Source organism: Schistocerca gregaria, chromosome 7 (genome assembly GCF_023897955.1).
Source record: "Schistocerca gregaria isolate iqSchGreg1 chromosome 7, iqSchGreg1.2, whole genome shotgun sequence".
Classification (NCBI taxonomy): Eukaryota; Metazoa; Arthropoda; class Insecta; order Orthoptera; family Acrididae; genus Schistocerca; species Schistocerca gregaria.
In genome coordinates, this window is record NC_064926.1 from 57,665,784 (window position 1) to 57,775,980 (window position 110,197).

At 43.5% G+C, this 110,197-nt stretch overlaps 1 protein-coding gene across 1 annotated transcript; it reads right to left on the reverse strand.

The window, feature by feature from the left end:
* Positions 1-23,481: 23,481 nt before the first annotated feature.
* LOC126281625 (uncharacterized) lies at positions 23,482-64,829 on the reverse strand. Its single transcript, XM_049980747.1, has 5 exons — positions 64,752-64,829; positions 55,644-55,810; positions 40,896-41,077; positions 28,916-29,026; positions 23,482-24,118 (listed from the first exon to the last, which is right to left on the reverse strand). The coding sequence occupies exons 2-5, from the start codon at positions 55,779-55,781 to the stop codon at positions 23,845-23,847; spliced, it is 705 nt and encodes a 234-aa protein (XP_049836704.1). The 5' UTR covers positions 55,782-55,810; positions 64,752-64,829; the 3' UTR covers positions 23,482-23,844.
* Between the last annotated feature and the right edge of the window lie 45,368 nt (positions 64,830-110,197).

A 110,197-nucleotide genomic window follows, 5' to 3' on the forward strand; every position in this document is an offset into this window, starting at 1 on the left:
TAACAGTTGAAAATCGAAAAAAGCAGGATGCGAGTGCGAAAAAGCCTTTAACGAACACCAGAAAGTACTAACTTGTGAACGGTCGTACTCGTAAAGTTTCCGAAACAATGAATCACTGCCAGGATTACAGGGTTATTCATAAGTACTACCGGGGTTCCAGAAGACTACTGCTATAAACCTACTCGATTCCCAGCAGAGTTGGGGATTTTCCTTGCCCGGGAACTGGCTGTTTGTGTTGTCATCATTTCATCCTCCTCCTCATCATCATCACCGTAATTATCATTCGTGACGGTGGCTTTGATTCGACTATGTAAAAAGAACTGGAGTGTGAAAAAAATTGGGACTTCATACGGGCTCTGATGACCGTTCCACAAACCAAACATCATCATCATCACCGAAACCTACAATCCATACACAAAATATCCACATGTCAGCGGGTAAAGCATATCTCCAAAGTTTTTAATTGATATTACAGATGTTCAATGTCAGCGGAATTAGCGACACGGTAACCGCAATAAGCGCTTACATAAACTGTTGGAAAGATGCGACAGCAGCCCCCTTTGGAAATTTGTGCAGTGGGTTGCCTACCTACAAGTGTAAACCAGTTCGATGTAACAGTACCAAGCATATGATTTGTCTTCGTGTCCTGACACGTCGGTGTGAATCGTTCCTCTTCGTCCGTTCATCACGGAGCTTCTGCAGCGTCTGATGAAGTTCTGTCGTGGCTGCAGCCAATGCCCACCAACCATTAGCGACTTATTGTTAGTTAGACTTCCTCCAAAAGGTTTGTTGCTGGACGTAGATGATTTCTGGCGCTGCTACACATTCTCTGTAAAGCCAAGGGGCGCCAGTCTCGCTTAGACTCGCGTCGTTGAGCTCCCACTGAGGAGAAACGAACCAACCAGTTAGGTAATTGTCCTTGCAAGGACTGAGAACGAATTTTAATATGCTCGCTTACCAGCCATACGAGTGCATGTCGGCATATTCCAAGACTAGGGATGAGCGTGTTTTCTCCCATAACGAGAAACATATTGAGAGTTTCTGCTGGAAAAATCAGCAGAGGCTTGATTAGTTTTTATAGGAATTTCAAAGGACGAGATCAGCCATGCAGACGACAGCTACGGTAAATACCGTGTGCAGAGGCGTGTTGACCAGCTTGCGTTTACTGGAAACTCGAGCGAACTTGAATAACATCTTGCCCATCTTCTCACAAAACTAACCATCCACTGTAGACTTGATTGTCATCCTAAATAGTACTTTGAACCGGAATCGGATGATTTATCGTAATATTGGCCAACATCATGACGTAGTCGTAAGAATAATTTTGTAAAGAAACTTCTAGTTAAAATTTACAATTTTGGGGTTTAGGATTATTTCACTTTCTGAGCACGAGATGCGTTCGTTTGACAACTTTCGTAACATTGTCACATTGTAAACTGTGTAAATGCATGTATTTCTGTGATAAGATTGCAACATTAAACCAAAGTTATTTACAGCTTACACAGTTAACCTACAAATCTTACAACTTGAAGAGTCGCTCTATCCACTCATGTGTGTTTTCTGTTCTATCTCTTGAAGTTCTCACCAATCGCCTTCTGAAACCCTGGAGGTACTTATGAATAATCCTGCTTACAGTAGGTGTAAAAGAAAATTACATACACAAATTTTTAGATTTTTGGACGATATAAAAAACAGTTTTTATGTAACAAAAACTTTTGCTAGTGATGCTGAGAAACAGTGTCCGGGGTGCCACAAGATGACATTGTTGCTGAAATGTCTTCTCTTTACGTTAATGCGCAACTGACATGTACATACTAATAATTGTCTACCACGCTTAAAACTACCAGATGTTTCACGAATAATGGTAGTAGCTTCAGCCAAATGGGCAACCAGTTCTTCGCCCCCCCCCTTTCCCAGTGTCAAACCAGCAATCGATGTTGTTGAGTTGAAACAAATGAGCCCTTGGTCACAATTTTAGTCTTATTAACTAGGTTTAAACACTTCTAAGAGTGCCTTCACCAGAATTTAAATGTTTAACATGACCTCTTACATAATTACAAATTTACAGGAAAAGAATTTTTTTAATATAAAAATACTGACTAACAATGCAATACAGAGCCACTACTTACATGTCACGTATAAATAAATAACAGGCCCGAAGAGCTTTAGTCACAAACTTTAAAAAAAAAAAAAAAAAAGTATGCACGAAGGCGAGCCACTATGGGCTGCTCATATCTGTGAAGCCACAGGTATCAACGGACTGAGGCGCCTGCGTTGACAAGTGCAGGCAGGTGAACATGACACCAAGAGTGCCATCTGGTAGTCGTAAATATAAGTAGGCTACTTAACATTTAAAATATAGACAGCTGAATGAAAAAATGAACCGTGTTTAATACTTGAACTCACAGGCAAAGTTTTATATGACAGCGGCAGACACAGTAACATTTTGCTTAGGTAAAAGCATAGAAATACAGTTTGAAAAGTGATTAACAGTACAAAAAGAAGCTATACTTACACATCACGTATAAAATAAATATGAAGCGAAACAGCTTTAGTCACAATTTAAAGTAAAATGTGTGGAAGGCGAGCCACTATGGACTGCTAGCATATCTTTGCCTGTGAGTTAAAGTACTAAATACTATTCATTTTAACATTGAGCTGTCTATATTTTAAATGTTAAGTACCCAACTTATATTTACCGCTATTCGTTGCTACCTGTGGCTTTACAGATATGAGCAGCCCATGTGACTATAGTCATTCTGGCCTGTTATTTATTTTATATGTGTAAGTACTGTCTCTGTCTTGTATTGTTAGTTAGTACGTAATTTTTATACAAAAAATTTCCTTTTCCTATACATTTGTAATTATGTTATAGGCTACTTTAAACATTTAAATTCTGATGAAGGCACTCTTAGAAGTGTTGAAACCTGCTTAATAACACTAAAATTGTGACAGGGGCTGATTTGTTTTCACTTTAATATATAAACGGTCACTGAATCTAGCACCCATGTTAAAAACTTTGACATATTGTGTATGTTTGCTGACATCAACGCCAAATAAAATAATACTAATATTGATGAAAATAATCGTTGCCTGACTGCTAGCGGGACATTCCGGTATTACTTTACGGAGGCAGTGGTCTAGTTTCTTCCACTAAGCTTGTTACACAGAAGGTAGGGCACAATCAGATGGTCGTGAAATATACCAGACCATATTCACTTTAAGACAAAACAGCGACGCAGCACAAATGAATTATGCGAATGGGACAGAAATCTGTAGACATCATGTATATGCGCAAAGAAACAAATGATTACAGCTTCAAAAAACCTGGATAAATTAATCCAGAGAAAGAGATTTACAAACTGAGCAAGTCAATAACCGTAGCTTACCTGAGTTATTTAGGTTTGTCATTGTCAAATAAGTATAAGTTGGATATTTTAAATTTGAATCAGTCATGGGGAAGAGCTCCAGCAACAAGATTATACCCAGAATGAGATTTTCACTCTGCAGCGGAGTGTGCGCTGATATGAAACTTCCTGACAGATTAAAACTGTGTGCCCCACCGAGACTCGAACTCGGGACCTTTGCCTTTGCGGGCAAGTGCTCTACCACCTCAGCTACCGAAGCACGACTCACGGTCGGTACTCACAGCTTTACTTCTGGCGGTATCCGTCTCCTACCTTCCAAACTTTACAGAAGCTCTCCTGCGAAGGCAAAGGTCCTGAGTTCGAGTCTCGGTCGGGCACACAGTTTTAATCTGCCAGGAAGTTTCAACAAGATTATAATAGGAATCTGATCTTGTTTCCTATTATGCTCCATATATTTCGCCGTGGTACTTCAATATAACCACTAAGTAAAAATATTTCAATAAATGATCTCATTTCAATTGAAGTCACATCAACGAGTCTATCATATTTTGTAGCATGTTGGTTTTTGGATGTAACATTGATGTCATAATATCGTCATCAAAAAATGGCCATATGTTTTCGGAGGGCTTAGATTGTTGAGAATACAAACTTGTTGAGACCATTCGTTATTGCTCTGTGTAAGATTAAATTTCTTCCAGTACTACGTCTTCTTCCTCTTTGCACCACCATGTACATCCTGTCTGCCTTCCCCTGCCTACGTTTCTGTTCTTGCTCCCACCCTTCCAATATGTTCACTTTCAGTAACTAGTTCTACTTCTCTTTCATATCTCAATTGATTTCCAGGTGAATTATCTAAATTTTCAATATTTTCATCGCCTGAATACCCACCATCACAAGCATTATTGGGGGTTGGGGAAGAGCTTTTAGTGAAATCTGACTGCTAGTATTCACGATGTTGTCATGGTATTCGTGGTTTTCAAGTATCCTTAGCTTGCCCGAAACTGAAACCTGTACATAAAAGAAATAACAGTAAATTATCATTTGTTACAAACGAACCCCTCCCCCCCCCCCCCCTTTGCCACTGACGTGCTATATGTAGTACGGCAATATATGGCACTGAATATTGTGGATCAATGTTGATAATATACCAATTTTTCACAGTAATGTAATAAATTGGCTTATATTCAAGTCGTGGATGTAAAACTAGTAGTTATAAATAAGTATAATGCGTATTCAAGCCCTATGGCACACAGTGCGATAGCGTTCTTCTATTTTTCCAACGGCAGGGACATTAACACAACTTTTCATTCACAGATACAAATCAGTACGACAAGTTTCTGATTGTTCTTTCCAACTCAAACTCTTGACAATGGCTTACAGTGCTGATCGCATAATCACAACACACTATAGGGGTCTAAACAAAATAGTGCAAAGCGTCCTACATCTTGGAAGTCAATATTATATGACTATACCATTCTTTATCCGTTCTACCTGCAAAGAAAATACATCATGTCGCAGATATTCTATTCTCGAGCGCGTGGCATAAATGCATCCCCCGAGCAGGAAGCAGAAACCGCACTGCGGAAATACGTCCCCCGACCGCGCGAGGAATATCTATCGGTGACATCAGTCAGGGGTCGGTGTCTGCGTACACATGAATGTATTCATGAGATACACCATCGGAATTTATTGTCTCAATCCGGAAAGTTTTATTTATCCAATTTCCAAGGGAAGGCAAATTTACGTAACAAGTTTCGTCCCCTGTATAAAACGAATTTCTCGTATCGGAAAACGTAACCAGGACCCTATTTGACACCAGATCTGCCTCCAGTTTGCGGTTATCAGGTTACTGTTTGTAGCCTTTACATTTCACGCCCGCGATTCCGGTGCAGGAAATACTTGGAAATGTGGTAATGGGAAGAGGTCGGTAAGGGGAATTTAGTGGGATGCAAGTAGTTGCGGGAGGACAACAATCATTTCTTTTCTATCATTCTTGAACAACGAATTATGTGGTCGGTGTGATATAATATCCGTAACGTCCTGCACTCTTCATAACGTATTTCATTACACAATTTTTCTTTCTGCTCCTTCTGGTTTCCGTACTACCGCTTCATTTGTTATGTTTTAAGAAGTCCTGAATTTTGTGTCAGGTGTTCTACTAACCTGTCCGTTCTTCTTGGTATTGGTTGATTACTTTCATGGACCATTATTTTAATAGCTCAGTATTTCATACTTTATATTTAGATAAATACTATTTTTGTAACATTTCCTTCAGCAAAACACCATTTTTAATCTTCACTCGTTTCAGCCCGTCAGCTAGCTTCTTTTGTATGACAAATACTACACTGCTTAATGCTGTTCGTGCTTACGTAAGTTAAATTAAAGCAAAAAGTAATACAGCTGCTACTTGAAAACAACTGCTGCCTCTTCAGTTGCGTTAACCGACTGCTGTACTTCTCCTTTTTTTGTCATTAGTCTTCTGAATGGTTTGATGCAACCCGCCACGAATTCCGCTCCTGTGCCAACCTCTTCATCTCAGAGTAGCACTTGCAACGTAAAATTTTCTGGATGAACTCCAATCTCCGTCTTCCTCTACAGTTTTTGCCCTCTACAGCTCCCTCTAGTACCATGGAAGTGATTCCCTCATGTCTTAAGAAACGTCCTATCATCCTCTCCCTTCACCTTGTCAGTGCTTTCCACATATTCCTTTCTCTCCGATGCTGCGCAGAACCTCCTCATTTCTTACCTTCTCAGTCCATCTAATTTTCAATATTCGACTGTAGCACATCTCAAACACTTCGATTGTCTTCCAGTTTTCCCGCAGTCCACGTTACACTTCCATACAATGTTGCGCTCCAGGCGTACATCCTCAGAAATTTCTTCCACAAATTAAGGGGATACCAGATACTAGTAGTCTTCTCTTGGCCAGAAATGCGATATTGTCAGGGCTAGTATGCATTTGCTGTCGTCCTTGCTCTGTCCGCCATTGGTTATTTTGCTACCCAGGTAGCAGAATTTCTTAACTTCATCTACTTAGCTACTATCAATCTTCACGATAAGTTTCTCGCTATTTTAATTTCTGCTACTTCTCACTACTTTTGTCTTTCTTCGATTTACTCTCAATTCATATTTGTACTCATTAGATTGTTCATTTCATTCAGCATATCACGTAATTCTTCTTCATTTTCATCTAGGATAGCAGTGTCATGAGTGAATCGTATCGTTGATATCCTTTCGCCTTGAATTTTAGTTCCATTTTCATCATTGCTTCCTCGATGTGCAGATTGAATAGTAGTGGGGAAAGGTTACATCCCTGTCTTACACCAATTTTAATCCGAGCACTTCGTTCTTGGTCGTCTACCTTTATCATTCCTTCATTGTACATTATCCGTCTCTCCCTATAGCTTACAACTATTTTTCTCAGAATTTCGAATATGTTGGACTATTTCACATTCTTTAACGCTTTTTGTAGGTCGACAAATCTAATAAACGTGTTTTGATGTGTCTTTATTCATAATTGTTCAAATGGCTCTGAGCACTATGGGACTTAACATCTGAGGTCATCAGTCCCCTAGAACTGAGAACTACTTAAACCTAAGGAAATCACACACATCCATGCCCGAGGCAGGATTCGAACCTGCGACCGTAGCGGTCAGACGGTTCCAAACTGAGGCGCCTAGAACTGCTCGGCCACACTGGCCGGCTGTCTTTATTCTTTCGTCCATTATCAACCGCAACTTCAGAATTGCCTCTAGTGCCTTTACCTTTTATAAAGCCAAACTGATCCTTATCTAGCACATCTTCAATTTTCTTTTCCATTCTTCAGTATATTATTCTCGGCAGCAGCTTGGATGCATGGCCTGTTAAGCTGATTGTGCGATAATTCTGGCACTTGTCAGCTCTTGCTGGCTTCGGAATTGTGTGGATGATATTTTAAGTCAGGTGGTATGTCCCTAGACTCATACATTCTGCACACCAACGTAAATAGTCGTTTTCTTGCCACTTATCCCAATTACTTTAGAAATTCTGATAGGTATCTATCCCTTCTACCTCATTTGATCTTATGTCTTTCAAAGCTCTCTTAAATTGTAGTACTGGATCCCTTATCTCCTCTAAATCGTTTCCTATTTGTTCTTCTATCACATCAAACAAATCGTACCCCTCATAGAGGCCTTCATTGTACTCTTTCCGCCTATCCACTCTCTCTTCTGCATTCAACATTGGAATTTCCGTTGCACTCTTAATGTTACCACCCTTACTTTTTGTGTCACTGAAGGTTGTTTTGACTGTCCTGTATGTTGTCAGTCCTTCTGACAATCATGTCTTTTTCTATTTTGAAGTATTATGTGCTCTAGCAGAATAGATATGTGGAAAACACAAGTCCCTAAACAACTTATTGGACTCAGCAAACCGAAATGATAATACAATCTCCAAAAGAACAACAGACTCGATCCCCAATGCAGATTGACGTAAATATAAACTAACAAATAATAAAAGAAAAGACCCGCCTCTTCACGGGGAGAGATCACAATCAAACAATTCTACAATGTCAAGATATACAAAATCCACCTGCACGAGGTCGGCCAGCTAGAAGAGGCTCCTGGCCGTGGCAGCTCTGTATACTCCCAAGCGGTGCGTCGAACTTCCCTTTGCCGGCAGTGCGCCGCCTTAAGCCTAGTTTACGCGACGACACTAGGTTGCAGTCCGCCCCCGGTAGCTGAGTGGTCAGCGCGACAGAATCCTAAGGGCCCAGGTTCGATTACCGGCTGGGTCGGAGATTTCCTCCGCTCAGGAACTGGGTTTTGTGTTGTCCTAATCATCATTTCATCTCCATCGACGCACAAGTCGCCGAAGTGGCGTCAAATTGAAAGACTTGCACCTGGCGAACGGTCTACCTGACGGGATTCACTAGTCACACGACATTTACATTACTAGGTTGCAGGCAACTGCGCTACGTGCCACTGCGCATGCGCGCCTCGCGTTTGCGCAACTCGTCGGTGAAACTAAACACTTTCGGCTTGTTCCAACTTTGGCGACACTAGTTGCATGAGTTTTGAAGTTATGTGTTTTCGTAGTGTGTAGGCAAACTGAAATATGCAGTGAGGAACGGAGAATAATGTTCGCTTTTTGGATATCTATGCTTTGCATAGGTGTTTGTGGGGTTTCAGTGATGCTGATTACAAAAATAAGCAATATATTGCTGTTCCTGAGACCTTCACGTACGATCAGAACACAGAAAGTTTGACAATATCTGAGCTGCAGGGCAAAATTTATTGAATTAGAAGCACATATACAACTGAATAGAGAAAAATACAAGCAAATGTAATTCTAGCTGTGGAACTCTCGGCTACAAGACTAAAATCCTATCGTTTGAGTTGGCCGACTTTTTTTTAAGGAATATTGTTGACGGGAGGGTAGGCTACACAAATCAAGAAGCTGCATTCTTTATTCAACATTCATCTATTTAAAACCTCGCAGCATTGCTCCCCATTCACATATGTTTGAATTTTGAAATATTGCCACCTTACAGATCTATCTTATAGACAGTAGTTTGCAAACCATTCTCAATGTGACCTGTACGAATAATTACTGCTGTTAATGTTAATAATTATTACTGTTAATGTTAATAATTATTGGTGTGAATGAATAAGCGTCATCGCTAACTAAAACCGCATCTTATAGCATGTCGAGTGTTCTCCATTGTAATGCACGCAATGTGATATGTAATTTCAGTAGTGCCGAAGTGCTTAATGCTTTACAGTATCTTTATTCAATATCGCAAATTAACTATATTTAGAAGAAACATGAACAGTTTATGCCGCCTTTAGCATCTGACGATGGTCATTGTATGGCCGAAACCAGTTGTGACGGTGTCATAAAAATTTGATTGTGTCTATAAATAAACAAAATAAACTTTACAAATGTGAAACCATTTGCGCGCAACTCAATCCACGCAACGAGTGGCGCAACACGGCTGTTTTCGACCAATAGGCGTGTTCCTCTTATTTTGTGGAAACTCTCTCTGCCAATTGCAAGGGCCCTATCACTGAACTGCGTCGAAATCTCGGGACTTTACTTCGGCCATACGCCTCCACGGTACCTTGGCCCCAGACACAACCTCCGCCCCAGAAAACTCCAGCTCGCCTCCTGCTCTCTACCACAGCCACCAACTGACACCACGATTTCGCGAGGTGGCCACAGCTCCACGACGCCCGTTTAGCGTGCTGACGTCTCGGCCAATCAGCCTCCAGGCCGTCTTCTTCTCACCCTCGTAGTAGTATTGTAAAGTGCTGCTTCCTGCCGACAACGTCAGTAGTTTTCTTCCCAAAGGGCTCCAGGAAACGCCACCCATTCTGTAGGAAACACTTGCCTTTAAACCACCCGATCACGATGGGCCACACGCCTATAAATCACCCGATCACAATGGGCCACACCTGTTAGCCGGATTAAGCAAAGACCCCATTGCATTCCAGACTTGAGAACAGTTCATTTCGTCCAGAAGCCGGAAAGCAGATGCTTTCGCCCACAGTAGCGAGAGGAAGTTGCCTACGGTAGCGGCCCGGAAACACTCCGGCACAATATCCCTAGTGCAACTACGCAACAGCGCCCATTAGGGATCGAAACTTTGTAAGGTGGCAGAATAAATGAAGGTCTATTTCGCACCTTCCATAAGAGTTTTATACATCGTAGCAGAAAGGTGAATGTGACACATAACTTCGGCGCTAATGTGCAGATTTGCCTACAAGTATGTAATGCAAAAGGGATGACACTCAATCGACAGTATTAACATACTGCTCCTCCATAATGCATGTCAATTAGCAGGAGGTGAAAGAAATAGTGAGAGGATACGTTTTGTGTGGAAGCCAACGTTGGAAGACGCAGACGCCGCACCACGGGAGGCGCCACGAAAGCTCTTAAAGGATGTCCCGCTGCGGGAGTCAGCGACCGCACAGGTGACGCATGCTGCAGAGCAAGTAACGGGCCACCACAAGTAGGTCAGAGGGAATCCGTAGAAAACTACGTTTCGGCATTCCAAGTGGATACGAACAAAACCAGTGATACAGTTGATCACGTGAACAGCGAATGGAATACATATGAGCGGGCACAAAACGTCCGATTGGGGGAAACGAACTAGGATCTTTCCTAGAAGAAGACGGCCTGGAGGCTGATTGGCCGAGACGTCAGCACGCTAAACGGGCGTCGTGGAGCTGTGGCCACCTCGCGAAATCGTGGTGTCAGTTGGTGGCTGTGGTAGAGAGCAGGAGGCGAGCTGGAGTTTTCTGGGGCGGAGGTTGCGTCTGGGGCCGAGGTACCGTGGAGGCGTATGGCGGAAGTGTGTTTTCAGTGAGCAGCAAGGTTGTTCTCTAGATACAGAAGTGTTCGGACGTGCACTACCATCCGAGCACGTGGGAAACGTCTGAATCTATAGCTAGTTTTTGAGATGGGTGGCGATGTTATAGAGATTTCACGGACTGTTAAGTAATAGACCGCCAAACAGAGTGTGAATCAACTGGATAGGTGGAGGCGTTGTGTAACGAACGGAGAGGATTATTAGAAGAAGAACAAATTGTGTTTTCCTCCAATATAAATTGGAAGCGTGGAGTGCTCGTGTATATCCTTACCCTATTTGACTTCACCCTGCATTCGTACGGTATTTGCAAAAGAAATGGGAGAGACCGGTTAGTGGTGGTGTAATGACAGGCTACGCTGTGCGTTATCCAACCATACTTTTGAATGTTGTCAGATGGCTTCAAAGGATCGATTTGTGTCATGGAGAAAACGACTTCTTTAAACCCTGTCTAGCGAGTCTAAGTGAGACTGGCGCCCCTTGGCTTCAAAGAGAATGTGTAGCAGCGCCTAGAAATCATCTACGTCCACCAACAAATCTTTTGGACGAAGTATACCGAGCAATAAGTCGCGTGAGCTGTGTGGTGCACCGCACGATGCTAATGCTTCGTGGGCGTTGGCTGCAGTCACGACAGGACTTCATCACACGCTGCAGAAGCTCAGAGATGAAAGGACGAAGAGAAACGGTTCACACAGACGTGTCAGGACAGGTGGACAAGTCCTATGCTCCGTACTGTTCCATGGAACTGGATTGCACTTATAGGTAGGCAAATCAACGAAGAGATTTCCAAAGGGGGCTGCTGTCGCATCCTTCCGACAATTTGTGTAACCGCTTACTGCGGTTACCATGTGCCCGTATTGAGCACCTGCGATATGAGACAAAAACTGGAGGTATGCTTTATCCGCTGATATGTGCCCATGTTGTGTATGGATTGTAGGTTTCGATGATGATGATAATGATGATGATGATGATAATGGTTTGTGGGACTCTCAACTGAGGGGTCATCAGCGTCCGCAGGAAGTCCCAATATTTTTGCACATTCCAATTTTTACATGGTCCAATAGTGTCACGACTGATAATGATGATTAAATTAGGAAGACAACACAAACAGCCAGAGGGAGAAATTGCCCAACCCGGCCAGGCATCGAGTAGGTTTCGAGCTGTAGTCTTCTGGAACCGAGGTTGTACTTATGAATAACCCTGTAATCCTGACAGTGTTTCATTGTTTCGGAAAATTTATCAGTAAGAGATTGCCATGACCTTTCACAAGTTAGTACTTTCTGGAGTTCGTTGAAGGCTTTTTCGCACTCGCATCCTGCCACATTCGATTTTCAGCTCTTAGCCTCTTCTTTCTGTCCAATGCAGGCCCAGATGTGATGTCGTCTGAAGAACAGGGTGCCAAAGAAAGTTTGGTACCTCGTAATGGAACGATAGCCGCTGCATGGAGAAAGCACGCATGAGAAACGCTGGCGTAGCCACTGCTCCTAAAGCCTCTCCGTGCCACCTCAACCGACAGTCTAGTTACACCTGAGCAGAGAGACGCTCTCCCAATTCGTTGTCACTGATCAAGACGACAGCATCCTCTTAGATGTGGCCAATCTATTAAATGCCTTAGTCAGAACCTAAAGCAAACATTATGTCAGTTATTCATCAAGTGAAGAGTCTTGTCAATTTTATTCTTGTAGAAATGGAATGTTCCAAGTTAAGTTAATCTTCATAGCTATGTTGCGATAAAGTGAGCCAATATTTTAAGTGTTATAATTCCACTCCATTCCCTCAGCATCACCCTACTTAATTCGACTACATTCCATTATCCTCGTTTTACTTTTGTTGATGTTCATCTTATATCCTCGTTTCAAGGCTCTGTCCATTCCATTCAACTGCTCTTCCACGTCCTTTGCTGTCTCTAACAGAATTACGATGTCATCGGCAACCCGAAAAGTTTTTATTTATTCTCCATGGATTTTAATTCCTACTCCAAACTTTTATTTTGTTTCTCTTACTGCTTGCTCAATATACAGATTGAATAACATAGGCTACAACTCTGTCTCAGTCCCTTCCCAACCACTGCTTCCCTTTAATGCACCTCGACTCTCATAACTGCCTTCTGGTTTCTGTACGAATTGTAAATAGTCTTTCGCTCCCTGTATTTTACCCCTGCCACCTCCAGAATTTGAAATAGAGTGTTCCACACCACATTGTCAAAAGCTTTGGGTTAGGACGTTCAAACTGCACGGCTGGCTGCGGGGCATGATGGGAATTAGTGTGCGCGCGCCCACGAGTCTCGTAGTCGGCCGTTTCCACGTGAAAATGACACTAGACAGCGTGTCTGAGCGTATAGCGCTTGTGATGGCCTATTGTGCGAGCAATAACAGCCCAGCTGTGGCTCCAAGGAAGTCTCCGACAGAGTTCAAGCTGAAGACAAGTGTGCAAGCAATCAAATATTTGAGAGAAAGGGTAGTGTTCCCGATGACAGTGTTGGCAATGTCAGTCGTCCAAAAAGGGTGAAAACCCCTGAAAATATCGAGAAAACACGCATTATGTTTCAAACCAGCCCCACGAAATCGATCAGACTATCTGCACAACAGGTGGGAATAAACGAGAAGACAAAGCGACAAACTGTTGTTGAAGACCTACGTATCTTCCCACACAAAATTGAAACTCATGAGACCTTAAGCTCCAGGGCCACGGAACAGCGGTTGTATTTCGCTAACACTCTATTGTTCACAGAATTGACGAACAGGACTTTGATGTGAATATGGTTTGGTTTAGCAACCAAGGCCACTATTCTTTAGATGGGTTCATCAATAAGCATAACTGACGCATTTGGAGGACTGACAATCCGAATTTCGCGATAGAGAAGTCTCTTCACCCTCCATGGGTGACTATATGGTGTGCAAAATCCAGTCACGGAATAATCGGTGAGCTATTCCTTGGTGGTACGGTGACTATCGAACGGTATATGATTCGGCCTATCAGCCCGGAAGTTTTAAGTGAAGACAGTACCGGCCGTGAAAGCTTACATTGTATGGTATATGAAGGTTTTGGAAGATGATTTCCTGCTCATTATCCAAAATGATCCTGATTTCGACCAGATGTGGTTCATGCAAGACGGAGCTCGACCCCATCGAAGCAGGAAAGTGTTTAATGTCCTGGAGGAACGCTTTGGGGACCGCATCCTGGCTCTGGGGTACCCAGAGACCACCGGCATAGACCTCGATTGACCGCCATGTTCTCGGGATCTGAACACATGCGACTCCTTTTTGTGGGGCTATGTTAAATACAAGGTGTATGCCCTAAGGCAATAGCCCCAAAACCACTGCTGAACCGAAAATAGGAATTCAAGAGGTCATCGACAGCATCGATGTTCCGACGCTTCAGCTTGAACTTTGACGCTGTTCGTCTGCGCCACAGAATCGCCAATGATGGTAGGCTTATCAAACATGTTATAATATGTAGTGACGTTTACATGTTGAATAACTGTATATGATACTGATTCCCTGCGATTCCTGTTGACTTCATAAGGTGATCTATGCTGCTGGTTTCTTTTCATGTCCTCTGTGTTCTAGTATTTTCTTCTTTCACCAATAAGCCAGTGTCTTTTAATTAGCTACAAATTACTTTCTGCTTCACCTGTTGCTATGTTTATAGTAGTCTTCTACTGAACTATCCTCAGTAGTTTTACTTGCAGCAGTAGGTACTGATTCAGGGAAATCACCAGTGCTTTTTACGTTATCTCATTTTCTTTACCCTTTCCGGCCGCTGCCTGTTATTCGTCAGTACTAGTTTCAGATTCGAATCAATAATACTTAGGGGTGTTTCTTACTTCAGTAACTGACTTCAGTGTGTTTCCCTAAAAATATTGTTGTCCCACAGATATCTTTCGTTTCCCTGTGCCTACTACAAATGTGCCTTCTTCTACAGTGATATTTTGAAGAGGATGTTTACTACGACCGTATAAATTGCATCACAGTACTCTACAAGGGTTCCTGTCTTTGCGGATGACGCAGACATAGCTATAAAATAATTTAGACTCTCGGGTAAGATAAATCTGGTCAACGATTACGCATTACTTGCTAAAGTATTTTTTTACTGACTATTGTTCAGATACATACTTTGATTACTAACCGTGAAGGTAAAAATAAGGGGGCCAGGCAAGACGACAGAAACTTGTAACCCACATCCGCCTTCTTAGCTGCCAGAAAACATTACCTTCACAGCCATCAGTCGTCCTTTCCTTCCAGGCTTTATTAAACCAAACCAAGATTTCCGCTAGTAAATATACATTATCAGTTTCAGCGTTTCAGAGTTTTAATACATGCCCTAGTACGTCAGTGTATTGAAACTCTGAAATACTGCATTGATAGTGGCTATTTACCAACCAAAATTTAGATTAGCTTTAATGAAGCCTGAAAGGAAAGGATGGCTGATTGCTGTTCTCCATCATTTTGAAAGTAAATTTTAAATCTTGATGGACCTTGATCGTTATTACCGTGTACCCTGCATGCAAAGGAGGAACTTTAATAAAACCGTCCGCCTGCTTAGCTAAGTGGTAACGTGTCTGCTTATCACGCAGCGAACCCGGTTCCGATTCCCGGGCGGATTGGAGATTTTCTCCTCTCGTGGACTGGATGTTGTACTTTCCTGTTCATCATATCGTCACCAACACACAATTCGCCCAGTGTGGCGTCACCGTAAACAAGACATGCAACCCGGCGTCCGGGCTTCCCCGAACGCATAGACGGATTCCTGACTGGAAATGGAGGAAAAAATGTCCTACGAACATGTGTCCGAAAGTGCATCGTTGACAAGGCAGATGGCGCAAACGAACGACAGTTCCTCTGACCACGAGCCGCGAGTTCCTTATGCGTTGCAGCCTGTTGACGCAGCGTACTGTAAACGGCAGAATGGACCGGTATTCATGTCGGGAACAAGCCGAGACGGTGTTTGCGTCCGGCCAAGCAGAAGGAAACGGTCGAGACGCAGAACGGCTGAACCGAAACAAGTACATTCACAGACACCAAACAAATCACACAACATTTTGAGCCCTTTTTGGGTGTTTGTGTGATCACGAATCCTATCAGATAGACGAACGAGCAAGGAGGTGGCGGACTATGCACAACAGATTTGGAGAATCACGTTCTACAGGTTACTGAGATGAACCCTAGTACACTTCCAGGCAAGTGGCCCGTCAACGTGGTGTAAGCCAAAGTACGATTATGTGTCTCCTGCATCACAACCGCTACTGCCCCTATCAACTGCAATCCCATGGAGGCCCTTTCGAACACCATTCGTGACGTGGATGCGGTGCAGCTCTGTACTGCGTTATGGGACGATTTCGTATTGTTGCAGGTACACTGACTATTTCAGGACACATCTTCATAGTACCTTTTTCTTCCATTTCCAATCAGGAATCCGTTCCTTCAGTTCGGCTCAAATGGTTGAAATGGCTCTGAGCACTATGGAACTTAACATCTGAGGTCATCAGTCCCCTAGAACTTAGAACTACTTAAACCTAACTAACCTAAGGACATCACACACATCCATGTCCGAGGCTGGATTCGAACCTGTGGCCATAGCAGACACGCGGTGCCGGACTGAAGCGCCTAGAACCGACCGGCCACCGCGACCGGCTCCTGCAGTTTGTCGGTTTTATTAATGTTCACCATGGGCACATAATATTTATTGTCATGCTCATTTAAATCTACATCTACATCCGTACTCCGCAAGCCAGCTCACGGTGTGTGGCGGTGGATACCTTGAGTACCTCTATCGGTTCTCCCTTCTATTCCAGTCTCGTATTGTTTGCGGAAAGAAAGATTGTCGGTATGCCTCTTTGTGGGCTCTAATCTCTCTGATTTTATCCTCATGGTTTCTTCGCTAGATATACGTAGGAGAGAGCAATATACTTTTTGACTCCTCGGTGAAGGTATGTTCTCGAAACTTCAACAAAAGCCCGTACCGAACTACTGAGCGTCTCTCTTTCAGAGTCTTCCACTGGAGTTTATCTATCATCTCCCTAACGCTTTCGCTATTACTAAATGATCCTGTAACGAAGCTCGCTGCTCTCCGTTGCATCTTCTCTATCTCTTCTATCAACCCTATCTGGTACGGATCCCACACTGCTGAGCAGTATTCAATCAGTGGGCGAACAAGTGTACTGTAACCTACTTCCTTTGTTCTCGGACTGCATTTCCTTAGGATTCTTCCAATGAATCTCAGTCTGGCATCTGCTTTACCGACGATTAATTTTATAGTTCCATTTTAAATCACTCCTAATGCCTACTCCCCGATCATTTATAGAATTAACTGCTTCCAGTTTCTAACCTGCTATCCTAGTATTGTTGGTCTATCACAAAGCTTAGTGTATGACTACGTCCTTCGAAAGCCTCAAAATGGCATTCGAAAGAGACATTAAGCGGGTTGTTGGTGAAAAATTGAGACAGAGATCCTGGCCACAAATATTCCGGAAAATGAAGCATATAAACCAGTGATAGAATGGTGGTTGTTATCAGCAATGTTATTACTATACGTGCATTGGACATTTTGCTCTCCGAAACAAAGATACAATAATTTAGTGTGAAAACCAAGTGGGAACTACGTGCTATTAATAAAATGTTTACGTGAAAAACGTGTTTAAGAACATGTAGAGGTAACAGAGGTTAGGCTATCAGTAATAAAAAAAAATGATTTATGCAGTAGGTGAAGCAAATTATCCATCATACAGGGACTACGTTGTCGAGACTTTTATACACAATGTGGTACTTCGCTCTAATATAGGACACATTACTTCAAATGCTCATTTATACCTTCAGAACTGTCTCCCGATAACGTTTATTAAATTGCAAATTGCTTGAATGTGCTTTCAAAAATGAATTTATCGTTTTTGCTATTTATTGGCCACACACCGAATGACATTTCGTAGGTAAGATATCAAAGAGAGAAGATGTGTGAACTAGAATGACAATGAGTCATTGACAGTCTAATAAAACAAGAATTCAGTTCTGCATCAAGGTGTACCTTCAAACAGTTCTGTTCCTTCGACATTTCGAGAATCTTTCACTTTGTTGACATCCATAAGTCATGACAGCATGCCTTCCTTACTTCTTTCCTCAGTGTAGACAATTCTGGGCTAACAAAGAAAACATAGGTCATTTTTTTCAAACATGAACATTAATTATGTTACGCTTATATTTGAAAGTTGAGCATTTGACGAGTAAGCATCAGTATTAGTAAGCAAACAAGCATTGTTTTTGGAGTTCTCGCTTCATCAGCTATAGACGCAAATACACTGAGGTGAAGAAGTCATGTGACAGCAATATGAACATGTACAGATGGTATCGCGTACATAAAGTATAAAGGGGCAGTGCCTTGGCGGAGCTATCATTTGCACTCAGGTGATACATGTGAACTGGTTTCCAACGTGACTATTGCCGCATGGCGGGAATTAACAGGCTCTGAACGCGGAACAATGAACGCGGTGTGGCAGTTGGAACTAGACGCATGGGACATTCAATTCCGTAAATCGGTTATCCACAGTGTGAAGAGTGTACCGAGAATGCCAAATTTCAGGCAGTATCCCTCATCACCGACAACGCAGTGGTCGTCGCCCTTCACTTAACGACCGAGTGCAGCAGCTTCTTCGTACTTCTGAGTAACACTGCCTGAAATGACCACAAAAAACAATGTGGGACATACGACTAACGTATCCGTTTGGATAGTGCGGCGAAATTTGCCGTTTTAGGCTATGGCAGCAGAGAACCGACACGGGTGCCACTTCTAAGAGCACATCACCTGCAGTCTCTCTCCTGTGTTCTTGATCGTATCAACATTCAAATGGCTCTGAGCACTATGAGACTTAACATCTGAGGTCATCAGTCCCGTAGACTTAGAACTACTTAAACCTAACTAACCTAAGGACACCTCCCACATCGATGTCCGAGGTAGGATTCGAACCTGCGACCGTAGCAGCAGCGCGGTTCCAGACTGAAGCGCCTTGAACCGATCGGCAAGTGATCGTATAGGTTGGACTCTAGATGACTTGGGAAGAACTGATGTTAGGGTTCGTATGACGCAACCACACGAAGCCACGGACCCTTTAACAAGGCCCTGAGCAAGCTGATGGCAGCTCCGTAATAATGTGGGCTGTGTTTACATAGCCCAACTGAATCGATAATTGACGGGTAAAGGTTATGTTGGGTTATTCGGATGCCATTTGCAGCCATTCAGCGACTTCATATTCCCAAACAACAATGGAATTTTTATGGGTGACAATGTGCCATGTCGCAAGGCCACAATTGCTGGCAATAGGTTTGAGGAACTTTCTGGACAGTTCGAGCGAATGGTTTGACCACCCAATTCGCCCAACATGAATTTCATCAAACATTTATGAGACATAATCCTGCACCAACAACACTTTTGCGATTATGGAAAGAGGGCTTCCAATCACTTGTTGAGTGCATGCCACGTCGAGATGCGCGGTGTTGGAGGTATCCCATTACTTTTGTCAGCTCAGTGCACAGTAAAAGAGGATTTAAATGTATTCCGTATGCAACCATTTCAGATAATATACTTCTTGGTTTTTTTAAATGTATAAACGATAAGGAAGTCACATTTACGAGGGCAAATGTATCGTATTATTGGATCAAATATACATTTAAGACAAGAAAACCGTTTCGAAATGCCTTCCTGACACTATGTTAATAGCGTAAGCACTACAATATTTACTATTCAATACCACTGTTGCGTGCACATGAGAGATATTCCGAACAGAAAGCAATCGCAAATAGTTCCAACGTAAACAACATCTAAGGAATCATTAGTAGGATTGTTTGCTGATCTACGTTTTCTCTCATTTGTCTGGAAGTCGCACTATCAATATATTACTAACATACATGCACAGCTGACGTTCTTCACACTGTTCACCATGTTTCTCTTTCTTTTTATGTGGTGTACTATTGTTATTTTGCCACTCGATATAACTATTTTATCGGACGTGATGACTGAGTGTTGTGTGATATCCTTAGGTTAGTTAGGTTTAAGTAGTTGTAAGTTTTAGGGGAAGGATGACCATAGATGTTAACTACCATAGTGCTCAGAGCCACTTTTTTATTTCATAGGACACTGCTTTTAACAACGTAAATAGTGCAACTGCATTACGTGTTTGCTGCGGAGGATAACCACGTAAACAAACTTGTGAAAACAAGATAGATGCTTCACATTTGTAGCGTCACCAAATATGTCAACTAGTGGTGATCGTCTTATGTCAGTACGCATGTGTGTGTCAAATCACATCTGCATTCGTTGCTGTTAATGCTGAAAACAATCTTCGATTGCGTCGTAAGCTGCGCGTGCGCTGATAGAATTTGAATAAAACTGACGCTGAGTAGGGACACAGTTCAACGTATAAAAATGTCGTACAACAATACACTACGTCAAATAGCTGCCTAACAATGTGAGCAGCCTCTTTACTTCCTTGCCACAATAGTAGTGGACTACAAATTTGTAAATAATTTACGCATAACTTTACTGAAAAGAAACCGATACGTACAGCATAGTTATAATCAAACTTTCCCTACTTGAGCCAGTGTAGAAGGGAAACTATTTACTATATGGGTACGCAACTTCATAGGAGTGATTTTCAAACAATGCACTGCGGAATTTGCGTTGTCAGTAACGTTTTAGTGTCATGACGTGCCGTTAGGCGCTGGTATTGGTACACCGACGTAGAGTTTAAACACAAGCAGCCGTGTGAATCACAGCAGTAGACAGTCAACCTGGGTCTGGACAAGGTGGGCAGTGCTTTAATCGTAACGCTGTTTTATCAACTGTAACAGTGCTACTGCTCTTCGTAAGTGTCGACACATCAAAGGAATACGGAAAGGTCCCCAGGGTCGAAGAACATGCTACGGAAGTTAAAATTAACTAGCGAGTTGAAAATTGCTCCTGGCAGAGGCCGAGGTCAATTAAGCCACAGATTGTTGAGGAAGTTACTGTTGCCGTGGCTGATAATGCTGGACGCAATGTGCGATTTTCAAGCACTGCACATGCCGTGTCACGACAGCTGAACATTCCATGGTCTACCGTTCGAAAAGTGCTGCGAACAATTGAGAAATCGTAGTTGTGCGGTTCTAGGCAATCGTGGATGCAGACGGTTGTCAAAATGAGCAACGTTTGCAAACTGGAATGTAAACGTAGTACGCAATGAACAAATGTTAGCTTCTCGTGTGGAAATTAAAAAGTGTCTTTCTACGGTTTATTCGTTATTTCTCTTCCTGATTTTCCTACTACTGTTTCCAGAAAGTATCATTGTCCTACAGTCACCTGACGGCCTTCTCAAGTAGAGGAAGTTTAATAATAACCACCCTGCAAATGGGATCTATTGCCTCTACTCAGTTAAGTCATATGATACATCTCTGTATAGTCAGACATCAACATACATTGAAAGGACACTGTTGTGTGATAGTAGCAAGACTGCGACCAATACTGCAACGCAAATATTAACAATCCTGCTTTTTCTATGGCACTAGAAATTAGGCCCTTCGGCTGTTAAATATTTTATTTTGGAGTATAATTATTGTTCTCTTAATATTTAGTCTCCACTTTATTATCTTTATTGTTTTATTCTCCGTTTTCTTTCTTTGTCCTTTTTCTGTTGATATCGGAGCCCTAGGGATTCCTCTTTACGAACTTTAGTTGTGTGACCAATACCGTATGATGTTGCAGATGGTCCAGCTTCCTCTGGTGCTGTTACTCTGCGACTGGCAGTAGCATATAGTAAACACGGCAGAGGATATTGGATTACATTAGTCGTTAACTGGATATACTTGTGGTGGCATAAGCCTCGATCACAAAATTTCAGTGCCCGATGGGGAAGCCTATTGAAAAATCAATAGAAAACAAAACAAAACAATAAACAATGTAAGTAGCTGAGTGAAGATAAAAGAAAAAGAGAACAGCAGTATTTAGACAATGGAGAAAAGAACAATCGGTAACGAAATGAATGGTTTTATTACAGTAGATCAAGATGTAGACTATCATATAGTCTGCTTCAGCTCTAAAAAATACAAGACAGGAGAAACAGGAACAAATGTAAGACAGTTAACAGCGTATTTTAGATGCAATCATAAACACCACACAATTCCATACTATATAACAACAGGTGACGTTAGTCCAAAGCGTCATGTATTAAACAATACTAGTTGATGTAGAGAAAACGCGGGTCTAATATGAATTGAAGCCGTTGCTTAAACGATTGAACAGGAAGAAAATGTGACGGCAGAGACGTGTGGTGCACTGTTTTGAGACGCCAGTGAACAATTAAATGTAAAAATGTAATTTTTTAAAAAATATTTCTAAAAATTTAATGAACAATAAAGCCACAGATAATGGTTAAATCATAGAAATCAAATCACATTTGTGGAGCCCTAATTAAAGCCCGCTCAATAAGAGTTAAGTACAGAATAATACATAATTATTTTGCATTAGAAACAAATGGAAGGAGATCGATTTAAAATCCCAAACTGTAGAGAAAAGTTCAATGTTAAGATAATATACCAAACTAATTAAAATATAATGGAATGACAATAGTACAAGAAATATGGTGTGTCGTCTCTGGGTATAAACTAAAATTGTACAAATCGTAAAAGTACATTAGCGACATCTCTGGGCGTATAGTATACACATATGGAATAAAGCAGAATTACAATGTAGAATGGCATGAAGCTAGTCAACGACGCATTAAAATAAACAAACAAGTGAAATAAAGGAATTATCACAGTTACGGGAAATAATACATGTTCATAACAACTGGGATTGAGATGACGTAGTTATATTGAAAGATGCGCCCTCACTGGTGTAATGTAAGTAATAATACCTTGCTAAGGAATGAGATAACCACACTTAGTGTAACTTTTTGATGTTATGTCTCCAGAAACAAATAAAAATTTGAAAATAGCACTTAAGAGAACATCTATATAAGGTGTAGTGTACTCGCTCGTAACACCTAAGGGGCACGATATATATTACCGATATACGCCACGCTGTGGCTTAAATCGGCGATAAAATTTCGAGCAGTGGGACACAACTTATTTTGGGCCAGAAATCAACAGTTTGACAATTTCAGCTAACATTAAATGTATTTCATAGGAAGATATGGTACTCATTAATTAGGCAAAAACAGTAACGAAGTAAATAGTAAAACCTTACACCTGTTACTCGGCCGAACACGTGACCTGGATACGGACTTGTATGGGGTTGGGTCTGATTACCCCTTCTTTTTACAACATGTTTTAACCATTAATTGAATTTTATTGTTCAGTACATTTTTAATTTTTAACGAAAAGTTACATAGCTTCACTATTATTTAACTATTTGCCTGTGCCTCAATAGAGGGCACTACATGTCTCTGCTGTCACATTTTCGTCCTGTTCAACCATGTAAGCAAAGGCTCCTGTATGCTCCAAATCAACCGAAACTCTTTACGTGATACTTCATACTAATGTCGCCAACTGTTATATGGTATGCGAGTGTTTGGTGCTCATATCTGCACTTACGATACGTCGTTAATTATCTTACATTTGTTCATGATATCATGTTTTGTAATGTTATGCAGTGAAGATGACTATGTAATAGTTTAAATCTAGATCTGCTGTAACAAAACGACGGATTTCGTGATCGAATGCTGTTCTTTCCCCCAGTGTCTATATTCAGTGACCGCTGCGTACAGCGGAATCATAAGGATTCCAATGTAATTAGAACAGTATTACAGTTTATGTTGTGTTTTGCTTTTGGTGCATGGCGGCATTAGTTAATCCAAGTATCTGTGTTTGCACAAAAATTTACACAGTAAAGGAAAAAACTTTATTTGTTCAGTGCGAATTATTACAGTTTTTCAGGAAAATGCATAACATCACAAATAAATAGGTGCAAAAAATGCACAGGCTCATTACCACAGTGAACCCATTAAAGCACTCAGAGCCATCTGTCTCTTTCAGTTTCTTCTGTTTCCTTACACAGCACTGCACCTACCAGTATTGTGCGTGTGTAGAAAGTATAGCTGCGAACGGAGGCTTCTGGGCACTCTGTTGGCATACAGTGATGTGGTCGAGCTGGTGGCTGGCTCTGCCACTAGAGACTGTTGTCACGGACGGTGTAGTCGCGGAGGTCGTCCACGCTGGTGTAGGAGTGGTAGTAGGGAGTGACAGGGGGCGCCGTGGAGGTCAGCGGATCGTCGCCGAGGTCGAGGCCGTGGTCGTGGTGGAGGCTGCTGATGAGCGCCAGCAGGTCCAAGTCGCAGGTGCGTCGGTAATGGTCGCAGCCGCGGTCGGACTTTCCGTGGCGCTCCGCAGCGTGGAACTCCCGTTCTGGCAACTCGCCCGTGTCCTCCACCGTGGACGACGGCCTGCAACAGCGGCCCTCGCTCCAGTGTTTGTCCACGACACCTCCATGGGTTGTCGTCTACGGCTCACGCTCTTATGTCCGGAAGTGCTGAGGGTGGGCAAGCATGCAAAAGTGCAAAGAAGGAGGCAAAACGAGCCGTGGATAAAGCTAAAGCTGAATCAGTAAGGGAGGCACACGAACAAATACAGAAGGATAAGGATATGAGACAACTGATACGGATAGGCAAATCAAGAGATAAAGCTTCTAAGGATCTAACATCAATGAAGCAAATGAAGGATTGATGAAACAGGAATAATTCTGTGTGACCATGAAAAAATAATCCAAAGGTGGTCGAATTATTTTGAGAAATTGCTGAATGAAGAAAACGTAAGAGTGAAAATTGAGGAAGGAGGGGCATACAAAGGATTAACGATGGATGTAAGTAGAGATGAAGTCTAACGGGCAGTTGAAAAGATGAAAAATGGGAAGGCAGGTGGCCTAGACCAGATCCCCATTGAGGTATGGAAGCGTCTCGGTAAAAAGGTAATTGAGCTCATTTGGAATTTAATGAAGAAGATTGGGCGACAGGAGGAGATGCCAGACGAGTGGAGAACTAGTGTACTGATCCCAATATTTAAGGGGAAAGGTGTTGTGCAGGACCGCAGTAACTATAGGGATATTAAACTAATGGCACACACAATGAAAATTTGGGAAAGATTTATAGAAGCAAGAATACGCAAGGAGACTGTAGTGTGTCAAGAACAGTTTGGGTTCATGCCTGGAACAGGAACGCCTGATGCAATACATGCTTTAAGGCGGATAGTGGAGAGACACGGGGAGCTACAGGCCGATCTACATATGGCTTTCATTGATTTGGAGGAAGCATTTGACAGAGTCCCAAGGGACGAAATATGGAGAAGCATGGGAGAGCAGTGCGTGCCAGAGAAGTATGTGAGGTTAGAGAAGGAAATGTAGAGAGGAGCAATGAAAGGTGAGAAGTAGTGTGGGCATGACAAAGGAGTTTCCAGTAAAAGTAGGGTTACAGCAAGGGTCTGCGCTTAGTGCCTACCTCTTTGACCTGATTATAGATGTGCTGGTGAAACATGTGAAGATGGAAGCACCGTGGAATATGATGTCTGCGAATGATGTGGTTCTTTGTGAGCAGAGCATCGACAGACTTAAGGAAAAGCTGGAGGGTTGGAGGAAGGCACTAGAAGAAAGAGGGATGAAAATTAGCAGGACAAAGTCAGAATATTTTGCACTGAAGGATGTGCAGATGAGGTCTTGCAAGATCCAGGATGATGATCTGAAATCGGTCTGCAAATTTAAATACCTGGAGTCGTACATAGAGAGGGATGGAGGACTGGGAAGCGAGATACAACACCGATTAAATTGTGGTTGGAACAACTGGACGAGAATGAGTGGAGAGTGGTGTGTGAAGAAGGTGAGCATTGGGTTGAAAGGGAAGGTGTACAAGTCGGTGGTAAGGCCTGCTATGATATACGGGGCAGAGACATGGCCAATCACAGTAGCCCAGGAAAGGAAGATGGAAGTGGCGGAAATGAGGGTGCTGAGGTGGATGTGTGGGGTAGCAAGGAAGGACAGAATTAGAAATGAATTTGTTAGAGGAGCTGTGAAAGTGGGACTCATGGGGAAAAAAGATACAAGAGGGCAGACTAAGGTGGTACGGACACTTACAGAGAAAAGGGCAAGAGCATATCGGAAACAGAGTTGAAGATAAAAAGATTGAAGGAGCGAGAAGGAGAGGAAGATCGAAGATGAGGTGGAAAGATAATATATCCGGGGACTTAAGGGAGAAACAATGGAAGGAGGAAGCAATGGGTAGAGAACTATGGAGGAGAAGGATCCAGAAGATCAACGCCGACCCTACGTGACGTGGGACAAGCCGACGGTAAAGAAGAAGAAGAAGAAGAAGAAGAAGAAGACTCAGACTGTTCCAACGCTGACCCACGGGACAATCGTGCCGCTTCCCTTCCCCGCCAACCCACCCCCCCCCCCTCCCTCGCCACCCCAATAGTGCAATCGTGTAGACTACCCGCAATATGGTCCTACTGCACCCTTTCTCGATATTCTCTAATCGTTTGGCCATCTTTGCAAGCGAGCGAAATGGACGCTACGACTCGGTGCTGCTGAGAATTTGTATGCCCCTAAATGACCTGCTGTGCTACCGTTCTATCACCCTACTCCCAGTAATAGGAAAATTTTTGAAACCGTCATCAACAACAGACTAACCAAGCAGGCGGAGAAAGCCAAATTCCTACCTTAGTGCCAAGCAGGGTTTCGTGAAAACCATTCCTCAGTTGATCCTGTAATGTGACTATGCAGCGGCGAAACAATAGGACTCAGTATACTCCAGTGTGCCTGCGATTCCTGGACATAGAAAGGGCTTTTGATAAAGTGTGGCACAAGGGTTCGTACTGCAAAGTACTCACAATGGGCACACCATCGAAGATGACAACTCTAATCTCGAACACTCTTGACAACCTACCATCGGCAACCTTTGTAAACGAAGCCGCATCATGTATTTTCTGTCCAGTGGAAGGGGCACCATAGGTTCAATCATCTCTCCACTGCTATACACACTCTATACGTCCGAAAATAAAATGATTCAAATGGCTGTGAGCACTATGGGACTTAACTGCTGAGGTCATCAGTCCCCTAGAACTTGGAACTACAGAAACCTAACTAACCTAAGGACATCACACACATCCATGCCCAAGGCAGGATTTGAGCCTGCGACCGTAGCGGTCGCGCGGTTCCACTCGGCCACTCCGGCCGGCTATACGTCCGACATATCGCTACCAAACAGATGGAACGAGAGACTTGAACTCTACGCACACTGCATATTTGTGCCATTAGCAAATAACAAAACATACAGTCAGCAGACCCAAGAGTATACGGACAAACTAGAACAAATGCCTGCCAAATGGAAAATCAATGCTTCCATAACGCAGCTAATCGTCAGCCACTGCATCGCTACAGAAAACAAAAAAACAAAAACCCGCTGATGCAGCAGTAACATTATGTGATCAAACAATAAAAGTCACAGACATGGGCAATTATTTGTTGCTCACGCTGGACAAACTCCTCTGTTGCAACCAACACATTAAAGACATGACATCAAAGTCAAAACCAGCCTAACTCAACGAAAAACACTAGAAGGGGGAAGTAATAGAACTAAAATGACACAATAAACTGTACGAACAAAACCCTTATCCGTCCTATTATATGCGACCCCAGTCCGGATAGCAAACCGGAATATTCTCAAAAATTCATGGAAACAGGAAGAAAAATACTTAGAACTGCTATCAGGATGAACCCCGGAACCACAAGGAACTTGATAAACCAGAAAACCAAAACAAAACCAATAAGCTAAAATTGGCTACAAGTCATAGCAAGGATAGGAGAGAATCGTTTCAACGACAGAACTGAGAACACAAAATCTCTAGATGAACACACATTAAATTCACATTCCCTAAAGAAAATACCCATACCAAAACACGCATCAATCAAACCAACACCCTAAGAACAGCAACTATAACTGACACAGAAGCAAATGAAAACAATATAGAGCAGCTACTAGGAGCACCTACCCAAGGAACCTTTGAACCAAATTTCAAACTTCTGCGTCGTAACGGGGAACAATTACGGGGTTTTGAAGAAGTAGCCCTTTAATTCTGCTTAACAGTGTAGCCTGGTTCACAGCGCTTTCACTTCAATCGAGAATTTTAAGATGCTCATTTGCTGGAGCCTCATATAGCAAAACTTCATCCTGAGGGAATTTGTCAACTCGTTAACAGATATGATAAAAGCTTAAATCTAAATATTATTACGTACATATGTGACAAAAAGGCGTAGTTTTGGGACTTCTAAAAAATATTTGCTTTGACTATCCCAGTATTTTGCTTATAGGCTATTTTATATCAGCTAACGAATATCCCACGTACATTACACTTCAGAAGCACAGAATACGAGGGTTACCCAGAAAGTAAAGCACCGCATTCTTTTCCTTCGACAGTTCTTTATTGCACATAATGAGAGTTACTCGTACATACACGAAAGACTGGTGTTTTATCTACACGCCCTATTTTTCCACGTAATCTCGATCCCGTTGTATGGCAGTCCTCTGACTCGAAACAAGGCCGTGAGTGCCCTGTCGGCACCAATCCTTGTCTTGGTGGCGGAGTCAGTGCTTCGCTGTGTGAATCACCTCCTCATCGTCCTCAAAATGTCTTCCACGAGTGGCATCCTTTAATGGCCCACACAAGTGGAAGGTCGAGGTGGCTAGGCCAGGGCTGTCAGGTGTGAAAGCCGTGGATGGTCCTCCGGACCGCTGTATATCGTGGAGCTCCACCGAACCGCCTTTTGATGACCTCACACTCTGTACCCAGCGACTGTACTGTTGTCGACAATAGATGCTCCATAGACTTTGAACAAGCTTTTTTGAATATTCCCCTCAGTTTCTTTCTGTGCAGTCAGAAATTCAATGACGACACGTTGCTTGTAACATACCTCACCTACAGACGCCATTTTGAAACTGTCCTACAGCTACATTGTCTGCCGGAAGTGACAAAACTTCGGGCGTTCACTCAGGAGACTTCAAAGAATACATACGTAACGTTTCGTATTCGTAGCATTGTTTTCGGGTGCGAAAAAAACGCGGTGCATTACTTTCTGGTCAACCCCCGTATAATGAGAGGTACACAGAATATGTCGCATCGAAGATGGTCATACAGTTGTGACTCGGTAGGGTATATTCATACAACAAGAACCATACAGGATAGGTCACTATACTTACGTGAGCAGAATGTGGAGGATGTCTTCGGCGAGCCCGCCAACCCTGGTGAATGGCTTTTCTGCAGCCTCGCAAATGGCCCTCAGAAGACAGTTGCGGCCATCAATGCCCAGTCTGTAAGGAAAAAACAATACCTTTTGTACACCATTCGCACGAAGCCTTTGCTTGTGTGACACATTATGCGGCCTGAATGTAAACAAAACTCCCAAACCTCTATGAGGGTGGATTCTAAGCTTCACGATCCAGTTACATTAACGTGATAACCACCTATGTGCGATATCAACAAGTAGTAATCACTCACAAACGTCCGGTGCGAGACTAGCAGTGGAAGGTTTATAAAACACGCCGGGGGGAGGGGAGGGGGTGGGGGACGCGGTAAACACTGCTGTCGTTGTCGTAATGCAGGAACGGATCAATTTACCTCACGTCGAAAATGATATGATCTTTCGGGCCAAGGGTGGAAGCATTTCCTAAACGGGTAAGTTTGTAAACTGTTCGCGTGTCGCCGTGGTTACAGTATCAAGTGCAAAGCGAAATGGCGCTATTGGAGACCGGCGCGGAGATGCCGGAGGGCGAATGGACGTGCAACTGTGCAGTTAACCGCCCAAATGCACCAAGGGGCTATCAACAGTGTCAGTTCAATGACTGTTCAGCGTACACTGCTTCGTATGGGCCTCTGCAGAAACAGCATGGTTCCTTCATCTGTGCTGATTGCTGCTCATCGACGGCGAAGACCGGAATTTCTTGGCCACTATCCCAGTTGGATGATCGCTGAACGGTTACAGATGGTCTTTTTTATGCTCCATCTGACAGAAAGCAAATACCCCGGAACAGTCTTCGGAAGGGTCCAGGTCGGAGGAGAGGGCGTTATTGTGTACGTAATGATTTCGTGGCATTCCGTAGATGATATCGTCATTCTGTGAGGGACAATGGACCATCACAAGTATGCATCTCTTCTTGGGGAGATGCAGTATGCAGTTTGTCTTTTTTCTCAGTACGGCGGCATCTACCAACAAGACAATGCAATGTGCCACACAGGTGGCAGTGAACGTACATGGTTCGAAGAGCACTAGGACCACTTTAACGTACTCTCCTGACCACCAGATGAGATCCTGACTTGAACCCAGTGTAGAATCTATGGGACCACCTCGACGGGCTGTTAGTGCTATGAATCCTCAACCGAGAAACCTGGTGCAGCTGGCCATGGCAGTGAAGACGTCATGGCTCCACATCCGTGTTGGTACCTTACAGAACCTCACTGACACTCTTGTTGCACGTCCACGCTGCAAAAGGTGGTTATTCAGGCTTCTGCCAGGCGGTTACATTAACGTGACTCGACCGTATAGAACAGAATCTCTGTCCAATACCTTACCCATTTCATTACTTTTTTTCTGATATATATTTATAGTATGAATTTAAAATGGAAGCAACTGAGCAATTGTCTGCAAGCTGCCCACCTGCTTAAAAACAGAGGAGAGGTGTTATGAAGATACATTCACGCTAGCCGATGTTCTCACCATTGATGTGGCCCTCTAACTAATGTTACAACTCATAATCAAACAGTACGATTCCAATATTACGGTGCTTTTTTTTGTAGCGTGTTGAGATTCATAAACAAATCACAGTACTCAACAGCAGTTCAAATGAAAGCCAATCTAAAAGAGACTGCCTCCACTACGCTTGTCCGTCCTCTTTTTGAATACTGCTGCGCGGTGTGGGATCCTTACCAAATAGGACTGACCTAGTACATCCAAAAAAGCCAAAGAAGGGCTGTACATTTTGTATTGTCGCAAAATAGGAGAGAGAGTGTATCACTGAAACGACACAGAATTTGGGATGGACATCATTAACAAAAGCATTTATCGTTGCGGAAGAAATCTTCTCGCGAAATTTCAATCACCAACTTTCTCCTCAGAATGCGAAAATATTTTGTTGACGCCGACCTATATAGGGAGAAACGACCACCACGATAAAATGAGGATAATAAGAGCCCGAGCGGAAAGGTAGGGGTGTTCGTTCATTGCACACTGTATGAGATCGGAATAATAGAGAATTATGAAGGTGGGTCGATCAACCCTCTGCCAGGCACTTAAATGTGATTTAAAGAGTATCCTTGTAGATGTAGAAGTAGATTATTCCAGGGACTTTTGACTTTAGGAGCACCGCAGTTACTGCAAATTGTCGTGATAGTTCTGAGCACTGATTGTATTTCCACGCTTGAGGAACTCGCCGGGCAGAGAGAACCTGCAATCGAAGAAAATCATCATGACCTTACAGGAACTTGTGTGAACAGCTTTGGAGTTCTTTGACGGGAAGTATGGTACGAGGGGGGGAGGGGGGGCGGGAGGAGGGGGGAGAGATGTGGGATGTTTCCACAGATGAATTTGCCGTTTGCCCTCGGGCTGTCGGACGGAATCATCCTGTTGCACGATTACGCCTGCCTCCACACTGACAATCGGACGAAGGATATGCTTCAATGATTTGTTTGGCGAACAATGCAGCATCCTCCGTACAGTATGCTTATTTCACCGTGTAATTTACTCATCTTTGGCCACCTGAAGAACGACATGCGTGGACGTAGGTTTAAGTCGGACGAGAAAGTGCGAGAGTGGGCGCGGTTGTGGATCCGTCAACGCCAGACCGCGTTCTACGGAACGGGAATCGATCGTCTCTTCTCCCAGTGAAGTAAAGGTATTAACGCATGTGATGGTCCACCGTGGTGGGTGTTCGGTTTTCATTTCACTGTCCCTCATACTACAAAATGCTCAGCAAGATGAGAGACCCATTAAAATCTACAGCGCGGTAAAGTATAGTCCCATCACCTCGATAATGCGAGTCCACACACCACTGCTCTTATGGAGTATGAGATTCGGCATCTCGATTGACAGTTTTTCCACCACCGGCTCTACAGCTCCGACCGCGCACCCAGCAACAAACAATGGGTAACTGAACAACAATTTGGTGGTGACGAGGAACGCAAGAGCACTGTTGTCAGCTGGTTCAATAGCTGCTGGTAAACCTTTCGGAATGTGAGGTCGTGGTCCAAGAATTCTTTTCCTGACGTTTCGTCCAAGACTGCGTTGGGCATCTTCAGAGGCGCTCCCCCGCTGTGTCTTGCCGACTAACCGGACGGACGTCCGAGAGCGACATAAATACTGTAGGAAATATAGTGGGGTCAAAATAACACGTGAACAGACATAATCCTTGTCAGAGATAAAACGTAACCATCAATTGTCTTCTTGTCAGAGAGAAAACTGTCCAGCGATTCTGCGGAGCTATTGCCCAAATGTCGCTATGTTTCGTTGCCTCCTCTTTCCTATTAAAATTATCCTGATGCTTCTATATTTCAATGGCGTCTCTATTAGTAGTGGATAATAATTTGACGTAGATAAAATCTCTGTTTCAGAAAACTTCACTTTGTAGTTTCCTGACTCAAGAGCATGCTCTGCTACAGATAATTTCTCTGTTTATCCTAGTGGGCAAAGATTTTTGTGCTCTTTTAGCCGTGTATTTACGCTCCTCTTGGTAGTTCGAATACAAACCTTACTACACGTACACGGAATTTTGTATTTGCCACATATCGACAGAGGAGATCAGTCGGCAGGACTGAGCTGAGGAGCGCTTCTGAGGATGTCCAGCGCAGTCCTGGACGAAACGTCAAAAACAGAAGTGTTTCTTGGGCCACGACCTCACATCCCGAAAGGCTTACGAGCATCTATGGCATCGGGTCGTGAAAGCCTTCTATATGAACTGGTTCAATACCCAGGCGGAGAATATCTACATTATGTGACCAAAAGTATCCGGAACTTAATTTAAAATGACTTAAAAGTTCGTGGCGCCCTCCATCGGTAATGCTGCAATTCAGTATGGTGTTGGCTAACCCTTAGCCTTGATGACAGCTTCCACTCACGCAGGCATACGTTCAATCAGGCGCTGAAAGATTTTATGGGGAATGGCAGCCCACTCTCCATGGAGTACTGCACTGAAGAGAGGTGTCGATGTGAGCCGGTGAAACTTGGCACGAAGTCGGCGTTCCAAAACATCCCAAAGGTGGTTGCGGTGGTGGTGGTTAGTGTTTAACGTCCCGTCGACAACGAGGTCATTAGAGACGGAGCAGAAGCTCGGGTTAGGGAAGGATTGGGAAGGAAATCGGCCGTGCCCTTTCAAAGGAACCATCCCCGCATTTGCCTGAAACGATTTAGGGAAATCACGGAAAACCTAAATCACGATGGCAGGAGACGGGATTGAACCGTCGTCCTCCCGAATGCGAGTCCAGTGTGCTAACATCCCAAAGGCGTCTATAGGATTCGGGTCTGACCTCTGTGCACGCCAGTCCATTACAGAGATGTCATTGTCGTGTAACCACTGCGCCACAGGCCGTGCATTATGAACAGGTGCTCAATCGTGTTGAAAGATGCAATCGCCATCCCTGAATTCCTCTTCAACGGTGGATAGCAATATGGTGCTTAAAACGTCAATGAAGGCCTGTGCTGTGGTAGTGCCACGCAAAACAACAAGGGGTGTAAGCCCCCTCCATGAAAAACACAACCACACCATAACACCAGCGCCTCCGAATTTTACTGTTGGCATTACACACGGTGGCAGATGACGGTCACCGGGTATTTGCCGTACCCACACACTGCCATCGGATAGCCACATTGTGTACCGTGATTCGTCACTCCACACAACGTTTTACCACTGTTCAGTTGTCCAATGTTTACGCATCTTACACCAAGCAAGGCGTAGCATGGCATTACCGGCGTGATGTGTGGCTTATGATCAGCCGCTCGACCATGAAATCCAAGTTTTTTCACCTCCCGCCTGTAATAGTACTTGCAGTAGATCCTGATTAAGTTTGGATAGATGTATGCATGTTACACATTACGATCCTTCTCTACTGTCGGCGGTCTCTGCGAGTCAACAGACGAGGTCGGCCTGTACGCTTTTGGGTTGTACGTGTCCCTTCACGTTTCCATTTCAATTTCAATATCACATCGGAATCAGTGGACCTACGGATATTTAAGAGTGTGGAAATCTCGCGTAGAGACGTGTGACACAACTTATACCCAATCACCTGACCACGTTCGTAGTCCGTCAGTTCCGCAGAGCGCCCCATTCTACTCTCTCACGATCTCTAATGACTACTGAGATCGCTGATATGGAGTACCTGGCAATAGATGGCAGCACAGTGCACATATAAGATAGACGTATGTTTTTGGGGGTGTCCGGATACTTTTGATCACATAGTGTATGCGGAGAGGGTTAAGAAGTCAGTGCATCGTCATGTAGGGTGCTTACGAGTGAAAGGCTATGGCGCGCAATAACTTGTAGGAAACTTATATCGCCAGTAACACCTTTTTTTTAACGAATAGATACGTAAGAATGATTTTTCTAAACGAGGACAAAACGCAGGAAACGATCCCTGAGAGGTTAAGGAGCAAAACAGGTAATAACAATTTGTCCATTTTATTTGGACTGTTGAGCTTCGTGGCCGTGGATAATGATATTTTACTATAAAAATGCAGTGACCAGCCATTTTTAATGCGTTTTATTTAAGCCAATATGAATTTCGGGTTTGCGCCCATCTTCAGCTGACAAATGACATGTATCTTCAGTTTCGGCAGTGGTACAATACCGACAGCAGTTTGGATGCTGCAGCTAGCCTGTGCAAAACCAACGATTCCAATCATTTACTTTCGCGACAAAAAGTGTTTGTGCTGTTACAAAAAAGAAGAAAAGCTAAGAAAAATGAAGGAGAGGATAATGGTTCAAATGGCTCTGAACACTATGGGACTTAACATCTGAGGTCATCAGTCCCCTAGAACTTAGAACTACTTAAACCTAAGTAACCTAAGGGCGTCACACACATCCATGCCCGAGGCAGGACCTGCGACCGTAGCGGTCGCGCGGTTTGGAGAGGATAATGTAAGTAAAATGAACAACTGATTGTGCGTAACTTTAAACTCTCGAAATTGAAGTAATGACTGAAATCGTTGCTTTTGCACAGGCCAGCTGCAGCATCCAAACTGCTGTCGATAATTTACCACTGTAGATACTGAAGATACATGTAATTTGCCAGCGGAAGATGGGTGCAAGCCCAAAATGCATATTGGCTAAAATAAAACACATTAAAAAAAGTGGCTGGTCGTTGTATTTTTATAGTAAAATAAAACAGGTAATGTCTACATGTGGGCGGAAATGTATTCCAAGTCCGGTGTACCCATTTGAAGATGGAGAAAAAAATCTTTCACATTGCAGATTGCAACGACTGAAAGCACACATGAGATCACACTAGACAAGTGGGAATGACCTGTCTAGATGCTTTTTGGCTCCACACTCAAGAGGTCAGATATGTTGTCCACGAAGGCAGTACGCTTGCAAGCGGCAGCAGGGTCCATCCGTTGCAGCGCTGTTCGTGTCTCACTGTAGTACGGCCGTGTGTTGTACAGTGCAGTGCTGGGAGACGATAGTGCCGTGTACCAACCACGAACAGACTAACACCGTCTTTATACTCCGTCCACTCACAATACTTTGACCAACAGCGAAAAACCGCAACACCCATCTTTTGCAATTTTGACTGCTGCGAGACGTGCAGACAGAGACTCAGTGATGTTCTGGAAGGTACCTATTGGGATAAGGAGCCATGCTGACACCACTGCACTACCTTTCTCAGTTGAGAAAAACAGCCCCATCGAGGTTTTACCGCAGCTGGGATTGAATCTGGGGACTTTGGTGGCTTGCTCTTTGAACAACTCATGTACACTGAGAGTAGAAAATTCGTTGCAATATCCTGCTGGCAGATGCCATCATGCCAAGGAAAAGCTAACAGTATGTACGGGTGGACATGGTCGCCAACAACAGATGTACACCTGTGTTGATCCATTGTGTCTTGCAGGATAACGAGATCACCCAGGGAATGCCACGAAGTGATTCCCACAACAAAACGCTCACTCCTCCCTTGGTTTCAGACCTTTCACTACGTACACGTCAACGGCCATCTGTCCGGTGGAGAATAAAACCTGGTTCTTCCGAGAACGCCACCTGTCACCACACACTGGACGTCCATTTGCTCTACTGGTGTGCAATATCCAGCTTTCGCCGCCGATGGTCAGCAACCAGTACGAGTGCATGAACCAAGCACCTGCTGCGGAGGCCCATACACAGCAACGTTCGCTGAAGGGTCGTTGAGGAGACACTGTTATTAGTCCCATGATTCACCTGTGCGTTCAGTTGCTCAACAGTTGCAAGCCCCTACACATCTCTGCAGCCGTCCTTCGCAACTGTCATCTTTGGCCCGAGGTGCACCTCAGTTCCCTCGGTGCCAATTTTGGATAGAGCGTTTTTGCCATGCGCGGTATACTCTAAGCATGGCAGCACGCGAATAGTTTACAAACTTAGGCGTTTCGGAAATACTACCACCATGGTCGGAAAGCCAAAGATCATGACCTTTTGGACGTCAGACCAATCGCTCCATTCCCGCATCACAAACGATTGTACAGTTTTTCCACGTCCGCCACCCCCACTTTTTCCTATACTGCTAATGTTTCCACCTGAACTTTGTGAGTGGTTTTGGACATTGACGTCGGACATTAATGTGCGTATGGACAGGCAAGTGGGAACGGAGGGGAGGGAAGCGGCACGACTGTACGAGGAAAAGTATCCCTTCCGACAGCAGCCGGACCATAAAGTGTTTCGTCATTTGTGTTAGACGGGAATGGGTAACCATGAAAGGCGAATGCCATCGGTATAAGTACATGACTGGCCATTAAAATTGCTATACCAAGAAGAGATGCAGTTGATAAACGTGCACTCATTGGAAGAATATATTATACTAGAACTGACAGCTGATTACATTTTCACGCAATTTGGGTGCATTGATCCTGAGAAATCAGTACCCAGAACAACCACCTCTGGTCGTTCAAATGGTTCAAATAGCTCTAAGCACTATGGAAATTAATATCTGAGGTCATCAGTCCCTTAGAACGTAGAACTACTTAAACCTAACTAACCTAAGGACCTCGCACACATCCATGCCCGAGGCAGGATTCGAACCTGCGACCGTAGCGGTCGCGCGGTCCCGGACTGAAGCGCCTAGAACCGCTCAGCCACACCGGCAGTAATAACCCGGCCTTGATATACCTGGGCATTAAGCCAAACAGAGCTTGGATGGCGTGTACAAGTACAGATGCCCATGCAGCTTCAACACGATACCACAGTTCATCAAGAGTAGTGACTGGCGTATTGTGACGAGCCAGCTGCTCGGCCACCATTGACCAGACGTTTTCAGTTGGTGAGAGATTTGGAGAATGTGCTGGCCAGAGCAGCAGCCGAACATTTTCTGTGTCCAGAAAGGCCCGTACAGGACCTGCAAGATGCGGTAGTGCATTATCCTGCTGAAATGTAGGATTTCGCAGCGATCGAATGAAGGGTAGAGCCACAGGTCGTAACACACCTTACAGGTAACGCCCAATGTTCAAAGTGCCGTCAATGCGAACAAGAGGTGACCGAGACGTGTAACCAATGGCACCCCATTCCATCACGCCAGGTGATGCGCCAGTATGGCGATGACGAATACACGCTCTCGATGTGCGTTCACCGCGATGTCGCCAAACACCGATGCCACCATCATGATGCTGTAAACAGAACCTGGATTCATCCGAAAAAAAGGATGTTTTGCCATTCGTGCACCCAGGTTCGTCGTTGAGTACACCATCCCAGGCGCTCCTGTCTGTGATGCAGCGTCAAGGGTAACCGCAACCACGGTCTCCGAGCTGGCAGTTCTTGCTGCTGCAAACGTCGTCGAACTGTTCGTGCAGATGATTGTTGTCTTGCAAACGTCCCCATCTGTTGATTCAGGGATCGAGACGTGGCTGCACGTTCCGTTACAGCCATGCGGATAAGATGCCTGTCATCTCGACTGCTAGTGATAAGAGGCCGTTGGAATCCAGCACGGCATTCCGTATTACCGTCCTGAACCCACCGATTCCATATTCTGCTAACAGTCATTGGATCTAGACTAACCCGAGGAGCAATGTCGCGATACGATAAACCGCAATCGCGATAGGATACAATCCGACCTTTATCACAGTCGTAAACGTGATGGTATGCATTTCTCCTCCTTACACGAGGCATCACAACAACGCTTCACCAGGTAACGCCGGTCAACTGCTGTTTGTGTATGAGAAATCGGTTGGAAACTTTCCTCATGTCAGCACGTTTTAGGCGTCGCCACCGGCGCCAACCTTGTGTGAATGCTCTAAAAAGCTAATCATTTGCATATAACAGCATCTTCTTAATGTCGGTTAATTTTCGCGTCTGTAGTACGTCATCTTCGTAGTGTAGCAATTTTAATGGCCAGTAGTGTATATGTCTATGTACCGACGGTTTTCTCGCTCGTTCGTTGCACAGATCATCACATCACAGTACTGTCATGTGTTCTATTCACTGCTGCGAGTACATTTATGAGGTGTGGTTTCGTCAGTCATGGTGGTAGTGAATCATCAGCAATTAGTGGCGACTGCGTCATGGGACTGGTAACCCTTCCACAAAGCCTCACTGGTGAAGCATAACTGCACCTCCTGCCACTGACTCTTCCTCCCCCGCTGGAAGACGTGCGTTTGGTGATGCGAGGAATAATGTGGCTTCTACGTAACGGTGTTCCAGCTTACTTTCGTTTTTCCATGCAGAGGCATCTCGGCAACGTATAGCCTGGCCGAGGGATGGGACAAGTTGGCCCAGTGTGATGGCCCACCTGGTCGCTGGATCTCAAATTTTTATATTTTTACCTACGAGAGCAGCTGAAGGCAGTCGTGTACGCGGAGCCCATCCTCAGCGTCCACACACGGGAACAAAGTTTCCATGCTGCCCCTGATGTCATTCGGTTGCAGGATGGTAGGTTTGAACCTGAGGTTCAATCGTTGATGTGTCGTGTTCGCACATGGTTAGTCCCGTTGGGACCACATGGAACATCTTGCCTAACAGAGATCTCATTTCAGCATTTTTTGCTGTACATTGTACCCTACAGACATGACACATTAATAAATACTTTGTAGCGTAGATGCCATGCGTTTCTGGTCACATGTCTGCATGACCTTTTTGCCGCTTATCCTCTCAGGCATCGGAATTGTTTCCCGCAATTTGACTCCGTTTAGCAAAACCACCCTGTATGTATGACCAGTTCTGTATAACCTGCAGAGTTTTTTTAAATTTTATTTAATCGAATTGTTACGTTGTTCACAAACTGCAACGCCTACTAAGCTTTCCACGCTATTTAAGGCCATATAAGCACGGACTTTCCCGAATGTACTTCTGAACAAATGACGATTTTGGTGGCTGGAGTCCAACGTTTTTGTTAATCATGCCTTTTGCGTTCTTGTGGAGATATTTCCATAGCAACTTTCATCCTCTAACAAATATTTCTTCATATCTAACCGAGCTATGGAATATCAGTTTTCATAAATTTAGCTCTAAAATTTTTTTACTGTAGCGAAATATTTTCTTAAAATTTTTTATCCCCTATTGCACTCTCTTAGGAGTTTCCAGAAACACTGAAACACGTATTTTTTTCTTTTTTTTACTTCCAACCGGGATGTCAAATATCAGTTGTCATAGATGTAACCTTAAAAATCATTCAGCAGTTCTTTAGTAATTATTTATTTAAAAAAACTTTCACCCACTATTTTACTCCCTTATTTGTTGAATTTTCAAAAATGTTGGAACACCTACTTTTTATTTTCTGTCAGAGAAACCATATACCAGCTTTTCCTTAATAGCGACATACTTACAAAAAGCCTTTCATCACCTATTTCACCCCCTTAGGAATAGAATTTGCGGTAATCTCTTCTTAAACGACGCCTAAAGATCAACACTCTCTGCATATTTCTATTCTTAGTGTTTCAGGCTGGGTGATGATGAGTCAGTGAATCAGTCTGACCCTATTTCAGGCCCTTAGGGGCTGAAATTCCAAAATTAGTGAAACAAATACTTTTTCGTCATCAAGAGAGAAGACAAACACCAATTTTTAAACATTCAGCTTAAAAAATGCTTTCGCAAAGAAATATTTTCATAAAACGTTTCATCTCCTATTTCACTCCCTTAGGGTTTGAATTTCCGAAAACTGTGTCGTGCGTATATTTTATTTCCATCAGAGAGGCCAAATACAAATTTTCATAGATCTAGCTTCAAAAATTGCTTGCACAATTTTCATAAAAACTTTTATCCCCCTTTCACCCACACAGGGGCGGTATTTTGAAAAACAGTGAAACACGTATGCTTTTATTTCTGAGGAGTCAAAAACAAAATTTCATAGATCTGGCCTTAAAAATGCTCTCATAATAAAATATTTTCAGGAAAAACCTCTTCCCCTATTTCACTCCCTTAAGGGTTCAGTTCCCATAAACACTGAAACACATATTTTTAATTTTTAACCGAGAAGTCAAATACCAATGTTCATATATCTAGCTTTAAAAATACTTGAATAGTTGCTTAATAATGTTATGTTTTCAACATATTTTTCATCCACTATTCCACTCCCTTTATAGCTGAATCTCTAAAAATTGTGAAACTTGTATTTCTTTATTTCTGTCCGAGAAACCAAATACCATTTTCAAAGGTCTAGCTTCAAAATTGTCTTAATAGTAATATTTAAAAAATTCTTCATCCCTATTTTATCCCCTTAGGGTTGGAATTTCGAAAAACCCCTTCTTAAACGATGCCTATAGGATAAGATCAATACCCTCCGCAAATTTCAAGTTTCTATCCTTAGTGATTTGGGCTGGGGGATGATGAATCAGTTAGTCAATCATTCAGTCAGGACATTTCCTCAGAAGAAGATTACTACACGCTCCTTAGTTTTCAATTACTGCTCGGACTTCCTCAGATCATCTTTCTTTTTCGAAATTTGTTATTAACTATAGGAGATGTTCTGTAGATGCACCACATGTAGCTGGTGTTTCTACACGAAGAGTTTTGCTGCGTATCATACCTGGTAAGGAAATCACTGAGGGTAGTGTAGATGCTCCACCTGGAATTTCTGCGCGCCAACAGACTGTAAGGTTGCAGGTACACGCTGCCGTTGACGGGTACATTGTACGTGTACTTCATCACCAAACCCAACGTCATCGCGTTCCGAGGTATGGGGATCGGCGTGCCGAAACCAATCAGCAGCTGAAACAAAAGGTAGAGCACAGATGCAACTGGAAATTCTTTTCAATAGGTAGGGGTGGGGGAGGGGGGGGATGAGGTTTCATCCGTTTTCTGACTGATGCTGTCAGCAACGAATTCCTCTGGGCTGCCGACCTATATTCCAGAGTAGACTTGCACTTGCTCAACTATTTCTTGCATACATTCCAGGCTCTGCATTCCCCTACAGTTTTTACATTTTGCAGATCACTGATATTTTAGCATGTGCCTTGTCATGCTGTCCCTTCTTCTTGTCAGCGGCTTTCACGTGTTCATTTCTTCACCAGCTGTTCCGAGAACCTTCTCACTACGTGTCTTATCACCTAATTTTCTAAATCATTCTGCAGCGTCTATTCTCTTCATTTCCAGTTTTTCCACAATCCTTGAGCGACTTTCATACAGTGAAATGCCTCAAATGCACGTTCTCAAAAATTCCTTCATCAAATTAAAGTCGATGTTTGGCACTAATAGACTTCTTTAGACGAGGAATGCCTTCTTATTTCTTGCTAGCCAGCTTTTATAACCTCTTTGCTTCGTTCGTCATGTGTTATTTTCAGTCCAATGTAGCAGAATATTTTTTTAGATTTCGTGGTCTCCAACTTTGATGTAAGTTTATCCCTAATCGCATTTCCACTACTTCTTTCTCTGTTTCTTTGGTTTATTCCCAGTCCATATTTCATATTCATTACACTGTTCACCCCACGTTCTGTAATTCATCCTCAGTTTCAGTGAGGACAGTAATGTTGTCAGCGTATGGTGTCGTTGATATTCTGTAACTCTGAGTGTAGATTCTCCTCCACAACCTTCCCTATATTCCCTCAATTTCTTTTTCGATGTGCAAATTGAATTTAGATAAGAGAACATGCATCTTTAGCTATTAATGACATTTCTTTTGCCGGCCTGGTTCTCGTAAATACTCCATGTTAATCGTGTTTCCCTATTTCTGATACATTTACCTCTTCAAAAGCCAACCTGCTCGACATCTGACAGATCCTCAGTTTTCTTCTGTGTGCTATTTTTGTCAGCACCATGGATATATGAACTGTTAATCTGATTGTGCGATGATGATGATGATGAATGATGATGATGATGATGATGAGCCCCATATTTCTTTACAGAGCGTAGGGGAACGACGCGGGAGACCCGCGCCGCCGTACTAGGCAAGGTCCTTGTGGAGGTGGTTTGCCATTGCCTTCCTCCGACCGTAATGGGGATGAATGATGATGATGACGACGACACAACAACACCCAGTCATCTCGAGGCAGGAAAAATCACTGATCCCGCCGGGAATCGAACCCGGGATCCCGTGCTCGGGAAGCGAGAACTCTACCGCGATAGTTCTCACATTTATCTGACCTCAGTATCTTCAAGAACCTGTGGATGATTATTTCTTGAAAGTCTGTTGGTATGGCCCCAATCTCACAGTTTCTCCCCGCCGATGTGAATTTGTCATTACCGCCCATGGTTTTAGAAATTTCCGAAGGGATGTCACCTATTCCTTCTGCCTCGCATGATTGTAAGTCTTCAAAAGAATTCTGTCTTTAAAATTCGATCCACAGTGTCGCGCAGATCGACTCATATTTCTTCTTGTATCACGTCACCAGACGGTTTCTCCCCCCGAGCAGACCTCTTTGACGTACTCGAGCTCTCTCCTCTGTAATCAACAATGGCATTCCGGTTGCAGTCTTACCCTTGACGCTATTGCTTTTAATTTGACACAAGGCCGATTTGACTTTTCTGTATGTTGAAATAATACTGTATGCTGAAACAACGGACATGGGGAAGCTTGCGTGCCTCGGGATTAGCTGTACCGTAGGTGCAACCGCAACTGAGGCGTAGCTATGGAGAGGAGACAAAAATCATTTCTGAAGTGGGGGCAGCAGAGTTATCAGTACCTACAAGTTCACCTGTCTGGATGACTGATGTGGCCTTGTTACATGAGCCAGCATAGCCCAGCTACGTTGGTACTACGAATGACTCAAAGCAGTGAGAAACTAGCAACATTATTTTTACTGAGGGCGTGCACCACTACTATGGTTTCATGATGATGGTGTGGTGTCTCACATTATCGATACCACATCATGCAGAACGCATCTCGAAGTTGACACTAGACCATGACACGGCCTTGCCAATCCGCGGCCGGCTTGGAACCTAAAATCCTTCCGTTCATGCGAGCTCCACCACCACTGAATCAGCTTAAGGAAGACGCAGCACCGAACATTCGCAGGCTCATTCGTCGTTTCAATGTACTGTGACTGTTTATGACGATCAGGCTGCAACTAACGGATTTCTGGAGTACTATGTAACTTGCTTTATGAAGTTAAGTAAACAGCAGTGAGCCGTGCGTGGCTCGTGTTCGTGCCATCTCTTACTTAACACCCTGTTTTTACCGTAATGCCGCCTCGTTACGTTAATTTTCAATTACTGGTGTTACTGAGTTGCTGCCTTGCCTGCCCGAGAACGGCAGCAGTAGCGCTTATCGATATAGGCACTGCCGTATTATCTTTGATGGACTACTTATTTCCTGGTCGTTGTGTGTCGTCCAACGAGATGGAACGCGCCAGCAGTGCAGTTCGGATCGGGCAATTAAGTCAGTTGGAACGTGTCAGTAGTTAGTTCGGACCTGGCAGTGTTTGAGTTGGCACGCGGCATAAGTTCAGTCGGGGCGCCATGACTCGCTCGACGGTTGCCGACACACATGATTGGAGTAAGGACGACTTTGATTGATCGTCGGTCAGTCATCTTGCCGGATGACGTGTATTTGGCCGGCGATCGCTTGTGTGTTGGCTGTGTGTGCCGACTTGTGATTCGTCTCTGTTATTGTATAGGCACTGCCGTTAGTATTGTCTAGTTCTTCGTGCAAGTGTTCGTGAAACTGTGTGTAGTTTGTGTGATTTTGACTGACAAGTTATTTTAAATGTTGTCGGCCTACTGGCTCTGAGAGTCGATCGGTTGGCGTAGGGCAGTGAGGAATTCTCGGAGTGGCGTAGTTTGGCCGGGGCCCGCTGACGGTCTCTACGCGGTGTCTGAGTGTGTAGCGCTGGTCCCATTGCTACGAGGTCCTTGGCTCACCGAACCTGGACAGGAAAGTTGGGTTTCGATTTAACCTACCAGAAAGTCAAGACTGTTCACACTGTATCGTTTGGAGTTCGTTGTCGGCTGTTGGGATATTCCCGCTGGCAATAACGTGGTTTTCAAGTTGGAAAATTGTAGCCACCCTCCGGTGGAGTTTCACTGTATTTGGCTATTTGAATTGAAGTGCACCAGCGGGAATCTTCTGCTTTGTGGTCGTTAACGTTCCGGTTACCTGCCCTGGGCGTTGACGTAAATTTCAGGCAGTGTAGTTTCCTCATCGTGTTGTTGCTGTCCAGCACGATGTTTAGTTGACAGCTCCGTGTAAGATTGGTTGTGGGCGTCAATATCTTGTACGTTGTTCCGTTGAACTCGCTGTTGTGCCCTGGTGGTGTGAAGTGGAAGCTATCTTGTCGGTGGCAACCGACCGGTTGGGTTGTCGTCGGATCGTGAATGGTTGGGCCGACCGCCTCTCTCACCTAAGCGAACGTTAGTGTTTGAGTTACAGGCCGACTCTCGAACATCTGTGCGCCCTTGTGTGTACTGCCTCTTTTTTTAATTGTTCTTGTTGTTGGTACTTGTATGGCTTTTAGCCGGTTTTGTGTTTTAAATTATTGTTTTACTCTGAAGGCCTTCAGCCTAGTTTAAAGAAATGTTTCACGTAAGGACTTTGGTTTTTTTTTAAATTAATGTTTTGGAGTTTTAAGTGTTTGGCCTTCAGCCGATTTGAATTGAACATGTTTACTCCAGCCTAATTAAAGAACTGTTTTAAGACAAGGCTTGCCTTTTAAATTACTGATTATGCTTGTCTTTTAAGTTATTGGGCTTTCAGCCGGTAATTAAGTCCCAAAGATTAAAGCTGTGTGTTTAAGAAATTTTTTTGGGCTCTTGTAATGTTTGATCAAATAATACAGTTGTATGTTCGAGTGTAATCGACAGCCCTTTGTTTTGGCCCATTTCCACAATTTATTTTATTTGTCCTGTCCCGCGGGTTAAGCTAGGACATTTCAACCAGAGTCACTCAGATTGCTTCTAAATATTTCTGCTTTCTTTCCAAGCCCAAACCTATTCTTCGGTATCGATCTCTGACGGATCTAACAGATGGCATCCTCCTGTGTAAAATATTCGAGAAACAAAATACTTCCCCTTTTGGGTCTCCGGGTGGGAACTTCTCAAGAGGATGTTGCCATCAGGATTAATAAAACTGTCATTCTCCGGGTTGGGCTGCGGAACATGAGATATCTTTATCAGGTAGGTAGGTTAGCGAAGTTAAAGAAGGAAGATGGTTTGTTTGAGTCAGATATAATGGGAATTAATGAAGTGTGGTGGCAGGAACAACTGGACATCCGATCAAGTCAGTATATAGTTATCAACACAAGATCAAGTACAAGTAATACAGGGATAGGGCTAATAATTATTAAGAAAACAGCAATGTGGGAAACCTAACATAGTGAACAGCATAGTGTACGGATTATTGTAACCAAGACAGACGTGAAGCTAACACCTACAAGAGTACGATAGGTTTGTATGCCTACTAGATCCACATATGATGAAGAAACTGAAAGAATGTCTGATGAGATAAGAGAAATTATTGAAATAGTTAAAGGAAATGATAACGTAACTGTGATCGTGGACCTTAATTCTATAATAGTAAAAGAACGAGAATTAAAAATATTAGTAGACATGGACAGGGGAAACAAGATAAAGAAGTCCTTTCATAAAATTATGAGCAGAGCAGTATCCGATTGTTGCTACTACTTGATTGAAGAATCATGAATCAAGGTTGTACAGTATTTGTGGATGAGACCTGGAGACACCGAAAGGTTTCAGATAAACCACAAAATGGCAAATCAGAGATTCTGAAAGGAGATGTTGAACTGCAGACCATTCCAGGGGCATGTGAGGAGTCTGGCCATAATTTATTGGTTACGAACTGCAAATTATAACTGAATAAATTGCAGAAACGTAAGAAATTATGGAGACATGGTCTGGATGAATTGAAATAAACAGAGACTGTTGATAAGTCGAAATAAACTATTAGGAAAGATTAACTGAAACAGGGATAATTAACGTAACAGAAGAAGAATAGGTAGTTTTTTGAGATGAAATGATGAAGGCAAATCCCCGTAGAAGTCCGTAGATAATGATCGGGATATTGGATGTAAGTGACAAAAGGAGAAAGTAAAAACTGCAGAAATAAGGAGGCAAATGGATTACAGACGTCTAAAAATATGATTGGCAAGACGTGCAAACTGGCAAAGCAGAAATGGCTACTTGGAGAAGGCCTGGTTGGCTAAAACACGAGATAGGACAGAGAGTGCTGCCTGTTTCGGAACTCCAACTCTAAAAACTCTCACGGCTGGTTACTTATATTTAAAGGGAATATGGAAGGGAGGCTGTTGCATTATTAGAACAGACCTGACTGGTCGGTACTCAAAGTAACCACTGTCATTGGTGCGCGAAATCATGCAGAAGCCAAAATACTGCTTCTTGCCTGGAGCGCTGTGGGGAACTTACCTCCATCCGAGACTCGGTTGGGGACGCTTCACCCGAGAGTAACATTAGGAGCTTCATGTTAGTAATTCAGGTACTTCTCTTAGCAATCTCTAACTCAAGAGGTGCTCAATCAAGATAGTAGGTATATGCGTGAGCCTTTCTGTAGTTCTATGTTTCCTCGCTGATTAATCTTTGGGAAATCATCTACGGCTGCCATGAACATAATCATTCCCCGAAGTGTTGTGTTGCCTTTAACACGTTCATCTCCACCTTATTATGTGTAATTTGCTAAGACGCTGTTATTTAATTCCATTGCAACCAGTACTCATAGTTAATGAGCGTAACGTGTTCATGTCCTTATGAACTTGTGCTTAACCTAAAGTCCACACCGAATTGTAATAAACAGAGTTTCATACTCACAATTGTTTCATTCGGTAATTTGATGAAACTCCCTATTTTATCACGTTGTGAGTCACAGCATCCGTGTTTAATAAAACAAATTCTTTGACTGTAATTAAATTCACATGGTCCTATGGGGTGCGAGCTGACTCAGTGAGGTCACTCAGTACAGTTCTTTCTCACATCCACAGGGGTATTTCGATGGCTCAGCCATAACCTCACAAATGGGCCGCACATACATTCCACAGGGAAATTCAAAATTGCAAATCGAAATTATTTCTCTCCTTATAACAAATGCTATGGACTGTTCAGGTAAAATGTTTTTAAAATTATAAACAAAAAATTAATGAGTGGAGATGGTGGCATCTATTGAACAAGCAGTAATCTGTTCTGTTCATAGACAAGCCCCAATGAGTTTCTTGTTTTCGTGTCATTTCATCCTCTCGCCGCACATGTGCAGGGGGTGGGCTATCAGAGGTTGCCCCTCTTGAGCCATATGAGAGAAAGCATTCTAATACATAGTATACAGATGGACATGGCAATTGACAAAAATGAATGTTTGACACAACAAAAAGACAGATAGTTGCATAAGTTAAAATATAAAACGCTGATTTCTTGATTAATTTAAATACTGACACAGATGAAATGGCAAACCGATGTTTCACATAATATAAAAGACGGATGGATGGCTGCATATGTTAAAAGGCAAGAGCCGATGTGTAAGGTGATTAAGATAAAGACGAGTGAAGTGATGTGTGATCGTAGACTGTCAGGAGAGGGTTATCAGGCGAACATTGCAAGCAGGGTGGTACATACGAAGATGTTTATGTGGTCTGATGCTTCAAGGAGTGATTTGGGAGAGTGAAAAGGGATGCTGTTCGAGCAATGGAAAGGAAGGGAGCCCTGACCAGGGGAGATGGAGTGGGTTCTTTTTGTTAGGTAGGGTGGGTATATATCAGGGTGAATTTTAGGCTAGCCTAAGGGAAGTTGCGTTGGGAGAGGACGTGGAGAACGTGCAGGTGTAGTGTTGGGGGAATGTGGTAGTGGAGGCACGACATAGGACCAGGGTCAGTGACCAGGGGGAAAGTAGGGAGCGGATAGTGTCTAGTTGACAGGCAACGTGGGATATTCGGAAGTGTCCAAGATGGAAGAGGAGGGAGGGGAAAGATACTAGTTAATAGAAGATGTGGGAGGGAGAGAGTAAGTGGATCTAAAAGGGTAGGTGGAGTGCGTGGTGTTCGAGGATCTGAAAGGCATGATAAAAGGAGGGAGGAGGTGAAGTCCATGTCACATTTACATAGTAGAGGATGGGTCGGCCCAGGGATTTACAGCTGTGGATGATTGTGGAAGGGTGCAATTCCATGTTCGGCTGGTTAGTAGTTTTAGTCTGTTGTGAGCTTTCCATTGAATGGTTAGTAGATAAGGCTTCCATGTTAGTCAGAGATCAAATGTTAGTCTGAGGCACTTTAGTGTGTTAGATGACTGGATAGCACAGTCGTAAATGGTAAGGGAAATGTTATGAGGATGGAAGCAGCTGATTGTCAACCTACAGTTATTGCCCCTGTTGCCCAATCAAACTTTTTGTTCTATATTGCCACATCAAGTGGAGTTAAAGTATACAAAAAAGGGGTAGTTTGACGACGCATTTTTACATAAAATCCACATTCAGTTAAAATGACACTCGACGAAGATGTAGCACATAAAGACTGCCAACATGAATAGCACAATTAAAAACGGCGTTCTCATTATGGGAAAACGATACTGAACACATACTGTACTGATGTTACACACATGGCGGGGACCAACACACAACAAAAAATTAAAATTTGAAGGGCCTGCCAAGGGAAGGGAGGTTGGAGAGGAGAAAGAGAGAGAGAGAGAGAGAGAGAGAGAGAGAGAGAGAGAGAGAGAGAGAGAGAGAGAGAGAGAGAGAGAGAGAGAGAGAGAGAGAGAGAGAGAGAGAGAGAGAAGGAGAAGAAAGGGGTGTGGTTGATGGAGGAGGGGGGCAGGAAGGGGGGAAACAGTGGAATCGATAGCACACAAAAGTGCAGAAGATGGGGAAGAAGCGCAAGTACTGGGAAAGAGGAAGTAAGAAGGACAGGGGGGAGGAGGGAGGAAACAAAAGAGGAAGGAGAGGGAACCCAAGGTAGGAGGGGGGAAGAACAGAAGGGTTGGAGTTAGAACAAAGGATAAATATTTGGGGTGAAGCATATCATCTGGGAGAGAAGGTGGAGGATGTGGAGATGGAGAGAGGGGGGTAAAGGCGCACCAGCAGGCGGGACGTAGAGGGGAATGGAGACAGAAAAGAGAGGTGGATTGAGGCAGCAGTTGGTGTATAGGATATGGATGTATTCAAGGAAAAGGAGGATATGTGGGAAGGGGATGAGGTAATAGAGGATCCTCTTGCGGGACAAGAAATGGTTGGCGAGGCAGAGTGCATGGCTTTCAAGGATTGGGAGGGATTTATAGAATTTAAGAGGGGCAGATACCCAGGCAACACTGGTGTAACACAGGATTGGGCAGATCAAGGATTTGTAGGAATGAAGGATGTTAGAAGGGTTCAAGCCCCATGTTTGATCGGACAGGTTTCAGAAGAATATTGTGGGCTTTGTATTGGATGGTAAGGAGATGGAGAGTCCAGGTGAGGCGATGGTTAAGGGTGAGGCCGAGGTACTTCAAAGTAGGGTTAAGTTGGATAGAACAGTCATAGATGGGGAGGTAGAAATCATGGACCTGGAAGGATTGACTAGGTTTTGGAAAGATTGATTCTAAGGAGTCACTGGTTGCACCAAGTGGTAAACCGGCTTAGATGGGTATGAAGGTAGTGCTGGCAACGTTGAAGGGTAGCATAGAGGCCAAGGAAGGTGGTGTCATCAGCATATCGAAAGAGATGGACAGATGGGGGTGGTTTAAGCATATCAGTGGTGTACAAGAGATATAGGAGAGGAGAAAGTATGGAGCCCTGGGGCACATCTGCAGTAGGGTAGAAGGTATAGGAATTGGTATTGTGAATGGTGACATAGGAAGGACGACAGGAGCGGAAGCAGACAGTGAGACAAAGTTGATAGGAAGGACATAGGTCTGGAGTTTGAAAAGTAGCACAGAACGGCATACACAGTCAAAGGTATTCTGGAGGTCAAGGAAATCAAAAATAACAGAGTAACGGAAGTTTGAAGAAGAGGAGATGGGTGAGGTTAAGGAAATGACTGTAGGTGGAGAAGGAGGGCCAGAAACCACATTGGGTAAGAGGGAGGAAGTGGTGCTGAGTTAGGTAGTGATGGATGCAGCAAGAGAGTGGACTGGAAGACCTTGTTGAACACAGAGGTGAGTCAGATGGGGTTTGTTAGGTTTAAGGCAGAGCAGGATGCGGGAAGTGGTCGACAGGTCAAGGTAGAAGCCAGTGGAGAGGATGGTGGTATACAGGGTGGAAAGGACGGCGAGGAAGGAGAGAAGGCATTTCTTGATGTGGCAATAGGTAATGCAATTGTGACCAGGAGAGATATTATGTTTCCAGTGAAGTATGACCTTAATGTCGTGTGCTGCAAAAGGAGTGTTCAATTCTGACGACGGTAACTGGTCAAGTACCAAAAGCTGGCAGCAAGAGGCAGAATAGCGGTATTGATGTGGTCAAAGGCACCAGGTAAAAGGGAGTAATAAAGGTGAGGGTCATCAGGTATGGAGAAGACTTTGGAGAGGTGGGAAGCAAAATGGTAGCTTTACTGAGGTTGTCACAGTAGGGGCGGTTGTTATGAAGGAGTGGGTAATACAGGGCAGGATGGCTATGAGTAAGGCAACGGAATGCAGACGAGTACTTGGAGGATTTGGCAGGGAGGATGGTGTTGAGTCGTGTGCATGCATGGCGCCAGTCCTTTGCCAATCAATTTTTTTTCCTTTATTGCATTTCAATTCCCCCCCCCCCCCCCCCTCACAGAGGGGCGCGGGCTGGCAGCAGCATAATAGGCCATTCTACAGCCTACAGAAGGGTTAAATAAACAGACTGAGAATATAACAAACAATAAAAACAGTCGATAAAACGGTGACTTTCCAAAGAACTGTAAAATGGTGGAAGGTTGAGGTTTAAATATAAAAACACAAGGCTGACGATGTGAATGAAGACAGTAAGTAGAGAGGCACAATTAAAAAATACTGTGAGAGTTTGGTTTCTGTTTGCAAGAGTTATGGTATATGTTTGCAACACTGAAAAGGGACACACAACACTGAACACTCACTTAAAACTGTATAGAGGAAATACGATGACTGACGGAGGCAGGGGGGGGGTCGGACATGGACCGATGAGGAGGAAAAAGGAGGGGAGGAGAGAAAAAGAAAAAAAGGGGTATCAAATGGGGGGAGGGGGCACATAAAAGGGAGGCGGGGGCAGTGCAGAAGTGGGAAGGAATGGGGAAGGCCGATGAGGGGAAAGCAAAAGGACTCAAGGGAGAGAATGGAGTCGAAGAGAGGGTAGGTGGAGAAAAACAGGATTGAAGGAGCGGAGGGAGCCTGGGAAAAAGGACAGAGGGAGGTGGAGGTGAGGATCAGAGTTGATAGGAGGAATAAATAAATGAAGGGAGAGCATCATCTGGGAAGGGGAGTTGACAGAAGCCTACTTGGGAAAGGAAATGGAAGGTGTCGAGAGTAGGGGGGACACAACAGAGAAGGTGTGGCAGCGGGCAGGGTTTGGAGAGGAGAGGAGAGGAGAGGAGAGGAGAGGAGAGGAGAGGAGAGGAGAGGAGAGGAGAGGAGAGGAGAGGAGAGGAGAGGAGAGGAGAGGAGAGGAGAGGAGAGGAGAGGAGAGGAGAGGAGAGGAGAGGAGAGGAGAGGAGAGGAGAGGAGAGGAGAGGAGAGGAGAGGAGAGGAGAGGAGAGGAGAGGAGCAACCAGGGGATTGGGGGGATCAAATCGGCAGGAGGTGCAGAGGACTCGGATATGTCCAAGCAAAAGGAGCAGATGGGGAAAAGGAATGAGGTCATAGAGGATCCATGTGGGGGACAGGAGGCACATATGGAAGGTGAGGTGGAGTGCAAGGCGCTCGAGGATCTGGAGGGACTTTTAGAATTTTTTTGGGAGGGGTAGGAGGCGGATATCCAGGCGGGACTGACATAACAGACGACGGGACGGATTAAGGATTTGTAGATGTGGAGGACGGTAGAGGGGTTGAGGGGTTCAACCCCCATGTCTGGCCTGAGCCCCAGTCAAAATCGCGTCAATCTTGTATCCACCTGCCATGTACTAACCACATTTGAGAGCTAAACACATTTATATAATGTGAGAAGGCAAATCACACTCATCAAAAAACGCAACAAATACATCCAACGATGAAGAACAGTATGTTATGAGAATAGTATTTAGGAGCTTACCTGTGTGCAGCATTTCGAGACCAAAATTTTTGTTGTAATCAGTAGCACAATGTGACCCCATCTGGCGGACGTAAGACGAAGTCGGTAGCTGAAACCCCCAGCACCTGGCAAACAGGTGATGATGCCAGAGTGCAGTGCTCGCATGGCGGAGATATGAGACATGCTAGGAAGACGCAGCCCTCGCACCACCAGCTACCCGAGTTTGCTGCCATAGGAACGCACGCCTCCTGCCGACCTTGCTCGCAGCAACAACAGCAGTACGTTGTCCTTCACTCCAGTGAGACATGCCAGGAGTTCCGGTCAGTTACAGGCGTATCTTGTTCTTGCTGACAGGGTTCGGAATATTAATTTTTCAAAAATCGCTCTGAGCACTATGAGACTTACCTTCTGAGGTCATCAGTCCCCTAGAACTTAGAACTACTTAAATCCAACTAATATAAGGACATCACACACATCCATGCCCGAGGCAGGATTCGAACCTGCGACCGTAACGGTCGCGCGGCTCCAGACTGTAGCACCTAGAACCGCTCGGCCACTCCGGGCGGCTATTAATTTTTCCTTTTATTTCTTGCATTACATTATCCGCAAAGCATTCCACATCTTCTACCAACTCTTCACATCCATATTCTATTGAAATTTGCGAGTATAAATACAGTTTGTCTCTTTTTCAATGAGTTTTTCGATTAACTGTAAACTAATCTTTTTGTTGCGAAATGTACAATTAATATTAAGATACAGTGTGTCCATTCATTCGTGACTTTTATAGCTCACAATCACACAACTACAGGCTTGAATGTTTCGGTAAAACTAAACCAAAGAACACCGTTCTTATAGAGAGAGACACTTGAAACATAATGAGCACTGTGTGACCTAGGAATATCTATTTAGATGTAAAAAGCAGTTATCATAGTTATTGGAGTTGATGCAGAAAGAATAAACGAGTGACTATAGTTAAACAAAGTAGATTTATATTTTTCTCATCCATAGAAATAATATTCATATTTGTTTCATATACTGTATTATTTTGGTTTGTTCAGTTCAGCCACATTATAGTTGGGCTACTAATATGTTCTTTAGAAAACAAGCAACGAAACTATCTTCGATATTCACAGAATATCTTAACAGTGCACAAAAAATAGTGCAATATATTTACAAACTTAGCACAACTGTCTCAGCAACCATGCAGGCTACTGCAATGAGCTGCTAAACCTGACAACTGTGCAGGTTCCACCAGTGAACAGATATCCGGCATCTTGAATTCTGACATCATAGGGCTGCAGAGAAACCCAGTGATCATTTTGATTTCTAGTGACCTGATAACATACAGGCAGATCCTCCATCTTTGATTCTTATGTCATAGGGCTGGAGGAAACCAAGTGGCCATCTTGGATTCTGACGTGATATAGCTCGGAAAATCTGACAACCACACAGCGTAACCCAGCGTCTGTATGGATGTCTGCACTTTGGATTGCGTGCTAAGCACAAGCGATGTGGCGAACGTGCACGCTGAGACAGTATCTGCAGGTCAGCCATATTGGCTTCTATACTTAGCATAAGTCGCCTGGTTTCGTCATCTGGGATTTCCCACCAATAGGACAATTGCCCATCTTTGAGGGTTTTTTTTTAATTTTCTCCCAGTTTACACTTATTATTGGACTCCTAGCAAAAGTGAGCTGTGGCCTCGTAGGCATAGCAAAACCTCAATAGGATGAATAAGCTAGATCAAGCAATTTTTTTTTAATTTTCCTCCAATTTTCGAATTAACTTCCATTATATACATTGGGCAACTGACCAATGATCTGAGATGGGTGGGAGGCCCCCTATAACACAGTTGGGTTATTTTATATTTCCTTCCGTGTTTTTTTAGATTTCCTGGCGTTTTATGTATAGGCGATTGGCGAGTGATTTTAAGGGGGGGGGGGGGGGGGTAGAAATCTACCAACAATCCAACAATATGTGTGACATTGGCGATAACACCATCAGAAATCTGGCAACAATGTAGATTGGGGCAGGATACACACAGCGACACATCTCTTTTAATTTCTCAATGTTTAGGACAGTTGGTGGAGTCAGCTGTGACTACGGAGCTGTGACATCAGAGGGGTGGGGGTGAGTGGTATGCTAGTCATTAAAAGCTGCAACATCGTGAAGACTGCTTGGTTGCCTTTGCGGTACAGTTGTTCCTTAGCTTGTAGTATGGATTTTCCAACTACAGTCCTCGCGTACCACACGGAATCCAATCCCAGTAATTTCGTGCACTTCGTAGTGACCAAGTTTGATGTTAAGTTTATCGCTAATTTCATTTCTGCTACTCCTCATTACTTTCACCTTTGTATGGTTTACGCTCAATTCATATTTTGTACTCATTAGACGTTTATGTCCGCCGCTGGTAGCTCAGTGGTCAGCGTGACGGAATGTCACACCTAACGGCCCGACTGGGTCGGAGATTTTGTTGTGTTGTCCTTATCATAATCATTCCATCCCGATCGACATGCAAGTCCGCGCTGCTGCTCCGGTCGCAGGTTCGAATCCTGCCTCGGGCATGGATGTGTGTGATGTCCTTAGGTGAGTTATGTTTAAGTAGTTTTAAGTTCTAGGGGACTGATGACCTTAGATATTAAGTCCCATAGTGCTTGGAGCCATTTGAATTTTTGACACGCAAGTCGCTGAAGTGGCGTCAACTCGAAAGACTTGCACCATGCGAACGGTCTACCCGACAGGAGCCCCTAGCTACACGGCTTTTCCATTTCATTAGACGCTTATGAATCAGGACTATAGCAATGTCAATTTCGAATCTTGTCACTGGAGTCGTATCACCCTGAATTTTGATTTCACTGTTGAACCTTTATTCTATGGCCATTATTGCTTCTTCGATGTATAGACTGAACAGCAGGAGCGGAAGACGGCATACTCGCGTTACATCGTTTTTAATCCGATGACTTCGTTTACGATCATCCATTCCCATTGTACCATGTTGATTCGTGGACATATTGCATTTTATCTGTCTTTCCGCATACCTTACTCTTATTTTTATCAGAATGTCGAACATCTTGACCAGTTTACATTGCCGAACGCCTTTTCTAAGTTTTATTTTTCTTAAGTCTTGCTTCCATTAGCAAACACAGTGTTACTAGGGGAGGAACTCCGCGGTATGGCGCACTGCCTGGTTGTGTGGAACGTTGCCGAAGGCCTCTGAAACAAAATAAATAAATAAGTAGAGAGCCCCACCTGGACGATGCCACTCTGCATGGGAAAGACGAGGCTGCGGCGAAATCTCTCCGCTACGGCAGGCCTCAGAGGTGACTCGGGGGCGGCTGCCGCCCCCAACAGACCCAGCGCCAGGAGCGCCGCTGCCAGCGTCGCCATCGGGTAGGCGGGAACACTGCTCTCTGTACCTAGAAAAAAGAGCAAAGCATGGAGCGCATGACGGCATGTGTAGGCTGAGGTGAAAACAGTCATGGGATGCTTCGTAATATCGTGTCGGACCTCCTATTGCCCGGCGTAGTGCAGTAACTCGAGGTGGCATGGACTCAACAAGTCATTGGAAACCCCTGCAGAAATATTGAACCTCGCTGCCTCCATAGCAGTCCATAATTGCGAAAGTGTTGCCGGTGCAGGATTTTGTGCTCGAACTGAACTGTCTGAAATATTCGATGATATTCATGTCGGGCGATCCGGCTGGCCAAACCATTCCCTCGAATTGTCCAGAATGTTCTCCAAACCAATTTGGGGCCTGGTGATATGGCGCATAGTCACCCACAAAAATTCCATCGTTGGTTGGGAACATGACGTCCGTGAATGGATGAAAATAGTCTCCAAGAAACCGAACATCCAGAGGTCCCAGTCCATTCCATCTAAAAGCAGCCCACCCCACTATGCAGCCACCACTAGAATGCGTACTGCCGTGTTCACAACTTCGATCCATGGCGTCGTGGTGTCTGTGCCACACTAGAACTCCACCATCACCTCTTACCAACTAAAATCTGGTCTCATCTGTCCAGGCGTCGGTTTTCCACTCGTCTAGGGTGCCGCCGATATTGACACAAACCCAGGAGAGACGGTGCAGGCGAAGTGGTGCTGTTAACAAAGACACTCGCGTCGATCGTTTGCCGCCATAGCCCGTTAACGCCAAATTTCGTCAGACGAACACCGATTTCTGCGATTATTTCACGTAGTGCTGCTTGTCTGTTAGCACTGACAACTCTACGCATACGCCGCTGCTCTCAGCCGTTAAGTAAAGGCCGTCGGCCACTACGTTGACCGTGATGAAAGGTAATGCCTTAAATTTGGTATTCTCGGCTCACTCTTGGGTCTGTACACCTCTAGAAATTGAATTCCCGAACCACTTCCGAAAAGAGAGGATCCATGCCTTTAGCTCCAACTACCATTCCACGTTCAAAATCTGTTACTCCCGTCGTGTGGTCATAACCACGTCGGAAACCATTTCACATGAACCACCTACGTACAGACAGCTCCACCAATGCACCGCCCTTTTATATCTTGTGTACACATCTATATACATAATGTGATCAAAAGTATTCCGACACCTGGCTGAAGTTCTTACAAGTTCGTGGCGCCCTCCATCGGTAATTCTGGCCCACTTTTAGCCTTAATGACAGATTCTGCTCTCGCAGGCATACGTTCACTCAGGTGCTGGAAGGTTTCTTGGGGAATGGCAGCCCATTCTTCACGGAGTGCTGCTCTGAGGAGAGTTATCGATGTCGGTCGGCCGGCCGCGGTGGTCTAGCGGTTCTAGGCGCTCAGTCCGGAACCGCGCGACTGCTACGGTCGCAGGTTCGAATCCTGCCTCGGGCATGGATGTGTGTGACGTCGTTAGGTTAGTTACGTTTAAGTAGTTCTAAGTTCTAGGGGACTGATGACCACAGCTGTTAAGTCCCATAGTGCTCAGAGCCATTTGAACCATTTTTTTTATGTCGGTCGGTGAGGCCTGGCACGAAGTCGGTGTTCCAAAACATTTCAAAGTTGTTCTGTAGGATTCAGGTCAGGTCTCTGTGCAGGCCAGTCCATTACAAGGATGTTATTGTCATGTAACTACTCCGACAAACGCTGTGCATTATGAACAGGTGCTCGATCATGTTAAAAGATGCAGTCGCCATCCCCTAATTGCTCTTCAACAGTGAAAAGCAAGGAGCTGCTTAAAACATCAGTGTAGGCCTGTGTTGTCATAGTGCCAAGCAAAGCAACAAGAGGTGCAAGCCCCCTCCATGAAAAACGCGACCACACCATAACACCACCGCCTCCGAATTTTACTGCTGGCACTACACACGCTGCCAGTTGATGTTCACCGGGCATTTGCCATACCGACGTCCTGCCATCGGATCACCACATTGTGTACCACTCAACGTTTTTTCACTGCTCAATCGTCCAATGTTTACGCTCCTTACACCAAGCGAGGAGTCGTTTGGCATTTACCGGCTTATGAGCGGCCGCGCGACCATAAAATCCGAGTTGTCTCACCTCCCGCCTAACTGTCATAGTACCTGCAGCCGATCCTGTTGCAGTTTGGAATTCATGTGTGATGGTATGTCTGCCTATTACACATTACGACCCTCTTCAACTGTCGGCTGTCTTCGTCAGTCAGCAGACGAGGTCGGCCTGTACGCTTTTGTGCTGTACGTGTTCCTTCACGTTTCCACTTCACTATCACATCGGAAACAGTGTACCTAGGGATCTTTAAGAGTGTGGATATCTCACGTACAGACACCCAATCACCTGACCACGTTCGAAATCCGTGAGTTCCCCGGAGCACAATGCACCTAATATGAAAAACGTATGTCTTGGGGGTGTCCGGATACTTTTGTTCACGTAGTGTATGTGCATTTCACCATCCCGTGACTTTTGTCACCTCCGTGCAGTTTGAGTCACAAACGACGGCGTCGAGTTTAGGCTTGTTCTGCGCACCAACGTCACGCATTCCGACAGCCAATGAGCTTTCAGAAGGGTTCTGAACGCTCTGCTGTGTATGCCGAATCTAGTGCGATCATTACATGTAATCGTAGCGAACTGCGCAGTTTACTCCTTTCGTTGCAATTTTTGTCATCACTGATGGTGGCGGTAAGAGCCAAATTGTACATATGGAATCGAGAGACGTAATTTGCAGGAGACACGCTTTTTTAGACAACAAAGAACGTGTATGCGCGTACTGCAACTCTTACTTGGAACAGGAAACATTGTAATCGTCAACCGTGTCGTGACCCGCACGTACCGCCATCGTTCGTGAATAGGACAGTATTGACACCAAGGTTAAGCCGGCCGTAGTGGCTGAGCAGTTCTAGACACTTCAGTCTGGAACCGCACTCCCTCTACGGTCGCAGGTTCGAATCCTGCCTCGGGCATGGATATGTGTGATGTCCTTAGGTTAGTTAGGTTCAAGTAGTTCTAAGTTCTAGGGGAATGATGACCTCAGACGTTAAGTCCCATAGTGCTCAGAGCCATTTGAACATCAAGGTTAGTATCCAGACACTCATGGATGAGGCATGGACTGAATTTTCAAATTTTCATATGTTGCTATGCAAACGAAATCCGCGAGTAATATCCCAATTCGATTCCCATACCACTACTAAGATGAGTGAAATATATATTAGTACCTTTGGCGGTGAAAGTTGTTAAGACCGAACAAAGCTCCAGGTCCTAGTGCAATATCTATCAGATTCTACACCGAATTTGAAGCTGAGTTACTCTCTCTTTTAAATACAATACACTGAAGATGTCTGAACACCAAACTGTGCCCAGCGCTTGGAAGAAAGCACAGGTCATACCCGCCTACAAGAAGGGTACCAGTAGTGATTCGCAAAACTACCCTACATTGTCCTTGACATCCGTTGGTGCTAGAATCTTAGAACTGTTCTGAGATCAAAGAAAATGAGGTACCTCAAACAAAATGATCCCTTCCATGCCGACCAGCATGGATTCAGGAAACATCACTCCTGCGAAACCCGACTTGCGTTTTGGTCAGATGGTATCACGCCAGTGAGAAAGATCCAGGGTTTCTTTACTTCCGAAAAGTGCTTCACTCAATACCAAACAATCGCTTACGGGAATCAAGCGAGATTTGTGACTGGGTTGAGGATTTCTTGAAAGGTAAGATCCAGCGTATTTTCTTGGATGGAGAGTGTCGACAGATATAGAACCAACTTCAAGCGTGCCCCAGAGGACTGTGTTGGGATCTTCGCTGTTTATGATGTACATTAACGACCTTGTAAACTGCGTCCAACCTCAGACTTTTTGCAGGTGACTCAGTTCCGTATTATGAAGTACTGTCCGAAAAAACTGCACATTTATTCAGCCAGATCTTTATAAGATTACAAACTGGGGCAAAAACTGGCAACTTGCTATAAATCCTAAGAAATGTAAAATTGTGCTCTTCACAAAGCGAAAAGACGTAGTGCCATAGGACTGCAATATCATTGCGTCACTGTTGGAATCTGTCAACCAATCAAATACCTTAGCGTAACAGTTTGTAGGGATACGAAATAGAACGATAAGATAGTCTCAATTCGAATCAAAGGATATTACAAATCATTCATCTGACCCATCCTAGAGTATTGCTCGAGTGTGTGGGACCCATAAGATATAGGATTAATAGAGCGATACTGAACGAATACAGAAAAGGTTAGCACGAATGGTCACAGTTTTCCTTGGCCCGGGAAAAGTGTAACAGAGATACTGAAAGAAACTGATCTTTCAGGTGCTTGAAAAGCTTACTTAGAGAGTTTCTAGAACCAGCTGTAAGTGATGAATCGAGGAATACAGCGCAACGCCCTACCTGTCGCTTCCACCTCTCACAGAACCGGTTGAGTTATCATTCTACCCGTGCTCCACACGTATATGGACCAGGGAAGACCCTAGTAACTGATACAACGCAACGTACCCTCTACCAAGTACTTCAGAATCGTTTGCAGAGTACAGATGTAAATGTAGATGATCCCAGCGGCAGTTGTTGACGACTCAAACATTCTCGACGATAGATTTCCATTGACAGGTGCTATAAAGTAGGAACGTTTACAGGAGAGAATTGTTTCCAGACAGCAGCTTTAGAGGAAATAGAGCTGAGGTATCACTGAGATGGATGTCATTACAATGTTGCTCATTGAACTTGCAACAAGGATAGAAAACAATGAAAGTTTCTTATTCAGAGCATTCAGTATGGCAGGACGCAAAGCAATATTAAATATGTGAATGATACGAGTGTACACAGAGTGCGAAATTTCTTGCACGGAGGTGTCACCTCTGGCAGCAGTAACGGCTCTAGGCTGGATGGAGAGGAACTGAGCCTGGACTGTATGCTGCTACTTGTTACAGAACTTCTCCACTATCCGTGCCATCTGGATGCTTCCCCACAGCACCAGCTTTTCTGAACATCGTAGTCGGTCTTAATCGTAGTGGCTGGCGAATGGTGGCTTGCCATCTCAGCAACGCTTCACCAGATATTTTCAGTGGTTTAGAAAATTGGAGGACGCGGTGACCAGGGCAACAGTCGAACACTCTCTGTATCGTAGCTGGATAGGACAACACGGCCAACATGCCGCCTTGCATTATCCTCCTCTCCAGTAACGACATAGGTATAGGTGGAGTTTCCTCTATACAGCTTGGATCGGACTGCCGGGTTAAACTTAAGGAGCACAAGGAACAGTCACCATGCTGGATGGATGCTACCGGTCCAACATACCTCCCCCCCCCCCCCCCCCCCTGTCATCACATGAGGAACGTTGGTCTACCTGGAAATTGTTAAACAGACAATGTACTAAATCTGGCAGATCCACAATGAGTACATTAAAATTGGGCTTCTGTGGCCCATCTAGACTGTGGCAAAAATCAAACTACAGCCCTCTATATGAACTGCCACAAGTTCCGTTTGAGATTCACAGTGGAGGAATTGATGACAGGGGCAACTAATGCCCATGATTTTGCGCAGTTCTGGGCAGACAGTATTTGATATATGTTATATGTTTTGCATCATTTAGCCGCGCGGGGACTGCAATGCGATCTAGGACGTCTTGTCACGGTTCGAGCGGCTCCCCCTGTCGGAGATTTGAGTCCTCCCTCGGTCATGGGAGTGTGTGTTGTTCTTAGCGTAAATTAGTTAGATTAAGTAGTGTGTAAGCTTAGGGAACGATGACCGCAGCAGTTTGGTCCCATAAGACGTTACCACAAATACCCAAATTTTTCATTTAAGTGTCATTGCATAATACAGTTTAAATTTTTATCACTTTGCTTCTGACACGAATAAATAATACTATCTTGTTGAAAGATAGCACCACAGAGAGGGCGAAGATTTACTGCAGCCGCCAGCCTTAATAAAAGTAAACATATTAACCTTCGCCACTCCTCGTGATGCAAGTGAGACACAAATTTAACCTCGTGTTAGTGGCGTGCACCTTACACGTGCTCTAGCACATAGAAGTCAGTACTTCCACGCTCCAAAATTGGTTCAAGTGGCTCTGAGCCCTATGGGAATTAACATCTGAGGTCATTAGTCCCCTAGATCTTAAAACTACTTAAACCTAACTAACCTAAGGGCATCACCCACTTCCATGCCCGAGGCAGGATCCGAACCTGTGACCGTAGCGGTCGCGCGGTTCCAGACTGGAGCGCGTAGAACCGTTCGGCCTCACCGGCCGGCTCCCGCGATGCGTATCACTTATTTATACACTTTAAAATGCAATGAAGTTTATTATTTACATAAAATTTGTTGTTTCTTACCTTATTTTAGAGTTTACAAAGCATTCAGCTGCTTGGGCAATTTTTTGTACTGGTAAAAAATGGCAAAGTGCCTCGCAGGTGCAGAGCAACTACAAATGGGAGGCAGAGGGTGCGACCATCAGAGGCTCAAATGTCTCTGAGCACTATGGGACTTAACAGCTCAGGTCATCAGTCCCCTTAACGTAGAACTACTTAATCCTAAATAACCCAAGGCCATCACATACATCCATGCCCGAGGCATGATTACAACCTGCGATCGTCGCAGCCGCGTGGTTTCGAACTGAAGCGCCTAGAACCGCTCGGCCACCGCGGACGGCGCCATCGGAGGGTTAACACCAAAGTAAACAGCAACGTAGCATCGCGAGAAAACTGTTGCGAAATATAGGAAGACATACAGAGGATCAAAGGTGGATGGGTGACCTGGATGTTGGCGTTCGAGGTGAATAAATGTGACATATCGTCCGTAAACAGACCGGAACTCTTGTTGCTGTAGTATTAGGCCATGGTCGATAAACCACTGAAGAGTAACAACCGTAAAATATACGGGAACAGGCACCCGGAGCTCTCTAAAGTTGACCAACCACATAGAAGTAGCTGCTGGAAAAGCAGACACCATGTTGAGATTCGTTGGAAGAATGCCGAGGAAACGTAATAAATCGCTTGCAATACGTTCTTTCGACCGATGATTGAGTGTTGCTGCTCAGTATAGGACTCTTACCAGGAGAGGGCAATGGCAGGGACAGAGAAAATTTTGAAAAGAGATAAGTGATTTGTCTAGGAGCTGTCTAGCTGTCGCAGGAGCGTTACGAAGATGCGTCAGTGACGGACGCTACAAGAGATGGGTTTTTGCACCACTAAGAGGCCTGCTGTTAAAAGTTCGAGACCGGACATTCCTAGAAGAGTCGGGTTACATATTTGTCATCCCAAATACATCCCTCGAGATGGGGAAAATGATAATGGTGCTAGAAGTACGGTCCGCTACACGCTATGAGATACGTTGCCGATTGTAAATGTACATGTAGATTAGAAAGTGAACAAAGTCCTCGGTAGGACCACCACACTGATTTACAGAAACCAAGGGAAACACATGTTAATGTGGCCAGTTCGAAATTTAAACCACACCCCCGCCACTCGAACGTTTGGTGATTTAACTGTTGTGGAAAAGCCGTTAATGCAGTTTTGGATCGGTCGGTAAGTGCCACCACCTCCCTCAAAATCCCAAACATAAGGGATTCTGATCACATCTCGTCCACCACACTCTTACATTGTGTTGGGAACAATTTCATTATTGCTGTCTTAGCATAAATGAGTAAGTACAGCAGACCGGAACATGAAGGGCAGATTCAACGCAATAGAAATTCTACAAAGCGTGCCAACGAGATACCCATGCCACTATTTGACATCAGACACGCTCAAACAGTCATTTATGGCTAGGAGCACAAGTATTCAGAGATTTTCTTTATCGCAGAGAGACATCATAATGGCAATGAAAATAAAATTCTGACAGTCAGGTTGGACCTAGTTCCTGGCTTCGTCTCATAAGGACTCGTATTTTTTAGCTTGGTTGAAACAACGCTCAATATACCATGTATATCTAACAACCAACAACCAGTCACGAATAAAAAAACACTTATTACGTTGAAAAGCTGGTTCGTTGGTCTTCTATATTTTACAAGCATTGTTGTTAAGCAATTTTTCATGTTGCTGTGTGGGAAGTTCCCTATGACAAAAACCGGAGATCGTTTCAATTTTAACAAGCAAGGTAGCTGTTGTAACGAAACAAGTTAACCCTACAAAATAAATTCCATTGACGTCGCCCTAATTTGCTTTAAGATAAATAGAAACTGCAACTGAAGACTGTGCTAAGGAGACCGATGAACTCGCTGTTTGGTCTCTTCCCCCAAACAACCCAACCCAACTGTGTTAAGGAAGTCTTTTGACAGTTTAAACATTGGTTTCTCTAGTTGTTTGTTCCGACGGAAATAATGTGAAATAATATTCAAAAACAAACGATAGAAATGACAGAAACATGAGACGAAACAGTAGTTACAGAGGGTGATTCACCTGCCCCTACCCGTTGGTTGTATGCAACCTGCAATATCTTCAAATACTTCGTGTAAAATTTTCATATTCTCTCGCTCACTACATGCAAACTATTAGTACTACAGAACAAAAGAACACGACCTTTTTGTAGGAAATTAAATGCAGAGGCCGCAGTTTTCGAATTATTCAAGAAATATAAAATGTGAGCATCAAACACGTTTTCCTCGAGTAACTCGAAAACTGTGGCCTCCAGCGAAAACGTTTCCCAGTACAAAATTGAACTACATTAAATTTCCTACAAAAAGGTCCCGTTCACTTTTTCCCTAGGACTACTAGTTTGTGCGTAGCGAGCGAGAGGATATTAAAATTTTGCGAGTGGTTTTTGAAGGCGTTGCGGGTTGCAAAAAAGCTATCGGTGAGGGCACCTGAATCTGCTTGAGTATGAAAAACTCGTTATGGAGTGCAATACAAATTTTCCATGGATCTAAAGAAAAATGAGGAGTTGTGTTGTGGCGTCGGCTTTGTCCTCGCGCGTCGCAGAAAAGGTAAAGAAAGCAATGCTCTAGTTACCGGCAGGAAGCAGCAGCGGAGAAGAGTCGGCGACAGCGGCTGAGAAGCTCTTCCCGGACGTCGCAGCGGTGTGTCTGGGGCCCACAGCGTGCGGTGTGGTGCGTTTGCTGGGGAGCCGTTAAACTGCCACTTAACACTCTCCACCGGGCGGAGAGGTCTCACCGGGGAGCGCTTAGCGGTCGGTCCACTAAACCCAGCCAGCTGCTCCGCAAGCACGTGGGCCACCACAGACGATCCACACTTTCTGTGTTTCCTTCCTGTTGCTTTTAATTTCTTGCCTAAAATTGTGAACTAATTTATTGATTATGAATTCTGCTACATATCAACCAAGTACCATGTAAAGTTAGAGAAACATTAGTCCCAGGTTAGTTTACGACAGCTCAGAAAATGCAATTTTATCGTCGTGTGTTAAAAATTCTTTCTCATCAGCCGTTTTTAAACAAGTTATATGAAGTGGTGGACCGCATTATGTCCTATTCGCAAGCTATGTATGTACGCATTATTCATACACACATTATTCCCCCCATTAACCATAGACCTTGCCGTTGGTGGGGAGGCTTGCATGCCTCAGCGATACAGATAGCCGTATTGTAGGTGCAACCACAACGGAGGGGTATCTGTTGAGAGGCCAGACAAACGTGTGTTTCCTGAAGAGGGGCAGCAGCCATATCAGTAATTGCAGGGGCAACAGTCTGGATGATTGGCTGATCTGGCCTTGTAACACTAACCAAAACGGCCTTGCTGTGCTGGTACTGCGAACGGCTGAAAGCAAGGGGAAACTACGGCCGTAATTTTTCCCGAGAGCATGCAGCTTTACTGTATGGTTAAATGATGATGGCGTCCTCTTGGGTAAAATATTACCGAGGTAAAATAGTCCCCCATTCGGATCTCCGGATGGGGTGTACTCAGGAGGACGTCGTTATCAGGAGAAAGAAAACTGGTGTTCTACGGATCAGAGCGTGGAATATCAGATCCCTTAATAGGGCAGGTAGGTTAGAAACTTTAAAAAGGGAACTAGATAGCGTAAATTTAAATATAGTGGGAAGGCAGGAGGAACAAGACTTTTGGTCAGGTGAATACTGGGTTATAAATACAAAATCATATAGGAGTAATGCAGGAGTATGTTTAATAATGAATAAAGCAATAGGAGTGCGGGTAAGCTATTACAAACAGCACAGCGAACGCATTGTTGTGGCCAAGATAGACACGAAGCCCACGCCTACTAGCTCTGCAGATGACGAAGAAATTGAAGAAGTGTATGATAAGATAAAAGAAATTATTCATATAGTGAAGAGAGACGAAAATTTAATAGTCATGGGTGACTGGAATTCGGTAGCAGGAAAAGGAAGAGAAGGAAACATAGTAGGTGAATATGTTTTAGGGTTAATAAGTGAAAGAGGAAGCCACCTGGTGGAATTTTGCACAGAGCACAACTTAATCATAGCAAACAAGAATCATAAAAGAAGGTTGTGTACATGGAAGAAGCCTGGAGATACTGACAGGTTTCAGATAGACTATATAATGGTAAGACAGAGATTTAGGAACCAGGTTTTAAACTGTAAGACATTTCCAGGGGCAGATGTGGACTCTGACCAAAATTTATTGGTTATGAACTGTAGATTAAAACTGAAGAAACTGCAAAAAGGTGGGAATCTAAGGAGATGGGACCTGGATAAACTGACTAAACCAGAGGTTGTACAGAGTTTCAGGAAGAGCATAAGGGAACAATTGACAAGAATGGGGAAAAGAAATACAGTAGAAGAAGAATGGGAAGCTTTGAGGGATGAAGTAGTGAAGGCAGCAGAATCCTTGGTGACAGAAGAAATATTGTATTTAATTGACGAAAGGAGAAAATATAAAAATGCAGTAAATGAAGCAGGTAAAAAGGAATACAAACGTCTCAAAAATGAGATCGACAGGAAGTGCAAAATGGATAAGCAGGCATGGCTAGAGGACAAATATAAGGATGTAGAGGCTTTTCTCGCTAGGTGTTAGATAGATACTGCCTACAGCAAAATTAAAGAGACTTTTGGAGAAAAGGGAACCACTTGTATGAATACCAAGAGCTCAGATGGAAACCCAGTTCTAATCAAAGAAGGGAAAGCAGAAAGGTGGAAGGAGTATATAGAGGGTCTATACAAGGGCGATTTACGTGAGGGCAATGTTATAGAAATGGAAGAGGATGTAGATGAAGATGAAATGGGAGATATGATACTGCTTGAAGAGTTTGATAGAGCACTGAGACGTAAGTCGAATCAAGGCCCCGGGAGTAGCAAAATTCCATTAGAACAGCCTTAGGAGAGACAGTCCTGACAAAACTCTACCACCTGGTGAGCAAAATACCATTTAGTGAGCAAGATGTATGAGACAGGCGAAATACTCTCAGACTTCAGAAAGAATATAATAATTCCAATCCCAAAGAAAGCAGGTGTTGACAGATGTGAAAATTACCGAACTATCAGATTAATAATTCACGGCTGCAAAATACTAACGCGAATTCTTTATAGACGAATGGAAAATCTGTTAGAAGCCGACCCCAGGGAAGATAAGTTTTGATTCCGTAGAAATAAGGGAACACGTGAGGAAATACTGACCCTACGACTTATTTTAGAAGCTAGATTAAGAAAAGGCAAACCTACGTCTCTAGCATTTGTAGACTTAGAGAAAGCTTTTGACAATGTTGACTGGAACATTCTCTTTCAAATTCTGAAGGTGACAGGGGTAAAATACAGGGAGCGAAAGGCTATTTACAGTTTGTACAGAAACCAGAAGGCAGTTATAAGAGTCGAGGGACATGAAAGGGAAGCAGTGGTTGGGATGGGAGGGAGACAGGATTGTAGCCTCTCCCCGATGTTGTTCAATCTGTATATTGAGCAAGCAGTAAAAGAAACAAAAAAAAAAAATTCAGGGTAGGTATTAAAATTCACGGAGAAGAAATAAAATCATTGAGGTTCGCCGATGACATTGTAATTCTATCAGAGACAGCAAAGGACTTGGAAGAGCAGTTGAACGGAATTGACAGTGTCTTGAAAGGGGGATATAAGATGAACATCAACAAAAGCAAAACGAGGATAATGGCATGTAGTCAAATTAAGTAGGGTGATGCTGAGGGAATTAGATTGGGAAATGAGACACTTAAAGTAGTAAAGGAGTTTTGCTATTTGGGGAGCAAAATAACTGATGATGGTCGAAGTAGAGAGGATATAAAATGTAGACTGGCAATGGCAAGGAAAGCGTTTCTGAAGAAGAGAAATTTGTTAACATCGAGTATAGATGTGTTAGGAAGTCATTTCTGAAAGTATTTGTATGGAGTGTAGCCATGTATGGAAGTGAAACATGGACAATAAATAGTTTGGACAAGAAGAGAATAGAAGCTTTCGAAATGTGGTGCTACAGAAGAATGCTGAAGGTTAGATGGGTAGATCACGTAACTAATGAGGAGGTATTGAATAGAATTGGGGAGAAGAGGAGTTTGTGCCACAACTTACTAGAAGAAAGGATCGATTGGTAGGACATGTTCTGAGGCATCAAGGGACCACCAATTTAGTATTGGAGGGCAGAGTGGAGAGTAAAAGTCGTAGAGGGGGACCAAGAGGTGAACACAATGAGCAGATTCAGAAGTATGTAGGCTGCAGTACGTACTGGGAGATGAAGAAACTTGCATAGGATAGAGTAGCATTGAGAGCTGCATCAAACCAGTCTGAGGACTGAAGACCATAACAACAACAACAACATTCGTACACGGCCTAGTCACATTAATGATATCACTGCCTATGTTCGATGTCAACATGCAATAACCACTCTCAGAGGACGGGTGGTAGCACCAGCTGTGGAGGGTGGATAAACGTGTCGGGGTATTCGCAAAAGTACAGTGGCTCTCGTAACGTGGAAATGGAGAGATTTATTTGACGTTCGAAGGGATACGATCACTGGCTTTGTGCCAATGGCGGAAGCATCTCAGAAAAGGCTATGTTTGTAAACTTTACATGTGCCACCGTGATTACAGCATGCCGAGCATGGCAAAATGGCGCTGTCACCATGGGGTGAACCACGGCTGCAGAGATGTTTGCGGGCGGGAGACGTGAGACTGTCGAGCAAGCGACAGCCCATATGAACCAAGGGGCTACCAACAGTGTCTCCCCAAAGAGTGTTTAGCGAACTTGCAGCAAGCGCCTGGTTCATGCATCTATACTGACCACTGTTCATCGGCGATGAAGGCCAGAATTTGCACTTCAGCGCGGCAACTGGATGTCCATTGAGCGACGACAGGTGGATTTCCAGATGAATCACGCTTTGTGCTCCATTAGACAGATGGCCATTGTCGTGTATGGCCGTGCAGCAGTCGTCACAAGGGTCCAGGCTAGAAGAGGGAGAGTTATTGTGTGGGGAATGTTTTCGTGCCTTTCCCTGGATGATCTCGTCATTCTGGAAAACAATGGATCTACATAAGTATGCATCTATCCTTGAGGACCACGCCACTTCTACATGCAGTTTTTTTCCCTGGGCACGATGGAATATACCAGTAGGAGAGGCAGCTTGTCACAAAGCTCGAAGTATACGGGCTTGGTTCGTAGAGCACAAGAATGAATTCGCCAGCCGAGAATCTGTGGGATCTCTTCGGTTGCGTTGTTCGCGAGATGGATCTTCTTCCGAGAAACCTAGCGCAGCCCGTCAGGGCACTGGAATCAGCATGAATCGACGTCCCTGTCGGTACCTCCCGGAACCTCATTGACTCTCTTCTTGAATTGAACCTCCTCGATACAAAAGGTGGGTACTCAGACTTTGGACAGGTGATCGCCTTAATGTGACTCTACCATCTATTTCTGCTAGATACGTTGATGGAAGCGGACGCAGTTCGATTCAATTAAGTTCTCAGGGCGTTTATGGTTAAGACAGACAAGAATAAACTCAGTCTTTTCTCCAAACACATATATACAGACACATATGCATCCTCTACTTCAGAATCTCCTGCACTTTTTTGAGGGAACGCTCATGACGTCAAAGCTCTACACGAATATTCCTGAGCTTGATGTTATTGTTTATGGCCCACCGGTTTGGAAGAGGCATAACTGCACTTGTGAACACGAAACACTGAAGCTGCTGAGGGGGCCACCTAATTCAAGACCGCTAAACCATCATCCGCAATTTATGGAGGTTTCTCAGAACTGGTTTCAGTGAACACACATCTTGCCCAAAGCTGTCCCCACCTACCTTGTAGATTTGAAATTTGATGTACAACGCAAGTCAAACCATTGTCACATTACTCATGAACTATAGAATGGTACATTGTCCTTATGAATGTAGACTCGCCTATGAAGACTTACAGGAGAACATAGAAATGAGCATGATCGACTACCAGGTTCCTCAATCATTCCTTGGTAAGAGACGGTGACAGACGCTTCTGAGGTCCTACTTCATCCCACACAAATACATCCATCTGAAAATAGTTCCACCACCTTCTTTAAATGGACAATGAGAGAAAAAGAAAATCGAGAAAAGGAAAAGGGGAGAAAGCGAAAGAATGTGGAAAGAGAGAAAGTGGGGAAACAGGAAGAAAGGTAAAGGAGGCAGGGGAAAAGGAAATAGGGAGAAATAGTGGAAAGAGACACAAAGAAAGAGTGTGGATAGGGTCCATTAGGGGAACAAGAGATAGCGATATAGAGGGAAAGAAAGGAATAAGGCAGCAGGTGAAAGCAAAAGTGGGGAAGTGGGGAGAGGAAAGGGGAACAGTGGGGAAAGAAAAGGAGGGCAGGGACGAAGAACAAAAGGAAAGGACAGAAGTGAAAATAGGGAAAGAAAAATAGGGGAAGGAATAAGGCAAGAAAAGGGTGGTAAGAGGGGAAGGGGCCAATGAAAAGGAAGGAAGTGGGAAATAAACAGGAAAAGAGACGAAAACAAAAAGGTGTGGGAAATGTGCAAATAAGGAAGAAGAAAAGGTGTGGGAAGAGTGGAAATGAAAAGGGAAGGAAAGGGGTTGGGTGGGTGTAAGCAGAAGGAGCTTAGGAGGAAAAATGAATGCACGAATTCTACTTTACAAGCCTTTTTGCTAAGTGATTAATGTAGTCCTGAAAAATAAACTATACGTGTATAGGATGTACTAAAACAGCGTTACATTAAAGTAAGCCGAATGTGCTACTTGAGCGTTGTTCATCTGTACAGCTGGACGTTAGTTATACAGCCAAACACTCCACACCAAGAACTGCTCCAGACTGTAGAATATACACACATCAAAAAAAAGTTGGCACCACCCCGGTTACCAAAACTCCTGAAGATAGGTGTTCACCTTCCCTTTGACGGTTCAAAGGTGCCACTAAACCCGCCCAAAGATATAAACAACTATGCATGAGCAGCGCCTATTAGACGGAGGGGTTCGGACAGCCGAGCATCCCACCAGGAAGGACGTACACGGCTCGTGTTGTCTGTAGTTCAACCAACCCCAGACGGTCATACCGGTGTTCGATCGTGTCCGCATTGTTACTTTGTGCCAGGAAGGGCTCTCAACAAGGGAAGTGTCCAGGCGTCTCGGAGTGAACCATAGCGATGTTGTTCCATAAAAACACGGGAGAACTGCCGGATGTCAGTAACGTCCTGCCATGATATTTTAGCGCAGAGTCTTCTGGCCATCTTAGGGTGAGTGCCACTGTAGTAGTACTGGAGAGTACGCACTAAGCTCTGCTATTTAAAAACGTAAGAGTGATGGCACACTTGGTCACTCGGTGTACAGAAAGCCCATTCATACAGACCTGTATCTACAAGCTACTAGTTGCCACCATCCAGCACAAACAGTGGGAGCTCTCAAAAACTTGACCCACCGTGCCCATACCATCTCTGACGACGACAGTCTTCAAGCGGAACTGAAACACCTGCAAAAAGTATTTCTGAAGAATGGCTGTTCAACTAGACAAGAGCACAGAGTGTTTTCTAACGTTACGTCACTTTGTCACCAAACATTTGTTAAAAACTATGAGTTCGTTGGTCTTTACTTTACGAGCAGTTGACACGGTTCCTGAACAACGGCACTCAGTGTGAACTTCATTTTTCTTCAAGGTATAGATAAATGATGAGATGAAGGATGGAGATACATTGCCCAGTCACCCTGCTAAGATCACCTGTCAAATGACTGAATGAGCACCTTTAGGAGTGAGGACCGCTGCAAGCCGTGCAGGAAGTGAGTCATTGAGGTTGTGGAAGGTACCAAGGGGAATGCAGAGCCATGGCGAGCTGTGCTAGGTTTCTCAGTTGAGGGTGCATGGTGCGAACAGCGCAATCGAGGTGGTCCCATGTATCTAGACTCAGTTTGTATGCGTGTTGTCTGGTAGCCAGGGGTGTACGTTAAACTCAGTTTGGTGCTCTTTGAACAACACACGTATACTGTGACAAGTTACATTGTCCTGCTGGTAAATGGCATCGTGCTGAGCAGAAAAAACTGCATGTGGAGTGGATTTGGTGTTATGTACATAGTTCCGCGTAGTCAGCGCGTACACAGCTTTCCCAATAGAGCGCGCCCCGCTATGCACAACAGCGCAGGTGCAGCGCTCGTCCGTCTACGCACTACGAGATGGCGCTGTCTTAGAGACGGACAAAATTCTGCTTCCGCCGATCCGCGTATTAATATGTAACGCAGCCAATGAGATTGGTGCTAACGTAGAAACTTTTCTCCTCGCGAATCACCAGGCTCGTGCAGTGATACATGAACGCGCGAGGTATTATAACGAGTGTACAAACCTCCGATTAGTCAGTCTGCATTAGTCTGCATTAGTATGTAGTCAAGTTTCAGTCTGCCCCTAATAAGATTATCATATTCCTGTACATAGCCATGAAGAGAAATGTATAGACACTTCGTCAAGTATCAGAGATGTGAGAATAAGATTAACGCACCAAGATCAAAGGAACTTCAGATTGTCAATTGTAAATAGCATCCAGAAGGTAAGTTAAGTTATTTTTATGCTTGTTATTATTTTAATAAATGTGTGTGAAAATTAATCAAGTTCTGTTTAAAGTTGGTCATCGTCAATCTGCTACTCTAAGCGTGCAAGTGGCATTTCTATCGTCTGACCTATCGGCAGAAGATAAACACGCCACGATAAGACCACGAGACATATTTCTGACACTCGCCTACTTCGTTAGAGCGACGAGTCAAATAATCTGATGGTGTGTGTACCGAAGGTCTTACAGTACGCACACCACACATGGTTACGAATCGTAAATGCATACTTGGACTAACGCATCGGACATTGCAGAATGTCGAGATGGACCACTTAATAGCACGAAAACATTCCCCACATCATAACGCTCCGTCCTCCGGCCTGCACCCTTCCGACAATTGTTACAAGGCCATACACACCAATGGCCATCTGTCTGATGGGGCATAATTCATCTGAAAAGACCACCTGTTGCCACTCAATGGACGTCCAGTTCTGGTACTGACGTGAACATTGCAGCATTCATCAATGACGAACATCAGTCACCGTGGATCCATGAACGAGGCACCTACTGTAGAGGGCCATAGACAGTAATATATGCTGAACAGTCATTGATGAGGTGCCGTCGGTACTCTCTTGGATCACCTGGGAGGTCAGTTGCTCAACAGCTGCACTTCGTCTGTACTCATCAGCACAGCCGTCGTTCATCCCTGTGGTGCATCTCAGTTGCCCCAGTGCCAGTTCTTGATAGTGTCATTTTGCCATGTACGGTATACTTTAACCACAGCGACACTCTAACACTTTACAAACGTAGCCGTTTTGGAAATGTTTCCACCTTTGGCCCGAAACCAACTGATTATGCCCTTTTGGACGTCAGGTAAATTGCTTCGTGTCCACATCCCCTCCGACTGCCTGTATATACCTTCCACTGCTGGTGCTGCCATCTGCCGTCTGTGTGTGGTTACTACTCTTTGACATCGGACACAGGCGGTGGTCACATCGATGTGGCTCGACCGTGTATAATCGTTGCCTCGCTTCTGGTCTTGCTTGAGCGAGGTGGGCACAAGATGGAACACAATGCAGAAATCCAAACACTCGCCGACACCTGCAAGATCATCACGCATGCCATGCCAGAAGTTCTATACATGACTTAGGCGATACACGGCGTTTCGAATCATTTCAGCGGCACTTGGCAGGCCGCAGTATTGTCGTCAACGCAAAAATATCCTTTTTGTCTTGTACGAAAACAGGCAGCCAGCCAAGGGTGCCTAATCTTTATCTTTCTGCTATTGTGCCGATCGTTTCGGTACTCAAGAGCACCGAATGGTCTAGTTGAATTAGAGTCCCATCTTTATTCACTATGCATTTCGGTAGCGACACCGTTCGGGCCTAGAGGACCGAAGCGCCGTTGTCGGTTCGTGTCGCGCAAGCCAATCAAAAGCAAGCGGCCGCACATCCGCGCATGCGCACTGCAGCGCGCACAGCGCCACAAACACAAAGCGGGTAGCATGCGACACAGGCGCGCTATTCTTCGCAGTAACGAACTTGAGTTTTCGCAGTTCGAAGTGTTGTTAAAATGCCAGCGGAAATGTCGGACGAAAATGATTCTCAGCTGAAATGCATAGAAATTTTTACAGTTTCGCTGACAGCATGTTTCCATGCATCCATAATAACGATAGTGTTTTCGACTGTATTCTGCAGATTGTCGTGAATTCCGCATCATGTCATCTTATTCCCATTCACACTGACGTCGTGTCTTGGATTTTACGTTTCGGATAATGAGTTAGGAATAGTGTGTAGTACCACATTGCACTGATATATCTATAAAAACACCCGAAAAATTGATTGAGATTTTCAAAGAATAAGAAGATAAACAGAATGTGGTTATAACCCGCTCCTAGAGATCCAATCGATTAAGTATCCCATTTCCCTATATGATAGGTCAACGATTTCGGTCTTAAAAACAAAACTGAAAAAACTCGTTTTCGAGAGCACCTGCAGTTTATCGAAGTTTATAATATGCGTCTCATGAATGAAAATGTTTTGTATATGGTGCTACAGTCTAAAAATATTATGGCGGAGATATTTTACCTCTGTCTACTGTTGTTGAGGATTCGATCACAGATAAAGACTTGTGACAAGCAAGATTACGAAGATGACTGCTGCTGGTTACATTCCCAGTAACTTAAGTTGTGCCCTTAGATTCCTGTCTAACCGCATACCCGGAAATCACTACATATTCGGAAAAAAATGGTGAATTATTTCTGACAAGAAAAAATATGAACGTCACTGTCGGTTGTTTCACTCACAGGAATTTCATCTCCAACAATTTCATATTTCGTATTTTAAACACACACAAATCACGAAATCATTACAGAGGAAGTGCGCTCTTACATGTAAGTAATATTGCAGAAAAATCTTAACAAACACGAATAACAATGTCTCAGAATGTGTTGCATATATGAAGAGGAAAAATAAAAATTTTTGGACCCATCCGAGCGCGAATCGGTGTCGAAATCCCGCGCGCTAACCACGTGGCTACGCTAAGCAACAACTAGTCCTGGCTGAATTCTTGTACTATTGCGGAGGAACGTAAGCTGATTCCGTTGCCAAACGATGCTGCGTAAGTCAAAAATGCATAATAGTTTGGAAGGTTTGTAATATCAGGCTTCACATAATTGCTTTCTTTTGTTACTTGAAAGTTGTAAACACGTTTCTATAATTACTAACTAAACCATTTGTGGAAAAACCACACAAAGTCACTAGTAACGTCAGTTCACACTCATGTAATATACGTAAGCAGAGCCGATGTCTTGCTATTTAATGATGTTTAAACTCTTATTTGCATTAAAATATTGACCGAAAACGTTTTCTTTTTGGAAGTAATCATTCACAGTGACAACCTAACCTAACCATACTTCTAACAAAGGAAAATAGCCTATTATGAACTCACTTACCAACCGGATGCGTCCTCTGGTGATTCTTTAGTAAGACAATCACTAAATCCAAAGCTGAAACCGCTAAATATGTTTGAAATAACAAATTACTGGTGTACATAAACCACAGTTCACCGATCGACAGGGCCACACCGAAATCCAAAACCTCTCAGTGGGAGGTGTCAGAAACTTACTGAAGAGGATATCTCGATAAAGAACCGAAAATGACGTCACTACCAAAAGAACCAATTACACCAATCGATATGAACGATACAGAATAGGGCCCCAGGCTGGGCACGTCGGCACAGGTGGGCTTCGAATCGGCGTCCGCTGGGTGTTGCCGCCGCGAGGCAGCCTGCGATGAGTGTCGCCGCAAGATGGGGGGACGGTGGTACCGACATCCACCCCAACGAGATGCCTGAGATTTACGGGACGCTACTGCCCAGCCAGCAGCGTCTGATGCAAAGCTGCTTATCTCCGTTCATCTTAAGAAGAAACCTCATGTAAGCATTACGCTATGTATTCTTCCACGTTTGCTGGAACCTCATTGGATTTCGTTTCACGTGGACCGGAAACCAATCTGTCTCGAGTACAGTTAAGTACGATAATGGGGAAAGGTTTTATGCTGTACGTTACGAGTACATCGACTTAGCGATAATAAGGGACAACAGCTTTACCAGAGCATTTAACTCGGAAAGCATTCGCCAGCCACCTGGTCAAATTAACCAGCAGCTAAGTGAATAGTTATAGTAACGGCGTAAAAAGAGACGAGCACAGAACAATGTAGCCTTGCATGTCATTTAATTTTTGAACAGAAGGAAATAATGCTAAAACTCAGGTGATACGCTTCTTAGCCGATCTGAAGGAAAACATGCTCTGGATCTTAGCTAACAGAGTGCTGTAATTAAAAACGAGAGTGATGAAATATACTGACTTAACAAGGGTAATTTTTCTGCATGAGCTATGTGCGGGGTAAAAGCGCACAGCTGGGATTTCACCATGTTGTTAAATATTGAAGCCACTGAGGTATTACTCGTCTGGTAATCTCTCAACTTCTTCCATATCGTACTAGCAGGAAAGTGGTACATTTCCGTACTGCTACGCTGATAACGAGGTGATCAACAACAGATTCCGAAGCTACCGAATAGTCCACATTTCCTCCTACTACCCTTTTATGACGTTCTGTTTTGCATTTCGCAATTGTTCGGCAGTGACGTGTCACCATGCTTCTTGCATTAGTTCCAGAAAATTCAGCAGCTTAAATGTTATTTCTCGCCACATACCCCTTAACTTGGCTACAGATCAGTTCTACTGGGTTCAGATAGCAGTGGTACGGTGAGAGCTGTAATAAATGCAGCAATTGTACAGTGTGCTCGGCACCGTAAAAATTGTTTTCCATGTTTCTACGACGCTTATCACTCTGGCTCATGTCAGACCACATCTGCTCTATAAAACAGTGGGCATTTTCAAACAAAGAAAAACTTATTTTCCATTTTTACTGAAAAATTTAACTGTGTAATGTTTTTCTAACTTCAAAATCTGTAACAATCTTTGACAATATATCGATAATTAAGAATGTGTATTCGCAATGAAAACCAAAATTCTGCTTTTGATATGTAATTATAAACCAGAAGACGTGCATTTTTCTTGAAGAAACGATGGTTAAGTCTGAGTTGTATTGTACTGTAAGTTAACCGGGGACCTAGAAACGACGGAGAGGCTCCGTCCCCGCCGCAGCCGCAGTGGTCCAGAACCCCACGACGACTACCGCAGTCCACTTCACTTCTCCGCCGCCCCACACCGAACCCAGGGTTATCGTGCGGTTCGGCCCCCGGTGGACCACTCCAGGGAACGTCTCACACCAGACGAGTGTAACCCCTACGTTTGCGTGGTAGAGTAATGGTGGTGTACGCGTACGTGGAGAACTTGTTTGCGCAGCTATCGCCGGCATAGTGTAGCTGAGGCGGAATAAGGGGAACCAACTCGCATTCGCCGAGTCAGATGGAAAACAGCCTAAAAACCATCCACAGACTGGCCGGTTCACCGGACCTCGACACAAATCCGCCGAACGGCTTCGTGCCAGGGACCGGGCGCTCCTTCCCGCCCGGAAAGTCGTGCGTTAGAACGAACGGCTAACCGTGCGGGCTGAGTTCATTACCACATATCGATAAATTTCATATTTAAATGTTTTATGTATTCGAAAGGAACAAAAAAAATTTTTGTATGAAGAGTGTAACTGTTCTTGAAAGAACAGATACCACTGGTGACCGTGCAGCTTCTCTAGAATAAATGATAATTAATTGAAATCCTGAGCTGCCGACAGGTGTTGTTGACATACCTTGATGTGGACAGCTGAAAATGTGTGCGCCGACCGGGACTCGACCCGGGATCTCCTACTTACATGCCAGACGTTCTATCCATCTGAGCCACCAAGGGCACAGATGAATAGCGCGACTCCAGGGACTTACCCCTTCCCGTGAGACTCACATCCCCAACTGTCCACAATCTACATACATAATTTTCCTAATAGATACTTTCCCCATCCACTCGAAACTCGTGACCACTTAAGTTGACTATTCCCGTAAGAGTCTGCCATGTAAACAGGACATCCTGGGTTCGAGTCCCGGTCGGGGCACACATTTTCAGCTGTCCACATCAAGGTATGTCAACAACATCTGTCGACAGCTGAGGGTTTCAGTTAATTGTCATTTATTCTAGAGAAGCTGCACGGTCATCAATGGTAACTGTTCTTTCGAGAACAGTTACTGGCTTGATTTATAGTTAAATGGCTACCCGGCCATTGACCTTCGTCCAGATCATCCGCTCTAAAAAATCCGCCATCTCACTTCCCCACATCCACCACTGCTGGCGGCTCACCTCCAACTGCGCAACGCTACGCGCTGTTCACATCCAGCTGCCCAACACTACAATGGCAGACAATGCAAACTAGCCACAGACTGCACACAGCACAGCCAATGATTTTCATACAGAGCGCTACGTGGCGTTACCAATAAGAAAACCTAAACAGCCTACTTACATAGCCCCCATGCTCCCCACAAAAAATTTTACAAATTGTTTTGGGCACTGGCCAATACATATTTGTTAAAATTTTTTCACAATTACAATAACAAAGAAATCAAATGCACACACTTATTGATACAATGTTGGTCAAAAGCTAAAATTTTCTCACAGTCCATAAAGACAGTCCTGATCGTTCATCACAGTAAAATTACAGTGTTTTTCTCAAAGTCAAAGCAGTAAAAGAAAATGTACACGCAAGTAGTGAATTTCCATGCAGTCTTGAAGAAGTAGTATTGTCCTTCCTACGGAAAGACAGTGCTGACTCTTGACATGCTGACAGGTAATGGGCCACAACAGAGCAAACCCACAGCAGAGTCGAAGTTTTGAAGAATATTGGTAGGTAGGTCATCACAGAGCAGACCCACTGCAGTCCTTGTAGAAATAATCGTGTTGGTGAGTCATCAAGGTGTAGACCCCCTGTAGTCCTTGTAGAGATAGCAAGCAGCCATCTGTTGCGACTATGCAGGTGCAGAATCACCATCGAAGAGTCTTGTGGACAATATAGCAAGTCCATAAACCACCACTTGTACACTCACAAAAAAATTTTTGAAATGCCCTTGAACCAGCAATGCTGTTATCCAGTCCCTTGCTGAATTATTAACACACGTGCAAACACTATCAGTCCCTACTTCTCACATATTGTCCAAATACTATGACCAACAGAAACGTGTGCAGTGAAATGCAATTTACAAGTTACTTAATTTGATGAACTGGTGTCAATAATTTTATAACATAAGAATACAATAACAAAGGTACAAAATACATCATTAAAGAACAGAACAATACAGATAACATTTGTGGTATTGCAGGCTTTACAAAAGAATAGAACTAAACAGATACATCAGTGTTACAAGAATTATGACATAAGTACATACATAAAAGATCAGAATAACTTTTGAAACATCAACTTCAAACATGAGCATTAAAACAAAACAGAATAACAAAGTAAATACCATATTATTAGAAAAATTCTACAACATAACTCTTATTAGCTAAACACATAAAGACAGGAAAAACAGAAATTCACATAGCATAATAACACAGAAGTACAGGACAGGGTTTGTTTTCAGTGTGACATTTGGTACTGCAGTCCAACCCAAAACCTCATTCCATAGATCTTTCGTCTTATTTCACCATTTGTTTCCACCAAACAAATCCTATCATCCTTTCTGTATTTTTATGTTCACATATTTCTTACTTGATTATTTATTTTCCATTATCTTACCTCATCATTTATTTCCAAGAAAATCCTACCTAAACCTGAAGTCCATAAACCCAACTTTTTTGTTCATATCCTTCAAAAGTCATAATATATATAGCAGTTCACGACATCCACTCTTACAAATGTACTGTTTCTGATGGACACACGTCCACATCATACGCTCTCAAAAATCCGCCATCTCACTTGCCCACAACCATCACTGCTGTCGGCTCATCTCCAACTGCGCAACGCTACGCGCTATTCACATCCAGCTGCCCAACACTACAATGGCAGACAACAATGCAAACTAGCCACAGACTGCACACAGCACAGCCAGTGATTTTCATACAGAGCGCTACGTGGCGTTACCAATAAGAAAACCTAAACAGCCTACTTACACAATACGAAATAAGAAGCAATGTCATGCATTTTCGGTACATATGAACAGTAAGACAATCAGAGCAGAAGTAGCGCTTACAGAGATTGTGACTGTACACGATTTTTGAAGTAAAATTACGTAGCTGAAGTATAATTAAGAAAAACACTAATGGCCGTTAATATATCAGAATGTCTTGAAGTGTCATTTGCAGTGACATAGCATTGAAACATCTAATACATAAGTTGGACCTACTTCCAAAGTGGGGAACAGTACCAGAGTACGAGAGCTACGGCTGGTGACCAATCATCGCGTTTGTTTACATCAGGTTTATTCTTATGACGAACGGAGTGTAGGTATGCATAAAAGACGTTAAGGCTGCTGGGGCAGCAGCTGCCGCCGCCCTTGTGATGCCGTTTCTCGTTACGGTGGACACAGAGATCGACGCCCAATTACAACCGTGGTACGTGGATGCCGTGGGTGGACAACGGACGAGGGCGAGCTCACGTAACGCCTGCCGCTTGTTGGAGCAATAAAGAAATTATACGAGAGAAGCGTCGTTTCAGATCGTATTACGCTCGCATATCATAGCTTCACACAAAAAGCGAGGAAATGGTTCGCTTCCTAACCAAATGAAATATTTCAAAATTCTCGACGGCAGGTTCTAGGTATTTATATTATTTTCCAGAATTAGTTATTACTGAAATCATTTCCCAATGCATAAAGACAACATTTTAATTTTTAAATTGCACTTACTACTTTTCGATGGTTCAAATGTCTCTGAGCACTATGGGACTTAACATCTGAGGTCATGAGTCCCCAATAACTTAGAACTACTTAGACGTAACTAACCTAACGACATCACACACATCCATTCCCGAGGCAGGATTCGAACCTGCGACCGTAACGGTCGCGCGGTTCCAGACGGAAGCGCCTATAACCGCTCGGCCACACCGGCCGGCAGTACCTTTTGAATCAATTCACAGAGCAAAATAAGTTTTGATCCTATCGCGTTTTCACATAGTAGGATTTGAAAACATTCATTTCAATTCCTCACTTTTATTTGTATGTAGCTGAGTCTGTGAACTTTAGTTTTATTTGGTATGCTGTTAACTTATTTTTTTCGCCCGGTAGAATGCTCTCACACTTAAATGTACCGTCTTCGTGAGCTCAAAATTTCTTAAATGTGTACGTCGGTTGAAGTGCCTAAAACGTAATACGTTCCTCACATCATAACTACAGACAATTAAGTCCAATCAAAGTAAGAAAACATGCATTTATGGAATCTTTCCGACTGCAAATTTCAATGAAAATGCTTTCGTAAAATATATCAGGTAAAATTATTTACTGAGCTACCTTTTCACGCTGCCTTTTATTTTTCGCAGCTCTAATTACGGTTTTTTGACTCGTCGGCTGTGATGTACATGGTACGATTTGATGCGATTCATGTTCTTCAGCACTAAATTACTGTGTCATGCACACCCTCGGTCTTACTGCAGCCATCTTGTCCCCACACAAGGGCTGTAGATAAATTATCGATATACCTAAATTTCTTCGGAGAAATCTCGATACGTACCAGCGATATTTTTCCTTATGCATCGCTATACCAGTATTGAAATGGCAATATCGAGTGCAAATATTTTCATTTTATATCATATTTTTTCGCAGTTTTCGGTAAATAGTTCTTTTTAAATTGTAGTACAACATAATTTTACTTTCACTGTGTGAATGAGTCTTATTACATGTTGAGCTTTCATCACGTTTAGTCTTTCTCTGTGACTGTGTGAAGCAGGTATAGGTGACACAAAGAAGACATGTGACTGTACGCCGGCCGCTGTGGCCGAGCGGTTCTAGGCGCTTCAATCCCGGACAGCGCTGCTGCTACGGTCGCAGGTTCGTACCCTGCCTCGGGCATGGATGTGTGTGATGCCCTTAGGTTAGTTAGGTTTAAGTAGTTCTAAGTCATAGAGGACTGATGACTTCAGCAGTCACGTCCCATAGTGCTCAGAGCCATTTGAATTATTTGAACCTCGGATGTTAAGTCCCATAGTGCCTAGAGCCATTTGGACCATTTTTTTGCGACTGTACTGGGTGGTGGCGGTGGCTGCGTGAACGTAATAACAAGATATCCAAAGTGAAAAAATAACACACCAGTTGAGTTAAAAACCAGTTTTACGGCCACCAGTGTGCTATTTCTTTACATCGGCATTCTTCAAAAACAGTTGCTGAAAGTGATGAACAAAAATCTAAACGACACAATTGGTCTGTATGCTGGGCGGAGACGTATGGGGGAAATGCTGAAATAATCGGCGCTCGGCGCTACCAACAGAAACATCAACGTTTAACTTCATCACTCAATTTTGAAAGTACAGCTGATAGGTCCCTGGCGTTTGCACAAATGAAAAAAAAAAAGAGAGAGAGAAGTCGACATGAAGTGTTCCTGACAAATCCGATATGTGACGAAACCGAACAACGGACCTTCCGGATACCTTTTATTGTGCCACTTACATGCAGTTGTCATTATTAACAAAGTGGTTACGGCCAAGCGTGAACTTGCATTGTTTCCTTTCAATTCTTACTGTAAGGGAGATAATCAGGTTACTAGCTCCTTGATGAACAGAATATTTAATAATAAATCAATACATAAATATACAGCTCCACAACTGGCTGAGTATTTACAATGTGCAGTCGATATTTGTACAGGCTGTAACATCGAATTCTTTTCCATCGGTATATCGTTTATATCAGTAATATTCGTCGATATGTCGACGGCTTTAATGATGTATCCAAGGTTCTCGGGTGTCCAGCCGGACCGATCGTCAGAGTTCCACGATATTTCGGCGAATAACCGTTCCGCCATCATCTGGTGGTGCTGATGGACTTCGACTCTGCAGGCAACGGCTGGCTGGAGTTATCCCGCACGCGCGCTGTACTAGTACCAGCAGCGCGCCTACCCTTGTGCGCCGAGACAAATCGGGCGGGTTGCGTCACCGACTCGCTAGGCGCTCAGCGGGCAATGCGGCACTATATTTGGGAATTTTTTCAAACTGTTGCATCCTTGACACCCCGGTTCGAGATGTACGTCTAGCGATACTTCGAAGATCAGATCCGGCTGAACACCCGAGAACCTGGGATTCAGCACATTCGCCGGGAAAGACTCAGATCGCATAGGCTTTAATAATATATACACTCCTGGAAATGGAAAAAAGACCACATTGACACCAGTGTGTCAGACCCACCATACTTGCTCCGGACACTGCGAGAGGGCTGTACAAGCAATGATCACACGCACGTCACAGCGGACACACCAGGAACCGCGGTGTTGGCCGTCGAATGGCGCTAGCTGCGCAGCATTTGTGCACCGCCGCCGTCAGTGTCAGCCAGTTTGCCGTGGCATACGGAGCTCCATCGCAGTCTTTAACACTGGTAGCATGCCGCGACAGCGTGGACGTGAACCGTATGTGCAGTTGACGGACTTTGAGCGAGGGCGTATAGTGGGCATGCGGGAGGCCGGGTGGACGTACCGCCGAATTGCTCAACACGTGGGGCGTGAGGTCTCCACAGTACATCGATGTTGTCGCCAGTGGTCGGCGGAAGGTGCACGTGCCCGTCGACCTGGGACCGGACCGCAGCGACGCACGGATGCACGCCAAGACCGTAGGATCCTACGCAGTGCCGTAGGGGACCGCACCGCCACTTCCCAGCAAATTAGGGACACTGTTGCTCCTGGGGTATCGGCGAGGACCATTCGCACCCGTCTCCATGAAGCTGGGCTACGGTCCCGCACACCGTTAGGCCGTCTTCCGCTCACGCCCCAACATCGTGCAGCCCGCCTCCAGTGGTGTCGCGACAGGCGTGAATGGAGGGACGAATGGAGACGTGTCGTCTTCAGCTATGAGAGTCGCTTCTGCTTGGTGCCAATGATGGTCGTATGCGTGTTTGGCGCCCTGCAGGTGAGCGCCACAATCAGGACTGCATATGACCGAGACACACAGGGCCAACACCCGGCATCATGGTGTGGGGAGCGATCTCCTACACTGGCCGTACACCTCTGGCGATCGTCGAGGGGACACTGAATAGTGCACGGTACATCTGACCCCAGGAATGTGTCAATAAAGTTTCCCCTTCCTGGGACAATGAATTCACGGTGTTCTTATTTCAATTTCCAGGAGTGTATGTGGTGTGACGTCGTTAGAGTGTCTGAGTTGTGAGCAAAACTTTTCCTTTCTTTTTCAGTTTGTGTACTGCACTCGCAGTGTTTATTCTGTTTTCTAGTAAAGTAGTGCAAACCGTGAGACAGTGCTGACAACATCTGAGATCATCAGTCCCCTAGAACTTAGAGCTACTTAAACCTAACTAACCTAAGGACATCACACGCATCCATGCCCAAGGCAGGATTCAAACCTGCGACCGTAGCGGTAGCGCGGTTCCAGGCTGAAGCGCCTAGAACCGCTCTGTCACACGGGACGGCTACTAGAAGTTCTATGGAGCATCATAGGTGTATTAAGAAACACAGGCTGTGGCTGGAAAAGTGACCGTGGTTAAACAGTCTGTGATGTCGATTAGCTCATACCACAAGTTCAGCTGTTTAAGCGAGCCAACACAGTCTCGAGGGCTTGATGAAGAGTAATTAGACTTTGTGTGTGGACCAGGCACATTAAAAATAACATACGAAGTGAGTTTCTGGGCACAGGTAGTGCTCCGGGAGCCCATGACAAAAAAGTGCGACTATTTTATATTAGTTGATGTTTTAATACGACTTAACAAAGGCCTATTTAAAAAGTTTGAATGCTGGGACCTGCAAGCTCAAGCATTTTAAAACGTCTCGTAAAAAGTAATGTTCAAAAACCACATTATACAAACTAAGAAATTTTATACGTTATTAGTCATATAAACTAATGACAGAAAAAGTCTGCAAGTTGTATACCATTCAAATAATATGCACTGTAACGAATATTATTAATAATAGCAAGTGTGCATCATAAATTTTAAAAAAATAAACTTATGTAATAGTTATTTATATATTATTGTTAATTTTTTAAACAATCAATCTCAAAACTGAAAGAGTATATAAGTAACAAACTTAAGAATAAAAAACAGTAAAATTTAGGCGCGGCGAGCATCACTTTCTTCATTATTGACTGTCTGAATCCAAAATGAATCAATTTTCTAGTTTTTTGCGTAATAAATCTAGCTTACTACCAGCTGCTTCGCTCGCGTAATCTGTAAGGTTTGTACAGATGTTTTTTTGTTTTTGTTCAATCACATTTTTATGTTGCTCACAGATTGCAACACCTCCTAAACTTTTAACGCTACTTCAAGCCATAAAGCGTGGTCTTTTCCCAATGTTCTTCTGAGGAAAATTCGATTCTGGTAGCTGAAGTTCAAGATTTCCGATAATATGTCTTTTGTGTTCTTGCAGTGGTATTTCCATAGCAATTTTTATCCACTAACACATATTTATTTACATCTAACTCATAACTGAAACAGCAATTTTCATAGATGTAACTTTAAAAAAATTTTAATACTACGAAATATTTTCTTAAAAATTTCCACCACGTATGTCACCCCATAAGGGGTTGAGTCTCCAAAAACAGTGAACCATGTATTTTTTAATTTCTAACACGGAAGACAAATACAAGCTTTCAGAGATTTATCTTTCAAAATGTTTTCATAATGCAATAATTTCATAAAACTTTGCAGCATATATTTCACTCTTTAGGGGGCTGAATCCCCAAAAACTCTGAAACACTCCTTTTTTAATTTCTAACCAAGAAATCAAATATCAGTTTTTATAGAAGTAGCTTTAAAATGCTTTAGTAGTTCTTTACTAATGACTTATTTCGAAAAAGATATTCACGCCCTTATCGACTGAATTTCCAAATACGCTGAAACACATGTTTTTTTTTTTTATTTCTGACTGAGAAACCAAATACCAATTTTTGTAGTTCTGTCATCAAAACAGCCTTAATAGTGACATTTTTCAAAAAGCCTTTCATCCTCCATTCCCCCCCTTACGAGTGGAATTTCGAACAGTCCCTTCTTAAATGATACCTGCAGTACAGTCCAACATTCTCCAAATTTCAAGTTTCTGTCCTTAGGGGTTTCGGCTCCGCGATGATGAGCCAGTTTATCATTCTGGCCTTATTTCGTCCCCTTAGGGGGCGAATGTCCAAAAACACTGGTTTTGTTTGTAATCTAGAAGTCAAACACCAATTTTGATAAATGTAATAATGATTTATTTTCAAAGAAACTTTCACTCACTATTTCCTTTGCACGGGGGTTAACGAAAGCTGAAACACATGATATTTTGATTTCTGACCGAGAAACCAAATAGCAATTTTCATAGGCCTGGCTTCGAAATTGTCTAAATAGCGACATGTCTTCAAAAAAAAAATTCGTCCACTATTTCACCGCCTTAGGGGTGGAAATTCGAAAACCGGAGGCTACAATATGAGATCAACACCCTCTCTAATTTTCAAGTTTCTATCCTCAGCGGTTTGGTCTGGACGTCGATGTGTCAGTGAGTCAATCGGTCGCGACATTGTCTTTTTTAATAGAGGACGAGAAATGAAGTAAAAGACAAAGGTATGAAATGATGCAAAATGCTTGTAGCTCATATATTTTTAGCCTCTTTGGAACTTTGCTGACGGCGTTAGTCCCAGTTAAGTGCTTGCCTACTGTAACCTCCCAACAGAGAATTTCCGAAACCTCCCAACAGTAAAAAATATAACTATAACATTGACATTTAGCGTACCCCCCAAAAAATAAATTGCGTAATCTATCAATAATAAAATGTGACTAATCTCTCAATAAAAAAAATTGTGGCTCACTTGTAACCTTTCAATAATTGACTGTGAATTTAAACTGGTAAAATTTGAACGTCAGCAGTACTGCGTCATGGCCCTGAAAGATCATTCTGAATAAATTGAAAATTCTTACCTCAATAAGGTCGCTGGATAACGCATTTATATCTGCTCCTATAAGAAATTTTTCTGGCACAGCCGAGTGCAATGCTGGCCGATAGATTTGTCATGTATAAAAAGAAACAACTGATATTTCTTTTCAATAATCGAGATGACCAAGGATTGTAGAAATTAGTAAATTTTTTAAATTGAAATGAATGATTGTCAAAAGTTACTTTTTATGAGAAAGATTATTATTAACAGATTTTTTTAAACATTTACATGAGACTTGATATAACAGTACTACATACGCTTTTACCTTATCCTACAACGCTCAGGCTCCGCCATCGCTCCCCACGACCGGCCCAGCCAACACGATACACACGACTGCTCGATGCTACTACTCCTACTGCTACACAGTTCCTACTGCAAGCAACAGTGCTCTTTGGTCTGAGATTCTCTTATAGCTTACATATCGCACGCAGCGCATGAGCAATCCATCGAAATTACATCTGCTCGAGTGCGCTAGCAACAAATTCCTTAATCATGGGCCACTTCTACTGTTTCCGTCACTAGTTTATATTGCAAATAATACCTAATAAAGTTTCTTCTAGCACAATGTCCATCAGAAAGAATCATTCGATTAGGCACGTCTATCTTTCTGAAGCTTATAAACATACACAATGAATTTCGTTTTTGATGAACGGGAAACTCAAACAGTTTCTTTTCATACCTTTTCAGAGATGTTCAATATGCCACTTTTAAGATGCACGGAATATGTCAATGCGGTATTCAAATTGTTCCTACATTACAGTGAGCATGTCTTGAGTTACAGCTTCCAAAGCAGCCGTTATGCGATGTCTGTTCATTCATTGTTGCTGGTAACAGAGCCACATAAACAGAGTCTTTTACAAACCCCCACAAGAAATAATGACATACAGTCAGGTGCGGTGACCTTGGAGGCCAGTAATGTAAGGCTGAACGATTTGGTCTAGTGCGCCCGTTCCTTCGTTCAGTAACCCTTTGATTTAAAAATTCCGGCACTCACAGATGCCAGTGTAGCGGTGCCCCATCCTGTTGGTAAATGAAGCTGATCGAATCAGTCTCCAACTATGTGAGAGAAAAGTTCTCAAACACGTCGAGATATGTGCTTCCAGAGACAGTGTTGCCGGCAAAGGAAAATGGATCATACGCCTTTTCCGTGAAACTGCACCAAACACATGTGGTTGCTCCGTACCCCATATTCTCACATTACGACGGTTCACCTTTCCATTTAAATGGAACGCTGCCTCGTCACTAAGCGTGGAAGAATACTGTCAGCCCCCATCTTGCCAAGAACTCCGCGCGTTGTTGTTTGTCACCTTTACGAAGAACTTGCAGTGGCTGAATTTTGTATGGTTTCATATGTAAACGTTAACGCAACACACGCCAGACGGACATCGGGGGCATGCTGAGCTGTCGAGCTGCATGGCGACCGTATTTGTTAGGACTATGGCGGGTGCGTTCGACATTTGTGTCAAAACACTCGGGGATGGTCCGGTGCTTTGCCTTTGCACAAACAACCTGTTTCTCGGAATTGTCCACGCCATCGTCCAGTGCTCTGTGGTGTAGAAGGATCCACACCATAGCTACTACGAAATTCAGGCTGAACAGTTATTACTGGCCAGCACTGCTCGAAACGTATTCCGCAATACGCTTTCTGTTGTCCCTACTGCAGGGGTTCCCAACAAAATTTTCACGAGGACCTCCTCATCGAGCATGATTGGTACCTCTCAAATCACAGTATCAAGTAACTAAAAAAGCCAAATTAAGAGTCTTTTTATACGCTTCCTACTTTTGGTACTTAGAAAAAACATTGACATATTCATTATTGAAAAAAATATTAAATTAAGAAGAAACATTGACATATTCATTCTTGAAAAATATTAAATTAAAACATTTTCAATTTAGCCATCATTGTTACTGTTACATTTTTGATAATTGCTCAAAATCTTTGTCTTCAAATCTTAGTGTTTAGAATAACAAACTCCTTAAAAATTGAGTATGAACTGAAAACGAGAGAAAAAATTAAAACTGTTTGGATTAGTCTTTCAAGTGCACTACACTTGAGATTGCATTAAGTTGACTTGTGTGAAAAATAAGAAAACACTAGATTCATACAAGGTATTATTTATTTGAAATAATACAGTTAAAACAGAATACTCCATCAGTATACAGTTAGTTTTAATTTTCAGTTCTCAATGACATGAGTTCAATCTAACCTTTGAGTCCATTATTTCTGAAATATTAGGTTCCAAACTTGAAACTTTCACTCTGAAATCCGACCGCATGTCCAGCCTATTCCTATATTTGTTTTTCATGAAACACATGGAAGAAAGTGCTTGCTCACACCGATATGTGGTTGCAAATGGATCTTTTTCATTGCCTTATCTCCAAGTTTCTTGAAGTCCTTGCGTGTTGATGCCCAGAAGTCTGTAATTTTATCACCGATGAAAATGTTTATCATAGTACCACAGCTGGACTGATCCACAAGTTGATCTTGATCTTCTTCAGTGAGGCCTTGGAATTTATTTCTTCACAGCTGAAGGGATTACGAATCCCTCTGTCGTCTGGGTCAGATTCAGGGAAATACTCTCTAAAAGTGATGGCTAGGCTGCGTAGATGTTCGGCTACATTGTCCTTGATCTGGTCAGGCAAACCCTCCTCTGATGACTCCAAGAATTGTTTTAGTGCTAGTGTCAGTTGGCTCTAGGAAGACGCTAGATGCAGAAGATAGCGTAAGCTAAACTTCTGCTCATGCAGGAATCGGCCAAAACAAAAATCTATTATGATACGAAATCTATTTAATATATTTTTTATTCTAATAGCATCTTGCGGACCCCTCTGGCATAGCTCGAGGACCCCTGGGGGTCCGCGGACCTCCTGTTGGGAACCACTACCATACACCATTTTTACTAGAACTGAAGTGGGCGCACACTGCTGCTACCTAGTGGGAGCCATGTAAAACTCGAGAGGTTGCTCTTTCCGACAGTACGTTGTTCACGCACATATCTCAAATAACGTAATAGTCATGAGTTTTTTACATCGGATGACCTGTATAAGGTGGTTTCCGTACATCATAATACACTTTCAAAACTGCTTCGAGGTCGCATGTGCCAGGATCCAAACGTTATGGTAATATATTGCTTATTATGTCGTCAGCTACAACCAATTAAAACGACAAGTAGTACAAACAGTTGCACTTCGTCACGCGCTCCCGGACCACAGGGCCAGCTTGTTGTCGGCGGCTGCGCCGGCAGTTCCCCTCTGGCCTGCCAGCCGGCCATCCGTCTCGGCGGCATCGACCTGCGGGCCGCCGGCAGGCCAGCGCCGATGACAGGCCGCGAATCGGCGTCGCCCGTCACGCGGCCCGCTTCGCCTGTGAGCCGGGGCGGTGAATCACCGGCCTCATCTACACGGAGACCGCGCGTCGATCGCTCGACTCGCGACAATCGATATCCACCTGGAAACGCTGTAATCGGAATAGCGCCGGTAATTTACACGTGTTGCGTGCACATGACGAGGTCGTCGGATAGGTTCGTGAGAATCGCAGTCTGAATCCCGACCCGCGAAACCGATTTAACTTCGCCAAGTTTTCGCTAAGTCACTCTATACGACGAGGATCGGTAGTGTTGGAAAGATGCTTTTGCTATCGCAGAAGGGAAATTTTCATTGACGTCAGTGCGTTTGGCGCAACAATTATTCAGTTATCCATCATTTTGATTTGCAGCTCATTGTATTGACTGTGTTTGCAGTTACAATTGTTGGATATGAGGTCTGCCAGTTATGCAAGACACCGTCTTTCTCAGTACCCAAACATGTTTCGGCATCACTGTGCCATCATCAGAGGGTTTTCGTTTTTATTTATTCTTTACATTTGGTACGCATGAATTTTATGGATGACTTGTGTGTTAATTACTGCAGATAGCTTGTCATGTTTTCGTGTGGTAAGCACTTCTATTCTCCGCATAATGCTGAGGTGTGGTGATGCACACGCATGTATAACAAGTATTTTCCACAAATAACGCAGTAAAACACTTTTCACTTCACCAGAACACAGTCACACTCAACACAATCACACTAATAATTAATAAGGTCAATACTCATAGGAATATTAGAATTTCTAAGGTCTTTAATCTCCCTACGCATAACGTCGATTTAATTGCTTGTTACAAATGCTTATCGATTTATTTTTTCTGGCAAGACTTGTCCGTCAGGCTCTTTCTTACATCGAGCCAAGCATTCTACATATTTTGCATTGCATAACGGAACGGAATAGAAGAAAAGTACTCACATCAGTGAAACTTTTTTTTTTATTTTTAAATGTAGTCTCCTTATAGATTAATGCACTTGGTCCAACGATGTACCAGTGCCTCGATCCCAAGTCGAAAATGAGTTACCTCCAGGCCTGCAAAATAGTTGTCAACTCTGGCTATCAATTCCTCGTTTGAAGTGAATCTTCGTCCACCAAGAGACATTTTCAGTTTCTGATCCAGCGTCAAGAGTCGGTGCACCCATCTTGCAGTTTTTTTTTTTTTCGTTTCTAATTCTTCAGTTAAAATGTGATATACCCTTTCAGATGACATCTGGCGAGCGTGAGCAGTTCCACTCACTTTCAATCGGCGATCCTTCACGACCATTTTGTGCACTTTAGCAATGATATCTGTAGTAGTGACACATCTTGTCCGGCCACTGCGCGGGTCGTCATGTAAGTTCTCCCGACCAAATTTAAATTCATTTGTCCACTTGGCAACAGTTGAATATGAGGAAGCAGAGTCCCCCAGTGTATTCTGGGAATCGGTATAAATGTCCTTTGCTTTCATACCTTTCTTTAAGGAGTACTTAATCACTGCTCGAATCTCGATTTTCTCCATCTTCGCAAATCACAACGCGGGAACTACAGAGTCGCGTCACCGCCACGGCTCTCTACCAAAAGCACTAACGTGGCACGTGTTTACAGGCAACAGTCCAATGAATGCCACGTGAACAACTAGTGCGCTAGTGCTGACCTCTCTGAGCACTATGGGACTTAACTGCTGAGGTCATCAGTCCCCTAGACCTTAGAACTACTTAAACCTAACTAACCTAAGGACATCACATACATTGATGCCCCTAGAACCACTCGGCTACTCCGACCGGCTCACGTAGTGATTCCGAGTAGTTTTCAAAGCGCCCCCCCCCCCCCCCCCCACCACCAGTGTTTCGGAATTAGAATTTACAATAGTACAGACAAAAAATCACGCACACACTGTTTACGCTCTTACATGATAAGTACAGTAATAATTATAGATTACCGTAAGTTGGGTTTTCAGTTATGAGTGTTAGCAAGTATGGACATGAGAGAAAAGAGTGGAGGAGACAGGGAAACAGGAAGGTGGTAACAGAACGGAAAGCTTAGGGTCCTTCACGCTAAACTAGATATTTCAGGGAGGAACTGATGAGGTTAAGGGGACGAAGGGTGAAGACAGGTGGCAAGTGGTAGCAAGGAACAGGAGCCACAGAAAGAGAACAGTGTCTGACAGTTTCATCATTTGCCCAAAGAACAGATCTGCATTGCTACCTCAGTCAACCAAGGAAGAGGCTCAAGTATATTATTTAGGTGAAGTCAGCACTCAACAGGCTTTCACTAGGAAACCAACTGCTGGAAAAAGAGTAGAAAGTTGGAGGAAAGTTCTGTTGTTAGGTAGTAGCCATGGAGGAGGTGTGGGCCAGACCTTGCAGGAAAAATTAGGTGACAGGTACCACCGGGTCACAAGTATTTTCAAGCCCAATGCATGTCTTAGCCAAGTTTTAGAGGATATAGGATCACAGTGTGAAAAATTTGGAAACTAAAAAATTTTGCGTCGAGCAACATATAGCAGCATGTGCATGTGAGCAAATAATGGCACTTTTACAATTGTAGCCATGTATAGGACCCCACTGGAAGATTTTCAACTATTTTTGAAAAATTAGGATTCTTTGTTGTACTATCTGTCAGACAGAGGAAATCAAATTATTGTTTGTGGGGATTTCTATGGGGATTTTCTGAAAGAGTCCGATAGAAAGCTTGGCCTTGAAGTATTACTTGGTTGTTTCGGTTTGGCATCAGATATTGATTTTCCTACTCTGGTGGTACAGGAAAGCAGCACACTAATAGATAATGCTTTCATAGACTAAGATAAATTTAATCAAATAAAAACTTTTCTTGTTAATAATGGTCTATCTGATCATGATGCACAGCTAGTTGCAGTATATGATATAGCTCCATACAGTAATGCAAAATAATCCTCCAAAATAATGCATTCAATTAACTATTTAACAATTCAGAACTTTAGGGAAATCTTGCAACAATTAGACTGGGATAAGGTGTGCAGGGAACATGAGGCTAATTTAAAATTTAACGTATTTCACAATACCTTTCGGAGTATATTTGAAAACGGTTTCCCTAAGAAAACAGTGAAATATAATTGTATGAAACCATGTAAAAAGTCATGAATTACTAAAGGGATAAACATATCTTGTAAACAGAAAAGGGAAATGTATCTTATAGCTAGGAGGAGTATTGATCCCGAAACAATGAAACATTATGAAAACTACTGCACTGTATGAAGAAAAGTTATTAAAAAGTCCAGAAGCATGTGCATTATGTCTGTGATTAGCACATCTGATAATAAAATTAAAAGGAAAGCAGGGCAACTGAAAGCACAGGAAGACTGTATTTCTATCAAACACAATGAAAAAATTTTTTAACAGGAAGTCAGAACTAGAAAACATTTTTAATAATCGTTTTTAAGTGTTGTAGACGAAATAGAATGCAGCTATTCATTAGAAAATGCAAGGCAAAATACGGATGATGCAGTACCTACACAATTTGATGAAACTGAAAATCAATCCACCTCTCCAACTGAAATTAGGAAAATAATAAATTCACTCAAAAGTAAAAGCTTCCATGGAATTTATGGCATTTCGAACAGAGCACTAAAAGCTTGTTCCCAACAAATAAGTAGGATTATCAGCCACATATGTAGTAGCTCACTAAAACATAGACTGAAATATCCTGTTGTTAATCTATTGCATAGAATAGGAGATAGGTCTGATGCTAACCACTACTCCCCAATATCACATATGATGGCTTTATCCAAAATTCTTGAAAAAGTAATGTATACAATAGTAGTAGCACACATTTGTAGAAATGAAGTACTAACACAAGGTCAATTTGGTTTTTCAGAAAGGCTTTTCAACAGAAAATGCTATATATGCTTTCACTGATTAGATATTAAATGCATTGAGTAACTGAACAACACTCATTAGGATATTGTGTGATCTCTCAAAGGCTTTTGATTGTGTGAATCATGAAATTCTTCTAGATAAACATAAATATTGTGGCATGAGTGGGACAGTGCACAAATGGTTTAATTCATACTTAACTGGAAGAATGCAGAAGGTTGAAATTAACAGTACAGATAGTTCTCAATAACCAGCAGAGTCCTCTGACTGGGGAGATATCAAGAATGGTGTCCCACAGGGTCCAGTCTTGGGTTCCTTATTGTTCTTAATATATATTAACGACTTGCCACTCTGTATTCACGAAGATGAAAAGCTAGTTCTTTTTGCTTGTGATACAAGCATAGTAATCACACCCAAAAAGCAAGCATCAGCTTAGGAAATTCTAAATAATGTCGTTCAGAAAATTATTAAGAGGTTCTCTGCAAAAGGTCTATCACTAAATTATGAGAAAACCACACTTTATACAATTCTGTACAGTAAATGGCATAACACCATTGATAAATATAGACTATTAACGGAAGTCTGTTGCTAAGGCAGAATACCCTAAATTTCTGGGTGTGCATTGATGAGAAATTGAACTGGAAGAAACACATCGATAATCTGCTGAAACAGTTACGTTCAGCTACTTATGCTACTTGGGTTATTGCAAATTTTGGTGATATATGTATCAGTAAATTAGCCTACTATGTCTATTTTCATTCACTGCTTTCATAAAGCACCATATTTTCGGGCAATTGGTCATTGAGAGAGAAGTATTCATTGCATAAATGCGTTTAATCAGAATAATAGCTGGAGCTCACCCAAGATCACCTTGCAGACAATTATTTAAGGAACTCGGGATGTTCACAGTACCTTCGCAGTACATATATCCACTTATGAAATTTGTCACTAATAACCCGTTCCGATTCAAAAAATATCAGTGAAGTGCATAGCTACAACACTAGAAGAAAGGATGATCGTCTCTAGTCTGGATTAAATCTCACTTTGGCACAGAAAGGGGTGAATTATGCCACAAAAATCTATGGTCATTTGCCAAATAGTACTAAAAGTCTGACAGATAGCCAACCAACATTTAAAAGCAAATTAAAAGAATTTCTCAATGACAACTCCTACTCAATAGATGAATTCTTATTTATAAAGTAGTAACTATAAAAAAATAAAAACGAAAATAAAAAAATTAATTATTTTGTGTAAAGAAAACTTACATTAAAGTGATACGTTCCACAACATTAGGAAATGTCGTATTTATGATCTATGGAACAAGGATTACTGTACGTATGTATGTATGCATAGTTACGGAATGTAAGAGAAAGAAAAGGAGAAAGAAGCATTACTGGGAGAAGGAAGTAGCAATGTCATAACACACAGATCAAAGTATACACGGTTGACAGACCGATGCCACACACGATTTCTCTCCGTCGGGTTACCTGTGCGAGTGTGACCTCACAAAGGGCATCCGGTACGAAAGGCAAATACATACATATTGTTAAAATGCGTGTAGGTACGTATGTGTGTTTCACATATCCTCCTAAACCACTGGACCATTTCAACCAAACTTGGTACACATACCACTTACGTAACCTCATTTAGTCTATAGTGCAGTAGTTGCTCATTTGTTTTGAAAGCAATTGGCTGTTAGTTCAGCAATCCAGTCAGTACAGTTCCAGCTCTCATCTGACATACAACTACAGAGCGGCAAATTGTTTCTCTTTCTCTGTATTTTCCACGTAGTATAGTTATTAAATTTCGTGCGTGTTCCTCTGTTTAAAAGCTTTAATCTCGCGGTTTTTTATGTGCAAATTTACTCAGTCTGTAGCGCATTAACTGCTCACTGAACAACCAGCTACGTAGCTCATTAGCGCACCAGCGTCCATTGGTGACACATCAGGAGGATATCTCTAGGATTGTCTTCCTCAGTTAATCTTGCTAGGATGTAGGTTGGTAGGTCAGGGGTGCACTACACAAAGGAAGCAGATACTTGGGTAGCAGAGTACGTGTGGGATGCACATTAGGGCTTTTTACGCTAGGCAGTAGCTTGAGCTGCGATGAACAAACGTCAGTCGATATGCAGAAAGAGAAGTCAAACGGCGTTCAGAACAAAGGCACTTCGACTGACAAAATTTTATTAGTAAACTGTTGAAGTATACGTAATAAAAAATAAAGTTCCCGCGCTTGAATTAATCTTGGGACCGAGAGCTGGCTGAAATCCGAAGTTGAAAGCTCTGAGATATTTAGCGAGTCGTGGAAGGTATGTGGGAAAGAGAGATTAGAGACCATAGGAGGGAGAGTGCTCATTGCAGTTGACAAAAACATTGTCTCTATTGAGATAGAAGTTGAGAGTGACAGTGTTGTCATCTGGTAGCATAGAACAGGTGCGGGTGAAACCAAGTTAATTGCTGGATGTTTTTACCGGCCACCGATTCTGCTGTGACAGTTCTAGAGTCATTCAAAGGCAGTCTACAGTCAATAGCGTGTAAATACCCAGTTCATGCAATACTGGTTGTAGGTGACTTTAACGTGCCGAATATAGACTAGGATATCCGTGGATTCATTATTTGGGTGGGGGGTTACAGACAGACACTTTTTCTGAAAATTGTCTTGAGCAGCTAGCTCGGCAGTCTACATGCGATGGAAATATTTCAGATCTTGTGGCTATAAACAGGCCTGACCTTATCGATAATGTCAGTATAGAAACGGGAATTAGTGAACATGATGTCATTACAGCAACTATGATTACGAGGGTTAAGAAATCAGTCAAGAAGACTAGGAGAAAGTCTTTGCAAGATAGAGCAGATATGCAGTTATTAACATCTCACTTATAAAGGAACTGGCAATGCTTAGTTCCAGTAAGATGGAATTATGGACAAAGTTTAAGCAGATTGTAAATCGCGGTCTAGAGAATTATGTGCCTAGTAAGTGGATAAAGGATGGAAAAGACCCACCATGGTTTAATAAAGAAATTCGGAGGACGCTGAGGAGGCAGAAGCCGTTGCACTCTCGGTTCAAAGGGAGCGTCTAAATGATACCAAGCGAAGGTTAGCAGAGATTCGTGCGGAGCGAAAAGACCTATGCGCGAAGCATACAGCAACTAACACCGTCACAGCTTAGCAAAAGGTCTGGCAGAGAACCCGAGAAAATTTTGGTCCTATGTAAAATCGGTAAGCGGGTCTAAGGCTTCCATTCAGTCCCTGTTGAGCAGTGAGTTGTGGTAAAAATCTAAAGTTTTAAATACCAAGTTCAAGAAATCATTCACACAAGAGAATCCTACAAACATACCGTCATTTAACTACCTGACAGACTAACGCGTGGACGACGTTAGCAATAAGCATAACCGGCGTAGAGAAACACCTGATTTGAAAGCAAATAAGTCACCAGGTCCGGATGCAATCTCAGTTCGATTTTACAAAGAGTACACTACGGCATTGGCCCCTTCCGTAGTTTGCATTTACCGTGAATCTCTCGCCCAGCGCAAAGTCCCAAGCAACTGGAAAAATTACAGACCAATATCCCTAACTTCGGTTTGCTGCAGAATGCTTGAAAATATTCTCACTTCGAATATAATAAACTTTCTTCAGACTGAGAACTTTATGTGCACGAATCAGCATGGTTTTAAAAAACATCGCTCGCGCAAAACTCAGTTTGCCCTTTTATCACATGATATACTGAGAACAACTATGTATGAAGGCCAACAGGCAGATTCCATATTTCTAGATTTCCGGAAATAATTTATTTAACACGGTGCTCCATTGCAGGCTGTTAACGAAGGAACGAGCATATGGAATAAGTTCACAAATATGTGAGTGGCTGGAAGACTTCTCAAATAATAAAATGGTTCGAATGGCTCTGAGCACTATGGGCACTGAGCACTGTGGTCATCAGTCCACTAGAACTTAGAACTAGTTAAACCTAACTAACCTAAGGACATCACACACAGCCATGCCCGAGGCAGGATTCGAACCTGCGACCGTAGAGGTCGCGCGGTTCCGGACTGAGCGCCTTAACCGCGAGACCACCGCGGCCGGCTCTCAAATAATAGAATCCAGTATGTCGTCATCGACAGCGAGTGTTCATCAGAGACGAGGGTATCATCAGGAGTGCCCCAGGGAAGCGTGATATTACATAAATAATTTGGTGCACAGGATGGGTAGCAATCTGCTGTTGTTTGCTGATGATGCCAAGGTGTAGGGTAAGGTGTCGAAGCTGAGTGGCTGTAGGGAGAAACATGACGACCTAGACAAAATTTCCAATTGATTTTATAGAAGGCAGCTAGCCCTAAATGTGTGTAAGTTAATGCGGATGAGTAGGAAGATAAAACCTGGAATGTTCGGATACAGTGTTAGTAGCGTCCCGCTTGATACAGTCAAGTCGTTTAAATATCTGGGCATAATACTGCAAAGCTGTACGAGGTGGAACGAGCGTTTGAGAATTGTAGGAGGGAAGGCGAATCGTCGACTTCGGTTCTTCGTAAGAATTTTATGAAAGAGTGGTTCACCTTAAAGGAGGCCGCATACAGGACTCTGGTGTAACCTATACTTGAGTACTGCTCGACTGTTTGGGATAGTTGCAGGTCGGATTCGAGGTTTGTTACCGCCAGGTTCGGACATCTCGTAAGTTTTACGGAGATGCTTCGGGAACTCAAATGGGAGTCCCCGGAGGGAAGACGATGTTTTTTTCGAGAAACACTACTGACAAAATTAAGAGAATCGGCACTGAAGCTGACTGCCGAACGATTCTACTACCGGTAACATATATTGTGCGTCAGGACCACGAAGATACGATACAAGAAATTTGGGGTCATACGGAGGCAAACAGACTCGCTCTACGAGTGGAACAGGAAAGGAAATGACAAGTAGCGGTAAAGGATACTCTCCGCCACTAAGCGTCCAGTAGCTTGCTGAGTATCTATGCAGATGTAGAAGTAGGTTGTCTGGAAATCATCGCTATGGGGTACGATCCACCAGCTATCAAGTTGGCGGGAGTGGAGGTGGCCATGAGGCGCAAATACTCATAATTTAGTCATCCAATATTTGAGAATTTTAAGCATTTATAGATTTGTAACAGACTTTACAAATAATTACAAACCTTTACGAACCTTTTTGTCGCTGACAACTCCACAAAATAGTGATAGAAAAATGTTTACCTGTTATTACAATTTCGATATTCATGCAGTAGAACTGCCGCATGAAGCAGGACGTTTGAATGTAATACTTCTTTAATACCAACTGTATTTGCAACACAGTATTCACATACACCACTGAATATAACAGAAAAATCATATCATCGCATGACAATGGAGATATGACGCCTTAAACACTGAGATGCGTGGAAAACTGCCGCTCCATGCAATCCGTTTAAATTCATTATTTCGTTGTTACTATTATTATTGGCAACGCTTTACACAGACAATATCATCGTTTCCCACGAATGTGAATACAAAAACATATCATTATACAACGCATAGTTGAGGAGATATAACATCAAATACTGGGATGCATGAAAAACAGCTGCATCATGCATAACGTTTTAATTTATTACTTTTGTACTGCTAATTCGATTCACTACGTATTTCGCAGACAGTAGTCACATGTGCCACTAGAAATATCTACAAAATTATTTTTTTTACAGTTCTTAGTTCAAGACATACGACGTCTCAAACTTTGAGCTACGTGAAAATGAAACTACAGGGCGAAATATGCAAAAGATAACCGTGTAATGCGTATAAATACGTGTGAGATGTATTAAATATATGTGAAATATATATTTTACATGTGTGTATTTGTGCAAAGCCACGGGTAAAAAGCTAATCCTAAACACATTGAACTATTTAGTCAAATCTGGTGCGTATGTTAGAAGAGAGAAGGTGATGGACACACAGCGAGAGGGAAGGAAAAGGTGGGCGTAGATAGGGGAAGGAAGAGGTGGACAGAGAGATTTGGAGGGGAAGGGACAGGAGAGAAGAGCAGATGGACAGAGACAGGAGAAGGAAGAGGTAGGCAGGGAGAGGGAGAGGAGGTGATTGACAGAGAGAGCGGAGGGCAGGATATGGACAGAAAAAGGGAAGAGGAGGAGATGGACAGAGAGATCGGAGGGGATGATATGGAAAGAGAGAAGGGGAGGAAGAAGACAGGGAGAGGTGGGAGAAGCAGATGGACGGAAAGAGGGGAAGGAAGAGATGGACAGATATTGGGGGGGGGGGGGGGTGGAGAAGATGGAAAGAGGGGGGATGTAGGATGACACTGATAGAGATAGAGGGGGAAGGAAGAGATGGGTTTATGTAATGCTGGAATAAACGCCTATACATGCCTAGCAGAGGAGGGTACTCAGCTGGTAATGAAACATAATCTATCAAATTCTGAAACAGCGGACACCGTACTAGATGGGATGAACGCTAGGGGAAAGAAAGCAGGCGGCTTGTCAAGTTAACCGTGCCAAGATCCCATCTGCAGCCACAGGAGGCCCGCCCTGGGGTTTTTAATCTGTGCATCGCGGCTCGTATGGACGTCGTTCCCATTCAGTGGGGGCGTCGCGCCGCTTTCATAGAAATTATAATTTGCTTTCTGGGGGCAGCCTGGTAGATGACATACGAATCGTACGTATTGTGTAAGTCACTTGTTACTATTCAGTAACAATCAGTTTGAAGATTAATTTTGCCGAATGCGGATATTTTCAATTGTTATTTGTCTTCCGCGATTTGTTTTTCTCCGTCATCAAGGACAAATTTTTAAATGAAAGTACAAAACGTGACATTTCAAATCTTCCATGCAGTTCTAAGGTCATGGACGAAAAAGTAAGAAATACGAGCGTTGAAACTTTAATTGGGGCAACTATTTATTTACAGCTCATACAAAATAGATACGTGTTTGAAAGTTCGCTGGTCGTAGGTTCTGTTCCGAAATGAACAGCATAGACAGAAGTGATGACACTTTCTGCAGGACCTGACCATCATTTTGCAGGACAATGCCCAAGCACGTACAGTGCAAGCTGTTACTGATTTGTTTGACTGATGGGGCTGCTAGGTGCTATACCACCTACTGCACTCCACTGACTTAAGCCCTCGAGACTTGTACTCGATTTCTAAATTGAAGGAAACACTTCACGCCATTCGCTTCAGAACTGCTACAAATTCGTCGGGCAACAGACCGCGCAGTGCGAACTGCCAACACAACTGGCATTTCTAAGAGTATCCTAAGACTTCCACATCGCTGGCAACGGGTTATACACAACGCTGGTGACTATTCTGAAGATCAGTAAAACTTTGAAACAAGTATCTATATCGCACGAGCTTCCTACACACGTGAGGTAGGTTTTTCCGTAGTGGTAGTCATCAACACTAAAAATAGATCACGAACGAATGAGGGTAAAGTGATGTGAGTCGCAATCTTGTGCCGAGATCTGAAAAACGTATGAGACAAGCTGATGCACTATTTAAGTTCCAAGCCTCGTATGACGAAATTTCTATTTAAAAATAAAAAAGGTTCTAATGGCTCTAGAGGCAATTGAGGTCATCAGTCCCCTAGAACTTAGAACTACTTAAACCTAACTAACCTAAGGACAGCACACACATCCATGTCGGAGGCAGGATTCGAACCTGCGACCGTAGCGGTCGCGCGGTTCCAGACTGTAGCGCCTAGAACATTCAATTTTAAGTGTACTGTTGTTGATATGGGGGCTGAATACATTTCGTTAATTTATTACAGTAACTCTAGCTGCGTATCACATTGGAATATCTTGGAAAGGGTGTATGAGCTTCCATCAAGACATACGCCTGACGAACAAGGGCAGTTCACTGATAATTCCTTAGACTCCAACTTCAATCCGAAGTCACTGCTAGACTTTTGGAGGTTGGTGAAGCAGGAGTATCCGCAGGTAACTAACAAAGCCCTAAGAGTTTTGCAACTTCCTACACACGTGAGGTAGGTTTTTCAGCAATGGTAATCATCAATACAAAAAACAAATCACGAAAGAATAAGGGGAAAGTGATATTAGTCGCAATCTTGTGCCGAGATCTGAAAAAACGTATGAGGAAGGGAGAAGCTGATCCATGTGATTGTTTTTGTTGGAAGAATAAGGTGTAATAACACTAAAGGTTCATTAAAATGTGTTACGTCTCTACTTATCTACCCATTCTGCTGTTACTGCTGGTCTACTGACAACACAGTACTTCCTGCCTCTTTTTACGATGGCGCGTTCGTCTCCCGTTACCTGGTTATCAGTTCCGCATTACATAGGGGCGTCCGGATACTTTCGATCTATGTGTGCGTCGCAATAAGCTGATTTTCTACTTACATGTTTGCTGCCATTGCGCTGGACAACATGTCGCAGTACGTCAGTGTCAGAAGCAGGAAGATTTGTAACACTGCATATACTCTGTGTGTACATGATGTTGGTGGTAAGAAATTCTTTCACTGCATTACAGATCACGTTATCTGTACATTTTCATGGTGAATCCTCGCTGTATAGGTCGGTAAGACTGCAATATTTTTTTACGAGTTGAAATGTGCAGTTGATCAACCCTAGTACATAGCGCTGTACCCGGTTACGAAATTAGCAGATATAATTCTCATTTACAGCCAAGAAAATGAAAACTGTATGGAAGATGACAGAGTGTACTGTGATAAGAGTCTACATTGAAGACATCGACAGTATAGCATGTATCCAAGACTGTTTGAACGATTAAAAGAACAAGAAAAGTTGTATCACAACACCTTTTTTTTTTAAGAAGAAAAAGAAAATGGATGCGTACTCTTTGCTCCAGTCTCTGGGAGAGAGAGTCTCGAGTCGCCTTTCACGTGCGTAAGTACCCGCAGGTGATTATGTTCAGGTCAAGGACGCCATGACCCAAAGATTTTGAAAACCACTGGCCCGTCTTTTCCCGGAATCGGTAGCTACGGTAAGACACGAGAGTCCCGTAACAGCGACGCGGCGCGGACGGCACTACTGCAACAGGGGCCTCGTTGAACAAGGCGAACCGTGTCACGGAGCAGCGTGAAGACAGCAACGTGCCAACACATTAAGCCAACACGGGTAGGCAGCTGACAGGCGGCGCGGGGCACAGCCGCCAGCCACGTGGTCGCTTTTAGGCACTGTGTTCTCATCCACACAGGCAAGAGGGGCCAGGCCAAGATTCGAGCGCCACCAGCACGGCATGTCTTCCCAGAGGCCGCTTCACTCCAGACACCTCTACCTCCTGTAAGTACGCCTCTAAGTGTAGCGATTAGTGACTACTGTACAACGGTTAGTGGGTGTTGCAGTTCCGCGCAACTATTAGCAGACTAGTGCTGTTTGTCGTGGACCTTGGCGAGTCACTGATTACCTATAGGGCTCGGTTGCGCCAAGGATCGAAGAGAAATTAGGGTTTCACGTCACATCGACAACGTCTTTACAGCTGGAGCACAGGTTCGGAATGAGGAAGGTTGGGAAAGAAAACCGGCCGTGGCTTTTCGGAGGAACCAGCCTTGCGTTCGTCTTAAGCGATTTAGGGTAAATCACGAAGAACAGATATAATGGTGCCTAGACGTGGCTGTGAGTCGCAGTCATCCGGAAATCTTCGGCAGTTAGACTGATCACATTGAGATGCAGAGCTGTGTTGAAACTTGGTACTCATTAATTGATACTTTTTGGCAATATTTTAGGCGTTTATCTATGTGTTATTCTCTATATTCAGTTCCAAATGGTTCAAATGGCTCTGAGCACTATGGGACTCAACTGCTGTGGTCATTAGTCCCCTAGAACTACTTAAACCTAACTAACCTAAGGACATCACACACATCCATGCCCGAGGCAGGATTCGAACCTGCGACCGTAGCAGTCGCACGGTTCCGGACTGCGTGCCTAGAACCGCGAGACCACCGCGGCAAATGTTCGTATAAATAGGGTGCTTCCATGATGATGTTACAGACTTTCTAGGATGATGGAGAACGATAAATGTATTAATTTGAAGTAAAGATCACTGTACCGGAAACGAACGAGTCGAAAGTCATAAACGAAAACCGTTCCTATACCTCTGACATTTGAATACATGTACCGGTTCCTGTGTTGCGAAGAGTGTAGGGTTGGTAACTTTCAGAGGTGGTAGTATCAACAAAAACAAAAAGAAATGTCCAGTAAACGTGGGCTCTAAAATGCATACCTGAGGAGTTATGACCATTCGTTCATCTTGACTAATGTGAAATACATTTCCTCCATTGAGCAAGTGTTCATAGCTGTTAAGGTACGCGCTTTAGAGCCCACGTTTTGGACATTTTTTTCTTGTTTTTGTCCATACTACCATCTCTGAAAGTTACAAACCCTACACTCTTCGCAACACAAGAACCGGTACAAGTGTTCAACTGTCAGAGGTATCAGAACGATTTTCGTTTATGACTTTCGACTCGTTCCTTTCCGGTATTTATCATTCTCCATCGTCCTAGAAAGTCTATAACTTCATCACGGTATCACCCCCTGTATACGTACATTTACTGACGCCCGCGCCTATAACTTGACGCTCTGTAGTCTCGTTGGGTGACTTTTCCGGACATGGGTTCCTATTCAAAATACGATGTACTCACTCCCCTCCGCAAGCTCTAGAAGTCTGTAACGGGACCTTCCGACCGCCATGTATATAATGTTCATGCAAGTCTGTCACACAATGTATCACTAACAACGGCTATCGTTGCGCTCTCTTCTAAGGCATGGTTTCTACCAGTGTCCGACTCCTACTCTCCCTTCACTGTCCGCCCGAAGCTGGCAGGAGGGGCGCTTATATTCCCTCCTTTTAGAGGTCGCCCCGGTCGTGCTGGGCTTCTAGTAAGCGAGCTATTGGCTGACATCGTCTCACAGCCTGCTCTGCCCCAGTGTTCTTCATTTTCGTGTTACGCTGGAACAGATACAGTCTCGTAAATACGACTCAGCAGGCAGCTTAAGAAGAATCGGAGTTGGCTATTGAATTTATCTAGCTGCACTAGCGACTTCTTCTCCAAAGTTGTATATTAGGCAGATCGGGGAAGTGATTAAGACACAGAACTCACTTGCGAGAGGATCAACGAATCTCTCTCCAGTCACCCAAACTCATGATTTCCGTAATTCACGGAAGTCACTTAATGCAAACGTCGGGATAATGCTTTTAAAAAGGAGACTGCCAGTATTTTTCTACAGTCTCCCCTTCCCCCTTCACCTCCCCCCAGGAGAAGATAAAGTACTGGCCATCTACAAGTAAGTGTGTTAAAAGTTAAACTTTCCATGTACATTACTACATTACTAACCGGCTAAAATGATGCACGGTGATCAGTTCCAGTAGTAGGTTGCCTATCGTCCTCAAGACGAGGTAATAAAGTTGGGCGCTGAGGTATGGAATGAAGTCGACGTCCGAACTGATCCCAAAGGTGTTTCATTTGGTTTGGGGCGGGGCTGTTGGCATGCCAATACATTTCAGGAGTGTTGCTTCACAGATGCTGCTTTATGGTAGCGTGCATTTTCATTCTGATGCAGTAATAAACACCGAGCTGTTCATCTGTTCTGTGTAATACACAGTGTTGTAAAATGCCATCCTTTCCTTCCGCGTTTCCTTAAGCGCGAAAAGAAGGTGACAACCTAACCACGAAATAAAGCCATATACCATAACATCGCGTCCTCCACTCTTCGCAGGTCGCACTGCGCATGATGGAAGGCGGTGTCCTCCAGAAATTCGCCAAACGCCGATCCTTCGCATTGCCACAGCGTGATTCAACGCCCAAAATCACCCGTTTCCATTCATCCACTGAGCAGTGGCGGCGCTCTTTGCATCACTTCAGGTGTCTCTTAGTACAGAAATACGTGGCTCACGGGGAACTACTCGATCATTGTGCCTCATTCTTTTTAGCTTCCTGTGCACATCTATTTTGTTAGCTGGACTGCACTTTGGAATTCACAAATGGTTCCTTCCGATGATTTAGTGCGTTTTTTTTTATCCCCTATACGAGGTGATGACTGTCCGTCAGTATCTGAGGTCTGTCTGGTCTTGGTTTTGTTTTTCCTACGTTTCCACTTCACTGTCCCATCACCAACAGTCGATATGTATGGGTTGAGAAAGGCTGAAATGCCCCTGATAGATTTGTAACACACGTGACACGCAGTAAGTTCGTCAACGTCCAAAGTCACAGAGCTCGACTGATCGACCTATTCTGCGCTTACTGCTGGTCGACTGACAACATAGTACTTCCTGCCTCTTTTTACGCTGATGCGTTCGCCTCTTGTGACATCTGGTTATCAGTTCCGCATTACATAGAGGCGTCCGGATACTTTCGATCAATGTGTGCGTCGCAATAAGCTGATTTATTACGTACATATTTGATACCTTTGCGCGAGACGACATGCCGCAGTACATCAGTGGCAGAAGCAGGAAATTCGGCTAATGGAGTTGACGTAATATGTGCTCTGACATACAGGTCCTCCTTGTGAAGATTTCTAACACTGCATACGGTCTGTGTGCACAAGATGGTGGAGGCAAGAAATTCCATTAATGAATTGCAGATCACGTTATCTGTACATTTATATGGTGAGTCCTCGCTGTATAGGCAGGTAAGATTGAAATATTTTTCACGAGTTGAAATGTGCAGTTGATCAACTCTAGTACATAGCGCTGTATCCGGTTACGAAATTAGTAGATATAATTCTGGTTGACAGCCAGCAAATGAAAACTGAATGGAAGATGACAGATTGTACTGTGATAAGTGTCTACATAGAAGACATCAACAGCATGGCATGTTTCCAAGACTGCTTGAACGATTAAAGGAACAAGACAAGTTGTATCACAACACAATCCATTTTTTAAAAAAGAAAATGAATGCCTACCCTTTTCTCCAGTCTCAGAGAGAGTCTCGATAAATAATTAGACATGGGTAAATCCTACATCGTATATAAAATGCAAAACATAATATTTTCATGATCTTGTGCATCGTTCACTTTCAGTAGTTATGTTTTTCAGTACAGATTATCTTAGTACAGTATATCTCGTTTGTGTTGCGATGGTCAAAAGGTACGCATGAATACATTTTTAAATTCTGTGTTTAATAGTTTCGTTTTCTGCCTGTTGTATACAATTTAAGCACCTACCTAATTCATGAGAGATTAGACTGATGGTACGTATACATTCAGTGGCCTTACATGTAAGGTACTCATCCGAGAAAGCGTATAATTGACGACAAAAGGATGAATAAAAAATAGAGATTGAGAGTAGTAGTCACAGCGCAGTGATCCGTAAAGGAACACTATCGCTCAGGCTGTCTGATAAGTAAAACCTCTCCAATCTGCTACTACAAGTCCCAGTAAAGTGGAAAAATCTAACTAACGTCGGGTATTCGCATATTCAGATATCTTTCAGGGGTTAGGAGCGGACTAGTTCATGTAATTAAAAATTTGAAGATTGATCTGCAGGATGCACCACATAGTTAAAATCACCACCCAACTGTATACCCAGAGGAATCTTACACAACAGATAAACAATTTCCTCTTTATAAAAACACAAACTAAATGGACAGATCAGTTGAATCCCGCGTAGTCGTGGAATATGGGGTGTCTAGGAAATCTGCTTTCTCGGATTGCTAGACAACTATTCAAGTAAATCGTAGTAATGAGTTTCATTACGAAAAGCACATGACAATATTTAAGTTTGAAAAATACACATTTGTCGCAAGCAACGGGCGACATCCGAAATAACCAATGGTCTTCAGTATAACAGTTCCAAGATTGAGCAACATAGAATGTACGAGGGAAGTAATGAGCTTGACGCTTCCATCTAGTTGCTAGTCTTGCCGTAGAACTGGGCCGCTACCAGTCCTCGCGGCGTCTATGTTCTCTACGCACAGAGGCCGCTGCTGTCACGTTGTAGCCCTGGAGATGGGTCGATCAGCGTGCTGTTGGTTGATGTCTCCTTTGCAGCCCTGTCTGTTCTCTCGTTCCCGACTGGCGTGCAGGTGATTGACTTTACGCCATAACAAGATCCACTCAGTTCTTCGATCTGAACTCAATGAAAGAACTTTCGGAATGAGTTGGAACGACGACTTCATTCCATAGCCCAGTGTCCAAGATTACTACCTTCTCTGATTTCGGACCTTGAGGAAGAATGGGCTGCCATTCCTCCACGGACAGTCAGACACTTCGTAGAAAGTGTCCCCGGCACTGTTCAAACCACCATAAAGATGAAGGCTCGTCACAACCCTTATTAACGTCCACTAATAGGTGTTTCGGCAGAGTTCAAGCCACCATAAAAGTGAAGGCTCGCCACACCGTATATTCATGTCCACTAACAGGTGTTCGGATGATTATCAAAATAATTACAAGCAACCGTACAGAAAGTTTTCAGACCCTTTAACTGCGAAAACGAAACATTGTTAACAGAACATATCTGAAGCACATCCGCTGTGCTGATGCCATTGTACTGTATTGTTCGCCTTTAGCGCCGACAAACTTCTACAAGAATAGGAAGAACTTAACACACCATGCTTGTAGAATCAATTACAATAAGATTAAAATAATGGACGTGGGCGTAAGAATAGAATATAGAAGTTCACCACGATGATTGAATAGGTAGCAGAAGAAACAAGCAAAACAATGAAAATAATACTGTGTGCTTTTGGTTATCTCGATAGGGCTTCCAAAACTAAGTTTCTGATATCTCTGGAAACGAAAAAGACAGTGTGTTTTACAGTTTGTGACTTATAGCAGCGACACATGGACTTTCAGAGCGCAGAGCATACAAAAAATAACAGCTATATGCACCCAGGCGAATGGATGACAGATGAAGTAAGGTAGCTCTTTGTTGGATTTCTCTTCACAAGAAAAGATAGAGACAACGGCATAATGACGATCGTATGGATAACATTAAAAAAAAATGCAGAACCAACGTGTATACCTATAACTGAAGACAGCAGTGCAAGATAAAGGGTAAAGGTAGCTTTCCCGCCGGCCGCTGTGGCCGAGCGGTTCTAGGCGCTTCAGTCTGGAACCGCGCGACCGCATAGGTTACAGGTTCGAATACTGCCTCGGGTATGGATGTGTTTGTTGTCCTTAGGTTAGTTAGGTTTAAGTAGTTTTAAGTTCTAGGGGACTGATGATCTCAGATGTTAAGTCCCATAGTGCTGAGAGCCATTTGAACCTTTCCCTAGAATCAGCTGATGGTGAACTGGACTACATCCATCTACATTACCAAACGGATAACATTGTCACCCGGTCTCAGTAGCAGGTTTCGTATTTTACGGCTTTAATTTTCAGAATTTCATATCATTACTGACCGAATTTGAAATGCTGTCATAAGCTCACTAGCAGCGACAACGTTGGAGTATTCGGTATGCTCTGGGAGGAGATTGAACAGAACTATAAACATATATAATATTATCTGACTTTATTACAATATAGATATGAAGATTTACTTTACTTTGTATAATCCGTTTCCATGTAAGTGTTCTGAATATTGACGACTGTCCCTGAGTATCAAAGTATCAATACAGACAATTTTACAAGACTCTGCACCTGAAGACTAGCTGATATAATGTTCACACCAAGTTATTTCTACGACATATGGCACGAAGTTTTCACGACGGTATTTATATGTAAAACATTCTCGGTATTCTTGCCGCGTCAGTTCTGGATAAAATCTCGAGCTTTCGACGGTTACCTCCATCGTCATCGTCAGGAGCAACTGACTGTCTTCACTGCTGCTGTGGTAGCCTTTTTATAGCTCGTGAACGGCTTCTGATTGGTCGACTT

Excerpts from the sequence above, each read along its gene's own strand:
- LOC126281625 (XM_049980747.1), bottom strand. The coding sequence starts at position 55,781 with ATGGCGACGCTGGCAGCGGCGCTCCTGGCGCTGGGTCTGTTGGGGGCG. Across the intron at positions 41,078-55,643 it reads TGCAGAGTGGCATCGTCCAG|CTGCTGATTGGTTTCGGCAC; the intron begins GTGGGGCTCTCT and ends CTTTTGTTTCAG. Across the intron at positions 29,027-40,895 it reads CTCAGTGATTTCCTTACCAG|ACTGGGCATTGATGGCCGCA; the intron begins GTATGATACGCA and ends TTTTCCTTACAG.